The sequence below is a fragment of the Sceloporus occidentalis genome, unplaced genomic scaffold, assembly GCF_023333645.1.
Source record: "Sceloporus occidentalis isolate IW3139 unplaced genomic scaffold, rSceOcc1.0.p SCAF_6, whole genome shotgun sequence".
NCBI classification, from domain to species: domain Eukaryota; kingdom Metazoa; phylum Chordata; class Lepidosauria; order Squamata; family Phrynosomatidae; genus Sceloporus; species Sceloporus occidentalis.
The window spans coordinates 19,913,030-20,038,315 of NW_028316986.1; the positions used below are offsets into that span (position 1 = coordinate 19,913,030).

General features: G+C 41.3%; 2 protein-coding genes across 6 annotated transcripts; both read left to right on the forward strand.

Moving 5' to 3' along the window:
• The first annotated feature begins 37,047 nt into the window (after nucleotides 1-37,047).
• LOC149310461 (ectonucleoside triphosphate diphosphohydrolase 6-like) lies at nucleotides 37,048-69,169 on the forward strand. Of its 2 annotated transcripts, none has more exons than XM_089528292.1 (13): nucleotides 37,048-37,640; nucleotides 43,224-43,300; nucleotides 45,586-45,729; nucleotides 51,712-51,787; nucleotides 55,183-55,222; nucleotides 56,057-56,141; nucleotides 56,907-56,986; nucleotides 62,187-62,251; nucleotides 63,266-63,367; nucleotides 64,422-64,562; nucleotides 66,064-66,120; nucleotides 66,316-66,428; nucleotides 69,030-69,169. In XM_089528292.1, the coding sequence occupies exons 1-13, from the start codon at nucleotides 37,355-37,357 to the stop codon at nucleotides 69,117-69,119; spliced, it is 1,356 nt and encodes a 451-aa protein (XP_089384418.1). In that variant the 5' UTR covers nucleotides 37,048-37,354; the 3' UTR covers nucleotides 69,120-69,169. The 2 variants fall into 2 exon arrangements, with proteins under 2 accessions (XP_089384418.1, XP_089384419.1); XM_089528293.1 differs by having other exon boundaries at nucleotides 55,183-55,218; nucleotides 56,053-56,141; nucleotides 63,266-63,372; nucleotides 64,427-64,562.
• A 9,418-nt stretch (nucleotides 69,170-78,587) lies between these two features.
• On the forward strand, nucleotides 78,588-119,852 carry LOC149310462 (ectonucleoside triphosphate diphosphohydrolase 6-like). 4 transcript variants are annotated; one of them, XM_089528986.1, is made up of 14 exons: nucleotides 78,588-78,745; nucleotides 84,402-84,690; nucleotides 89,375-89,451; nucleotides 91,389-91,532; nucleotides 94,707-94,782; nucleotides 97,504-97,539; nucleotides 99,677-99,765; nucleotides 100,552-100,631; nucleotides 102,825-102,889; nucleotides 105,889-105,990; nucleotides 107,950-108,090; nucleotides 109,078-109,134; nucleotides 109,330-109,442; nucleotides 110,713-119,852. In XM_089528986.1, exons 2-14 carry the CDS (start codon nucleotides 84,456-84,458, stop codon nucleotides 110,800-110,802), a joined length of 1,305 nt encoding a protein of 434 aa, XP_089385112.1. In that variant the 5' UTR covers nucleotides 78,588-78,745; nucleotides 84,402-84,455; the 3' UTR covers nucleotides 110,803-119,852. The 4 variants fall into 4 exon arrangements, with proteins under 4 accessions (XP_089385112.1, XP_089385114.1, XP_089385111.1 ...); XM_089528987.1 differs by lacking the exon at nucleotides 78,588-78,745 and adding an exon at nucleotides 85,106-85,136 and having other exon boundaries at nucleotides 84,606-84,690; XM_089528988.1 differs by lacking the exon at nucleotides 84,402-84,690.
• The last annotated feature ends 5,434 nt before the right edge of the window (nucleotides 119,853-125,286 follow it).

Here is a 125,286-nt window from a genome sequence, read left to right on the forward strand (position 1 = left end):
TCCAGATGTTTTTCACCAGTAACACACATTCGTCCTAGTTTGTATAGCCAGTGCTGAAAGATTTGGGGAAGTGAGTCTAAAAACAAGCACCACAGTTTACTCACCCATTGTTGTACCTATTATATAAAGAAGTCTTTAAATCCCTACAGTAGCGATCAGTTCTGTGAACCACTATAGGTACCCTTTGCTGGAGAGAGAACCCCATTTCAGCTATTTGCCCATCCAGTCTCTTTTGGTATCTTTCCCCCTCTGTTGGATGATAGTTCCACACTCTTCTTCCTGACTTTTGCAGTTGCTTCTTACTCTGTGTAAGAAGAAAAAAAGAGAAAAAAATGAGTGCAAAGAGAAGAACAAGAAAGAAAGAAAAATCAGTTGAGGGTGATTTAATTTTATTTATTCATTGAAAGATTTTTGTTCCTCTTTTTTATCATGAGATCTCAGGGCTGCTCACAGGTAAAACAATCTGAACAGTTTAACCAATTCTAGGTTGAAATCAGTTAATAATACTGTGTCCAGTTCTGGAGAACCACAATTCAAAAAGGATGTTGAGAAGCCGGAGCATGTCCAGAGGAGGACAAGCAAAATGGTGAAACATTGGGAAATGTTTAGCCTGGAGAAGAGAAGCTTAAGAGGTGATATCATAGTCCTGTTTAAATATTTGAAGGGGTGTTATGCTGAGGATGGAGCAAGCTTGTTTTCTGCTGCTCCAGAGGATAGGACCCAAAGCAATAGATGCAAACTAGAGAAAAAGAGATTCCAACTAAACATTAGGAAGAACTTCCTGACTTTGACAGAGGAAGACATTCCCTTGGAGTGTGGTGGAGTCTCCTCCTTTGGAGGCTTTCAAACAGAGGCTGGATGGCTATCTGTCGGGGGTGCTTTGATTGTATATTCCTGTATGGCAGGGGTTGGACTGGATGGCCCTTGAAGTCTCTTCCAGCTCTATGACTGTATGATTCTATGAGGTTTATTGGGAGCCAACTAATTCTTCTTGAAGTTATCTGGAAGAGCTGATCTGCTTCCAAAGAAGGTGCATGCTCCCCATGTGCTTTGTTTTATATTCAGAAGTGCCATGCTCAAAGGCAAAAATGGCAACACACATTTTCTGTTGCAGCTGTACTGCCAAATTCATGCAGAGCAATGGGGGAGAAGGCTGCAACCTGTAATTGATTGGGTCTCTTTGACCCTTGGAAGTGGCTCACTCTCATCCCATACTGACTGAGAGTCAGTATGAGAGTCAGTATGGGACAAGGATTTCAGAAAGGAGTCTCTCTAGGATTTCAGAAAGCAACCTTTTCCTGGAAATGCCCAAGACTAAACCTGGATCTTCTGCAACACATCTGATCTCTTTGACGAGGTGAATGTAAGTACTCACTACTCTGAAAAAACAGCTCAGTTTTCAAAAGGTGCTGTTGCTTCAAGCATTACTAAAAGCAAATGGGCTTGTGATGTCTGAGAGTACTGTAAGAATTCTTGCAATACAACCTCATCTCCCTTGTACAGAACATCTGTATAATCTGGAAGTATATTGTCTTCTCAAAACTATTATCTGTTTGGCATCTGTTGCAATGACCTACTCCAATGACAAGTCACATGCATTGTACTTACACACACACACACACACACACACACACACAGAGAGAGAGAGAGAGAGAGAGAGAGAGAGAGCCATATGTGAAGGACAGATGAGGGCTGCTTTTTTTTTTTATCAAAAGGGGAGAATCTGGGGAGGGAAGCCGGTGAAGATGTGATCAGTTCACATGCTTTTACACATGCCACTTCAATTTCTAAAAGGAATAAAACAAGAAATCTATTAAGAGGGCACTTAACCATGTCAGAAAACAGAACAGATTGGAACAAGGGCTCTTCTACCCCCCTCAACATTAAGTCCTCTTTCATTTACAACATTTAGGATGCTTGTCATGGCACTCAGCATTACTATGGCTAGATCTCTGTACAATTCCTTCTCATTATACAGTGGGCGCTTGGTATCCATCAGAGTTTGCTTCCAGGACCCCCCATGAATACCAAAATCTGTAGATGCTCAAGTTCCATTAAATATAATGGCATAGTGAAACAGTGTCCTTTACACAAAATGGCAAAATCAAAATAATTCATTTTAATTTCCCACAATGACTCCATACACCACTTCTCTGGTTTCATTATGGGAAATCCAAATGCCATTTATCACTCACTGCCACAGATAAGACTGTAGCTAAGGAAGTGCTTGATAAATTACTTTGTTTGGAGTATAATTCACTGTAAGCATGATGGTTTAAGGATACTGAGAGTTACAGTCCAAAAACAATTACATTACCAAGCTGTATCACAAGCACCTTTGGTAAATACTTGGGACCAAAGGTGTTTTGGATGTAGGATACTGATTTATTTATGGACTTTGGAAGACCTGTATTTTCATATATAAGCATAATGAGATTTCTTGGAGATCAGACTCAAGTTTATATTTCATTTATATTTCATATACACCTTATACAGTTGGCCCTTTGTATCTGCAGCAGATCTGATCCCAGCCCCCCCTCCCACAGATAAGAAAAAATGCAGGACCTCAAGTCTCACTCTCCCCAATGGTGGTGCAACGTGTGCATGGCTGCTAGTGTGGCCGTGTGCACACACTGCCATTGAGAACAACTGGGCTTACTGTCTGCAGATGCTCAGATCTGTGAATGGCAAGCCCACAGATGGTGAGAGACTCTGTACACATATCCTGAAGGTAAAATTATACAATATTTTTAATTTAAATATTTTTGAAATAATTTTGTGCATGAACCAAATTTGTGTACATTGAACCACCAGAAAACAAAGGTGTCACTATTTCAGCCATCCATGAAAAAAGTTTTGGTTTTTGGAATACAATATTTTGGATTTCAGAATTCTGGATAAAGGAGACTCAACATATAAAATATGGCATCATACACATAACTATGATAGAGAGAGAAAAGGAAGTTTGGATTATAGATCTAGCAATCCCTGAGTACAGCAGAATTGAAGACAAAGGGAGGAGAAGGATTTGGAAATATAGAGACCTATAAATTGAGATTCAGAGCCTCTGAAAAAGAAAATAATTGTGGTTGCAATGGTGGTAGGTGCTCTGGGGACAATTCCAAACAGAAAGATAAAACAATTGCATTAAATCAGCATACACAGGATCACAACAGCACAATTACAAAAAATGTCAGTGTTTGGAACATGCCATCATTATCAGAAGACATGTCACTGATCCCTAGATTCTTGGTTAGAATCCAAATCACTGGTGCTTCAAAACTAATTATGAGGTCCACATTTTTTCATGTTATTTGATGTTGTTATTTTATCATTGTCTTGTATATTATGTTAGGGTTTTGAAAAACATTTTGTATACCATTTTGGTCTCATACGATAAAAGATGGTATAAAATATTTTCAACAATAAAGAAATTTTAAAACATATTTTAACACGGGGGGCTCTTTTTAAAAATATATAGAGAGAGCAGTCTTAATGTCGGCTGGACACATACAGCATGATATACTGTTGGTAACTGCCCTCAAGTTGACTTTGTCTTAGGGCAACTCTACTAATGAGGGACCTCCAAGTCCTTCTGTCATCAACAGCCCTGCTCAGGTCTTGAAAAACTTTCTATAGCTTCCTCGATTGAGTCCATCTACCTATAATGTAGTCTTCCTCTTTACCTGCCTTCTACCTTGCCAAGCATTATTATCTTTTCTAGTGAGTCATGGGTATGGATGAGTGGTGGAATCCCTTGATTCACCACCTGCATCAGAATGAAATTTTGTCTTGTGCAGGGCACATGACATTCAACACACATTACCGTTGGCTCAATGGGAAAAAAATTGGAGGATAAGAACGAAGTACACAACTAGTTATATTTTGAGGGAGAATTACTATAAGATGCAATTTTGTTGGTATCTGACCCCAACAAAGCTGGCAAAAATATACAAAGGGTATGACCCTAAATGCTGGAAATGTAGGGAAGCGCCTGGTTCCTTCTTCCGCCTTTGGTGGAACTGTAATCATGCAAAAAAAATTTGGAAACAGATTCACAAATGGATACAGCAAATAGTGGGCTACAAATTTCGGCAGGAACCAGAATTTTATCTTTTAGGAATGATATCTGACGATAACTTAGATAAAAAATATGGGAAGTTATTATTTTATTTAATTACAGCATCAAGATTAGTTTATGCCGCAAATTGGAAGAGTAGGGAGAACATAGATTGTAACAAGTGGATATTAAAGGTGTTAGATATGGCAGAAATGGACAAACTTACCTGCTTGGCACAAGGAAAACCATGGGGAAACTGCAGAACAATCTGGAATCCCTTCCTTGAGTTCCTGGGAAAAAAGAAAAATATTAAATGTGATTTAGATTAGATTAAAGATTGTTTGAATTATACTAAAACTTTATATAGATGTGGATTGCATTGATAATATTTACGAACTAATATTCTGTTTCTCTATTTTATATTAGAAGATGTACCTTCCTAACAGAGGAAATGAAGAAATAAGGGAAATTATAGTTAATTTTCTGAATATATAATGTTTATTTTATTATAAATACATATCTCTGTAGTTAGATTTTGGAAGCGTTTCAGTTGTACTAATTGTAAATGAAAATTTCCGATTCAAAAGGCGGAAGACAGTTCCTTTGAAGATAAGAAAGATGAGTGCTTAAATTGTCTTTAATTTTCATATACAGACAAGAAAGAGTGTATTAGTAAACTTCAGGAAGTCAATTTTATATGTTTTATAGTAGATGTTTAGGTGTTTATGTTTGTTTGTCAGGGTTTAGGTTAAGGGTTAATATAGTGCAACAAATTATGTATGTATGCATGTATGTATGTATGTTATATCATGTGTATTGTATGCAACCATATAATGAACTGTATGTATACTGTATTTTTAATTTAATAAATAAAGTTTAAAAAAAAAAGAATGAAATTTTGTGACTTTTTCAAATATATTTCCCCCCTCAAAATGCCTTGCAGGGGCCCATGAAGGCCCAAAAACATACCCTATATCCCCTAGAAGACATTGGGAAGTCAAGTTTTTTTTTAATTAATACATATAGTGGGGGCAAATTAGACTTCTAAGATCTCTTGGAGAGCTGAGGTGGCCACCAAGTTTTCCACAGTTGTCCACATCTGGTGCCAAACTCGTGAAAGCAGGAGTAAGTTGTTTTTTTATGAAGTGACTACATTTCTATACATTTTATCATAAATCTCCATGAATGGAAGGGCTAGCTAATCACTTACCTTCGTATGAAAAACTAAAGGAGTCTACCTTCCTAATCTCAGCCACTCAACTACAGCTGTGGGTGGAGTTCATCCATCCAATAGGTCAAGTTAAAAGAGGGAAATCCATTTTCTTTCACTTTCTCTACACCTACGCTTACAAGTTAATAATGCCTTCCCATTAATTATTGATTTTCCTGATAATACTTGTTAAAGTGGAATTAATGCTATTGTTCATAAACAAACACTCTGCCCAAAGACAGTGTTTAGTGGGCTTGTAATCAGCTTTACCCACTTCTCTTCTAATCTGATTGAAACAGATTTCCTACCCAAATCTTTTTTATTATTTTGTTGATATTAAAAGGTCACATATTCACAATCCTGCCTTCAACTTTAATTTAAGTTGCTGAGACTGAGTTGCCATTATGGGCAGATGAACAGAAAATGCCAAGTAGCTCATAATAAAAATGAAAGAAAAAAAGAGGCAGCAAAGGAGGGTGTTTTTTTAAAAAAAGTAAAGAAAAATTAAAAAACCGTCCACCTCTGATGGAATTCATGGGTTCGTATTTGGTATCGACCACTGGATGCATTTTCGCCAGTTTCCCAAGCTGTATGCTATGTAGCTGTTCATCATAATGCTTTTTGACCCTCTGCATTTACTCCATCATAATTATCCTTTAATACTCTTATAAATGAACTTTTAGCTTATCTTTCATTAATTCTCAGAACAAGCAAAGCACTAAAACGTAACAAACAAACCCATCTAAATAAAGTGTTTAACCCTTTGGAGAAAGGACTTCCTGCTTAAAAAGAGGAAAGTATATATATATTGAAAAAGGACAGGGAGAATCACACTTTTAAAAGTAAAAGGGCTTGATTCCACTTACAAATGCCACCCGATTTCAAAGATGCCCTTCAAAGTAGAAAACAATCTAAGGGTGAAGACAACTATTACATTTTCAGAGAAGGGGGGGATCTCTTTGGAAATACTTGTAGCATTCATTCCAAACATACTTTTTTTCTTCAGAGTTGTAGCGGTATGTGTTTTCACTGTCACTTGTTAAAATGTTCTGCTTTTAAATGAATAAAAAGATGAATGGAACACTTTGAAAAAAAATGTTAATTGATGACTGAACCTTTGTTTGCCCCTGTGTTATCTCAGTTATGAACCTGGGAGGAATCTTGGCTCGGCCTGCAGTTAACATGATTTCTGCCTTTACTCTAGGAAGTTGTTCAGCTCCACCTATTGTGACAAGAGCAAAGACACAAACAGGAACAAATACTTAAAAACAATTTTTCACATGCTATAATTATAGCACTTTGATACCACTTTAACTGTAATGGCTCCATCCTATAGAATCCTGGGATTTGTAGTTTCATGAGGCACAAAAACCCTCATCTATTGTTCTGAATAATTTGAAATGCAGTGCTAGAGGAGTGTTCTGCAAATATTCTGGAGTGCCAAAAAACAAAGAAACGGGTCTTAGAGCAAATCAAGACTGAACTCTCCTTAGAAGACAAGATGATTTAGCTGAGACTGTCACACTTTGGGCATGCTTGGCATGGTAGAAAGCAGTAGGAAAAGAGGAAGACCCCATTACAAGTGGATAGATTCAATAAAGGAAGCCACAACCCTGAGTTTGCAAGACCTGAACGGGCTTTTGATAAGAGAGCGGCTTGAAGATTTCTCATTCATTATAAATTGAAGTCGACTTGATGGCAGCTAACAACAATAATTTTCCAAATGAAAAATTAACCTGTAAAATAAGGGCTACAAAAGGAATAGTCACAAACAACAACTGTCTTGCAACAGGGTTTATTTCCTTTGACTACATCTGTAACAAAAAGCACTTTGCACTCTCAGCAAAGGATCAAGCCTAGTTTTGGAGGGACACCGTCAGAGAACACACAGAAGCAGAGAGCAAGCCAGACTCTCATTCAGGGTAGACAAGGACACTTGGCAGACATCAGTGTACACTAATTTGAGAAGAAATGATGTGGAAGTTACCAACATACACTATACAATTAACACTTGGATCCAAAATGGTAAAGCTGCCTAACTACGATATCTCAATATTGCACGATGTTTTGTGTTTTCTTTCTTTCTTTTGTAATACTCTTTGTAATTTTGCATTATATTGTATAATACACATTTGAGAAAAGGTTTTGTGAGCATTTGGAATTCTTTGTAAGAGAACATTTGTGCATTACTAGACTACAACCCCCCCACCCCCCACCCCCCACAATTCTGTAGGATGCAACCATTTCAATTAAGGTGGTATGAAAGTGCTCCAATAGCAGTGCAAACTAGACCATAAACAAGAAGACCTAAGACATTTCACACCAGCCTTCTGTCTCACCACAATTGTGTTTTGAAAGCAAACAGGACTATACTACTTATTTCTTGTCACACATCCCTTCTTTCACATAGCTGCATTGCTTGGAAACCTGCCACCCAGGTGTTATAAGCCTCCACTTCAATTCCGGCATTACAGCAGTTGCCTGATTCCAACCCTCATCCATGCTCTCTCTCCCAGTTGCTATTCCATGCAGGTTACTTCTATGCATGATAGTTTATTTGTTTGTTTTTTAATTTTGCTGTGTTTGTGTAATTATGGCAAAAATGATTAAAAATGATTAATTTTTTTTAATCGTTTTGTCATAAGAATGCAAACCAACAAAAGTCCCAAACGACAAAAAAAACAAGATGTAAGAACACAAAACCAAACCGAAGGGTTCTACCAAAGAAAATATTTATGTATGTAAAATATATCTGAATAAAATGTAACCCACCTCCAATTACCAAAACACACAACTGTGAAGAAATAAGGGATAAATTAAACCCCCAAATAGAGAAGCCAGTAAAATTTCTAAAAGGGTATAAATACCCCACTGAAAAATGAGCAGTAGTAAAGAATGAATAAAATGTCCAAACTCAAGGTCAGAAAACTCAGACCGTGGAACAAAAAAGCCAGTAAAAGTTTCTAAAAGGGTAACAATACCCCACTAAGAATTATATAAATGTGAAAAAATCAAAACATAAAATGATATAAAACACTAGAGGCCAGACGCGTTTCGACAACTGTCTTCCTCAGTGGCCTGCAATTATTTAAAATATAATATATCTATTAAACACAATGTGCTTCTGAGCTGAGCGGAGACACATTGTGTCTAATAGATGGGTTACATTTTATTCGGATATATTTTACATACATAAATATTTTCTTTGGTAGAACCCTTCAGTTTGGTTTTGTGTCATAAAAATGCAAACACAGCAAGGATAAAAATGTTAAAAACCCAAGAGGCATGGAGAATCAGGCCCCATCCTACCATGTGATGGTTGTAATGCTGGAATTGAAGCGAAGAGGATTTTCACACTACTTTCCCTGTGCTGTAATAGTGAGACTGAGAGGTCATTGTTGGATTTTGCCCATCACTGAAAAGGTGCACTATAGTAACAGGGCAGCAGTAGGACAGAAACAACATCATCTGATAAGTACTGGCTAAACATCTTTCAATCAGAACACTGATCAGAACAGAGACTGCAGTCAAGAAATAAGAAGAAGACTAAAAATGGGAAGGGTGGCTTTGAAAGAACTGGATAAAATCCTAAAGTGTAAAGCTATACAATGGAGCACTAAAGTTAGAATCATCCAAGCCATTATACACCCCATTACCATGTACAGATGTGATAGCTGTACAATAAAGTGGACATGAAGAAAATCAACTCATTTGAGATGTCATGTTGGAGAAGAGTGCTGAGGATACCATGGATGGCCAAAAAGACAAACAAATGGGTCCTCGAACGGATTAGGTCTGAATTCTTTCTGGGAGCCAAGATGACAAAGCTGAAGCTTTCGTACTTTGGCCACATCATGAGAAGGCATGACTCAATAAAAAAGACAACAATGCTAGGGAAGGTAGAAAGTACTAGAAAGAGAAGACTGTACGCCAGATGGGTAGACTTAATCGGAGAGGTCACGAAGCAGAGCAGTGGAGGATAGGAGATCTTGGAGATGTCTCATCCACAAGGTCGCCATGAGTCAGGGTCAAATTGAAAGCAGTTAACAACAACAACAAAGATACTTTTATCCTGTTAAAATTCCACTTTTTGGCCTCTTGTGGTCCTCAGACTAGCTGGGGAGCTGTCCAACATGAACAGGGACATGAGACCAGACACTGTGTAAGGAACACCGAGGCAGCTAGGGAACTATCCAGCAGAAGTTGAGATAGTTTGACCCAATAAAGGAGTTGCCCCCTTCTGCAACTGTTTCTCTAACAAGTGGCAGACAAAAACTGACGACTGTTGTTGTTAGCTGCCCTTGAGTCAACCCTGTGGATGAGACACCTTCATGATTCTCTATCCTTCACTGCTCTGCTCAGGCCCTGCAAATCCATGCCTGTGACCCTCCTGACTGAGTCCATCCATCTGGCATGTGGTCTTCCCCTACTCCTTCTACACTTTACCTTTCCTAGCATTAGTGTTTTCTCTGGTGATCCATACCATCTCATTATGTGGCCAAAGTACAACAGCCTCAATTTGATCATCTTGGCTTTCAAGGCCAGCCCAGGTTTGATCTGTTCAAGGACCCATCTGTTTGTCTTTTTGGCCATCCACAGTATCCTCAGCACTCTTTTCCAGCACCACATCCCAAATACATTGATTTTCTTTTTGTCTGCTTCCTTTACTGTCCAGCTCTGACATCCATACATGATGATGGGGAATACAGTGGTCTGAACGATTCTGACTTTAGTACTCAATTGTATATCTTGACTCTTCAGGATCTTTTCTAATTCTTTCATAGCTGTCCTACCCATTCCTAGTCTTTTTATTTCCTGACTGTAGTCACCACTCTGGTCAGTGTTTGATCCTAGGTATGGGAATTCTCTGATTATTTCAATTTCCTCATTGTCTAGATTGAATTTATTTGTTTCTTCTGTGGTCATTATTTTGTGACAATTATTCACCACATATTCCCAGGTCACTAGCATCTCCTCATGAGTAAACATAAAAATGGGCAGGCTTTGTGCTGCCAAATGGATTCCGTGGCTTCTGTATTAGTCTTATTATTATTAGTAGTAGTAGTAGTAGTATATTTTTATTATTATTAGAAATATTAAAATACAAATAAAAAGGCAAATATAAACACACAAATATACATCATACAGACAAAATATATGATAATACAAATAAAACAGTGTGGTGTAGTGGTTTGAGTATTGGACTATGACTCTGGAGACCAGAGTTCAATTCTCACTTGGTCCTGAATCCCACTGGGTGACTTTGCATGAGTCACACTCTCTCAACCTCAGGGGAAGCTGATGGCAAAACTCGTCTGAACAAATCTTGCCAAGAAAACCCTATGATAGGTTCACCTGAGTGTCACCATAAGTCAGAAAAGACTTGAAGGCACACAACACACACATAGTCCTAAACTCAAATAAGTAACCAGAGTTATAGTTTCTGCAAAACTATAATCAATCTGTAATGTACTTAAAATAGAGAAGATATTTTTCCAAGAGCAAAAGTAGTGATCGCTGTTTTATTCCCAAAGTGATCATATCCTTGATATGGATACTCATTTGTTTATAATGTGTCACCCAGAGAGTAAAAGTAATGGATAGCCAGAAACCCCATGCTTCTGAAGAGAAATAACAACATGGAATCTGAAAAATTATGGGAAATTGCTTCCCCTGCCCTCTTTAAATACTACCCATGCATTCATCTCTGGCTGCATTTACCCTGCAGAATTAATGCAGTTTGGCACTGCTTTAACTGCTATGGCTCAATGCTTTGGAATTCTGGGATTTGTAGTTTTGTGAGCTATTTAGGCTTCTCTGTCAGAGCCCCATGGTACCACAACAAACTGCAGATCCCAGGATTCCACAGGATGAAGCCATAACAGTTAAAGCAGTGTCAAACTACATTAATTCTTCAATGGACATGAGGCCGAATAGCAACCCACACTTAAATTGTACAGTTGAAATGGTTGTGAGTGCCTTGGCTGTGGGATCAATTGTCGATGTGACAATCATACACTTTTAAATTAATTTATGTTTTTCTTTCACCTTTGACCCTTTACCAACTCTACAATATATTGCTGGAAATCAATCATGGAGGTTTTTATGATATTCACTGAAAAGGTATTGCATTCATAATAAGAAAATACCTAATTCTCTTGGAGAGGAGTTAATGCCCATAAGTGCATTGACATTAACCTGGAAGGGCTAGATTATGTCTAGTAATGCTCTACAGGGCTTTAAAGGAGATTAGGCCAAGAGTATTGCTAGGGCAGGTGTACTCCTCCTGATTTTCAGTAGTAATGGAAATAATATTAGTAATAAATAATGTAGTCATAAATAATCATAAAAGATTAGCAGCTCTGCCCTGAGCTTCAAACCAACTCAACAAATTGGTAGCTTTTCAAATATTAAAATGTTCATAGATGACAAATTACACAAACTCTTTATCTGTTTCCCTCATGTCCCTAACCTACCTTATTTGCTCTGTAATATGATTTGTTTTCATCAAATCCTGTTATATGATTTCCCGTGATTCCGATAGCAAGGTGACATGGCCAGATCTTCAGTGTAGTATTATCAGATGCAATAGAGTTGCACTGATTTACACCAGGAGAATTTCTTTACATCAGTAGAATGTCTGATCCCTTACTATGCTTTACTTGAAAGAACCAGATAAATAAACACTGTTATTGTTTAGCTTTAAGGCTATTACAATTTTATTTACCCTAAAAGCATTTTTCTTTTTTTTTTTTTTTTTTTTTTTTATTTGTAATTTTTATAGGTTACATAGTATTGGCGAAAGTTAAATACATTATCAATACATTTTCCAGTTATCATAACATAAAACCTGTTTCTGTACCTTCTATTCCTGGACATAACAAGAAAATGAACCTTCTTCATTTTTATGATTCTTCCAACCTCCTATGACTTACTCAATAAATGATATATCTCTTGTTAATCTTAAAAGAAAAGTTTTTAAATTGTTTCTTTCACCTATTATTGTCTTCCTTAATTTGTACTGATGAGTACAAATATTAAGTAGCAATTACCAAATTAATGAAATTCCCCTTTGCTTACAATCTTCTAAGCCTAACTACTTTTTTACATTACTTTGAGTATACCTTTTTTTTTTTTTTTTTTGTTCTCTTTTTCCAAATCATGCTTAGACTGTCTAAATCAGGTATATACATAATTCTCCTTAGTCTCTTTTTAAGGAGTAACATAGGGTAAAAACAACAACAACAAGACAATTGTTTTCAAAGAGACATAATTTCCAGTCCTTCCATTTTCTCTTTTTCTAACTTAATTGATATAACTGCCAAGTAACTCTTCCAGTTCATAAGATGCTTTTCCATTTATTCTTTAAAAATTGATGGAAATTGTCCCAATATTGGAGAACATGATCTTCTGTTTTGTCTTTCATCCAACACGTTAATTTGTCCATTTCAGCCATCTCGTATAGCTTGATTAGCCATTGTTCAGTTGACGGTGCCTTTGAATTTTTCCAAAGCTTTGCGTAGATTATTCTTGCACATGTTAAAGCATAGAATAAAAATCTACCATTTTGCTTAATAAGATCATTACTTATCATGCCTAACAAAAAGACCTCTGGTTTGAAGGGAATTTGGATTTTCATATCTATTTTTAGACATTTATGGATATTAACCCAAAACTGCTTTGCTATTTTGCATGACCACCACAAATGGAAAAATGATCCAATTTTTTCCTGGCACTTCCAACAAATGGGATTTGTATTTTTATACATATAGGATAGTTTTTTAGGGGATAAGTGCCACCTGTATATCATTTTGTAGACATTTTCTCTTAGTTCCTGCGAAGTCGTGTTTTTTAGGCTCTTTGTCCAAACTTTGACCCACTCTTCATAATCCAAATTATGGCCTACATTTTGCGCCCACTTTACCATAGAATGTCTTATTATTTCCTCCTCTGTATCCCATTCTTGTAACATCTTATAATATCTGGAAATCAATTTCATTTTCCCCTTTAATGTAATTTCTTCCCACTGAGTTTTTTGGTTTTCTATCCCATTTAATTTTTTGTCAATTTTCCATCTTTCATATAGTTGTCTATATAGGTACCAGTGGCATATTATACCAGCTTCCTTAAGTTCTGCCTGAGATTTTATTTTTACTTCGCCCTCTACCGTATCTGACAATAGGTCTGAGTATCTTAGCCACTTGAGCTTTGCAATGCCTTCTTTACTAAAAAAGGCTTCATGGGGTGAGCACCATTGTGGAATATTTCTACATAATCTTGTTTTAAGTTTTTCCCATACAAAGAATAAAGCTTTTTTGACAATATGATTCTTAAATTCTTTATGTAACTTATCTTTCCCGTAAAAAATATATCCATGCCACCCATATCTCATGTCTACACCTTCAAGTGCTAGAAGTTTATCGTCATTTAATAATACCCAGGTAGAAAGCCAATTTAGTACTGATGCAAAATAATACAATTTCAGGTTGGGTAGACCTAGTCCCCCCCTGATCTTACAATCACATAAAATTTTTTGATTAATCCTTGCCCTCTTCCCACTCCAAACAAATTTTAAGATATCTGATTGCCAGTTTTTGAGAGGTTTGAGAGAGTGAAGAACAGGTATGGCTTGAAACAAAAACATAAATTTGGGCAGTACATTCATTTGTATTACTGAAATTTTCCCCAGAAGAGACAACTGTAAATTTTCCCATTTCTTTAGATCCAATTTTATTTTACCCCATGTTTTTTCATAATTATTATGGTAAAGATCTGTATTTTTTTTTGTTATTTTTATACCTAAGTAGTTGACTTCCTTTTCAATACTCAACCCACTTCTAGCCATTAGTTCCTGTTCTTCACTTTTTACCATATTTTTTGTTATCATTACAGTTTTCCCTTTATTCACTTTTAAACCGGAAATTTCCTCAAAATTTTTCAAAATATCCATCAAGGGCTTAATTCCTTTCATCGGGTTTTCTAATATAAAGACAATGTCGTCTGCAAATGACCTGAGCTTAAATTCGTACTTCTTAGTCTGAACACCTTGGATTGCCTTCTCATCTCTCACAGTATTACATAAAGCTTCCAAGATGAAGATAAAAAGGAGTGGGGATAGGGGGCACCCCTGCCTCGTGCCCCTAGCAATCCTAAATTCCGCTGTTTTACTTTGATTTATGATTAGTCTTGCCTTTTGGTTGTTATAAATTTCCCGAATCCACTTAACAAAAACTGGACCGGCCTTAATTTTTTCTAACATAGTAAACATAAAATCCCAACTAACATTATCGAAAGCCTTTTCTAAATCTGTGAAGATCAGTGTTAACTTCTTTTCATTGTGGCTTTCGAAGTATTCAATCACATCTATGATGACACGGATGTTATCCTTGATCTGCCTTTGCGGTAAAAAGCCTGCTTGATCTTTGGAAATCCAGATATTTAACACTTTCTTCAATCTCTCAGCAAGGATTACAGCAAAGATTTTGTAGTCTGCGTTCAGAAGAGATATTGGACGATAGCTCTTCATGTCCAATAGATCTTTGTTTTCTTTTAATAACAGGGTGATGTTTGCATTGTTCCATGAATCCGGAAATTTTTTAATCCCGATAGCATTGAAAGTCATCTTAAGTGGTAACATTACTTCATCCTGAAATTTTTGGTAGTATTCTATTGGAAAGCCATCAGGGCCTGGTGTCTTTCCCTTCTTGCCTTTCTTTATTGCTTCTATTACTTCTGCTATGGTTATTTGACCATTTAGGATATTTCTTTGCTCATCATTAAATGGTGTAAGGCCTGCCTTTTCTACAAATTCCTCTACTTTATTTTTGGATATTTGATGTTTTTTATATAAACTAGTAAAGTAGTTTTTGAATTCTTCCTTGATTTCTGATTGATTCATTGTCATTTTACCTCCTTTGGTCTTAATCTCTGTTATAATGTTTCTTTCTTTTTGTTTTTTTAATCTATAGGCCAACCACCTGCCAGGTTTATTTGCCTTATCAAAGAAATTTTGTCTCATATATCTAAGTTTATTTTGAATTTCTTCATTTTCTTCCAATTCTATTTGTTTTTTAAGTGTCTTAATTTCCTTTTTAGCAATTTTGTTCGTTGTGTTTTCATGTAGTTCTTTTTCTTTCTGTCGTAATTTTTGGTATAGTAAATTCAACCTTTCTCTTTTCCTCCTTTTTATTATTGAATTTTGTTGAATAAAAAAGCCTCTTAAGACTGCTTTGGATGCCTCCCAGACTACAGTTATATCAATGTCATCTTTTATGTTCTCTTGGAAGTAGTGTTTTAACATTTCTTTTCCTTTTTTCAGAATTTCTTCTTTAAATAAAAGGGAGGTATTCAATCTCCATAGTAATTCGGTTGGTTTAAAATTCATCACCATTTCAATGGGGTTGTGGTCAGATATAGTTCTAGGTTGGGAGTCTATAGATATTATATCTTTACAGAGTGTTTTAGAGGCCATAAAGAAATCAATTCTAGATAAGCTTTTATGTCTCTCTGAAAAGAAAGTAAAATCCTTAGCCTCTTTGTACTTAAATCTCCAAACGTCTATCAAAGCATGTTCATCCACTAATTTCTCAAAAGCTTGTGGGAGTTTCCCTTGTGTTCTTTTAATTTTAGTTTCAGATTGACGGTCCAGTTCCGGATTAATTACACCGTTCCAGTCTCCCGTTATTAACACTTTATCATAGTTACAGTTTCTAAGTTCTGAATTCAATTTTGCATAGAATGCATCTTTTCTATCTAATGGGGCATATATTCCCACTACAAGTTGTTTCCCTTCTAAAAACTCAACTTCAATGCCAATATATCTTCCATCATTGTCTGAAAAAATGGTTTTTGCTTTGAATCTATTATTAACATAAATGACCACTCCTTTTTTCCTTTGGGTGCTTGCTGCTATGAATTCATTTCCCAGTCTATTATTTTTTAACAAACGAATATCTTTCTTGTTAATATGAGTTTCTTGTAAAGTAATAACATCAAGTCTTTGTTTAACTAAATAATGAAAAACTTTTTTGCGTTTTTGAGGGGAATTCATTCCCCTCACATTCCAGGATAATATTTTAATTTTCTGCATTTTATATTTTGTTTTACTTTGTTATGTTTTCCTCTAGGCCTTTTTGACCCTCTTGACCCTCTTGATCCTCTTTTTCCTTTTTCTCTCCCTTTTCTTCCTCTTCTTTGTTTTCCTCCTCTTCCACTTCTGTTGATCTTTTTTCCAAAATTTCACGATTTTTCCTAATAAAATCCTTCATTTTCATCACTGAGTTAATTCTAAATTGTTCTGATTTAAATCTAAAAGAGATTCCTTCTAGCCGTTCCCATCTGTAATTTATGTTGTTTCTTTTTAAAAGATTTGTAAGTGGCTTGTATTCCATTCTTTTTTTAAGGATTCTGACAGGTATGTCTTTAAAGACAATCAATTCTTCTCCCTCTACTTCAAATTTGTCTTCGTAACTCAAAAGAATAAATTCATCTCTAGTTTTTTTCCTTGTGAAGTAGATAATTATATCCCTAGGCAATTTTCTTTGCTTTGCCACCTTTGAATTGATCCTAAACATTTTACTTATTTCCCACTGAAATTGATCCAAATCAGCTCCCATATATTCGGCTAAATGAGGAGTCAAATATTCGTATAAATCTTCATTTTCTTTTTCCTTCAATCCTCGTATTTTGATGCAGTTTTCTCTTTGTTTTAAATCTTGTATTGCTCTTTCATCTAAATCTTTCTCATAATTTATTTCAATATCTCTCACTTTTCTGTTAATTTTGTCGGTTTTATCTTCAATTGTTCCCATGTTTTTTTCCATCTTTTTGATGTCCTCCATTGCCTTACTTAAAGTTTCCTTCATATCCTTCAATTCTGATCTTATTTCCTGCCTTATTTCTTGTTTGATTTCTTTTCTCATTGCTGCTATGTCCCTTTGTGTTGCTTTGATATCTTCCTTCATTTCTAGATACATTTCTTTTAGTTCTTCAAACATGGTCGTCTGGTCTGGTTGTTTAGAGTGTGTTTCCAGTGATGGTCTTCTCTGGAAGGCTGGATCTTGCTTTGCTTTCCTTGTATGCATTATTAATCCCCTGCTTTGGCCTTCGCTTTGACCGTTATTTCCTTAGATCTTCTCCACTACTTTAGTCTTTCCTTCTCGACCGTCTCCTTAGGAGACCGACCGTCTTTCCGCTTCTTTGACCTTAAGTCTTTCTCCGCTACTTTAACCTTCCCCGCTGTCTCCTTAGATCTTTCTCCGCTGTCTCCTTGGGTCCTCCGCTGTTTCGGCCTCCGCTTTCCCCGCTTTCTCCTTGGGGGTTGCTCTGCTGTCTCCTTGGGTCCTCCGCTGCTTTGGCCTCTGCTTTCCCCGCTCTCTCCTTGGGTCTTTCTCCGTTGCCTCTTTGGGTCCTCTGCTGCTTTGGCCTCCGCTTTCCCCGCTCTCTCCTTGGGTCTTTCTCTGCTGTCTCCTTGGGTCCTCCGCTGCTTTGGCCTCCGCTTTTCCCGCTTTCTCCTTGGGGCTTTCTCCGCTGTCTCCTTGGGTCTTCTGCTGCTTTGGCCTCCGGTTTCCCTGCTTTCTCCTTGGGTTTTTCTCCGCTGTCTCCTTGGGTCCTCCGCTGCTTTGGCCTCCGCTTTCCCCGCTGTCTCCTTGGGTCCTTCTCCGCTGTCTCCTTGGGTCCTCCGCTGCTTTGGCCTCCGCTTTCCCAGCTCTCTCCTTGGGTCTTTCTCCGCTGTCTCCTTGGGTCTTCTGCTGCTTTGGCCTCCGGTTTCCCTGCTCTCTCCTTGGGTTTTTCTCCGCTGTCTCCTTGGGTCCTCCGCTGCTTTGGCCTCCGCTTTTCCCGCTTTCTCCTTGGGGCTTTCTCCGCTGTCTCCTTGGGTCCTCCGCTGCTTTGGCCTCCGCTTTCCCCGCTCTCTCCTTGGGTCTTTCTCCGCTGTCTCCTTGGGTCTTCTGCTGCTTTGGCCTCCGGTTTCCCTGCTCTCTCCTTGGGTTTTTCTCCGCTGTCTCCTTGGGTCCTCCGCTGCTTTGGCCTCCGCTTTCCCTGCTGTCTCCTTGGGTCCTTCTCCGCTGTCTATTTGGGTCCTCCGCTGCTTTGGCCTCTGCTTTCCCCGCTGTCTCCTTGGGTCCTTCTCCACTCTCTCCCTGGATCTTTCTCCGCTGTCTCCTTGGGTTCTTCTCTGCTTTGGCCTCCGCTTTTCCCGCTGTCTCTTTGGATCCTTCTCTGCTGTCTCCTTGAGTCTTTCTCCACTGTCTCCTTGGGCCTTTCTCCACTGTCTTCTTGGGTCCTCCGCTGCTTTGGCCTCCGCTTTCCCCGCTGTCTCCTTGGGTCTTTCTCTGCTAAAAACCTTGTAGGAGTTTCCTGAAAGTACAAGTCCTCCAAGCTTCTCCCAGATGTCCTCCAAGCTCTCAAAGAAAGAAGCAAGGAAAAAAGATAGCTTTATATATATATATGTATATATATATATATATGGATGGCTTAATTCTTGTCAGAGAAGGCGTCCCAGTTCTCAAAGAAAGAAGGCGTCCCAAAGTTCTCAAAGAAAGAAGAAAGGAGGAAAAAAAAAAAAAAAGGTAGGTTTGTATATATATCTAAATGGCTTAGTTCTTGTCAGAGTAAGTGTCCCAGTTCTTTTCCCTTTGGGAAAGGGATTCACCAATTCCTCTTGCAGTAGGTAGAGTCGAATAGATCCCACCTGAAGGTGCAAGTCTTCCAAGCTTCTCCTAGCTGTCCTCCAAGCTCTCAAAGAAAGAAGAAAAGAAAAAAAAAAAAAAGGTACCTTTATGTATATATCTGAATGGCTTAGTTCTTGTCAGAGTAGGCGTTCCAGTTCTTTTTCCTTTGGGAAAGGGATTCACCAATTCCTCTTGCAGTAGGTAGAGTCAAATAGACCCCACCTAAAAATGCAAGTCCTCCAAGCTTCTCCTAACTGTCCTCCAAGCTCTAAAGATGCAAGTCCTCCGAGCTTCTCCTAGCCGTCCTCCGACAATACGTAAAGTGAAATAAGCCCCAGCTGAAGGTGCAAGTCCTCCAAGCTTCTCCTAGCCGTCCTCCAAGCTCTCGAAGAAAGGAAAAAAGGTAGCTTTATATATATATCAGGATGACTTAATTCTTGTCAAAGTAAGCGTCTCAGTTCTTTTTCCTTTGGGAAAGGAATTCACCAATTCCTCTTGCAGTAGGTAGAGTCAAATTGACCCCACCTAAAGGTGCAAGTCCTCCAAGCTTCTCCTAGCTGTCTTCCAAGTTCTAAGGATGCAAGTCCTCCAAGCCTCTCCCAGCCGTCCTCCAAGCTCTAAAGATGCAAGTCCTCCAAGCTTCTCCTAGCTGCCCTCCGACAATAGGTAAGATGAAATAAGCCCCAGCTGAAAGTGCAAATCCTCCAAGTTTTTCCCAACAGTCCTCCAAGCTCTCAAAGAAAGAAGAAAAGAAAAAGGTAGCTTTATATATATATATCTGGATGGCTCAGTTCTTGTCAGAGTAAGCGTCCCAGTTCTTTTTCCTTTGGGAAAGGAATTCACCAATTCCTCTTGCAGTAGGTAGAGTCAAATTGACCCCACCTAGAAGTGCAAGTCCTCCAAGCTTCTCCTAGCTGTCCTCCAAGTTCTAAGGATGCAAGTCCTCCAAGCCTCTCCCAGCCGTCCTCCAAGCTCTAAAGATGCAAGTCCTCCAAGCTTCTCCTAGCCGCCCTCCGACAATAGGTAAGATGAAATAAGCCCCAGCTGAAAGTGCAAATCCTCCAAGTTTCTCCCAACAGTCCTCTAAGCTCTCAAAGAAAGAAGAAAAGAAAAAGGTAGCTTTATATATATATCTGGATGGCTCAGTTCTTGTCAGAGTAAGCGTCCCAGTTCTTTTTCCTTTGGGAAAGGGATTCACCAATTCCTCTTGCAGTAGGTAGAGTCAAATAGACCCCACCCAAAAATGCAAGTCCTCCAATCTTCTCCTAGCCGTCCTCCAAGCTCTCAAAGAAAGAAGAAAGGAAAAAAGAGAGGTAGCTTTATATATATATCTGGATGACTTAATTCTTGTCAAAGTAAGCGTCCCAGTTCTTTTTTTCCTTTGGGAAAGGGATTCACCAATTCCTCTTGCAGTAGGCAGAGTCAAATAGACCCCACCCAAAGGTGCAAGTCCTCCGAGTTTCTCCTAGTTGTCCTCCAGGCTCTCAAAGAAAGAAGAAAGCTCTAAAGGTGCAAGTCCTCCAAGTTTCTCCTAGCCGTCCTCCTGCTTCCTTGAGTCTCTTTCTCAGCCTTAGCCCATACTTTCAATCTCTGCTCCCCTTCAATACAGTTGATTGCTCTCAGCTGTTTGGATGAAAATCTCTCGCAGCTGTGCTACTCCCTTCAAGCAAGCTTTAGTTTGTTTGTTTTTTTTTTCCCCCAGTCTTTGAGAGCTCTTATTCTTATTCGCTAAATTTTATTTGTTTAAATTTAGACAAACAGTCCATTCCTCTTATCCCAACCTCCTAATTAAATGTCAAATTGGCAAAATGAAGTTAACGGAGGTGGATATTCCGTCTCTTTTAAAGTAGGTTACTCACGCCCATGCCATTTCTTTGGCTCTATCTCTCCTCGTTGTGAAGTCTTAACTGAAGATATCTTGTCTCTTCAGTCACTGGAGGCTTTTATATCTATGTTCTTAAGTTCTTCCACTTCTTCTTTAGTTAAAAATTGGGGGCAACTCTTGTGCCTTGAGGCTTCCCACAGAGACAGCGATGCTCTTTGTCCTTTGCCCACTTCCAGTCCCTCCCATTAGGAAGAGGTTGGAGCAGGCAACGCTGGCACTAGCAGAGCTTCTTCATTTAGGCAATGCCATGCCTAAAGTTTTTCTCTCTCCGTGTTGGAAAAAACGGAGGAGAAGATGCCTCTGTGGAGGCTGTTTTCAGAGACTCCTGAAAACACATCCGTCGGGCTGCCGCTCCCAACCCGGAAGCCCCTAAAAGCATTTTTCTAAGCAATGTGCAGTATTATTATTATTTTCTGACAGCAACAATCCCACTTCCGAGAGAATTTGCCATGATAAATACATCTCCTTTTTTAAAAATGCTAAATGTGTTAATACAGGAGAATAAGGCAACAAAGCTGGTTCCAAACAGACAGCTTTGGGAAGGGAAGGGAAGTATATGGCGTAAGACTGCTACATAATCATCCACCGGTAAATGTGACCTTTGTGTGATCAGTTTATTCCGTTTACAACATTTCACTAACAGAACTTTTACAAGGCTTCTCAATAAATTTATCCCCTAATCTAAGCAGAAGAACACTAATTCTGTGATCCACCCATCCTACATGTTAGGACCACCTCATACATTTTGTTGTTGTTGTTGCATGCCTTTAAATAATTTTCAGCTCATGGCAACCCTAAGGTGAACCTATCATGGAGTTCTCTTGGCAAGTTTCTTCAAAGGGGGTTTGCTATTGTGGTCCTCTGAGGCTGAGAGAGTGTGACTTGCCCAAGGTCACCCAGTGGGTTAAAGAAACAAACACCAAGTGTAGAGTCAATGGCTATTTGGGCTCCCTGATTAATGTTTGTAAAAACATGTTGGTTGTCTCAATTTCAGAGTGTGTAAGGAATATGTTTCCAGTCTTTATGGATGTGAGATAGCAATGATAGACCTAGGACAGACCACCCGAAAAGGGCAGCCTGTTGGCGGCCTACTTTTCTCCAGAAGGAAGCCTCAGCCACCAAACCACACGGCTTCCCTCTGGAGGAAAAAGAACCCAGGAAAAGTGAGTTCTTTTTCTGCTGCAGGGTGGATGTAACGAGTGCGCCAATGGCTACATAAGTGATGTGCAGTGACGTGCGGATAATGCATGCCACCCGTGTACATGGGACACTGCCATTGTAACAGCACCGCGGCATATTAGGCTTAGGAACTGCGCGGTTGCTGCACAGTCCCTAACCCTAAAATTGGCACCAGCATGGTGCAAAAGGGCGGTATGTACCGCACCTATAGTTATCATAAGACAATCCCTGTTTTCTACAAAATAAAAGAATTTGCAGCACTCAATATAATTTATTATTAATCAATTAATCATTATGATTTAAGGACATGAACATGTAGCATTAGCTAGATTTCTAGAATTCCCATTGCTTAACATATTACTATAATTTCAGCTCTTAATCCTTTGCCACCGTCTCTGGCCCAGTTCAGATAAAATGGGAGATTTTAGTTTCTCACTATATACATGTATATGCAAAGGGATCTTGTAGCACCTTTGAGATTATCTGTAAAAAGAAGCTGTAGCATAAGCTTTCATAGACTTGGTCTACTTCCTCAGATGCATATGTATTTCTGATTTATGGTGACCCTAAGGTGGATCTATCAGGGGTTTTTCTTGGCAAGATTTCTTCAGAGGAAGTTTGCCCTTGCCTTCCCAAGACTGAGAGCATATGACTCACCCTAGGTCACCCAGTGGGTTTCATGGTTAAGATGGGAATCAATCCATGATCTCCAGAATTGTAGTCCAATATCCAAGCCATTACGCCACACTGTTTTGACCCTGGCCTGCCAGTCTGTTGGCTGGAGAGGGAGAGACGAAGAGAGATGACCACCAACAGAAAAAAATTATCTATCCCTTGTTTAAACAAATAAATTTTCTCACATTTGGACGCCAAGTTTAAATTGCTTAAAGGTGTTGGTGCTTTTTTTAAAAAATCCCCTTCTGTTTTACTGAAGAAGAGAGAGCAAAGGAAGAAGCTCAGAAGCTTACAGTTTACCATAGCTTTTTTACATTGACAGAAAGAATAAGTTCACATGACATCTGATTATTATAAGAACATTATTTTCCAACATGATTCAAGCAAGAGACAGGAGATGGTATGGATGGATATCCCTGCCTGCATGCATGCAGATGTCTTCAGTGAGATCAACAACTTCCTGACAAAATGCAGGCATGTGACTAACATCATCCCACCCCCCCGCTTGTTTGAGCATTGCACTATGACTCTGGAGACCAGGGTTCGAATCCCATCTCGGCCATGGAAACCCACTGGGTGACCTTGTTCAAGTCACATTCTCTCAGCCTTGGGGGAAGGCAATAGTAATCCTCCTCTGAACAAATCTTACCAAATAAACCCCATGAAATGACTTGAAGGCACACAACAACAAGAAAGGATTTTTAACACCTGATGAAGATGTCAGCGGAGCTTCAAAACCTTACAACATGTATTTTGTGCATTTTGGTTGGTCCAATAAAGAAGGTTTCACTGTTTTGTGGATTTCTCATGCTATTGTACTTTTCTGTATGGCCAACAAGGTTACCCTGGATATATTTACTGTATGACAGAAGCACTGTAGTATGTAGGTAAATTCTCATTTGACTGTTATTTTACCATATAGTTTTAACTTTTGCAGGGTTTTATAAAACAGCAAAATCTGCCTGACTTAAGACAAGAGCAAGACAAAGAATTAGCACATATGCCCAGGTCTACAATGGCTTGATTCCACAATGTTTACATTTCATAAAAATTGTCTGAATCCAGCCTAAGACTCAAGCAAAAAGTACAGCCTCTGCTATCCTCCCCCCAACCCATCTCTTCTTCCACTTGCCAAGGCAGAAACAATCACTCTGTTTATTCAGTGCTTCTCATCAGATTACCCTACTTATTCATGGGATTTCCTTTAATAAAAAAAAAACAATGGTAATTGAAAATGAAAGGACAGTTTGGAGGAGAGGAAGGTAACTAATTTGGGCTAGGATCTGCAAACAGGCAATTTGCAAATTAATTGCCCCCAAACAATATGTTCTGCAGACAGGTTGTCCATACAGAGAGGCTGCATCCTTTTCGTTGTCTGGCGGCTGCCTGGTCATGGGCAGTTGAGATGCCTTTTTAAAAGTGAACAATGTGTTTGCTCATGTGTGCAACAATTTAGTGGGGAAGCTGTAACGCCCACCCCGGGTGGCAAAGGCTTGCTCTGTTTGGGTCCAGCTGCCATAGCCCCCTCTCAAGAATACAGAAGCCATGTGTACGCAACAAAGCACGCTTGCCTTATTGCCCCCGCTGGCCTGAAAATGCCAATAGCATATGGGCCTTAAGGGAATCCGCTCATTTAACAAACGTTACCTTCTCCCTAGCAAAATGAAAATGTTATTGGGCCTTCGATCTACCAAGTGGCTCCAATTAAATTCCCTGGATGGTCACAAATGGGATGCTAATTGGCTTGGCTCATATATTTTCCGCCCACCTTCCCAAGAAACAGATTGCAGCATTTTTCAGGCGACTAATCGTTAATTGAAGTAATGAATAGAGAGATGGAAGGACAGATCATTTGGGCTTGGTAAATTTAAATCCAAGCTATTCATGAAAGCATTCTACCAACTAAGTGTTTTTCATGGGAGATGGGTCCACAATAGATTAGCTGGAGCCAGTCTCCAGACTGGGTTGAGATGCATATAACCACCCAGTTCTACTCACTCACTATGCTTCTGTCTGCTGGAAAATATGGGGAGAATACTTTTGATAAGGACACTCTAGATAAATGTTTGTTTGGGAGGACCTCTTCCAAATGCTACATCTAGCTGCTTTTGAGATTTTCAGTATTTTCTAGCCTTCCACATGGTCATGAAACTAATCTACTGATTTCAGCAAGCAATACTAGTATTCAGGTCTATGAATGCATCTACATTCATAGTGGTCTCTTCCAACTCTATGACACCTGATCAGGCTGTCCTCCTGTTGGGCAGGTGGGTCGAACATGCTCATCCTTCTTTCTTCAATCTGGTGGCAGTTCCACAAGAGGTGCCACTGCCAGGCTGGGGAGGAACATGGCCAAGGACACCCGGCTCTCCTTACCCATGGCAGCGGTGGTGGTCTCATGAGGAGGCTGCCACCACTGCAGTGAATGAGAATGATTGGCCATGCCTCTGGGTAGCCCTTTTGGTCACTTTGAATTTTGATCCAGAGGACAGGATCAAAATTCTAAATGACCTTAATAGATTAGAAAGCTGGGCCAAAACTAACAAAATGAACTTCAACAGGGAATAATGTACTTAGGTAGAAAAAATGAAATGCATAGATACAGGATGAGGGAAACCTGGCTTAAGGAGACTACATGTGAAAGGGATCTAAGAGTCCTAGTAGGCCACAAGTTGAACATGAGTCAACAGTGTGATGTAGCAGCTAAAACGGCCAATGATATTTTAGGCTGCATCAATAGAAATATAGTGTCTAGATCAAGGGAAGTAATAGTGCCATCCTATTCTGCCTTGGTCAGGCCTCACCTGGAATACTGCGTCCAGTTCTGGGCACAAAAGAATGATGAGAAGCTGAACCGTGTCCAGAGAAGGGACAGCAAAATGGTGAACGGCCTGAAGCCATGCCTTATGAGGAAAGACTTAGGGAGCTGGGGATTTTTAGCCTGGAGAAGAGATGGTTAAGGGGTGATATGATAGCCCTGCTTAAGTTTTTCAGGTGTGTCACACTGAGGATGGAACAAGCTTGTTTTCTATGGCTCTAGAGACTAGAACACCAGAACAATGGATGCAAGCTACCGGAAAAGAGATTCCACCTCAACATTAGGAGGAACTTCCTGACAGTAAGACATATTTGACAGTGGAACATACTCCTTCCTCAGAGAGTGGTGAAGTCTCCTTCTTTGGAGGTCTTCAAACAGAGGCTGGATGGCCATCTGTTGGAGATGCTTTGATTGAGAGTTCCTGCCTGGCAGAATGAGGTTGGACTGGATGGCCCTCGTGGTCTCTTCCAGCTCTATGATTCTATGAGTCTATGAATTCTATGAAATAGGATGATTGAATGAAGCCCTGCCTGATCCCTTTGCGAATTGGGAACCATTGTGTATTTTCGAATTCTGTTCTAACAGTAGCCTCTTGTTCTGAGTTCAGATTTCTAATTGGGACTGTCAAGCATAGCAGGTTTATTTCTTCGTAAACAAGTAGACATAATAATCTATGGTCATTATTTCTCAAAAAATAAGAGGAGTACAAATATACTGTTGAAGAATAGAAGCATGTAAATAGAGGAGGTCTAAATGTTTCCTACTATAGCTCCAGTCCCATTCAGAAGAGGCCTTGCAGACGCAAAAAGAGCCCACATCAAATAGATCAAGATGTTCTCACTGTAAAAGATGGGGAAGACTAGATTCCAGCTCACCACAACAACTTGCCAAATCCTCAGACCCAACTCACTCTAAATTAAAGCCAATGTTTCTCTCCTGATCAACAGCCTGCTTTGTGGATAAGTCGAATTGCAGCAGCTGCGGCTATTCAGTTCTGTCTTAATGATTAATTGAGAGCTAGAGCTTAATTGAAGAAGCGTGTTAAAAGTTAAAAGAGCCAAGGACTAGCTAAGGAGCTGAAGGTTTTGCTGAATAAACAACATAACACTGTGTTTTGCTGCTTAGGAAGCTTTGATCCAGCTTGCTTTTTAAATAAGGGACTGGCTGCTCAGCTTTAATCCTAATAACAGTTTATTTATGTGTTGCCATGCTGCTTACGTTTACACACAGTGGCAGTATGCTTACCCAAAAGTTAAACCCGAGTTCAAGAGAAATTACTCCACAGAAAGAATGGAGTATTTGAATACATAGGTATGCCAAGGGATCCCAAAAATCTTCTGCAAATTCAAAATAGAAAGAACAATTTATTAAGATGGTAGGTTCCATAACATCAAGAATGTCTGTGATGAACAGGAACTTCCTTCTTAGCCACTGAAATCCCAGAGGCAGAGGCAGCCGCCAGAAAACTGGGAAATAGAAATTACAGCATATAGTTGTCAAAATTGCTGGCTTGAGAGTTGATGTAATGACCACACGTAAAAAAAGTCCCAGTTGTTCTAAGGTAAGAATACGGTCACTTTAAAAAATTGTTCTAACATAATAATATGATCATTTAAAAAAAAATACAAATTGGCATCATGTCTATCATTATTCAGGACAGCTTCCAATAATTTCAACTCAAAATTCCATAAAAATACAAAGATACAGTTAGGACAGAGACCACAGATCGAGCATAACTGCTACATAAAATAGCAGGTGCTAAGTGGGCAAAGGCTTACTGGAATAAAAACATCTTTATTGACTGGTGAATGACAGACAGAGAGGAGGCTATCAATGCTTTGGTAATCAAGGTGTTTCATAGTATTAGTACAGCATCTAGGGGTGTAGCCACACTGCAGAATTGAAGCAGTTTGACACTACTTTAACTGTCAGCACCATCCTGTGGAAACATGGGATTTGTAGTTTGATGAGGCACCAGAGTTCCCTGACAAATCATGTTGACTACCTTGCCAAACCACAAGGTCCAGGATTCTGTAGGATAGAGTTATGCCGGTTAAAGTGATGTCAAACTGCTTTAGTTCTGCAGTGCAGCTTCACTCTAAGAGGCGCCAGTCTCTGGCTATCATCAATTATACCTCCACTCTAGAGAGGACAAATAAGAGAGTCTTTCATAGAATCATAGAGTTGGAAAAGACCTGAGGAGGGATGGTAAACACCCCTCTGCCATTAGTCCCTCTCCTCCAGAATGATGCAATTCAGATCCGTCATTCCCACTTGTTGAACATGCTTTAGAATCAATTTTGTTTTTCAAAAGAACGGCCAAAGAACTAGTGCCAGGAAAGAGTGGGTTTCTTTTGCGTTTGCCTCACTTCATCACAATTAAAACCGATCACAGTACGATCAGAACCGGTTTCAAATGGGAATGACGGTCATGTAACCCTATCAGCAATTCGCTTTGAATCACAGCAGGAATATGCCCCAGAGTGGTTTTCCAGATCTGTGGAGCAGGTTTTTGGGCTACAAAGTGGAAGCAGTGTGTGAAGAGGAGAGGTCATATTTCATCCATCCAGGAGATGGATAGTCATGATTTATCTCTGTACTGTGTGGATTTCTGAACATCAAGCTGCTTTTAGAGTTGCAGACCTGAGCTGTTTTTCTTTTCTTTTCTGGGTTATACTATTGAGACAGATACAGAGATTGACAAGAGTGATAGCCAGTCATCATGTTCTAAGCTGCAGTGTGTAGGAACCTAACAGAAGAAGCAATTATTGTATTCATAAAGGTTCTAGGGAAACACTACAATAAACCTGTGCTTATCAAAGAGTTTGAATGATTCTCTTTCTTTTCTGCTTCTCAAATTCCTCAATATAGAAATAATTCAATAGTTTTCAAAGCAATAAGTGTGCTAGTCTGTTTCAGTGTAAAGCGATATAGGGCACATCTACACTTTAACTGCCATGGCTCCATCCTACAGAATCCTGGGATTTGTAGTTATAAGAGGCATCAGCACTTTTTGGCAGATAAGGCTAAAGACCTTGTAAACCTACACATCCCAGGACTGAGCTACAGCACTTAAAGTGGTGTTAAACTGCATCATTTCTAATGTAGATGCACCCATAAGTGAATCAGATGCATCTGATGAATGGGAATGGAGTCCACAAAAGCTTAGAACTTTATTTTCCTTAGTCTCAGAGATGCTAGAGGATTCCTTTATATCTCTTTAAGCATTTCAATAATTAGCAAGGTTCCTGTAATTCAGCATATTTATCAAATCTGTAAGACAAGCATCTGGAGCTTCTAGGTATGACAGAGTAATTTACAGGGGTATCTAATTCCATGTGGTTAGCACTTTATTTCACCTTATATTTATTTATATATTATATTTCACCTTATCTTTATCTGTATATTATTTCATCATCATCATTATCAGCAACAACAACAATATCTTTTACCTCAAACCGGGTACTCAGCTCAGCTTAAAAATTAATATAAATACAATACAGTTAAAGATCAATCAACATTGTCATACAATCATACAAAGATCATGCAAAAGGTCAACATTAAGTGGAATCAAGCTGTTAACAACATTAAAACAATACAATGACAACATTAAAACATGCAATCAAAACATGAAAAAGCTGGTATGGGATAAAAATTACTTTAAAAATTATATGTGAAAATCACTGAATGCCAGGGAGATATAACTACATACTGTATGATGCAACACATATGAAGGGGGAAAGGCTCTTTTTATGCTGAAAAATTGTGACCAACTATCCTCCACCCACCACCCACCCCCTCATATTCAAGTATATAAAGTACTGAACCCTTTGCATGTAGCCCCAATATGGGAAGGAAAGGGAAATCTGATGTCTGTGGTATCCCTTCTCTCAAATATCTCAATAGTTTGCATTACTGCAGATAGGAATTATGTTGTGGGCATGTGGGTGACCACTATAGGAAACAGGTGCAACATATAGTCCTATAGTTGGTCTGATCCACAGTGGTCTTCTTAAGAGCTTAGTAAATTGAGAAAAGCCACTAAAGATATTTTTACTGCATTCCTCTGCATCTATTAATCACTCAGTTATCCCCAAATGATTTGCTTGGGCTTGCTATATCTAATTATATCCACTAGATGTCAGACTCCTACAAGTAATGACAGACTGAATGATACAGTTTTAGATAGATAGATAGATAGATAGATAGATAGATAGATAGATAGTTTTATCTTTTTAAAATTTGTTTTATTCTTTTAATAACTATCCGGTTTAATATTGTAATAATTTAATCCTTTTTAATGTACTTTTTTCTGTGTTTTTAATTGTACTGTTTTTTAATGTTGTGAAGCCACTCTTGAGTCCCAGTTCTGGGAAAAGAGTAGGATACAAATAAATATAGTAAATGAATAAATAAATAGGACCAAAACACACTGCAGAAATAATCCCGTTTGAGATCACTTTAACTGCTCTGGCTCAGTGCTAGGGAATTCTGGGAATTGTAGTTTGTTGTGGCACCAGAGCTCTCTCACAGAGAAAGCTAAATGTTTGCCAAAACTACAGAGCCCACAATTTCTTAGCATTGAGCCAGGGCAGTTAAAGTGGTCTCAAACTGGATTATTTCTGCAATGTGTTTTGGACCATAGTTGCCATGCTTACATAGGCTCTTTTTGAGAATCCAGTTCTACGGTCCAAAACACACTGCAGAAATAATCCAGTCTGAGACTGCTTTAACCGCCCTGGCTCAATGCTAGGGAATTCTGGCAGATGTAGCTTTGTGAGACATTTAGCTTTCTCTGAGTCCACCCACGTTGCAGAAATAATCCGGTTTGAGACCGTTTGAACTGCCATGGCTCAATGGTATGGAATTCTGGGAATGGTAGCTTGTTGTGGCACCAGAGCAAAGCTCTGTTGAACAGATAAGGTGATAAGATGCAGCCTTACCTGACCCTTTTGCCAGTTGGGAACCATTCTGTTTCTCCTTGTTCTGTTATGATAGTAGCCTCTTGTCCTGAGCACAGATTCCTCATCAGGGCTATCCGTGGCAAATGGGGGGGGGGGGGGGTGAGGAGCATTTTGGCCCAGGGCTCCACCAAAACCTCTTGTCTAGAGGCTCCCCCCCCCCCAGAAGTTGATATTTAAATGCAACTATTCTTGGAGGCAATACTCCCTTGGCATAGGGGGTTCGAGGGGATCCTCACAGAGGCTCAATACCCACCTCAGAACAATTTCTCTTCTGGCAAAAACCAGAGGCCCGATACGGATTGGGAAGAAGCGGAGGGAGCCGAGAGAGCCAATACTCTTTGGGCTACAAGTTCCACTGCCGAATTATTTTAAAAGAAGAAAGGGAAGTTTGTATGGAAAATATTAATTTTGTTTGCTGCCAGTTTGGGTTTGCACTTTATTATCTGCGTTATTCCCTTCCGAATGGTGGAAAGAATATACAGTAGACTCTTTTAAAACAAAGATATAATGTGGGATTCACAATTCCCATTGCAGCTGTGTGGAATGCAATCAATGGAAGCGAGTGGATAGAACTTTAATGACCAGTTACACCATGACTGAGCAATACGAAGCGTAATGAGCTTGAGCTGATGGCATATTGAAGTAAGCTGGGGAGAAATACTAGTGACATCTTTAAATAATTTGAAGCCTTAAGTTTTAAGCAACTAAAAATTATACTCCCTAGAGGACTTTTTAGAAGACTGACTGCAGAGTCCAGAAGACGAAATGAAAGAACAGACGAGAAGGGGAGGAAAGAAGAAAGCAATGGAGGAAAGGAGGGGAGAGAGCCAAGAAAAACAAGAGTACAAGTTAAAAGCTTTCAGAGACTGATTTCAATTACCCTGAAGAAAGAGTGGTAGAGAGAGACAATAAGGAGGAAAGGAAAGCAAGGTGTTGCAAAAGGTTACAAAAGAGTGAAATTTAAAGAGAAGAGGGTTAAAGCTAAATTGGAGCAGAGCTCTTACAATTGGGGAATTACAATAATTTTTGGATATTGAATATTGCAACATTATTAAGAAGAAGAAATAGAAAGTGGAGAAATTTATAGGGAGAGAAAATAACCCTGAAGAACTCAATTTAACTTGATCTACTTGATTTACTTGACTGAAGAAATGAACTTGATTTGACTCCTTGAAACTTCCAGGTTAACTGACCTATCTGTTTGGCTTGTTACTTTTTGAATTGACTGATAATTAATGGAATATATTTTGTAAACAGAACAACTTATTATTTAGTAACTTAAATAATAAAAGATAAATAATAAATGTAACTAGTAAAAGACAAATAACTAACTGTGATATTAATCTAACTATAATCATGAATAGTAGATCAACTACAGCAGCAAAGGTAGCAGCACAATCCCAAAGAAGAAATTTATCAGAACAATTTTTGATCATAGATGAAATTAAAAGCTAAACAGCAGAAATGGAGAATAATGGGAGAGAGATGGAAAAAAATTAAAACAGAAAATGAAGGAATTAAGAAAAGATTTGAAACAAGATATAAAATCAGAATTAAAAATGGAACTGAAAGGAATTAAACAATCTTTGGAGGAAGTGGTAAAGGAGATAAATGAAGCTATTACAAGAACAGAAGAAAAATCTCAATCTCTTGACGAAAGAACAGCATTTATTCTTCAACAACAAGAAACAAAACTTGATTGGAAAGCTCTGGAAGAAATAAAACAAAGAGAAAACTCTCTCAAGTTAAGAGGATTAAAAGAGACGAATTATGAGAATCTTTATGAATATTTAGTTTCAGCATTAGCAGACTATATGGAAACCCCAAGAATTCATCAAAGAAGTAAATAAAACGTGAAGTCGAAGGTTTCATGGCCAGCATTCATAGTTTTTTGTGGTTTTTCGGGCTATGTGTCCATGTTGTAGAAGAATTTATTCCTGATGTTTTGCCAGCATCTGTGAGAATGCTTGCCTGGAAAAAGTGGGTATATATATACTGTGTAATCCTGGGTAGGGAGGAGTGATTTCCATGTTAATCTGTGTATTGTTCTGTTGTTGAATGGCAAGGCCTCAAGGTGGGAGGATATGCAAAGGAGGATTAGTGTCTGCTAATTGGTGATCATTATCTGCTGGGAAAGCCCCTGACTCTGAGTGGTTTCCCATTTGCATTTGCTGAGTCCTCATTTTGCTATTCTTCAGGACTAGTAGCCAAACTTTGTTCACTTTAAGGGTTTCTTCTTTCCGGTTGAAATTATCCAGATGCTTATGAATTTCAATGGCTTCTCTGTGCCTTCTGGCCTGATAGTTGTTGGCATGGTCCACTGATACTGTAGATGTTGGCATGGTAACACTGAAATCCTGTGAAATTGCTTTCCCTGCCCTCCTTAAATACATTTCTCCCTCCATATTCCCTAGGATTAGGGGCACAAGACCCCCGTGAATATGGAAAAACCACAAATAACAAAAACACCATGTTTTTACCTGAGAGGACACCTCTCTAGGAATCTCTAGGTCCTCCGACGCAACTCTGTGGTCAACGTCCAACAGACACTGACCATAGAACTGTGCTGGAGGATCTACAAAGGCCTAGTAGAGTATTCTCTATAGGACTCTCTAGGTCTTTCAGTGCAACTTTTAGTTAAAGTTGACCATAGAGTTGCACTGAAAAACCTAGATTTTCCTAGAGAGAACATATTAATCAAATCCGTGAATAATCAGAGCTGCAAATATGGAGAGATGAGTGTACTATCCCTGCATTCATCTCTTGCTGCATCTACACTGCAGAATTAATGCACTTTTGGTCCCGCTTTAACTGTCTTGCTCAATGCTGTGGAATTCAGGGCTTTGTAGTTGTATGAGACATTTACCCTTCTCTATCATGGAGTGCTGGTGTCACAACAAACTGAAGTTCCCACAGTTCCACAGCATCGAGCCAGGGCTGTTAAAGCAGTGTCAAACTCAATTCTTTCTCCAGTGCGGATGCAACCTTAATTATGAATTAACTGACCTCTTCAGCTGCATCCACACTTGTAGAAATAATGCCATTTCGACCACTTCAACTGACATGGCTCCAGGCTATGGAATTCTGGGAACTGTAGTTTGGTGAGACACTTAGCTGTGCCACAACAAACTACAGTTCCTACAGTTCCATAGCATTGAGCCATGGCAGTTAAAATTATTGTCAAACTGGATTATTTCTGCATTGTGGATACAGCCGAAGAGGTTGCATTATTCATGAATAAGTTTCCATCTGCACTGGAGAAACAATCCAGTTTGACACTGCTTTAACTGCCATGCTCTCCACCTAAAACACCCCCAGCAGGTAGCTTTCAAGCCTCTTTTTTAAGATGTCCACAGAAAGAGACTCCACCACCTTTCTAGGCAATTGAGACTACAACTTAATTTCCCTCTTGGTTGTGGACCAAAGTTAAGTAAATGAAACAAGGGTACGAGAGAAGAAGCAAAGTTTGTGTGAATAAATATAAAAAGATATAGACCAGTCTGTTAAATAATACAGTAAAGAAAGAAAGAAAGAAAGAAAGAAAGAAAGAAAGAAAGAGAAATAATCGATGAATTGGAAGAAGTCAAAAATGGAAACATCACAGGACCAAAAAAGAAGAAGAAGAAGAAGAAGAAGAAGAAGAAGAAGAAGAAGAAGAAGAAGAGAGAGATGAGTATACAACAGAGTATACAACAATGTGATATATAAAAATGTAAATACTGGTGGAAAAATTGATTGAATAAATAGTAAATCTCTGAACAAATCTTGTGAAGAAAACCCCATGATATGTCCTTAGGGTTGCCATAAGTCCGAAACAACTTGAAGGCAAACAGCAACAACAGGATCGGAAGGCACTCTGAGAAGTACACTTTGTCTGTGTAGGTGTGAAAGACAGAGGAATGGGCTGTATCCCCTCAAATGTTTTCTCCTACACAACTATGAAAGGTGCAGAGTCTCTGTGCACCTGAATATCTGGTTGCACTATCTGTCTCTGAAGTGCTTTAAAAAAAATAAGTAATAACCATTGCCTCTTGATGTAGGTACAGGCTCTTCTTGTTCTTGCTTGGGTGAAGGCAGCTTTCAAAATAGCCAACTCCTACATGCAGGCGGAGGGCGGGGGGTAATTTGGAACCAAACATCTGTTTCATTTGAGGTTAAGATATCTGTTTGGAAAAGCAGTGATCTATCAGCAGTAGGAGGAATATTGTCAAATGTATGTACATTCTTTCTCATGTGGAAGTACATGTAAAGTTGGATTGGTGTAACATAGTAAGTTGTCTCAAGAACTCCTATAAACATTGTGGTGTGTTGTTTTTTTTTTTAAATTAGCTTTTCAAAACATAAAATACACATAGAAACAAAACCCACCTATAGTTTTTTGTGGGGTTTTCAGGCTATGTGGCCATATTCTAGAAGAGTTTCTTCCTGACCTTTTGCCAGCATCTGTGGCTGGCATCTTTCACTGAAGATGCCAGCCACAAATGCTGATGAAATGTCAGGACAAAACTCTTCTAGAACATGGCCACATAGCCCAAAAACCCACAAAAAACTATGGATGCCGGCCATGAAAGCCTTCGACTTCACAAAACCCACCTAATTACATACTAAACATAATCTTACATAAAATTAAAAAACATTTAAACTACATTACCCCCTCCCACCCACTCCCTTCCCTTATATAAAACTAAAAGACATCCCACTCAAAACAAAACATTCAACTGACATAAACTATCCTCCACTTGACTTCCCACTTCCCATGCCTGAAAAAAATTAAAGCTCAGTATAATATATGATCTCTAAGTAACACCATCTACCTTTTATAATATTCTGACCTAAACAGATGAACAAATTTGCTCCAAGCCTCAGTTTCTGCAACCAAAATCTTCTCTTTACTCGCCCTACAAGACAGAAACAGTTTCCACTCTTTTTTCAAAGTTACCCAACAATTTTCCTTTAATAACATTTTTCTTTGAGCTTTCACAGAAACCATGAAAACATTACTGCAAATGTTGTATTCCAAGTTAAGTAATTGATTTTTATCTACACAAAGAGGCCATTTCTATAAGTACTGCTACAAATGCTTTTTTAAAAGTTTGGTGTCTTCATTAAGAATATTAGAAAGCAGAACATAAGAAGACAGAGTGCGGAAAAAAGTCATTTTAAATTGAATGTACATTCTATCCAGTATAGTTTTCACATTTAATTTAGCAATGTGGGAAATGCAAACATTAATGTAGTGTTTGTGTTAAAGGAACTAGGAATTTTATCTAATGTGGCTAGCTTCATCTGCCCCTTGTGTATGCATTTTGGAAGTTGTCAAGGATTTAACATTTGAAGGTCATGCAGTCTTCTAGTCACTTTAACTGACTGACTGTCAAGCAGCATTTTAATCATCTTTTCCTGTTTCTTTCCCAAAATTTTAACACTCATGTTGACACAGCCTTGAGTGAATTAATCTGCACACCTTACATCTGGTTTTGTTTGCCTTCCAATATGATCTGAACTGAAAAAGATCAGAGCAATATCAGACAATGCAATATAATTTTATTCTCTTTTGATGGCAGGTAGAGTTTTGACTTATCTGTTGACCTGGTCTTCCTGGATGAAAGAGGCAAAACAATCTTCAAACAGTAATGTTAAGGATTTGTGTTTCAGAAAGCCTCTCAAAGGTGGAACAGTACCCAAATATTCTGTGCCCACAATCTGGGGAAAGTAAGATAACAAATGAATTTCCGTTATACAGAATGGCTCCAATAACTGAGAGCGTGGTTCTTCGAATCCTGGAGGATATGGCCCTCATAACATGCCCATCATGTTCTCATAAAACAGATTGTGACATCTGTCTTTTGAATATTGCTGATTAATTGCTGTATGATCCCTCCCCAAGGAAAGGAAATAAATAGATTTTGGGACTAATGAAACTTCGCATAATCCTCTGAACAGACTATAAGAAAGAAAGCAACAACACCTCCTGAGGGGTCTTGTATTTGACCAAGAAAGAAGACTTCTGGAGAATTCATCAGCCATATACTATTATATCTTATCTTTAAAAACTAGCTTTAATAGTTTAACAGCATGTGTCAGTATTTGTGTAGGTACTTTATCAGTCTCTCATTTATCCTTACCATCCATCCATTGTTAAGGGTGTGCTGAGAATTTTGAATCATTGACTTCTGAACTGGGTTAAGGCATTTCCGTTTTTTCTTATCGATTCCTGTTACTGCTTTGCCTTAGGCCCATAGGCCAGCTAAACCTAGGTGTGGTCTTTATGGTGTTTTTACTTTTATTTTACATTGCATGAACAAGTTTTTAAATGAGAATTCTTGCTAGGCTGTTTGTTTAGTTAAAAGGCATGTTTTCAGGGATGTCATTATAATTTCAAAATATGAAGTCCTTTGGGATGGTTGATATATTTATGTCATATCTTTACAGATACAACTTTTTAAAGCTCTTCAAGGTTGATGGTGCAAGGAAGAATAAGAGTTGTTGAAAATGTGTGGTGTATCAGTGTCCATCCATACGCAGCCTTGATTGTGGACCATTTGAGTGGTTTCTTTTTATATCTTTTATTGTGCTGGATTTTTCTTGTTCTTTGTTGAGAAACTTTTAAAAATCACAATATGATTTTTTAAAAGTGTTTTGTCTAGTCTGTCTAAAGCAAAATGCATGCTTTGAGAATTAAAGCAACAACAACAATTCCAGAGAGGGTCAGTGATTCACAATACTTTGCAACTAACTGGGTTCTATTTGAGCTTGCACTGACAATTATTTCATGGTGAACAGAAACTCCTAGCAACTTCAGATTAATAAATAAGAAAACTGTAGAAATTACATCATATTTCAGCAATCTAATTTTTGCATGTCCCCTCTCTATCTGTAATCATTTGTTTTAAATGCAGAGGTACCATGGGGAACACCAGTTTGAAGTGAAAGAAGAACGATTAACAGAAGCGATGAAGATACCAAAACTGTTCTACGCTTTTGCACTTTTCACATGTGCTGCTATTTATGTTGTATACATAAAATGGAATTTGAATTTAAAAACAAAAGATGCTTCTGATGACCTGAAAAAAAAGCGTGATTCTGAGACAGGAAGAACGATTTTTTATGGTATCATGTTTGATGCTGGAAGCACTGGGACACGTGTACATGTATTTCAGTTCTCACAGAAACCAAAAGGTAGGGTAACCTTTTACAATTAATAGCCCTTGCTAACATTTATTAAGTAGGTTACTTTTATAGTTTTTTGTGGGGGGTGGGTGGGTTATGTGCCATGTTCTAGAAAAGTTTCTTCCTGACATTTCGCCAGCATCTGTGGCTGGCATCTTCAGACAATGATGCTGGCAAAACGTCAGGAAGAAACTCTTCTAGAACATGGCACATAGCCCAACCCCCCCCCCCCCCCACACACACACACACACACAAAAAACTATGGAATGCTGGCCATGAAAGCCTTTGACTCCACATAGGTTACTTTTGTTGAATTCTCTGTGTAATTGCAATGTCTACCTCAATGTTTTTTATTGGAGCCCATCACAGTGAGAGGATTGGAATAAATAATATTCTTCCATGTTCAGTATGTTTTAACATGCTCATCCATTGTTCCATTTAAATTGTTACAGCTATGGATATAAGCATGGTTCATATAAACTTAGTTATTGGGTGATTTGTATGGTTCTGTCATTATCTTCCTTCATTTTGAATCGATTATAATTATTTAAACTGTATTTTAACTTTGAATATTTGTAGATTAAATCCTTATTAATAGGAAAAGTATACAGAATGTGGATTAATTTCAACCAATGTTCTTAAAGGGTTCTTCTTTAACCTTCAGGTACCACAATGAAAAACAACAACTTACAGTGAGTGAGTTGTGTAGTACAGTGAGAATTATAGGGTATTGAGGGTTAGGGTTATCTCTCGGATCATGGCTTGTGGGGAGGGTGGAAATTAGATCCCCCCTGCCATGTTACATAACTGCAACCCCCAGCATTCTTCACCATTGGTTAGGCTGGGTAAGGCTACTGGGAGTTGCAGTTCAATAACATTTGAACATTCCCCATTTCTGGCTTAGTGTATAATGTCAGTTTCTTATATTTCTAGTGTCTAGTCTAATTGAGTAAATTTTCTGAAAACCAGAGCTTGTCATTTTTGTTTCATGGCAGTATGGGGCATGAAAAATGTCGTGAGACATTTTTGTCCCAACATGGGATAGGACTAAAAAAAAAAAAACAATAATAAAGAGAAGTACACTTGCTGGGAAATTGTTTTGTCATGGATGGTTTTGTTTTGTTTAAAAAATGTAAATGGCAAGTGGCTGGAATTTGGAGATTGTTTTGAAGTGCCCAGGTGGCAATGCCATAGAACGCATTGTGGTGGTTTATTTTCAAATCATTTCTGATTTATGGAGACCTATTCTGGGTTGTTGGTTTGTTTTGGGGTTTTTTGGAAGATTTTCTCAGAGGGGGTTTGCCATTCCCTTGCTCTGAGACTGAGAGTGTGACTTGACTAAGGTCACCCCATGGGTTTCCATGTCTGAGAAGGATTTAAACCTTGGTCTCCCAGGACCCTAGCCTAGCACTTGGAACAGTACACTATCTTGGCTCCCACAGAATGCATAGCCATGTATTTGAACCAATGTAATCAATAACTCACTGCTAGCTTGTTTTCTGCTGCTCCAGAGACTAGCACCCTGAGCAATGGATGCAAGCTACAAGAAAAGAGATTCTACTTCAACATTAGGAGGAACTTCCTGACAGTAAGGGCTGTTTGACAGTAGAACACACTCCTGCGGAGTGTGTGGAGTCTCCTTCCTTGGAGGTTTTTAAACAGAGGCTGGATGGCCATCTGTCGGGAATGCTTTGATTTGGATTTCCTGCATGGCAGGGGGTTGGACTGGATTTGTATCTCCCACTAATCCCCATGTGGTGTTCTACACCACTAAATAATGATCTAAGAAGATAGTAGGTGTCATGAACAATAAGGCTTGGTATAGCAAAAACACTCAAAGGATAAAACACAAAATCTGATAAAATAATATCAATAAGACTACAAGGAAAACTATTCAATATAACAGGGATTCAATTTTATACTCCAACTACAAGGGCTTGAAGAGGAAGAACATTCTGTGCAGACATCCAGGAAAAAATAGATCAATCATCACACCAGGACACAGTGATAATGACAGGTGACTGAAATTCAATGGCAGGAACACAGTAGAACTAAACATTGTTAGAGAATTTGGTCTACGGTCAAGAAATGAAGCAGACGACCACGTTATAGAATTTTGTGAGGCCAACAGTTCGTTTACTGCAAACACATTCTGCAGGCAACCAACCAGATGGCTGTATTAGTGGACTTCACTGGACATTGAATACAGATACCAAATAATTGGAAGCTGAAGACGGAGAAGTTCCATTCTCTCTGCAAAAACAAGACCAGGGACAGACTGTGCCACAGATCATGAACTGCTAATCTCAGAAATCAGAATAAAGCTAAAGAAGTACACTACATCAATTAGCCAAAAGGCCGAGAAGCCTTAATGACTTCAATCTTAATGACTAAATACGATATAAAGAATATCCCTATAGAATTTACTGAACAGCTGTACAAAAGAAAAGAATGACTGATTCCTTGAAAGGAGAAGCTTTTGAAGTAGAACCTATATTTCAGAAATTTGTAGAATAAGGCCTTTGACTGTGTAGATCATGTAAAACTGTCTATGGGCTGCTCTAAAAAAAAGGAGTACCACTGCATTTGATTGTCCTGATATTGTAAACTACAGTGGACCCTTGGTATCTGCTGAGATTTGGTTCCAGGACCCCATGTGAATCCCAAAATCTGTGGATGCTCAAGTTTTATTATATGCCACAACATATTAAAATATTGTCCCTTATATGAAAATGGTAAACTCAAAGTTTGCTTTTGGGATTTTTATATTTTTAAAAATATTTTCAAGCCATGCGTGGTTGACTCCATGGAAGTAAAATCCATGAATACAAAGGGTTGACTGTATACTCAGGACAAGAGGCTGATGGAGCTATGCCTTGGATCATGCATCAGTCAAAATAGAGATTGTTGTCAAGAGCTATGAAGGAACTAGATATGATCCTCAAGTACAAAGATGTATAATTAAGCACCAAAGTAAGGATCATCGATGTTGTAGTATTTCCAGTTTCTATGTATAGTTAGGAAAGCTGAATGTTGAAGAAAGATGACAGGAAGAAAATGAATTCTTTGAAATATGGTATTGGAGAAGAGATCTACACATACAATGGACCTCCAAAAAGGGGTATAAATTGGTCCCAGAGAAAATCAAGTTTGAACTCTCATGCTTAATGTCAGAATGACTCAACAGAGGCTGTTGTACTTTGGAGTTATTATAGCATGACGTGACTCACTGGAAAAAAACCAATGCTTGGTAAAGTGGAAGGCAGTAGGAAAAAAGGAAGAGCTCAACACAGGTAGGTAGACTCAGGCCCCATTCCCACTGGCCCAGTTAACATGGGTGGAACTGGGTAGATCCGGATGCCCCTCCCCGAATCTCTCCATTAGCAAGTGCCCACTAGATTTGAGAGGCATTTTAACCCAAATGACTTGTCGGGTTTAACTTGAAGGCGCCTGCTGTCAATCAAGCAATCATCATAGGTGACGTTTGCAGGGGCATCAGAAGTGTGATTCCCTCCCTCCTTTTTTTTAAAGAGCCATGCACAAAATGCCCCAAAGTGCGCACGTCAAAATTTAAAACCTCTTTTTGTGTGTGCGTGGGGGGGGGGGGCATTTGGGTCAGTGCAGGTTATGATCTGCCCTTGGCCCCATTTTCAACCCCAAAATGCAAGCTAATGCATCCTGTATCCCAAGCTCCTTGCAACCCCAGAATGCCTCGTACACATGTAATAATAATAATAATAATAATAATAACAATAAATTCCTCACCTTGGAAATGCCAGAAAAGGATGCAATTGCCATGCATTCTTTTTTGCTTTTAAAAGCAATTCAGGGCTAGCCCTGAAGAGACAGTAGCAAAAGCCTGTATCGTTTTGCCAGTTGCCTAATTGACAAGAGCAACAAATGTAACATTTGAATTATAGCATTGATTCGCAAAGGAAAAAAAGTCTAGCCCTTTGCAATATTTCCCCTTTGCTGGAAGCCAGCAAATAGAAGGGAAAGTGATCAAGCAGCTAGTCATGTTCTATCCATCTATATATCTGCCTCAAGAAAAAAAACATGTGCATAATTGCCAAAAATAATTTTAAAAAATAAAAAAGGGGGTAAGGTGCCTGATGGGAGCTCCGTTCGTGCCCTGTCTGTGACCTGACCTGAACTGACCCTTTTCCTCCTGCTAGAGGAGCTTTGCCATTGCCTTCCACTGAGGCTGAGAGAGAGTGACCTGTCAGAGAGTGACCCATGGAATCAATTGGGAATATAAGGGAAATGCAGCGCAGGCATTCTGACTGTAGCATCCGCATATAACACAAATAATAATAATAATAATCCAGGAGCAAGAGGAAATGAAAGTAGAACAAGCAAGCAGCCAAAAAAATCATGCGCATAAATTGTCAAAAGAGGCTGCTTCTGCTGCATCCATTTCCCTACATCCCCCAGCTTGGCCCCACAGCCCTATTTCCCTGGGCAATCCTCCTCCTCCTCCTTCCTTCTGACCCTCACCTCTCTCTGAGCTGCCCTGGCTCCTTCATCCTCTTCCTCCTGCTCCAATATAGGATGCCCTCCATGGCTCCCTTCTTCCCAGGGCTCCTCCCTCCTCCTCCTCCTCCTCCTCCTGCTCCTCCTCCATCACTTTCTCCACTCCCCCCCCCACCTCCCTCTGACAGCCCTTTGCAGCCCAAAAGTCACGCTGATTTCCCCTTTTAGCCTCCTGTCACCCTTTCCTCCAGATTCCCCTTTTTCCTTTGGCTCTTTCCTCCTCCCCCTCCCCTCCGATGAGGGGAGGGAATGCTCTGACCTCTGCCCACCCTCTGACCTTACTCCCTCCCTGAATTTGCCCTGAACATGATCAAGGGCAAGTTCATATTTCGCGGAACCCGGGTCTTTTGAGAAAAGACGGATTTTAGCCCGATTCTGGATACCCTGGGGTAAGGGGCATTTCCTTGTGCAAGCCTCGACATGGATTGTGACAGAATCGGGCCCAATATGAACTTCATGTGGAAGAATCGATTTCAAAACTGGTGTAAATGGTAATGTGAATGGCCCCTCAATCAAGAAGGCCATGGCTCTGAATTTTCAAGACCTGAGTAGGGCTGTTGAAGTCACACATTCATAAGGTCTCTATAAGATTACTTTCCACCACGTAACAACAAAATATTCCATGTTTTGCCTTTCCTGGTTTTCATCAGGAAAATACAAAGTCCTCTAAATTTTCTGCTGATCTCTTCAGTCAAGGAAAAGTTATAGGACTACTGAATGTGGCATTTTCTAAGTTCATTGCAAAGATAATTCATGATGCACACTGCAGGAATCGAAGATTTGGAAACCACTAGATCAGTGATGGTGAACCTTTTACAAACTGAGTGCCCAAAATGCAACCCAGACCCCACTTATTTACTGCAAAGTGCCACGTCCCTCTGACTTTCTAGTAAGAAACTCTGGCAAACTCTGTGCTGGGGCTACAGCATGTGTGCCCACAGACAGGGCTCTGAGTGCTACCTCTGGCACGCGTGCCATAGGTTCACCATCACTGCACTAGATTGTGTGTAGATTAATTTTATACCATTGCTTTAATAATTGTTTGTTTCCTTTTAACAGAAATTCCTAGACTAATCCATGCCACATTCAAAGCAATAAAGCCAGGACTCTCTTCATATGCTGATGATGTTGATAAGGTAATTTGAGGTTTACTGTCCAGGAGGATGATTCTCATTTTCTGTGCTCTTTACGTTAATCAATGTCACGTTACAGACCGCCGAGAAGCAGTGGTCTGGCTCTGCCTCCGCTTGCAGTGTCCGGGAACCGCAGCCTTTAAACGGCGCGGCTCCCAGTTGCTGCAGAGAAGGAGTGCAGAAATCGCACTCCTTCTCAGGCCCCGGAAGAGGCACCGCGAGTGCCAAAGGGTGCACTCGCAGCATCACTTCTGGTGCGCCACGTGCGGACGCAGAGCGTCCGCTACGTCAAAATGGTGGTGCCCATATGAACAGGGCGCTGCCATTTTGTACGGACTGAGTCCGTGATAGGGTAAGGGGCGTCTAGAAGAGACGCCCCTTTTTCAAACTAGGACGTCCTCAGGACGTCCCTAATGGCGGTTTGTAACCCGCCAATGTAAACCATAGTCCTGTGTTCACTTACCTGAAAGTAAGTCTTTTTGAATATTGTGAGAATTATTTCTCAGTAATTATGTGTAGGATTGTGCCATCCTTTTTACTGACAATTTTCCAGATGATAGAATTAGCATGTATTATGTTCTGTTAAATAATAGCTACTTCTATAAGATGCTGGAGTCTTACAGTTTGAAAGGCTTCTAGAGAGCTAATTTTGCTTCAACCACACTGCAGAAATAATCGGGTTTGACACCACTTTAAACACTACAGCTCAATGCTATGGAATTCTGGGAATGGTAGCAAAGCTCTGGTGCCACAACAAACTACAGTTCCCAGAATTCCATAGCATTGAGCCAGTCTGGATTATTTCTACAGTGTGGATGCAGCCATAGTTATGTATGATATAGTAATGTTATACTGTGATGTAGAAGTTTTTATAGTTCCCAAGATGTCACTACAGAGTTGTGTGAACACAGCACACCATGGCCTCAATCAAACAGTCATTTTGCACCTGGAAAAAGGTGGATTTTCCACCTTGCCGTGGCAAGAAGCCCGCTTTAAGGTGCTCCGGCAGCATGTAGCATGTAAATGCCTTGCTGCCAGAGTGCCCAGAAGCCAGCCCACATCCAGGCAGCTGAGCAACTTGAAGCTGGCTTCCGGGCATCTTAGGGGTGTGCATTGCCTTGTCACCATGTCTCCAAGCCGTCTAGAAGCCAGCTTTTTATGCTGGTCTGTTTCACCCTTTACAGTGATCGTATGCATTTCAGAGCGTTTTCTTAGGCAAGAAATACTCAGAAGTGGTTTTGCCAGTCCCTTCCTATAGCACCTGGTATTCATTGGGAGTCTTCCATCCAAGTACTAAACAAGGCTGATCATGCTTAGCTTCCAAGATCAGCTGGGATCTGGTGCCTTTAGTATATTTAGGTTCTGATATGAGTGCATATTAGACATAAAATGTAGCTATCTGTCGCACCAAAATAAGCACTATTGTGTTTCCCACACATCCAACAGGAACATAGCCTAACAAAATATTGGATTTCTCTGGCAGCTACTCAGTCTTGGAATGTCCTTAGTATTGGAAGTATGTGGAGTTATTGACAAAAGGTCTAGGCTGTATTTTGGAGGTCATCCATACTTTTTAAAATTATCAGAAGAGGGGTAGAAATTGGAATTTAATCTTAGGATGACGTCTGGACCATTGGAAAAAAGAGAAAGGTGGGTGAATAAGAATTTAGGTACTGCCATATATTGCTATTGGCTTACCTATCATAGCATTGTGTGTTCTGACCAGTCATAGAATCATAGAATCATAGAATCGTAGAGTTGGAAGAGACCACAAGGGCCATCCAGTCCAACCCCCTGCCATGCAGGAAATCACAATCAAAGCATCCCCAACAGATGGCCATCCAACCTCAGTCATGGCTCTTCAGGGTCTTAGGTGAAGTTTCTTTCCATCAACTGCTACCTCAAGGATAAGAGAACCTTTGTTCCTCCAGATGCTTTCACCTGCAACAGACATGAGCATCAGTTGGCATAACCAGTGATAACAGATTGTGAGAGCTATCGTTCAGAACACCTAGAAGGCCAGAATAGTACCTGAAGAGGTACTATTTAGGTGCCTATTCAATAGTTACCTGAATAGGTTCAGGTACAATAAGTACTTCTACTTGGAGATGATGATAGATTACAAATGCAGTATTCTGTCATGTCATGTTCCTTCTTCCTAGTTGACTGGAAATGGTAAATGCTATGCTAAACATCAAGATTTCAATATTAATGTGCATCCATCTCTGCCCAAAGTGTTCTTCTGCTGAGTACTAAAATAAAAGTGCTGTGCTTTTTTGTCTCTCCAGTGTGCTGAAGGAATACATGAGCTATTGACAGCTGCTAAATCTGATGTCCCTATGGAGTTGTGGCAGTCTACCCCTTTGGTTCTTAAAGCAACAGCTGGTTTAAGGCTATTGCCGGGAGAAAAGGCACAGAAACTGTTGGATAAGGTACTTCCTTTATTTTTCTTGTCTTCTTAATTATATAATTTATGCAACTTCTGTAGCTGCCAGTTTTGTTGACATTATCTAACATCAGTATTTACCATTAGCTAATAAATAAATGTTGACTACAGAAGGACAATAAAATACAAATGGAAACTGTATTCGAAATGCATTCTGATTTTAAAAGACATAATAAGTATATGCCAGACAAATCTAATCTCTTTCTTTGATAAAATTACCAGCTTGGTAGCTGAAGGGAATGCTGTGGATATAGTATATCTTGATTTCAGTAAGGCCTTTGACAAGGTTTCCCATGACATTCTTGCAAACAAGCTTGTAAAATGTGGGCTAGACAAAGTAACTGTTACATGGATTTGTAACTGATTGACCGGCCGAACCCAAAGGGTGCTCAACAATGGCTCCTTTTCATCCTGGAGAGAAGTGACCAGTGGGGTTCCACAGGGCTCTGTCCTGGGCCCAGTGTTATTCAACATCTTTATCAATGACCTGGATGACAGAATTGGGAGCATACTTATCAAATTTGCAGATGACACCAAATTAGGAGGAATAGCTAATACCCCAGAAGACAGGACCAAGATTCAAAATGACCTGAATAGACTAGAAAGCTGGGCCACAGCTAACAAAATGAACTTCAACAGGGAGAAATGTAAGGCACTGCACTTAGGGCGGAAAAATAAAATGCACAAATATAGGATGGGTGACACCTGGCTGAATGAAACTACGTGTGAAAGGGATCTAGGAGTCCAAGTAGACCACAAGTTGAACATGAGTCAACAGTGTGATGCGGCAGCTAAAAAGGCCAAGGCAATTTTAGGCTGCATCAATAAAAGTATAGTGTCTAGATCAAGAGAAGTAATAGTGCCACTGTATTCTGCTCTGGTCAGGCCCCACCTGGAATACTGTGTCCAGTTCTGGGCGCCACAATTCAGAAAGGACATTGAGAAACTGGAGCGTGTCCAAAGGAGGGCGACAAAAATGGTGAAGGGTCTGGAAACCATGCCCTATGAGGAACGACTTAGGGAGCTGGGGATGTTTAGCCTGGAGAAAAGAAGGTTAAGAAGTGATATGATAGCGCTATTTAAATATTTGAAGGGATGTCATATTGAGGAGGGAACAAGCTTGTTTTCTCCTGCCCCAGAGAACAGAACCCGGAACAATGGATGCAAGCTACAGGAAAAGAGATTCCACCTGAACATTAGGAGGAACTTCCTGACAGTAAGGGCTGTTCGACAGTGGAATGCACTCCCTCGGAGAGTGATAGAGTCTCCTTCCTTGGAGGTCTTTAAACAGAGGCTGGATGGCCATCTGTCAGGGATGCTTTGATTTGGATTTCCTGCATGGCAGGGGGTTGGACTGGATGGCCCTGGTGGTCTCTTCCAACTCTATGATTCTATGATTCTATGATTCTATATCCCAGCCAGAGTTTTGGAGTAACGAATTCTGATGACATTTAGAATATTTCTGTTTGTGCTTCAATCTAAGTGAAGCAATGAATGTCCTAAACTGATGTATGGTGACTATATGAGGGTGAAGTAGAGCAGCCTACAGGGCTGGTTTTGAAAGTATGTGGTAATAAGAAGAATCAGTAGTGTTTAAACCCCTCTTTCGCTCCTTGTTCTCAATGACAGCACATGCATGCAGATGCACTGCCATTGGAGACAATGAGATTTCAGGTCTCATGTTTTTTCTTCTCTGCCGGGGGGGGGGGGGGGTTGACTGTATTGGCAACATGCAGATAGTTGTTAAAGAGACTATGTGTCCATTGTAGATTCATTGAGAATCACATGCTCCACTGCAGTTGCTTCAAATCCTCAAGTACCTACCCTTTCTACAACCACATGTTCACCATATAGTAGACCCATCTGATCAATTCCCTTGACAAGCTTGAATTAGCCATAAAGACCAAATATTGAGAGAATGTACAGTCCAGCACACCCTTCAAATATCTTATCTACATCTTCAGGCATCAGAAGCTGACCTAATTCTATAAAACCCAGCTTCAGATTTCAACTTCTGTCAGTTGTGGTGTCCATGCTGGCATGTATTTGAAGGATTTTTGTGTTGAAAGTACCTTGCAAACATATCGCAGCAGGGGTCTGTGGATTCCTCATCTTCAGTGTTGTCACTGCCATATGGTTCTCATGCTCATTTACTTTAACTGATATTAGATATTCAGAAAGATTTATGACATGTAACTCTAGTCATCACCCAACCTGCCCCATCAACCCTAGCTCCCCTAAAAATGAAGGCATCATCCATCCTTCACATTAGGGCACACAAGAGCGATCATGTCAGTAGCATCTCATCTCACCATTTCTTATTTATCTATATATTACTCAAATTATTTATTTTTGTTGCCTCTCAGCTAACCAGGAGTCCATTGTAAACCTTCAAATAAAAATATTCTCTATAAACAGATGATAATTTTAAATCACAGTTCCAAAAAGCGCATAATTGCAACAGCCCCCAAAGCCAAACCTGGCTTTAAGGACTAAGGGCCATGCAGAATCATGCAAATATGGCTGCCTGCCAGAAACTCAGTACAGATGGAGTCAATTTAAATTTCTCTTGAGAGGAGGATCCACAACCAAGGTGCTGCTGCAAAAAAATACTTGCATCTTAAATTCACCAACCTGTTTAATTGCATAAAGTATTACCCCCTTGACCATCACAATTGCAGTTCTAATACCTCCTGCATTATAATCTTCACTGTGCCTTCATACATTGCATTATTAGTATTTAGAGTACTACTCAAAATGTAGGTCTGAGGACCAGTACAAGTCTCTGTGTCCCAGGAAATAATAAAATAATTGTAGCCAATGGACACAAATATAGTGCTAGTCCTTGGCATGCTGGGGGGAAAATAATTGCCTGCTCCCCATATCAGATAGCTTGAGAAGCACTGCATTAGTACACTGTAATGAAACTACAATTCTATACTATACTCATGTACTAATGCCTATCTGCTATCATCCTGAATAACGGTAGACTAACCAAAGATGCTGGCTTTTGCTCATATATAACAAAGAAATCTTCATAACTGAAGCAGTTTTCTAGCTGCCCTAGTCTTGTGATTCATATGATCTTCTGGGTTACTTCCAATGAGATTGATGGTTCACAATAGCTAGATTATTAGGCACTCTCAGATGCATTTGCATATATCTGCATGATACTTTAGCACAACTTCGAAGTGTTAAGAAGACAACATGCTCTCTCGATCCCTGTCCCTCATGGCTAGCGGCACAGGGGGCCCCGGTTGTGACCTCATTGTTACACTGGATTATTAATACATCTTTGAGGGATGGGCAATTCCCATCTAATTTGAAATTGGCCATAGTAAAACCTTTGTTAATAAAGCCCTCCCTTGACCCCCTGTTGCATAATAATTATCGGCCAGTCTCGCTATTGCCATTTTTGGGGAAGGTGATCGAGAAGGCGGTTGCTCTCCAGCTTCAATCGATCCTGGAAGAAACGGATTATCTAGACCCATTTCAAACCGGCTTTCGGGCGGGTTACGGGGTTGAGACTTCCATGGTCGCCTTGGTCGATGATCTCCGTCTGGGCATTGACAGGGGAAGCGTGTCCCTGTTGGTGCTCTTGGACATCTCAGCGGCTTTCGATACCATAGACCATGGTATCCTTCTGGAGCGCCTGGTAGAGGTGGGAGTCGGGGGCACTGCGCTCCAGTGGTCCCGGTCCTACCTCTCTGGGAGGTTCCGATGGTGCAGCTGGGAGACGTGTGCTCCGACAGGAGACCACTAACATCTGGGGTCCCTCAAGGAGCCATTCTGTCTCCCATGCTTTTCAACATTTACATGAAACCGCTGGGAGAGATCATCCGGAGACATGGGGCGCGGGGTTATCAGTACGCTGATGACACCCAAATAGTCTTCTCTATGCCTCCGACTGATGCAGTGACCGAGGATGGCATCTCTTCTCTCGTGGCCTGTTTGGAGTCGGTAATGGGCTGGATGAGGGAAAACAGACTCAGCCTGAATCCAGAGAAAACGGAAGTACTGGTGATAGGTTCTCCTGGCCCAGGGATGGCGGTAATTCCACCTGTCCTGAATGGGGTCACACTCCCCGTGAAGGACTCTGTACGCAGCCTGGGGATGCTCCTTGACTCGTCGCTCCACCTTACATCCCAAGTGGATGCGACAGTCAGGAGCACCTGTTATCAGCTTCAGCTAATATGCCAGCTGCGTCCCTACCTGGGCCGGAGGGACCTTGAAACTGTTGTACATGCTCTGGTAACCTCTCGCTTGGATTTCTGCAATGCGCTCTACATGGGGCAACCCTTGTACCATACCCGGAAGCTGCAATTAGTGCAGAATATGGCAGCCCGACTGGTCACTAATACATCTAGGGCCAGTCATATAACACCAGTGCTTAAAGAGCTGCACTGGCTGCCCATTCGCTTCCGGGCGCAATACAAGGTGTTGGTCGTTACCTATAAAGCCCTAAATGGCTTGGGCCCAGGGTATCTGATGGACCGCCTCTCCCCATATAATCCGCCCCGCACTCTCAGATCATCAGGGCAGCAACTTCTAAGAGTTCCGGAGGCCAGGTTAGTTTCCACTTCCAGGAGGGCCTTTACAATCTCGGCCCCCAGCCTCTGGAACTCGCTGCCCACAGAGCTCCGCGCTGCCACCTCCCTATCCCAATTTAAGAAGGGGTTGAAAACCTATTTATTCGAGCAGGCCTACCCCTGAATACTCCCCCCAGAATGCTTACTCACCCCCCCTCCCTCTGCTAGCATAGTAGACTAGCATGAGGTTGTAATGTTTTTAATATGTCTAGGTTTTTATAGTGATATGGTCTTTTGTAATTTGCACTTGTTCTGTACTTGTTTTGTATATTGTATTCTATATTCTTGTTGTGCACCGCCCTGATTTGTAGAAGGGCGGTATAAAAATAAAACTTTTATTATTTATTTATTTATTAAATGTAAAGATCTAAAAGTCATTTTAGGGACTGGAAGCAGCACATGAGGCTATACATGAGGCAAGTACATCTCCTCTTCTCTGTCTCACTCTGTCACACATGTACACACTTTACCCTGGGTCCTTCTGTTCTAATAGAGTAAAGACTCCCAAACTTTGGTCCTCTAGGTGTTTTGGACTTCCATTTCCCAGAAGCCACCTTGGACAACAGTCAGGAGCCGAAGTCCAAAACATCTGGAGGACCAGAATTTGGGAACCACTGTAATAAGAGGGATGAATCAGCCTGTCAGATGCAATACCAAAGCAAATTAGAATCTAACAGCAGGAATTTTGTCAGCAACTGCGAAGAAATATTTAGGTGGTAACATTCATAGCCTTAGGTTCACCATCATCGATCACTGGCCTAGCTGGCTGTTCAGTGTGCTATGGCTTGTTTCTTCTATCTTATATTTTCCAATCCAGATAAGCACTTGAGCAGTCATGTGAAGCAACATTCTGTGGATTTATAGCTTTGTAGAGACAGAAAAATCATTGCCATCATATATATATATATATATATATATATATATATATCTTGTCAACATTGCTGCCAATTTGGGCTTGGTTATTTTTTCCTGAGACAGGCAGTTTGGAATAGTAGTTTGAGTGTTGGATTATGAGACCAGAGTTTGATTCCTCAGCATAGCCATGAAACCCATTGGGTGACCTTGGGCAAGTCACATGCTCTCAGCCTCAGGGGAAGGCAATGGCAAACCTCTGAACAAATGTGATAGGGTCACCATAAGACAGAAACACAAGAACAAACAACATTTCCCCCCTGAAAGATACTTCCATTTCACAGGGGTGGCTGCATGTAAATGGCTACTGTTTATCTGCATTTCAAAATAAGGAAGAGCATCATAGAGCTGAGGATCTTTGCAAAAGTCAGAACCTAGCTGCAATTGGACATCTTCTTTTATGGGACAGTGGAGGACAGTTCTGCTTTAAATAGCTTTTAATACAAGTCTTGTTTTACTACACTTAGGTGAAAGGTATTTTTCAAGAGTCTCCATTCTTGGTAAGGGATGATAGTGTCTCCATAATGGACGGGACAGATGAAGGTAGGGTGAACTTGTTTGTCAGTGGCTTCATACAGTTGTTTTCATTCTGATACAAGTGTAGTGTTTGTTGGTGATGTGACTCTGTTCGCTTTGTAACATAGTTCACTTAGGTAACAGAGTAACACAAGCCAACCTCCCTCCGCCATTTCCTGCCTAATGAGTGTACAGAGAGGCCTTTTACAACAAGAAGTGTCAACCATTTTAAAAGGCCCGTTTTGGACCTAGCTTGGCCCGGGGAGGGTTAAAAATGTGGCAAAATTGTCCCCAATCTCCCTGGGGTGGAAATATGATTTTGTTTTAAAAATCACTACTTTTCCTGAGGTGGGTTTGTGTAATGTGAGCATACATTTGAGATAATCTGGTGTTTTCTTGCCAATTCGTACCCACCTTCTGTAATCTAACTATCAGCACTCAGCCAATTGTATGTAGGGAAAGTAAAGTGAGGCAACATCCTGGAGATATGTCTTCTGTTTACATTGTGCTTTATTTAAGCCGTTTCCTAGCATAGCTTAATGCATAAGAATTTCCTTGTACAAATATTAGTTGTGTGTCAATGTGTACACCCTTGTTTATGACCAGGGGTGGGCAAAGTGCAACCTACAGGATTCATGCAGCCCCCCTGGGATAAGAAAAAATGCAAAAAGATCTTTGCCAAAAAAAAATTGTTTGGGGAAAAAAATTGTTCCAAAATGTTCCCAAATGCACTTTATAGGGAATCGAGGGCATTTCCATCATGTTTGGGGGCTCTCTGGGCCTCCTAAGTTTTGCATTAAAAAAAGAAAACTATTTTGCTCCCAAATGTCCCCAAATAATAATAATAATAATAATAATAATAACAACTTTATTTATATCCCGCCTCTCTGTCCATGACAATCGGGGCAGCTTACAGTAAAAAAAAGAAAAAACAAAAACAAAACAATATATTCCAATAATTCAAACCCACCCCTAAAACATCAATTAAACAATTAGTTATTAAAATATACATTAAAATAAATAAAATCGAGCGACTGGGGCTACAGCGGAATCACAGAGATAGTTCAGTTGGTGGCCAGGTTAGCTATTCAAGAAAGGCCTGCCAGAAAATATCTGTCTTGACAGCCTTTTTAAAGCTGTCTGAGTTGGTAATATGATGGATCTTCTCTGGCAGGCCTTTCCATAATCTGGGAGTGGTTGAGGAAAAGGTTCTCTGGGTGATTGCAGCCAGCCTAGTTTTTATAGGCTATAATAAATTCCTCCCAGAGGACCTGAGTGCATGAGGTGGATTATATGGAAGAAGGTGGTCCCGAAGATAGGTTGGAGCCAAGCCGTTTAGGGCGTTAAAGATAATAACCAACACCTTGTACTGCTTCCGGAAACCAATGGGCAGCTAGTGAAGCGATTTTAAAATAGGTGTTATATGATTGCTTCTGGTTTTACCAGTCACCAACCTGGCTGCCATGTTCTGAACTAATTGAAGTTTCCAAACTAAGCACAAGGGTAGCCCCATGTAGAGCGCATTGCAGAAATTGAGTCGTGAGGTTACCAGCACACGTACGATAGTCTCCAGGTCCCCCAATTCCATGAAACGACACAGTTGGCTTCTCAGCCGAAGGTGATAACAAGCACTCCTGACCATTGCAGTTACCTGATTTGTCATCTGGAGCAACAAATCTAGGAGTATCCCCAGACTGCAAACACAGTCCTTTGAGGGGAGTGAGACCCCTGTCTAGGAGTGGTGATTGTATCACAGTACCTGGTTTAGCGGCCCCTACTGTGAGTACTGTATTTTCTGGTGTCTAAGACTACTTTTTAACCCAGGAAAATCTTGGGTTATACGCTGGGTGTCATCTTATAGGGCAGGTGCTGAAACTTCCAAGGCGGACTGGCGAATCTGCGGGGGAAGCTCAAAAACGGCTGCAGCTGCATCTCTGCCATATGTGGTAACCATATGAAAGCAGAAAGGGTGTTGCTGTACAAGTACGGTAGAAGAAAATCCACTCACTAGCATTCGTGGAAAGAAGTGACTTAACACGGTCCCGATGACAAGGTGAGGGGGTGCCTCACCAGGAAGGTGTGAGTGAAGGGCAGAGCAAGCTGCAGGCGTCCCAGACGCTTGGGGTATGGAAAAAAGAGCTGTGTTTGTGCTACCGTTCTGATAGTCTTGAAGACAGGGAGGGCTGGGCAGGCAGGGAGAGCTGACCAATCCAAGCAGGCTTTGTATACAACAAGTTTTCCTGCTAAGTACCTGCATGTCATAAGTATTTGAATTAAAATTACTATATTGAAATCAAATCTGATGTTTTTTTTCAATTTTTATTTGGTGTGTGTTGGAAGAGGGGTAGTCTTATATGGCAAGTATATCCCAAACTCTATATTTTAACTGGAAAAGTTGGGGGTCGTCTTATACGCCGGAAAATACAGTACCTCCGTTTTGTCTGGATTCGGTTTTAGTCTGTTTTTCCTCATCCAGTCCATTACCGCTTTAAGACATTCATTGAGAGGAGAGATGCTATCTGTAGTCAGAGCTGTAGACCGAGACATGGAGAAATATAGCTGGGTGTCATCAGTGTACTGATAACACCCTGCCCCATGTTCCCTAGGGCAAAACAAACATTTCCATCATATTTGTAACCTCCATGGGCTAAATAAGTCAGGAAGTTTCCCAAACATGGTGAAAATGTGTCCATACTCACCTAGTAGGAGCAAAATAATAATAATTTTTAAAAAAAACTTATTTTGAGGGAGCAGACATGGTGGACAGCTCCAGCACTCCAACGTCTCCTGAGGGGCTAATGTAACCGCCAGGCTTCCACTGTTGTCCACTCCTGCTGTAGATCCACTAAGGCAGTGGTTCCCAACTGACCTAATGCCGCGACCCTTTAATACAGTTTCTCATGTTGTGGTGACCCCCAACCATAACATTATTCTCATTGCTACATGCAAATACAATGTTTTACAATGGTCTTAAGTGACCCCTGTGAAAGGGTCATTCGACCCCCAATAAATTATACACAGTTAATGTGTTTCAAGCACAAATTATGTCAAAGTAGTATCAAATCTCCTTAATTTCAGTAAATAGAATTGAAAGATTAAAAGCTCCCATGTGTCCACATTAGGCAAACAGCTGATAGACAGCTGTCTGAATGGAAAGTTCTTTGCTGGCTGGTGGAAGGACAGCAAGAAGGAGGCAGCCTATCTTCCCTCTGAAGGGAATTCTACAAGGTGCCAACATTGTCTTTAACATTGTCATCAAACTTACCTCTGGAGGTGGCAGACCTTCGAGAAATGATCTCCTGCAAACCTCAAAGCCCTGGTCTTTGGAATAGCCTGAATCTCTCATATAGGCACATGTAAACTGCAAATATTTTTTGTTTTGTTTTCCTCTTTCTTGAATCTCTCCAATTTTTTTAAACCAGGAATTTCTGCATGGATTACTGTCAATTTATTAACAGGTATGTACCTAAATAAGTTGTAATCTGTTATATATTCCACGTTGTGATCCTTCTGAAATGTCCAAATTGAAATGTGCTTTATAAACTTCAGCATTCACAGCACTATCTGTATTTATCTGTAAGTAAGTGCTGTCTTTCCAACAAGTAAGCATATATAGGATTGATACCACTATAGGCTTGGGTAAAATTTCAAGAGAGAGTCTGATTTTAAAATCTCTGAGTATTTAAAATCTGTTTAGGCAAATACAGATAAATATAACAGCTACACACATGCTATGTCCTTGTAATGCAAATATATATTTAATATTTACTCCAGGAATATGAATAAAATTAAACAGGATGAGGTTCCACAGGATGCTACTCTTATCCCTACTGGGGTGAGCTTAAATATACACAGTGGCTATGCCCAAGAAAGTATTTGGGTTTGTGTGTGTTTATCAATAAAAAAGAGATCTATTAACTGCTTAGTCTTTTAGTTTTATGATCATTTTTTTCTAGGTTAGGGACAGTCAGTGTCAACTTCCAGGTGTTGGGTACAGCTTCCATCAGCCCTATCCAGCATAAACAGTGGTGAAGTATGATGAGAATTTCAATGCAGCAGTATCTAGAAAGCCACAAGTTGCCTACTCCTCCGTGAAGACTGTATGGGAAATACTGTATCTGCTTCTTTTTTCCAATTATCTGTGTTCATGAGCCCAGGAATAACAGTGAATTATAACTCTGGCCCACTGAGTTGGGAAACTATGAATGTTTTGAATTTAAGGATGTTTATCAAAAATATGTAGATTTAGTTAAGATTTCCATTAATTTTGTTTTAACAAACCTTAATTTCAGATAGTTTGAATTCTCCAGGAAAGAAAGGTATAGGAATGCTGGAATTAGGAGGTGGATCAACTCAGATCACATTCCCCCCAAGCACCAAGGTAACAAGAATACAGGTTGCTTTCATCAAAGCAGTTATGATGAACTGCAAGACATTTTGCCTTTTCTTGTTTACCACTGATTTGTTTCCAATTTGATTTTGGTAACCGAACACTCCAGTTTGAGTGTACAGTGGGCCCTTGTTATCTGCTGGGTTTTGGTTCCAGGATAACAAAATCCGTGGATGCTCAAAAAAATGGTGTCTCTTATATAAAATGGAAAAGCAAGGTTTGCTATTTGGAATTTATGCTTCTTCTGATTATTTTCAAGCTGTGGATGCTTGAATCTATGGATAAAAAATCTGCAGATAATGAGTGCCGACTGCACATTCAGAATTTAGTCTCAAGAAAAAGAAAGTTAAAGGCCAGTTCATGGCAGCAGGTTTTTTTTTTCCTAAATGGAACACTTAAAAAAGAATTTTACCTAGGAATTTAGTCAGTGTAGAACAGAATACACAAAGTGTTCTAGCATCATGACAGAAAATTATGATATGCATTACTGACCCAGAAGATTGTGTTTCTACAGTAACATGGATCATTCCTGTTGCATCAGTGGCTATCGTAATCTTTAGGTGCAGTTTTGTAGTATTGCAAAAACAAAAAATTAAACCTGTTAAAGGGTGTAGAAACAGATGGGTCATGAAGTTAATTCTGCAAAATCTGTATCTCATTCAAATGGTCTCTATTATACAGTGTCACAATACTAATAAAGTAAGTGGCTGTATTACATCTGACATGGATCAAGACAAGTGTTCTTTCTCTTTACAGACCACTCTTGAGAGCACCTCTGCTAGTCACATCACTTCTTTTCAGATGTTTAACTCCACATACCAACTGTATTCATATAGGTTAGTGCATTTTAAAACAAAACTAAGTCGGTATAGGAATGATTTACTATTTATAAAAAGTGTCTAGTATGCACTGAAAGCCAGCCTGGTGTAGTGGTTTGAGTATTAGACTATGGGAGACTGAGGTTAGAAAGGGCTCTTGGTCATAGAAACCTAACTTTGGGCAAGTCACATTCTCTCAGCCTCAGAGGAAGGCAAAGGGGAAAATGCCTCTGAGAAAATCTTGCCAAGAAAACCCTCTGTCAGATTTGCCTTAGACTTGCTATATGTTGCAAATGACTTGGAGGCACACAACAACAATTTGTTCTAGCTGATACTTGAAAATTGCAGAATTCCCACAGAGTTGACTCCCAGTTTAAACAAATGGGGTTAGGGAGTTGAAAAGAAACTGTGTACTACAAACTGGGAGAGAATTAAATAAATGACTGTTAAAGTGTACAGTAGTTAACTTGGGAACAAAATTGAAATTGGTAGAACACAGTGTGTGTGTGTGTGTGTGTGTGTGTGTGTGCATAGTCATAGAATCATAGAATCAGAATCATAGAGTTGGAAGAGACCGCAAGGGTCGTCCAGTCCAACCCTCTGCCATGCAGAAACTCTCAATCAAACATCCCCAACAGATGGCCATCCAGCCTCTGTTTAAAGACCTCCAAGGAAGGAGACTCCACCACACTCCGAGGGAGTGTATTCTACTGCAGCCCTTACTGTCAGGAAGTTCCTCCTAATGCTGAGGTGGAATCTCTTTTCCTGGAGCTTGCATCTCGGAACTGGTGTTGGAGTCTCCTAGGCTTCTTGTTCTGGGGGACCTCAACATCCCTTTCGAGGCCAGTCAAGGTCCAACAGGTGCGGCTCGGGAGTTCATGGCTACCATGACTGCCATGGGCCTGTCCCAATTGGTTTCAGGGCCCACGCATTGCGCTGCTAATACTCTCGATGTTGTCTTTAGTACGGACACGGACACTCCGTGGGCAGAGGTCTTTAATGTCTCTGCCCTATCATGGACGGACCTGGTCGAGGCTCGAATCAAGGCTTCTACCTTAAGCCCCTCCAGGGGTGGAGGACCTATTAGGATGATCCACCCTCGAAGGCTGATGGAACCCAAAAGGTTCCAAGAAGCCCTAGAGGGTTATATGGTTGGAACCATCAAGAGAGCAGTTGATCGAGAGAGCAGTTGCTTTCCAGCTTCAAGGGGTCTTGGAAGAAACAGATTTTCTAGACCCATTTCAAACCGGCTTCCAGGTGGGCTATGGAGTTGAGACTGCCATGGTCGCCTTAGTCGATGATCTCCGTCTGGGCATGGACAGGGGCAGTGTGTCCCTGTTAGTGCTTTTGGACATCTCAGCGGCTTTCGATACCATTGACCATGGTATCCTTCTGGAACGCCTGAGGGAGTTAGGTATCGGGGGCACTGTGCTCCAGTGGTTCTATTCCTACCTCTCGGGTAGATTCCAGATGGTGCAGCTGGGGGGCGTTTGCTCCGATAAGAGGGCGCTTACATCTGGTGTCCCTCAAGGAGCTATTCTGTCCCCCATGCTATTTAACATTTACACGAAACCGCTGGGAGAGATCATCCGGAGACATGGGGCGCGGTGTTACCAGTACGCTGATGACACCCAAATATGCTTCTCTGTGTCCCCAACTGATGCAGTCACTAGGGATGGCATCTCTCCTCTAAACGCCTGCTTGGAGTCGGTAATGGGCTGGATGAGGAAAACCAAACTCAGCTTGAATCCAGAGAAAACGGAAGTACTAGTGATAGGCTCCCCCGGTCTGGGTGGTGAAATTTGTCCACCTGTCCTGAATGGGGTCACGCTCCCCCTGAAGGACTCAGTTCGCAGTTTGGGGGTGCTTCTCAAGTGGATGCGATGGTCAGAAGCACCTGTTACCAGCTTCGGCTGATACGCCAGCTGCAACCCTACCTAGGCCAGGGGGACCTTGAAACAGTGGTACATGCTCTGGTAACCTCTTGGTTGGATTTCTGTAATGCGCTCTACATGGGGCAACCCTTGTACCAAACCCGGAAGCTTCAGCTAGTGCAGAATATGGCAGCTAGGTTGGTCACTGGATGTCCCAGGGCCGACCATATAACACCGATTCTGCATGATCTCCATTGGCTGCCTGTTCGCTTCCAGGCACAATACAAGGTGTTGGTTCTAACCTATAAAGCCCTAAATGGCTTGGGCCCAGGGTACTTGGAGGACCGCCTCTCCCCATATAGTCCGCCCCGCACACTCAGGTCGTCTGGGAAGAATCTGTTGAGGATCCCGATAAGGAAATATGTATCAACCTCACAAAGGGCCTTTTCTATCTCGGCCCCTGGGATCTGGAACACCCTTCCTGAGGAATTCTGCTCCGCCACCTCCCTGGATCTCTTTAAAAAGAGACTCAAGACCTTCCTGTTTCGGCAAGCCTTCCCCGATGCTCCTTGATGATATATGACTCCTCCCTATATGTACAGCATTATCGAGCACATTTAGCTGGCCTGGATTTGATGTATTGTTTTAATCTGTATTCTGAAATGTTTTTATTGAAGTTTTATTCATGTATTGCAATTTTTATCCTGTATTTTGTATTTGATATTGCAATTTTTACCTGTATACCGCTATGATCAACACGGAATAGCGGTTTATAAATAAAACTTATTATTATTATTATTATTATTATTCCAGATCCTGTTCTCTGGAGCTGCAGTAACCAAGCTTGCTCCCTCCTCAATATGACTTCCCTTCAAATATTTAAACAAGGCTATCATATCACCTATTAATCTTCTTTTCTCCAGGCTAAACATCCCCAGCTCCCTAAGTCTCCTCATAGGACATGGTTTCCAGACCCTTCATCATTTTAGTCGCCCTCCTTTGGACACGCTCCAGTTTCTTCACATCCTTTTTGAATTGTAGTGCCCAGAACTGGACACAATATTCCAGGTGGGGCCTGACCAGAGCAGAATAGAGTGACACTATTACTCCCTTGATCTAGACACTATACTTTTATTGATGCAGCCTAAAATTGCATTGGCCTTTTTAGCTGCCGCATCGCACTGTTGACTCATGTTCAACTTGTGGTCTACTTGAACTCCCAGATCCCTTTCACACGTAGTTTCATTCAGCCAGGTGTCCCCCATCCTATATCTGTGCATTTCATTTTTCCACCCTAAGTGCAGTATCTTACATTTCTCCGTGTTGAATTTCATTTTGTTAGCTTTGGCCCAGCTTTCTAGTCTATTCAGGTCATCTTGAATTTTTATCCTGTCCTCTGGAGTATTAGCTACTCCTCCTAATTTGGTGTCATCTGCAAATTTGATAAGTATGCCCCCAATTTTGTCCTCCAAGTCATTAATAAAGATGTTGAATAGCACTGGGCCCAGGACAGAGCCCTGTGGGAATGTCATGGGGAACCTTGTCAAAGGCCTTACTGAAATCAAGATACTCTATATCCACAGCATTCCCTTCATCTAACAAGCTGGTAATTTTATCAAAAAAAGATATTAGATTTGTCTGGCATGACTTTTTTCTCTGAAATGTGTTGACTTTTTGTGATTATGGAATTGCCTTCTAGATGACCACAGACTCTCTGTTTAATTATCTTTCCTGGTACTGATGTCACACTAACTGGACAATAATTGTTGGGATCCTTTTTTCCTCTTTTTGAAGATGGGGACAACGTTTGCCCTCCTCCAGTCTGCTAGGACTTCACCTGTTCTCCAGGAGTTCTCAAAAATGATTGCCAATGGCTCTGATATTACATTTGCCAGTTCCTTTAATACTCTTGGATGTAGTTCATCAGGTCCTGGAGATTTATATTCATTTAGATTAACCAGATATTCCTGTACTATCTCTTTACTTGTTCTGTGCTGAAATTCCCCTATTCTGTCCTCTGCTCCATTATCCTCAGGTTGAGCTCCCTTTTCCTTTTCTGAGAAGACTGAGGCAAAGACAGTGTTGAGTAATTCTGCCTTTTCTCTGTCCTCTGTTAGCATTTTGCCATCTTCTCCACGCAGTGGCCCTACCGTTTCCTTCTTCTTCCTCTTGCTGCGGACATATCCAAAAAAGCCCTTTTTGTTGTTCTTAACCTCTCTAGCAAGCCTCAGTTCATTCTGTGCTTTAGCATTTCTGACTTTACCCCTGTGTTTTGGATTTTTAAAAGTATTTTGTCAAGACTTAGGAAACAAAAAACTAAAAGGAGTGAGGAGTTTGTGGGCCAGAAGCAAGACGTTTAGGACAGGAAACAGTATAGGATCCCTGTGAAAAAGAGAGGTAGCCATGTAGACAACAGATGTCTCATGAAGCATTATCCATAATCCATGAGGTTTCCAGGCCCTCTCCTAACACTGTTGCCCTGCTGTAGCTAAAGGTGCTTGTGTATGGACTCAGGATTCAATGCACACTTCCCTAATTTGATAAGAAATCAGGCATATAAACAAATGCTGTCCATAGTCTGAAAAGCCAGATCTCAAAGGTTGTGCTCTGCGTCTCATCTTTTTACCCAAAGGGGAGGATGGGAGTCTGAATCAGCTCTACTGTTCACCTGAACTACTGGCAACAGTTTGGCTGCAGCTGATCAGACACAGCAAGCTAGATAAAACCTACTGCATTTTTGTCTGCTAGAGGCTACAACTTTGAGGGCAAGAATTTTCAAATCTGAGAAGACCACTGTGCTTGGTCTATGCACTCTTTTTGCTGTTTGTTCCTCGCATTTTTTATTTTCCCTTTGAGGGCATGCTGTCCATTTTTTAACTATTTAAAAAATATATTCAGAGTGAATGCAAACCTTTTCCTAATTTAAATATGCCACTTCTCCTTTTGCACTGCTGTGTTTGTTTCAGAGAAAAATAGATTTTCTAAGAGTGACTTTTAAGAAGCCTTCTTATTACAAAATGGTGTAATTTTTCAAAGGAGGCCGGCTACTTTATTTGATGCTTAGAATGAAAAAACTTGGTGGTGGTGGTGGTGGGAGAAAGATGCTGATTCCAGGCCACCATTTTCTCCTATGCATAGGGTGGGCAGGTTCTTGGAGCCAAGTTGCTCTGGGATGGATGGCTTGAACATTTGCCTGTCTTATAGCACACTTTGTCCAGGGATGTGCAAGGACAGCATTCAAAGCCATCCCTCCTGGAGCAACATAGATCCAAAAAACCCCTTTAAAGTCATGCATTGGGGCAAATGGAGCATTGTTTTGATCTTGCTTTTATCATTTTCTCTAGTTATTTGGGACTTGGCATAAGGTCAGCAAGACTACAAATTTTAGGAGGAGTTGAAGGAGAAGCCTGTAAGTACAAACACACACACACAAACACACACACACACAACTTCAGTCATGCATGGGGATTTTTGTTTTTCTGTTTCTAACATTCATCAATGCATCAACTCAGAATAGGTCACAACACATTTAAAAATATTCAGATTATGAAAACTATACATGATAACCACCCAAACAATAGAACATATAGAACATATTAACATATCTCTCTGTTTGTATATGTTTGTTAGCAAAGGATTTGAAGTAATGTAGATTTTTTTAAAAAAAATTACTTTATGAAATAATTATTAACTAAAACTAATGAACAACCGCCGCTTTAGAACTGCTCCCTTATGACTTGATATGTCTTAAACCGATCTGCTGAACAAAATGGAAGCACTGTCAAATAACAGTGTCAAAACAACAGGAAACAGTGTAAGACTATATAAACCTTTTTGGTGGCAAAATAAAGAGAAGCTACTGAACAGACCTCTCTTGGGAGTGTTTCCAAAGTGTCGATGCTCCCAGTGGAAAGCCCCTAAGTAAGAAGTGGAGACTTTATTTCTTCGAGGGACACATTGCCACTGTTAGGTGTTACAGTACAGTGGATCCTTGTTATATGCTGGGGTTTGGTTCCAAGATCCCCCGTGTATAACAAAATCCGTGTATGCTCAAGTCCCATTAAGTATAATGACATAGCAAAATGGTGTCCCCAATAAAAAATGGAACATCAAGGTAAATTTATACTTTTTTGGAACATTTTCAAACCGTGTATGCTTGAATCCGTGTATAAAAAATCCGTGTATAAGAAGGGCCGACTGTATATGCAAAGGGTAGTCAGAAGCCAAAATGGGAGGCATTGTCTCTTTCCTCTCCCCCCTCCACCTTACACAATGGATGCTCAACTGATGAGGCAGTATTTAAATATGTTGAGATTTATATTGCAGATTGAATGGGAATGGGAGGGAAAATGTGTGACTTTTTCAAATTAGGATTTCCACATAGTTTGTTCTATCTTTCAGTATCTTTTCTCAATTCTTACAGTAAAAGAAGGGGAAGTACTAACAAGTACCTGCTTATCACCTGACTTCCAGGGTGAATGGGAACATGCTAAGATAATGTATAAAATTAAAGGGCAGAAGGCAGGTATAGTAATCTGGTCATTTCTACATTTGTTAATATGCATTTGCCTCAGTGAAAATTGTGAAGTTTTCAACTGGTGACAAATCTTTAACACAGAAATTGAATACGCTTCCCCAAATTCTGCTTCCTCTAGGCTGGGCTGTTTGTGTGCATTATTCTACACAAGTCCAGAATTGAGGGCATTTTGGCCTCATGTGGATTTTTGTTTTCTGGTTTTTCAAAAGCACTTTTCTGAGAATTATAGCTCTGGATGTACTTGAATCCATAGTTGTGGATTTCATGGTGCCATGAAATATTCATCAGCCCTTCCAGCTTTCTCAATGTACACAAGACCCCAATATTTTTCTGGGAAGATTTTTGCTTCATGGATGGAGGTTTACATCTGAAGTTTTGAGCGTCTCTGCTATTGACAGCAAGGTAGATGGAAATCAGTAAAGAACCTTTTTTGCAATGGTGCCTCGACTGTGAAATTTTCTCCCTGGGGGCTCACTAGGCACCATTTGTGTGCTAGGAGGGCAATTGTTTCTTGTGTAATCTGCATCTTTAGTGTCTTTTTAATGCTATTTTAAATTTGTTTTTAACATATGTTTTTAAATAGACATTTAGTTTGTCTGTTAACTTTTGTATTAAGAGTTGTTTTTTATTGTATTGTGCATTTAAAATGTGCAGAGCCTTAGATCTGGGAGAAAGGCTGAATATAAAAAAATAAAATTTTAAGTTCACTCTTCACACATATGGGTACCAGGGTAAATACATTTGAAATATAAATACAATTAAAATAACAAAATTAGTAAGATTATATTGTTGATACACTACTCTAGATGTTACCCTTTTTTCAGGATCATGCAGCAGTGGCAAACAAAATCTACCTGCTCCATTTCTCCCAGTGCCTTAGTCCTGTTTTTAATTTATTTCATCATTGCATGGCTCTGTTACAGTAGTTATGATTCTGTTTACAACTCAGCAATATTCCAAAGCTGTTTGATACATTTCATAAATCCGGATATCATCAATAACACTGAATTATTACAGGTGTTGTTTTTTTTTACTCTTTTAGAAAAGTCTCTCTTTGAATCATGTTCTGATGAAATAGCAAAATTGCTCAACCAAAAGATTCACAAGACAGATGAAGTAAAGGACTTGGATTTTTATGCTTTTGCCTACTATTATTACTTGGCTGTGGATGTTGATTTAATAGGTAACTCTCAGTTTGAGTTTGATGTTTATTAGACATGCAAAGATGGTTGATAGCAGGGTTCTCTTACCTTAGTTGGCCTTCTGTGCACAGACATACTAAGCTAGAATCGAATATTAATAAGCACAACTAGGCCCAAACCCTTTTATATTCTTAAAATCTTGTTTTAGATCTGGAGTGACTCTCAAATGCAGGGGAGGGAAGCTCCAACTGTGGTCCGAATCTGCTCTGTGAACAACCTCAATCCAGCCCACAAAAACTGAGAGCAGACCTCTCCAATTTAGGAGGGATGGAAAGGATCCATGTGTTACTTCTGACTGGATAGCAAGGTGCTTCATGCAGAGATAGGCATGGAATAACTAGACATGTAGTGGCCAGAAAGAATTAGGAAGCGGCTAGTATGTGACAGCTGCAGTTAGTCTGTTGTACTTTGACATACTTGTGTGATAGCTGTGGGAAAGAACGGCGGGTTACACACCGCCATTAAAGTATGCGCAGAGCACGTACTAGGGTTAGGGAGGTGCAGTGCTTCCGCACCTCCCTAACCTTAATACGCGCTCCACGTGTAAAAAATGACGGCGGCCATTCCAGACGGCCGCCACCATGAGAACGTCACGGCTGCGCTGCCTCTATATGGGGCGGCGCGGACGTGACGTCCTCGCTCCATGCCAGGGCGCCTAGTGCGCCCTTAGCGCGGACCAGGAAGGAGCTCTATTTCGGAGCTCCTTCCTGGTTTGCGGTGCAGCTTTGCATTGCTGGGCGCAGCCTTCAGATGGCCGAGCCCAGCAAAGCAAGGGAGAAAGGGGCCAAGCGGCCCCTTTCTCCTCCTCCCTGCAGCAGGGTGTCCTTGGGGCTGGCAGCTGAGGCCCCGATACACTGGGGAAACGGGCAGGTACAGCCCACCCCAAATGGGCAGTCTGTAACCCGCCAACCTGTCTTTCTCAGGATTTGGCATCTCTCCTGGCTGGCAGTGTAACAAAAAATCAGGAGAAGAGGAAACATGTCATCTGAGTGTGTTTTGTTTTTGCAATAAGTATAATAACAGGTTCTACAGTTAACATGCTGCAGAAAAATCCAAGAAAACCCTATCCTCACAGGTGCAGCAGTTCTAACAAAATACTGCCCCAACAACTGCGACACATAACTTATTCAGCCTTGACATAGAAGAGATTATATTGCTTCCCATCCAACTGCCAAAAGCCTGTTTTTCATAAGTGAGAAACCATGGAAAGTGATGGTCTTTCAGATATTCTGTCCCAAACTCATTTCAGACTTTGTTGGTCAAAATCAAAACCTTGAATTGAGTTTGAATTGGAAGCCAGTCCATTTGGTTTCCGTGGTAATATGTCCTCTCTAAAGCATGTGGCTGCATTTTGCATTAACTGTAGTTTCACAATGCTTTTCAGGGCCATTCCCATTTATTAACAATTTTGAATCCCCGTAGGCTATTATACTCTTCCATTTTCCTTCTCAAAACTTAACATCCCTTTTATTTTCTGTCTAGATAGTGAAAAAGGAGGGACTCTGGCAGTCAATGACTTTGAAACTACTGCAAAAAATGGTAAGCATCTTTCTCTTTCTTCATGCTTGCTTACCTTGGATGAGCTAGGAAACCATCATAAAAATTTAGCGATTATGTTGTTGCCCAATGGAGGAACACCTGTGCCAGATAAACAGCCAGTAAAATGTCTCATGGCTATCATTCCTATTAACAATATAATCTGTTTTTTATACTTTACTTTTTTGTGCCCAAAAGTGTGCAAAACCATGGAAGTTGAACAAGGAGAGAAGCCTTTTCTCTGTATGGATCTCACTTATGTTAGTTTGCTATTGGAAAAATTGGGCTTTCCAAAGGACTACATTCTTAAGGTATGTATCCTTGGCTACTGTCATTAGGATTGAATGTTCTTAATTTAAAAAGAACAAACATCAAGATGTTTTAAACAAGAATATAAATCAAAATTAATAGTCATGCTGAAACCGTGATTGGTGGGGATCACTACCACCTATAACCTCTACATTTCTATGTGAGAGGTATGTAAGCCTTTCCATACTGAGATATTGGGGAAGGTGTCTGATCTATGGTGACAGATGCTTGCCAAGTTGAATCTCAGGTTAGAAGAAGGTAAAGAGGAGGAAACAACAACTAAGAGTAGGAGGTGAACTTGGGCCCCATTCCCACTGGCCCATTTAACGTGGGTGGAACTGGGTAGATCCGGATGCCCCTCCCCCAAATCTCTCCGTTAGCAAGTGCCCACTACCGATTGAGGGGCATTTTAACCCGAATGCCTTATTGGGTTTAACTTGAGGGCGCCTGCTGTCAATCAAGCAATCGTCATAGGTGACGTTTGCAGGGGCATCGGAAGTGTCCTCCTCCCCTCCTCTTTTTTTTAAAGAGCCATGCACAAGATGCCCCAAAGTGCGCACCTTTTGTCAAATAAACCTCTTTTTGTGTGTGTGGGGGTGCAGGTTATGATCTCCCCTGGCCCCATTTTCAACCCCAAAATGCAAGTTAATGCATCCAGTATCCCCCATTCCTTGCCACCCCAGAATGCCTCATACACAGGTAATAATAATAATAATAATAATAATAATAATAATAATAATATCAATAATATTAATTCCTCACCTCAGAATGCCAGAAAAGGATGCTTTTTTTTGGCTCTCCCTAGGCTACCCCTGAATTCCTAGCAAAAGCTGTATCAATTTGTCAGTTCACATAATTGGAAAGAGAAGCATTACATTCAATTGGTAACATTCATCCAGCAGTCATTCCAAAGGAAATAATAGCCTGCCCTAGCAAAAGCTGTATCAATTTGCCAAGTTGCAACATTACATTCGGTTTGTAACATTCATTCGCAATCCAGCCGTCATTCCAAATGAAAGACTATGCACATAGAATAGACAGAGAAAAATAATTTTAAAAGAATACACATGAAAGGGAAAAGGCCCCTGATGGATAGGAGAGGCTTGTCTTGCTCTGCACCCCCCACCTGCCCTGAAATGACCCTTGCTCCTGCTCACCATCTATCTATATATCTATATATATCTATTGCCAAGAACATGCGCATTTTTGCCAAAAATAATTTTTTAAAAATACACATCAAAGGGAAATTATCAGAAATAGAAGAGCCTGCTTCTGCTGCAGCTGGATTTCCCTACATGCCCCAGCGTAGCCCCGCAACCCAATTCCCCCTGGAAATCCTCCTCCTCCTCCTCCTTCCTTCAGACGCTCTCCTTCCTTGGGGATGCCCATTGACTCTTTCCCCCAGCTCCTTCATCCTCATCCTCCTCTTCCTCCTCCTCCTTCATCACTTTCTCCACCCCCACCTCTCTCTGACAGCCCTCTGCAGCCCAAAAGTCACCCCTTTGCATCCAGGTTCCCCTTTTTTTCGGCTCTTTCCTCCTCCTCCTCCTCCTCCTCCTCCTCCTCCTCCTCCTCCCCCCTCCCTTCTGATGATGGGAGGGAATACCCTGCCCTTTGCCCACCGTCTGACCTAACTCCCTCCCTCAATTTGCCCTGGTCATGATCGGGGGCAAGTTCATATTCCACAGAACCCGGGTTTCTCAAAAGAAACGCTATTTGCGCCGATTTCTTTTAACCTGCTCTAAGGGGCATTTGCCACAGAACGGGTGTGCAAGCCTCTGATTCGCTTGTGGGGGATTTGGGGTGAATATGAACTTCATGTGCAAGAATCGATTTCAGAACCGGGGTAAATTGTAATGTGAATGGCCCCTTGGAAGAGTGAATAGGAGATATTCTTAGAACAGAACAAGGGCACGCTAAGTGAATCGATGGCCAGATTCCCTCCATGAGCCAGGAGACACTAAGTGCATGGCCATGTTTTCTAATATCACTGGGACCCTGGCCAAAGTGATGGGCAGAGCCTCCATGCTTAGTGTTTTGGCTGGAGGCCCAGGTTTTTATCTTTTCATTCATAATGCAGGGAAGAGAGGAGGACAGAAGTGCTACCAAGCAGCACTGAAAAGTACCAGATGAGCCCAATATGACTGGTACTCAGCTAGTGCTTGGAAATCCTAGCAGAGAATGTGATGCACTTAATTGGTCCACCCTCCTTCCTTCATGGGGAAAGGAATCTTGTCTGTCAGTGTCCAGAGATAACAAGGATTTCCCCAAAGATACCCTTCAGAGATCAGATTTCAGGAAGGTGCCCAAAGTTGGTAGAGGCTTACCTGGAGGCCTCCAGGGAGTAGGTAGGAAACCTCTGCAGGCCAGATCAAGTTTAAAAGCCAGATGTTCCATTTCTCAGCCTGGAAGCTTCAAGATAAGGGAGGTATTACATGTGCGAATGGGCTGTATAACTATCATACTGCCAGAGACATAATGCCTTTTTATTGGAATTGACTCATGCATACAGCTGCCAGTGATGAAAGGTACAGAACTCAAATGATGACTATGTAATGTAGCCAAGAGGAACATAACAATTTACACTTTTCTTTCCATTCTAGCTTGCTCGGAAAATCAACAACACTGAAACCGGCTGGGCACTAGGAGCAATCCTTCACTACATGGATTCACATCACATGCTGCAGTATTAGGGCTTTTGGCAAGTCTGGGAGGATGTAACACAGCAGTACTTCTATAACTACACAGATGTGAACCTGCTCAGTTCTTTGGGTCACCAACTACAGCAAGTGCTATGAGCAGTAAACTACTACTGTTGGACTAAAGGGTGTATGTATGTATGCCCTGATCTAGCTCAGCAGTGCACTCTGCTGTTTCATCTTAGGTAATTCAGCATAGCAGTACACTCCATGGAGTAAAGTGCCACTGCACAGGCTACTGTTCTGAAAAACAATAGGCCATGGCAGCTAAAACATCCTGTGAGTCATGATGGGTCTTTGTTCATGTTGTCCCATTGTCCTGTGCTCTCTGTGAGAAAAGCACATCAGTCAAGCCTTTTGCCCTTGCTGCACAGCTCCCAGTGCACAGCTCCGAGTGCGAAGGACTGGAGAGATTCTTGGAGTTGTAATCCTAAAAAGTCACTTTTCCAAGCTCTGACAACTTGCCAGTGTCATGCTGGATTGCTTGTCTATGTCCTTGACCACACTTTCTAAGATGTAAATGTCTTCTAGAAAAAATTCAGGATGCTCTGTCTGTCTGTAAAATTTCTAGAACTGGAAGGGTGAGTTAAACAGTCTAAAGTGTTAACTGGTCATGTAAAGAATTAGATTACCCTGCCATAAACCCCCTTTAAATTTCAAAAGGGAAAGAGCAAAGATCATAGAAAACTAAGCTAAGACTACAGACAAAACTATATGTGTGTCATTAAGAACCATTCAGCTTTTAAAAATGCATGTAGGGGGGAACACTATCACAGCAGCCAGAGAAAGGGGAAGTTTTAATAATCCCTGCCCCCTTGGTCCCAATTAAAAATTGCCTTCCCCTCCTCCTCGCCCTGTTGTGGAGGCTTCCCATTGTGTTATTGTGGAGGCATGGGATGGTAGATATTTGTAGACAGGACTATGGGTGGGGAGGAAAAATATATGCTTCCCCCCCTTGCTTTCTGCCATCCCAATAAAAAACATATCTGCTGCTATTAAAAACTGGCATGGTTCATAATGACACACTTAGTATGACATGTACACTTATTCCTCCACATTTGAAGCTTTGATATTTGCAGATTTGATTAATCACGGATTTGATTAATATGTTCTCTCTAAGAATATCTTGGTCCTCCAGTGCAACTCTATGGTCAACTTTAACTAAAAGTCACACTGAAAGACCTAGAGATTCCTAGGGAGAATACTCTACTAGTAGTTCCTCCAGTGCAGTTCTATGGTGAGTGTCTGTTGGATGTTGACCATAGAGTTGCGTTGGAGGACCTAGAGATTCCTAGAGAGATGTCCTCTCAGGTAAAAACAGTGTTTTTGTTATTTGCAGTTTTTCCATATTCACGGGTGTCTTGTGCCCCTAACCCTAATGAATATGGAGGGACAAGTGTAGTTTGCTGCTAAGGGGAGAAGCATAGCAAAATTGGTGACACTTCAGTTCTTCCACCATATTTTAAAGACACCTGATATGGGGAAGGGAAAGGCATTTGATTGTTCAGTAACATCAGTACATCTGGCCTCATGTCCATGTGTATTTTGTAGAGCACTTCAAATTAACAGATTTGAAGAATCTGGTCTGCAAGCTACTGTAGCTAACAGAATGTCTTTTTGAATTCACATACTTTTATGTGAGAAAAATCTGATAACAAAGCTCTTCTTAATATTTGATTGTAATTGAAGCAACATATATCTGAATGTATTTTGGATATTCAAAATAAAAATAAAATATTGTCAGTAAAAAAAAAAGAAATTGAACACTGGTGCTGTCTGATTGAAGCGGAAGATAATCTAGTCATTCTGACTTTCTGGATCATCATTTTTCCAAAAGAGAGAAGCAATGAGAAGGCAAACGGAGATGTAAGAAAGCAAGGTTCTTTTTAACTAGTTTTGCTCGAACAATCTAACATTTGGTTTAGCTTCTCAGAACTCTTTCATGCAATTGCCATTGTGGCCGAATTTGCTTTTTTATGCCTTCCTTTTCTGTTGTGCCTATAAAATTATTTGCAATTATTTTAAACTGCATTAGCTTCTCTGGAAGTTCATCATGCCTCACCCACCTTTGCAGATCTTCAGGAGAGCTCTGAAGGAACACTCAGTTGTTTTCACTGGCCTTTTCTTAGCCCCCTTCTGCCTCCACGCCGGACCACCGCCGCCGTTGCCGCCGTCAGGACTGCTCCTTTTGCCGGGCGGTTCCCTCCCGGGGTGTCGGAGGTGCGCATCTGCGCACCGCCCCAGGAGGACCGCCCACGGACTAAGGAGCACCCCGAAGGGACTCCTTTTGGACCTTTGCAGTCACTGGCCTTGGCGTTTGGCGGCCAGTTTTGGTGCGTGGGGCCTTTAAGGACCATCTGGGGGGAAGCCAGGGAGGAGCCCCGCCAGGTGAGAGCGGCGGGGATAAAGCCGGGGAACCGGGCCCTTCCTGGCACGCCCCCTTCTGCCTCCACGCCGGACCACTGCCGCCGTTGCCGCCGTCAGGACCGCTCCTTTTGCCGGGCGGTTCCCTCCCGGGGTGTCGGAGGTGCGCATCTGCGCACCGCCCCGGGAGGACCGCCCACGGACTAAGGAGCACCACTGCTGCGCAGCTGCGCAGTTGCGCAGCTTCTTATTGCTGTGGGGGGCTTGGGCTGGCCCTGGGAGCAGAGGATGCTTGTAGTGGCTAACCTCTGCTCCTTTAGTAGCCATAGAGAGGTGGGGGGAGGATAGGGATGGGGGGGATGCCTGGGCCGGGGATAACATCTCGGTGGGCGGAGCTCCAATTGAGGTTGTGTGGGGCAGGGGGAGGTATGGCGGTGGGAGAAGGGACTTGCGTTCCAGGGGAAGGCGTGATAGATGCGTCATATCTATCTCACCTTCCTGTCCCCCTCCCAACCTGAAGGACCTGAGGGTCTCTCCAACCGTGCCACAAACCCTGTCGCTGCTCCTGTGCAATGCCAGGTCACTTAACAACAAGACCCACATCCTCCAGGATTTGTTGGAGGACTCTAAATGTGACCTGGCTTGCATTACCGAGACCTGGCTGGGGCTTGAAGGAGACGCTGTGTGGGCTCAGGCCCTGCCTGCTGGGTACTCGGTGAAGGACCAGCGCAGGTTAGGTGGGCGGGGGGGGGGGGGGAGTGGCCTTGGTACATAGGAACACCGTGTCCCTCTCCAGGAACCACATCCGACAGACCTCCTATATCGAGTGTATTTACCTGACCCTAAAGGCTAGGGACAGTCTAGGGATTCTGTTAGTGTATCGGCCACCCCGTGCATTAGCGGACTCCCTTAACGAGCTGACACAGCTGGTCGCTGAGCTGATGTTGGAGACACCCAGGCTTCTCGTCCTGGGTGACTTCAACATCTCCCTCACGGCCAGCTATATTCCATCCGGTGCGGCTCGGGAATTCATGGAGACCATGGCGGCCATGGGCCTGTCCCAGCTGATACAGGGTCCTACGCATTGTGCGGTTAATACTCTCGATTTGGTCTTCTGTTCGGAGGCGGAAAATCCGTGGGTGGAAATAGTTAATGTTTCCCCCCTGTCATGGACGGATCATTTCCTGGTAGAGGTGAAACTCAAGGCCTCTACCCAGATCCCCCCCGGGGGTGGTGGACCTGTTAGGATGGTCCACCCTCGAAGGCTGATGGAACCTGAGAGGTTCCAAGAAGCCTTAGAGGGGCTCACGGTTGGAAATGATGGCGACTCTGTTGATGCCCTCACCGGTATCTGGAATACCGGTCTTTCTAGGGCTATACACATGATCGCTCCCAAGCACCCTCTCAGGCCCGCTTCCAAGCGTAAGCCCTGGTATACGGAAGATCTCCGGGCAAGGAAGCGAGCTCTGCGACGGCTAGAGTACCGTTGGCGCAAACACCTTCGCTTAGACGACAAGACTCTCCTAGACCAACTGTTAAAGGACTATGGAGAGGCAATACGAGCAACAAAGAATTCGTTCTATGGTGCTCGTATTGCGTCCGCTGAGTCGCGTCCGGCAGAGTTGTTCAGGGTGGTCAGGGAGCTAACTCAGCTCCCTCCCACCCTGAACCAGATCCTTGAACCTTCTAAGGCCTGCTGCGACTTGTTTAACGACTTTTTTGCGGATAAAACTTCTCATATAAGCGAAAGTCTGAACGCCGACATTACAGCAGAACCTAGGGTAGAAGTGTCCAGAGCCTCCGTGGACTATGTTAAACTGGATCAGTTTGAGTTGGTGAGTACCGAGGATGTGGACAAGATCCTCGGAAGTGTTCGGAAAGCGACCTGTTCTCTTGATCCCTGTCCCTCGTGGTTAGCGGCCCAGGGGGGACCGGTGGTAACATCATTGTTACGCCGGATAATTAATTCATCCTTGAGGGATGGGCTATTTCCATCGGATCTTAAATTGGCCATTGTAAAACCGATCCTAAAAAAGCCCTCCCTCGACCCCCTGGTTCATAATAATTATCGGCCTGTGTCGCTGCTACCATTCCTGGGAAAGGTGATCGAGAGGGCGGTTGCTATCCAGCTTCAGTCGGTCTTGGATGAAACGGATTATCTGGACCCATTTCAAACTGGCTTCCGGGTGGGTTACGGGGTTGAGACGGCCATGGTCGCCTTGGTCGATGATCTCCGTCTGGGCATCGACAGGGGTAGCGTGTCCCTGTTGGTGCTCTTGGACATCTCAGCGGCTTTCGATACCATAGACCATGGTATCCTTCTGGGACGCCTGGCAGAGGTGGGGATCGGGGGCACTGCGCTCCAGTGGTTCCGCTCCTACCTCTCCGGGAGATCCCAGATGGTGCAGCTGGGAGACGTGTGCTCCGACGAGAGGCCCCTTAAAACTGGGGTCCCTCAAGGGGCCATTCTGTCTCCCATGCTATTCAACATTTACATGAAACCGCTGGGAGAGATCATCCGGAGACATGGGGTGCGGGGTTATCAGTACGCTGATGACACCCAAATCATTTTCTCTATGTCTCCGACTGATGCAGTGACTGGGGATGGCGTCTCTCCTCTCGTGGCCTGTCTGGAGTCAGTAATGGGCTGGATGAGGGAAAACCGACTCAAGCTGAATCCAGAGAAAACGGAGGTACTAGTGATAGGTTCTCCTGGTCCAGGAATGGCGGTGGTTCCACCTGTCCTGAACGGGGTCACGCTCCCTGTGAAGGACTCCGTGCGCAGTCTAGGGGTGCTTCTTGACTCGTCGCTTCACCTGACTGCTCAGGTGAATGCGACGGTCAAGAGCACCTGTTATCAGCTTCGGCTGATCCGCCAGCTGCGCCCATACCTGGGCCAGAGGGACCTAGAAACTGTTGTACATGCTCTGGTAACTTCGAGACTGGATTTCTGCAATGTACTCTACATGGGGCAACCCTTATACCAAACTCGGAAACTGCAAATGGTACAGAACATGGCAGCCCGGCTGGTCACTGGTGCCCCCAGGACCAGCCATATAACACCGGTTTTAAAAGATCTCCACTGGCTGCCCATTCGTTTCCGAGCTCAATATAAGGCATTGGTAATTACCTATAAAGCCCTAAATGGTTTGGGCCCAGGATACCTAAAGGACCGCCTCTCCCCGTACATTCCGCCTCGCACCCTCAGAACTTCTGGGCAGCAGGTACTGAAGGTGCCTGGGGCTAGGTTAGCCTCCACTTCGCGGAGGACGTTCTCCATAGCTGCCCCAGCCCTTTGGAATGCGCTGCCCACAGAGCTCCGCTCGTCCACTACCCTGGCCCAATTTAGGAAGGATCTTAAAACCTTCCTATTCCAACAGGCATTCCCCGAATAGATACCCTGTGGGCCTCCCTCCTCTTTCGTGGCCAAGAGGTTGGGCTTTGGGGCTTTTTATTGTTGGTTTGTTTGATGTGTATTTTAATTTGTAAGTGTATTTTAACTTGTTATATTCTATTGTATTGTATTTTATTGTTGTAAGCCGCCCTGATCGAAGGAAGGGCGGCATATAAATAAATATTTTATTTTATTTATTATTTATTATAATGATTTTAATAGTAATTCCTATTTTTAATGTTTATTGTTTTGTATTTATAAACTGTTTTCATTTTATGTGCAATCATGTAAGGATTTGCATGTTTAAGACCCGCTAACAATAATTTAAACCATCTTGGATGCATTGGTAGAAGGCAGTTTCTAACTAATATCTCATCCTGCTGCCGGGAAGTAGAAGTGCTGCTATCCTCACTGTAGGCCTTTTGGGTAGGTTAGGCTGAAAGAGAATGAGGAAAATCTTATTCTCTTCATGCAGTGAGGTCTTTGGCAAAATGGATTTTCAAAAACATCTCTCTAATCCAAACCAAACTAAGATTCAAAAACATCTCTATAATCCAAACCACCTCAGCAGTACTATGTTTTGCCTTACATGGAATAAAGTTTCCCATTCATGCTATCCTAAGAGGTAAGCAGTCCGGTTGTACAGCACCCTGATCTATGCATGAGGAAAAATGAAATAGTAGGAAGTGCTGCACCATTTCAGATACCTCTGAAAACATAAAATTAGTCCATTGGGGGATATATTTTTTTCCCAGACTGCAGAAATAAGCCAGTTCGCTCAAATATTTCAACAGTTTGCAGTATTGTGGATAGGAATTGTGTTGTGGGCATGTGGATGACCACTATAGGAAATAGGTGCAACATATAGTCCTATAGTTGGTCTGATCCACAGTGGTCTTCTTAAGAACTTAGTAAATTGAGAAAAGCCACTAAAAATATTTTTACTGCAATCCCATCAGGCCTCCCCAAAGGAACTGAGCCCTTCCCAGAAGGCTTCTGGCTCCATCTTCCACTCCCTTCACCTTTTGTGTCATGTCTTCTTAGATTGTAAGCCTGAAGGCAGGGAACTGTCTAATTAAAAAATTGAATGTACAGTGCTGTGTAAATTTACAGTGCTATATAAATAAAGCTTAATAATAATAATAATAATTCTGCTTTTATTAATCACTCCTCCAAAATGATTTGCTTGGAATTGTTAAGTCTAATTATATCCACTAGATGTCAGAATCCAACAAGTAATGACACACTGAATTATATACAGTGGTACCCCGGGATACGAATTGATCGCGTTACGAAATTTCCGGGGTACGAAAAAGTTAGATTGGAAAAAACTGTTCTGGGTAACGAAAGATTTTTCGGGTTACGAAATTCATTTCGGCGCGTTTCGGCGCGAAATTCAAATGCGAAGCGCGGCTAGCGGCTTTCCAGCGCTAACGGAAAGCCTTTTCGGGTTGCGAAATGTATCGGGTTACGAACGGCGCCGCGGAACGAATTAATTTTGTAACCCGAGGTAGCACTGTAGGTCCAAAACAAACTGCATAAATACAGTAATCAGTTTGAGACCCTTTAGCTGCTCTGGCTCAGTGCTAGGGATTCCTGGGAATTGTGGTTTATTGTGGCACCAGAGATATCTGACAGAGAAGGCTAAAAGCTTCACAAATCTACAGATGCCAGAATTTCTTAGCATTCAGCCAGGGGTTAAAGTGGTCTCAAACTGGATTATTTCTGCAGTGTGTTTTGCTATGTTTGCATAGGCTCTTCTTGAGAATCCAGTTCTATGGTCCAAAACAGACTGCAGAACTAATCCAGTTTGAGACAGTTTTAACTGCCCTGGCTCAACACTAGGGAATTTTGGGAACGGTAGTTTTGTGAGGCATTTGGCCTTCTCTGTCAGAGAGCTCTGGTGCCACCACAAACTACAGTTCCCAGAGTCTTCTTGCACTGAGTCAGGGCAGTTAAAGCGGTGTGCTTTGGACCATAGTGGTGAATCCTTTGTTAGGTCAACCAAAGGATGCAAAATACATTAAGCTAGTTTCTGAAGGCCACTGGCTTCTTCATTAGGCAAAGATGTTAAAAATCATGTGGCTAATCAGGGATTCGAACTCTGGTCTTCAGAATCATAGCCCAATGCTCGAACCACTACACCATGCTGGCTCTCTACCTAGGACTTAATTAGGGCTAAAACCAACTTCTAGCTTAGGAGTCCAAGGCTTTCCTCTTTGATATATCAGTACATTCTGAGGTAGATGGCCTGCTGTATTTGCTTCAATTCCTATAATCCCTGGTCATAGTGAATAGGTCTTATGGGAGTTCTAGTCCAATACATACAGAGACCACAAGATATTTTCTGTTGTGTGACTTCAAGTAATTTCCTGCTTATGGCAACCCTAAGACAAACCTCTTCAGCCACTGTGAAGGCCCTCCCCTGTTTCCATCAGATGTACCTGTGATTGTGGTGGGACAGAGAAAGGCCTCCCCAGAAGAGCTCAAAGCAGAGGCAAGTTTGTAAGGGAGGATATGGTCCTGCAAATTTACTAGACCTCAGCTGTGTAGGGCTTTAAAAGTCATAACCAGACCTGTGACTTGTGCCCTGAAACGGACTGTCAGCTAGTGGAGATGTTGTAGTGAGAGTTGTGTGATCCAAGTTACATTAACTGTGAGTCCACCCATATTCCAGAAATAATCCGGTTTGAGACCGTTTGCACTGCCACGGCTCAATGCCATGGAATTCTGGGAATGGTAGCTTGTTGTGGCACCAGAACAAAGCTCTGTTGAACAGATCAATAGGGTGATAAGATGCAGTCTTAGCTGACCCTTTTGCCAATTGGGAACCATTCTCTTTCTCCCTGTTCTGTTCTGAGAGTAGCCTCTTGTCCTGAGCACAGATTCCTCATCAGGGCTATCATGTCTTTAAGAGTGTTCCATAGCCTTTCATGTGCAGTCAAAACCTTTGCTATACACCATAAAGCACATATATAAATAGGTCCATATATAAACAGTGACAATACTGGTGGTACCCTACAGGATCAACTGTTGTTGCTGCTGTGTGCCTTCAAGTCGTTTCCAACTTACGGTGGCAGACCTATCATGGGTTTTTCTGGGCAAAAACTGTTCTGAGGATGCTTGCCATGGCCTTCCCTTGAGGCTGAGAGCATGTGGCTTGCCCCAGGTCACCAGTGGGTTTCATGGCCAAGCTGTGATTCAGGCCCTGCTCTCTAGAATCCTAGTCCAACACTCAAAGCACCACGCCACACTGGCTCTCTTGGGCTGCTTCTGCACTGCAGGAATAATCTGGTTCTACTCCACTTTAATTGCCATGGCTCAATGCTTTGGAATTCTGGGGATGGTACCATTCCCAGAATTCCATAGCTCAATGCTCAACAATAAATGACCATTCCCAGGATGCCATGGGCTCCGCTCTGGGCCCCACAACAAACTCCAACTCCCAGAATTCCATAGCAAAAAGCCAGACAACGAGTTAAAGCGGTGCCAAAACAGGCTATTTCCCCAATGTGGATGAACCCCTGCATTTCACAGGAGCCAGCAGCCCCAGTAGTAAAAGTGGGATAATAATGACATTCATCATAGCTCTGGTGCTGCTATTGACCGGGCTCTAGTCTTTCAGGCAAGGCAGGCTCAGTCTGAGGCCTACAGAGAAAATGGCGGCCATGCGGCGCGCGCATGCGCAGCTGCCTCAGCGCCTTCCCTGCGGCCTCCTCTCGAAGGGAGAAAATGGAGGAGGAGGGCGACAGGCTCGTCGTCGTCTCCACAGGGGCTAAAGCCGGCAGCTGACGGGAGGGAGATGATGTAGGCCCCGGTGAGCCTCGGCTGTGGAGTACTTTTAGGAACCGCTAGCGCTGAGGTGAGTTAAAATGGCTGAGGGAACAAGGAAGTAGGGTTTTTTTAATGGGAGAGTCAGAACACACTGCAGAAATAATCCAGTTTGAGACCGCTTTAACTCCCCTGGCTCATTACTAGACAGTCCTGGGAATTGTAGTTTCTTGTGGCACCAGAGCTATCCCTGACAGAGAAGGCTAAATGTCTCACAAAACTACAGTTCCCAGAATTCCCCAGCATTGAGCCAGGGCAGTTGAAAGTGGTCTCAGACAGGATTATTTCTGCATTGTGGACGCAGCCGAAGAGCTCGGTTTGTTCATGACCAAGGCAGCACCCGCACTGCAGAAAATAACCCACTTCGATACCCCTTTTAACGGCCATGGCTTAATTGCTAGGGAATTCTGGGAACTGTAGTTTTATGAGACGTTTAGCCTTCCCTGTCAGGGAGCTCAGGTGCCACAACAGACTACAATGGGAGCTCTTGTTTTGGAAACTGTAGCAAAGCTCTGGTGCCACAACAAACTACAGCTCCCAGAATTCCACAGCATTGAGCCATGGCAGTTATAGCGGTGTCAAGCCAGGTTACTGTCACAGTGTAGTTGCAGCCATAGTGATGTAGGCTATTATAGGGACATAATGCTGTGAGGTAGACCTTTTTATAGTTCCCCAGATGTCACCACTACAGCGGTCCAAAACACACTGCAGAAATAATCCAATTTGAGACCGCTTTAACTGCCATGGCTCAATGCTGGGGGATTCTGGTTGCTGCAGTTTATTGTGGCACCAGTGCTCCCTGACAGAGAAGGCTAACTTTCTCACAAACTACAAATCCCAGAATTCCATAGCATTGATGAATGCAGGAGCAGTATTTAAGGAGGGCAGGGAAAGCAACTTCTCATAATCTTTCAGATTCCATGTTGCTATATCTCTTCAGAAGCATGGTTTTCCTGGCTATCCATGAGTTCTACTCTCTGAGTGACACATTAATGCACAATTAAATGGGTATCCATATCTTATCCTTTGGGAATAAAACAGCAATGATTGGTTGTACTCTTCAAAAAAATCTTTATTTTAAGTATATTACTGATTTAGTTTTGCAGAAACTAGAACTCTGGCTGGTTACTTACATGACTTCAGTGACGAACACTACACTTATCTCAGAATGAAAGCAACTGTATGAAGCCAAAGCCACTGACAAACAAGTTCACCGTTGCCTTCTTCTGCCCCATACATTATGGAGACACAGTCGTCCCTCACCACGAATGGAGGCTCTTGAAAAACATCTTTCACCTAAGTGTAAAACAAGAGTTGTTTAAAATTTTATTTAAAGCAGAACTATCCTCCACTGTCCCATAATAATGTCTGATTTCAGGTATACCTGCAGTCTGCAAACTCATACCATGGCAGTTAAAGTGGTGTCACAGTGCAGATGCAGCCTAAATTAGGTCTGGTTTTCCATTTCCTCTCATAACTCTTCTGCTCTCCAATTTATCCTTCCAACAACACTGTGAGGTAGGCTGGTGGATAGGTTAGAAGAAATAAATAGATAAATAAATAAATAATAGTATTCATTTATAATCTGCCTCTCCCTGTGTTGGATCAAGGCAGTTAACAGCATATATAAAAAAAGAAAACAATAAAATCAAAAGCACAGAAATAGTAGATAACTTCTTCTGTAGGTATGAAGAGTGGAAAGGAAGGGAGGTAGAAGGAAGAAAAACAGAGTTTTCTTTTATCTGAAGGAGATTGACGTGTTAGTCTGCAAAATCAATATTCAATGGGATCTTGCAGCACCTGTGAGACTAATTACAGTATGTACAAGATGTTGGAGCATAAGCTTTCCTAGACCGGCTGCATCGTCACTGCACAAATAAGGCAGTTTGACACTGCTTTAGCTGCCATGGCTCCCTGCTGTGGAATCCTGGGATTTGTAGTTTGTTGTGGAACTTGAGTTTCATAACAGAGAAGGCTCATTGTCTCACAAAACTACAAATCCCAGATTTCCATAGCATTGAGCCATGGCAGTTAAAGTGGTTTACACCTTTGTGCCTGAAGAGCTGGGTGTAAATACTCTTAATAAATAAAAACCAGGGATATTTCTGCAGTGTGAATGCAGCCCTGGTCTGTTTCCTCCAATGTACTTTTACCTGGGGAGAGCCAGCATAGCATATGGGTTTGAGTATTGGACAAGGACTCTAGAGACCAGGGTATGGCTCAGCCATGGAACCTCTTGGAGAACGTAGGCAAGTGATACTCTCTTAGCCTCAGGGGAAGGCAAGGGCAAACTTCCTCTGAACAGATTTTGCCAAGAAAACTGCATGATATGTCTCCATAAATTGGAAATGACTTGAAGACACACAACAAACATCAGAAGATAACCCAATAGATGGGTAAAGCAGGGACTTGCTAGGAGGAGATGCTGTGACCAAAAGACTGTCTTTTGTTGTCACCTATTTTACTTCAGAAATTGGTGGCACTCTAAGGTGAGCATCAGAAGGTTGTTGAGAAGGTTCATGATGGTTCACCCACCTTTCTTTCTGGAATGGCCAAATACAGAGACTATCTGCCTCTCTCTTCCTCTTCAGAGCTAAACAGAAAGAAAATAAAATAGTGATCAAAGTTTGTTTGTTTCATTTTTATGCTGCCTTTCTCCCAGAAAGAGACCCAAGGCGGCTTGCTATAAAAACATAATATTTTAATTACACAACTATGAATGGTGCACAGGCCCACAACTAGGCCTTTAGGGGCCCTGGGGCAGAAAATACATTCGGGTCCCCTATATATATTGCTTGTATTCTCTTTGGGGACCCCTTTCGCTGGGGGGCCCGGTTGCCCCAGCCTAGCTATGGGCCAGATGGAGCAGGGTCTCTGTGCACTTGTATATCTGGTTGCACTATGTTGTTTTTTTAAAAAAACTAAGTAATGGCCATTGTCTCTTGATGTATGTGCACAGGCTCTTCTTCTTGTCCATGCTTGGTTGAAGGCAGCTTCCAAAATAGCCAATTCCTACATAGGAAAAAAAGAGGAAATAATTATTTTATTTGAGGTTAGGTTACCGTATATCTATTTGGGAAAGTGGTGGTCTATCAGCAGTAGGAGGAAGATTATCAAATACAATAATTTGTATGTATACTCTTTTCTCATGTGGAGGTACATGTAAAGTTGAATTGGTGTAACATCTGAAGTTGTCTCAAGAACCCCTATAAACTTTGTGGTATTTAATACACACACACACACACACACACACACACACACACACACACTAGTTTTTCAAAATCCAAAATACTCTACACATAACTAAGAACCAAAAAACATTCAATTGCATACTAAACACAAGCTTGCATTTTGTGCAATTGTCAAGGAGTTAACACTTGAAGGTCATGCAATCTTAACTGACTGACTGTCAAACTGCAGTTTAATAATCTTTTCCTGTTTCCTTCCCAGAATTTTACACTCATGTTGATATAGCCTTGAGTATCATCATACCTTACATCTGGTTATGTTTCCCTTCCTATATGATTGATTTCAGGTTAAACTGAAAAAGATCAGAGAAATATCAGAAGATGCAATACAGTTTTATTCTCTTTTGGTGGCATGTAGAGTTTTTAATTACCTGTTGATCTGGTCTTCCTGGATGATGGAGACAAAATAGTCTTAGCACAGTAATGTACAGGATTTGTGTGTCAGAAAATCTTAGCAAGCTTCAGAAATTTCATGGAAAAAAATCTATATTCTCAGAGGTGGAACAGTACCAAAATATTCTGTGCCCACAGTCTAGGGAAAGTAAGATAACAAATGAATTTCTGTGATACAGAATGGCTCCAATAACTGAGAGGATGGTTCTTCGAATCCTGGAGGATATATGGCCCTCAAAAGATGCCCACCATGTTCTCATAAAACAGGTTGTGGCATCTGTCTTTCGAGAATTGAATCATAGAATCATAGAATAATAGAGTTGGAAGAGACCGCAAGGGCCATCCAGTCCAACCCCTTGCCATGCAGGAAATCCAGATCAAAGCATCCCCGACAGATGGCCATCCAGCCTCCATTTGAAGACCTCCAAGGAGGGAGACTCCACTACACTCCGAGGAAGGAGAGTGTTCCACTGTCGAACAGCCCTTACGGTCAGGAAGTTCCTCCTAATGTTGAGGTAGAATCTCTTTTCCTGCAGCTTGCATACATTGCTCTGGGTCCAAGTCTCTGGAGCTTGCTCCCTCCTCAATATGACATCCCTTCAAATATTTAAATTGCTGATTAATTGCTTTATGATCCCTCCCCAAGGAAAGGAAATAAATAGATTTTGGGACTAGTGAAACTTCATATGGTATAATCCTCTGAACAGATTATCGAGTTTATCACTTTGGAGTAATTTCTCTCAATTTTGAATGAAAAGAAAGTGGGGCCAGAATGCATTCATGTCAATTCGCTAGTTCAGCGAATTTACATGAATTCAAATTGCGTTCGAACAGACTTTCAATTGTCCGAAAATAGCTTGCCATTGCCTGAAATTGCATGTGGTAGTCTATCACGTAATAATGTTAAACCCCATGATTGCATTCGGATTGCCATAGGATTATACTTCCAATTTCCCTTTTCTGATAAACTATAAGAAAGAAAGAAAGAAAGAAAGAAAGAAAGAAAGAAAGAAAGAAACAATCCTTCCAGAGGGGTCTTGTATTTGGCCAAGAAAGAAGACTTCTGGAGAATTCATCAGTCATATACCATTGTAACCTATTTTAAATAAAGCTAGCTTTAATAATTTAACAGCAGGCGTCAGTGTTTGTATAGTTACTTTATCAGTCTCTCTTTTACCCTGGCAATCCATCCATTGTTAAGGGTGTGCTGATGACTTTGAATCATTGACTTTTGAACTGGGTTAAGGCATTTCGTTTTTTCTTATTGATTCCTGTTACTGCTTTGACTTAAGTGTGGTCTTTATGGTGTTTTTACTTGTGTGTGGCATTTTCCCTTCCAATAAATTGTCACCCATTTGATTGCAAAGCGTCTTTCTTTCAGCTGCATTTTTGGTTCTATGTAATTACACTGCATTATCAAGTTTTAAGAGAATTCTTGCTAAGCTATTTGATTAAAAGGCAGAACATGGCCACATAGCCTGAAAAACCCACAAAAAACTATGGATGCCGGCCATGAAAGCCTTTGACTCCTTTGTAATGGTCAGTATATTTGTCATATCATTTACAGATATAACTTTTTTTTATACAACAAAAAGCTCTTCAAGGTTGATGGTGCAAGGAAGAATAAGAGTTGTTGAAAATGTGTGGTGTATCAGTGTCCATCCATACGCAGCCTTGATTGTGGACCATTTGAGGGGTTTCTTTTTATATCTTTTATTGTGCTGGATTTTTCTTGTTCTTTGTTGAGAAACTTTAAAAAATCACAATATGATTTTTTAAAAGTGTTTTGTCTAGTCTGTCTAAAGCAAAATGCATGCTTTGAGAATTAAAGCAACAACAACAATTCCAGAGAGGGTCAGTGATTCACAATACTTTGCAACTAACTGGGTTCTATTTGAGCTTGCACTGACAACTATTTCACGGTGAACAGAAACTCCTAGCAATTTCAGATTAATAAATAAGAAAACTGTAGAAATTACATCATATTTCAGCAATCTAATTTTTGCATGTCCCCTCTCTATCTGTAATCATTTGTTTTAAATGCAGAGGTACCATGGGGAACACCAGTTTGAAGTGAAAGAAGAACGATTAACAGAAGCGATGAAGATACCAAAACTGTTCTATGCTTTTGCACTTTTCACATGTGCTGCTATTTATGTTGTATACATAAAATGGAATTTGAATTTAAAAACAAAAGATACTCCTGATGACCTGAAAAACCAACTTGAAAGTCAGACAGGAGGAACAGATCAGATTATTTCTTATGGTATCATGTTTGATGCTGGAAGCACTGGGACACGTGTACATGTATTTCAGTTCTCACAGAAACCAAAAGGTAGGGTAATCTTTTACAATTAATATCCCTTCCTAACATCTACTAAGTAGGTTATTTTGTTGAATTCTCTGTATAATTGCAATGGCTACCTCTTGATGTTTTTAATTGGAGCCCACTACAGTGAGAGGATTGGAATAAATAATATTCTTCCGTGTTCAGTATGTTTTAACATGCTCATCCATTGTTCCTATTAAATTGTTACAGTTATGGATATAAGCAAGGTTCATATAAACTAGTTATTGGCTGATTCGTTTGGTTCTCTCATTATCTTCCTTCATTTTGAATTGATTATGATTATGTAAACTGTATTTTAACTTTGAATACTTGTAGATTAAATTCTTATTAATAGGAAAAGTATACAGAATGTGGATTAATTTCAACCAATGTTCTTAAAGGGTTCTTCTTTAACCTTCAGGTACCACAATGAAAAACAACAACAACTTACAGTGAGTGAGTTGTGTCGTGTGTTCTAACTACATTGAGAATTATAGTGTATTGAGGGTTAGGGTTATCTCCAAAAAGAAGTATAAATGGGTCCCAGGGAAAATCAAGTTTGACTCTGACACTGGATGTCAGAATGTCTCAACAGAGGCCGTTGTACTTTGAAGTTATCAGAACATAACATAACTAACTGGAAAAGACAATGCTTGGTAGACTCAATCAAAGAGGCCATGGCTCTGAATTTGCAAGACCTGTTGAAGTCTAGGGCCCTTGGAAGTCTCTCATTCATAAGGTCTCTATAAGTGGTAGCTGACTTTCCACTACATAACAACAAAATACTCCCTATTTTACCTTTACTGGTTTTCATCAAGTATTTTTAGGTTGTCAGGAAAGTACAAAGTAGGAAAAGATGGAGTCTGGAGTTAAGAGTGGGATGATGATGATGATGATGATGATGATGATGATGATGATGATGATGATGATGATCTCTGAGAAAATATTAGCTAGTATCATCTGTCCTGATATTTTGGGCATCTTTGCCAGATATGCCATTAAGGAGCAGGTAAAGGAAAGTGGGCGAGGGGGATGGAAGTGGCCTTGGTCCATAAAAGCTCCATCACTCTGACCAGGGGACAATCAGGAAAACAGATCACATTGAGTGTATTTACCTGACCCTGAAGACTAGGGACAGTCTGAGGATTTTGTTAGTATACTGTCCAGCCTGTTGTCTAATGGACTCTCTGGCCGAGCTGTCACAGCTGGTCTGGGAGCTGGTGTTGGAGTCTCCCAGGCTTCTTGTCCTGGGGGACCTCAACATCCCCTTCAAGTCCGGTTCATTAGATCTGACAGGTGTAGCTCGGGAGTTCATGACTTCCATGACAGCCATGGGCGTGTTCCAGTTAGTATCGGGTCCAACACATTGCGCTGGTAATACACTCGATGTGGTCTTCAGTACGGATTAGGAATATCCATGGGCGGAGGTAATACAGACCTCTGCCCTGTCATGGACGGATCACTTTCTGGTCAAAGTGGGACTGAAGGCTACTATCCATACCTCCCTCGGGGGTGGAGGACCTATTAAAATGGTCTGCCCTTGAAGGCTGATGGAACCCAAAAGGTTCCAGGAAACCCTAGAGGGTTCTATGGTTGGGAATGACGGCGATTCTGTCAAAGCCTCGGTCAGTACCTGGAACACCGATCTGACTAGAGGTATAGACATTATCGCTCCTGCGCATCCTTTCCAGCCCGCTTCTAATAAAAAGATTTTTGTCAAATGAAGCGGACTGCACAACAACTAGAGCGCTGCTGGCGGAAACATCAACGTTTGTCTAACAAGACATGCCATCAGAACCTATTGGATTCTTATGGACAGGCAGTAGATGCAGCAAAGAATTCTTTCTGCTGCACGTATTGCGTCTGCAGAGTCTCGTCCAGCAGAGTTGTTCAGGGTGGTTAAAGAGTTAATTCAACCACCTCCCACCCAGAACCGTTTATTGGAACCAACTAAAGCCTGCTGTGATGCTTTCAATGACTTTTTCGCAGACAAAATCTCTCAGATAAGGGTTGATCTGGATGCAAGCATTTGAACAGAAACTGTAAGAGAGGTGTCCAGTGACTCTGTGGACTATGTTAAGACTGGATCACTTTGAGTTTGTAAATACCAAGGAAGTGGAAAAGCTTCTTGGAAGTGTTAGGAGGACATCGTGCCCTCTCAAACCTTGCCCTTCGTGGTTGACCGCCCAGAGAGGGGATGTAATGAAAATATTATTACAACATATAATTAATACATCCCTCAGGGAGGGGGTATTTCCATCTAAATTAAATCAAACAATAGTAAAACCGTTGCTAAAAAAAACCCTCCCTCGACCCCCTGGTGAGAAGTAATTACAGACCAGTCTCCCATTTACCATTCCTGGAAAAGGTGATCGAGAGGGCAGTTGCCTTCCAACTCCAGGCTGTCTTGGATGAAGCTGATTATCTGGACCCATTTCAAACCAGCTTCAGGGCAGATATGGAGTTGAGACTGCCATGATCGCCATAGTTGATGATCTCTGTCTGGGCATTGATGGGGGAAGTGTGACCCTGTGGTGCTCTTGGACATCTCAACGGCCATCGATACCATTAACCATGGTATCCTTCTGGAACTCCTGAGGGAGTTGGGAATCGGAGGCTCTGCTCTGCAGTGGTTCTTTTCTTACCTCTCAGGCAGATTCCAGATGATGATGCTGGGGGACAGCTGCTCTTCCAAAAGAGAGGTGACACCTGGCGTCCCTCAGGGTGCCACCCTGTCCCCCATGCTGTTTAACATTTACCTGAAGCCGCTGGGAGAGATCACCCGGAGACATGGGGCACAGTATTATCAGTATGCTGATGACACCCAAATCTACTTCTCTGTGTCTCCGACTGTTGCAGTGACTAAGGATGGCATCTCTTCTGCCTTGGGTCGGTAATGGGCTGGATGAGGGAAAATAAACTCAAGCTGAATCCAGAGAAAACTGAGGTACTTGCGATAGGTACCCTAAGTCCAGGGATGGAAATTTGTCAACCAGTCCTGGACCGGGTCATACTTCTCCTAAAGGACGAAGTTTGCACTTTGGGAGTACTCCTGGACTCATCTTTACAGCTGTCATCTCAAGTCGATGCGATGGCCAGGAGTGCTTGTTCCCAACTTCGGTTGATAGGCCAACTGTGTCCCTACCTGGACCAAAAGGACCTTGATGCTGTTGTACTTACACTGGTAATCTCTTGTTTAGATTTCTGTAATGCGCTCTACATGGGGCTACCTCTGTACCAAGTTCAGAAGCTTCAGTTGGTTCAAAATGCGGCAGCCAGATTGGTCACTGGAATACATAGGTTAGCCCATATAACACCAATGCTAAAATCTTTTCACTGGCTGCCAATTAGCTTCCGGGCGCAGTACAAAGTGTTGGTTATTACCTTTAAAGCCCTACATGGCTTGGGCCCGAATTACTTGAAGGTACGCCTCTCCCTACACAATCTGCCCCACACTCTCAGAACTTCAGGAAAGAATTTATTGGAACATCACTAAACCAGGTTAAAAACAACTTCCCATAGATTGTTTACTGCCACAACCCCCAAACTGTGGAACAGCTTACCAGAAGAGATCCGTCTAATCACCACCTTAGATGCCTTTAAGAAGGCACTTAAGATGGATCTTTTCCGACGAGCCTATCCACCCGATCTTTTATAGATAAAAGATTTTACTTCCGAACATGACAGTATGTCCTTAGACATCCAAGTATTGATCTAGCTATTTTATGGAATTAATATTAACATCAATACTAATATTTTATTGTTCATATTTTTATTATTCTTATATTTGTATTGTATTATTTTTACTGATGTAATCCCACCTCGATCCACAGGGAGAGGCAGGAAATATAAATAAAATGTATTATTATTATTATTATTATTATTATTCTATCCTCTAAATTTTCTGCTGATATTTTCAGTGGCATTTCCTAAATTCCTTGCAAAGAGAATTCTTGCTGCACATTGCAGGAATTATAAGAACCAATTCAAGAATTGATCCTGAGCAACAAATTCAGAAACACACAAGTTAATTGTAGTTTTTATGCTGATAATTAATACATTCGTCCCTCCACATATGTTGTGGTTGGGGGTACAGGACCCACATGAATGTGGAAAAACTGCAAATAATAAAACACTATTTTTTTAACCTGAGAAAACACCTCTCTAGGAATCTACAGGCCCTCCAGTGCAACTCTGTGGTTGACATCTGCCAGAAATTGACCATAGAATTGTCCTGGAGGAGCTAGAGATGCCTAGTGGAGTGTTCTCTCTAGGAATCTATAGGTCCTCTAAAAATAAGATCAAGAACCACTCACCTGTCCTCTGTCTCTCCTGATGGTCATTTCGGCCAAAAATAGATAGAGTGATATTGGTATTGGTATTGTAGCTTTTGATGTTTTATTTGTAATTTTAGCAGAAGGAGGGAGGGTTAAGGGGATTAGGGAATATTTTATCACTGTTTGTGAATTTTTAGATTGGATTGTTGTTACCCGTCTAGATCCTCGAAAAGGAGAAGCGGGATATAAATAAATATTTTATGATTTATTATAATATGGAGTAGGGTTTCACATTAGTTTCTTGATGAAACTACCTTGAATTTTTGTATTTTTTAAAATTTGGAAACCACTAGATTGTGTGTAGATTAATTTTATACCATTGCTTTAATAATTTTTTGTTTCCTTTTTAACAGAAATTCCTAGACTAATTCATGCCACATTCAAAGCTATAAAGCCAGGACTCTCTGCATATGCTGATGATGTTGATAAGGTAATTTGAGGTTTACTGTCCAGGAGGATGTGTGCATATGATTCTCACTTTCTATGCTCTTTATGTTAATCAATGTAAACCATAATTCTGTGTTCATTTACCTGAGAGTAAGGCCTTTTGGATATCGTGAGAGTTATGTAGGATTGTGCCGTCCTTTTTACTGATCATTTTCCAGATGATAGATTAGCATGTACAGTCATCCCTCCTAACTCATGGATCTGAGATCCATGACATTGAATATCTGCGGAGGGGCAACCTCTGCTGTTTTCAATGGTGTACGTGGCCCATTCAAGCCTATGGGGCTTGAACATTCACGAGCCTCCGTTTTCACGGAACGGATTCTCTATGAAAATGGAGGGCCAACTTTATTATGTTCTGTTAAATAATAGTTATGCAGTATCTTACATTTCTCCGTGTTGAATTTCATTTTGTTAGCTTTGGCCCAGCTTTCTAGTCTATTCAGGTTGTTTTGAATTTTGATCCTGTCCTCTGGGATAGTAGCTATTCCTCCTAATTTGGTGTCATCTGCAAATTTGATAAGTATGCCCCCAATTCTGTCATCAAAGTCACTGATAAAGATGTTGAATAGCACTGGGCCCAGGACAGAGCCCTGTGGGAATGTCATGGGGAACCTTGTCAAAGGCCTTACTGAAATCAAGATACTCTATATCCACAGCATTCCCTTCATCTAACAAGCTGGTAATTTTATCAAAAAAAGATATTAGATTTGTCTGGCATGACTTTTTTCTCTGAAACGTGTTGACTTTTTGTGATTATGGAATTGCCTTCTAGATGATCACAGACTCTCTGTTTAATGATCTTTCCTGGAACTGATGTCACACTAACTGGACGATAATTGTTGGGATCCTTTTTTCCCCTTTTTGAAGATGGGGACAACGTTTGCCCTCCTCCAGTCTGCTGGCACTTCTCCTGTTCTCCAGGATTTTTCAAAGATTATTGCCAATGGCTCCGATATTACGTTTGCCAGTTCTTTTAATACCCTTGGATGTAGTTCATCTGGTCCTATAGACTTAAATTCATTTAGATTAACAAAGTATTTCTCTACTATCTTTTTACTTATTCTGTACTGAAATTCCCCTATTCTGTCCTCTGCTCCATTATCCTCAGGTTGAGCTCCCTTTTCCTTTTCTGAGAAGACTAAGGCAAAGAAAGTGTTGAGTAATTCTGCCTTTTCTCTGTCTTCTGTTAGCATTTTGCCATCTTCTCCACGCAGTGGCCCTACCATTTCCTTCTTCTTCCTTTTGCTGTGGACATATCCATAAAAGCCCTTTTTGTTGTTCTTAACCTCTTTAGCAAGCCTGAGTTCATTCTGTGCTTTAGCTTTTCTGACCTTATCTCTACACATGCTAGCTATTCCTCTTTGGTGATTTCCGCATTTTTCCATTTCTTATACATGTTCTGTTTAAAATTTAGCTGAGTTGAAAGTTCCTTGGTCATCCATCCTGGGTTCTTGTGACATCTCCCATTTTTCTTCCTCACTGGACCTGTTTTAATTTGTGCCTTCAGTATCTCCCTTTTGAGAAAGTCCCATCCATCCTGAACGCCCTTCTCTTTTAGTATTCCTGACCATGGGATCACCCCCAGTATTTCTCTAAGTTTACTGAATCAGCTTTCCTAAAGTCTAGAATCTTCAAAACACCTAGAAGGCCAGAATAGTACCCGAATAGGTACTATTTAGGTGCCTGTTCAGTTATTACCTGAATAGGTACAAGTACAATAAGTACTTCTACTAAGAGATGATGATAGATTGCAGATGTAGTATTCTGTCATGTCATGGTCCTTCTTCTTAGTTAACTGGAAATGGTAAATGCTATGCTAAACATCAAGATTTGAATATTAAAATGCATCCATCTCTGCCAAAAGTGTTGTTCTGTTGAGCATTAAAATAAAAGTGCTGTGCTTTTTTGTCTCTCCAGTGTGCTGAAGGAATAAATGAGCTATTGACAGTTGCTAAAGATGATGTCCCTATGGAGTTGTGGAAGTCTACCCCTTTGGTCCTTAAAGCAACAGCTGGTTTAAGACTATTGCCAGGAGAAAAGGCACAGAAATTGTTGGATAAGGTACTTCCTTTATTTCTCATGCCTTCTTAATCATATAATTTGTGCAGCTGTCAGTTTTGTTGACATTATCTAATCAGTACTTACCATTAGCTAATAAATAAACATTGAATAAAGAAGGACAGAGTGTCTTCCAGACAAGGTGGCCCTGGTATGGTCCCCAAGAATCTCTAACTCTGGAACCTCTGGTTTCATTCTTAAAATCCCCTTCAGCTCTGATAGGGAGGTGAATGGGAATGCGGATTCAGCATCATTCCTATTCTGTACCTGTGGCCATTCCTTAAAATCCTGCCCCAAGCAGAAGGGTCTTCTAATGAAATCACTGAATCCTGCAGACCACAACCACTGTCTCTATTGAATCGTGGAGTGTCAGGGTTGGAAAGGGACACTAGGGCTATCTAATTCAATCCCTGCCATACAGGAATACACAGCACTCCTGAAAGATGCCCATCGACCTCTGTTTAAAGTCCTCGAAAGATGGAGAGTCCACCACACTCCAAGGCAATCTGTTGAACAGCTCTTACAGTAAAAAAAAGTTGACACTGTTTTTTTGTGGGTTTTTCGGACTATGTGGCCATGTTCTAGAAGATTTTCTTCCTGACGTTTCACCAGCATCTGTGGCTGGCATCTTCAGAGAATGCTTGCCTGGAAAAAGTGGGTCTATATATACTGTATGAGCCTGGGAATGCAGAAGTGATTTGCATGTGTATTGTTCTGTGCTGATGGCAGGCCTCAGGCTGGGAGGCTAATGCAAAAGAGGATTAATGTCTGTTACAGTATATATAGACCCACTTTTTCCAGGTGAGCATTCTCTGAAGATGCCAGCCACAGATGCTGGCGAAACGTCAGGAAGAAAATCTTCTAGAACATGGCCATATAGCCCGAAAATCCCATAAAAAACCATGGCTGCCAGCCACAAAAGCCTTTGATTTCACAAACTTGACACTGTTTATGTTGGTACTGAATAAAACACCCAAGTGGGCAAAGCTGTGTGGAGCCAACTCCATGTAGCTCACCCACCAGATTTACAGTTCATCTTCATCTACAGTTAAATCATGGGTTCTAGATGTTTTATTTTGGAACAATAAGTTGTTAACTAAGAACACCAGCACATCAGACGTAATTGATGGGCAGAGAGCACTCTGGAAAAGGAGAAAAGTTTCAAACAGTGTCTCTTCTCCTCTCCTTCAGACAGTTTAATCTCATGCTGTATTTCGCTCTGACTATCACAATTGCAGATCTAATATTCTCTTTCTTCCCATATTATTATCTTTGCTATGCCTTGATACATTGCGTTATTAGTACTTAGAGTACTACTCAAAGTGTAGGTCCGAGGACCAGTGCAAATCTCAGAATCATTTGCTGTTGATCCCTGGAGAGTTCCCAAAAAAGAACAAAAGAATTGTAGCCAATGGACACAAATATAGTGCGAGTCCTTGGCATGCTGGGGAGAAAATAATTGGCAGCTCCCCGTATCAGAGCTTGAGAAGCACTGCATTAGTACATTGTAGTGAAACTACAATTCTATACTATACTCTACTTATGTGCTAATGCCCTTAGACTTGTAGTTGAAAAGTGTAACTGCTATTATCCTGAATAATGGTAGACTAACCAAAGATGCTGGCTTTTGCTCATATATAACAAAGAAATCTTCATAACTGAAGCCGTTTTCTAGCTGTCCTAGTCTAGTGATTCATATGATCTTCTGGGTTTCTTCCAGTGTTGGTCCTCCAGGTGTTTTGGACTTCATTTCCCAGAAGCCACAGCCACCTTGGTCAGCAGTCAGGAGCTGAAGTCCAAAATATCTTGAGGCCCAGAATTTGGCAACCACTGTAATAAGAGGGATGAATCAGCCTGTCAGATGCAACACCAAAGCAAATTAGAATCTAACATTAGGAATTTTGTTAGCAACTGCAAAGAAACATTTGGGAGCCAGCATTCATAGCCTACCCGGCTACTCTGTGTGCTATGGCTTGTTTCTTCTTATACTTTCCAGTCCAGATAAGCACTTGAGGAGTCATGTGAAGTAATGTTCTGTGGATTTATAGCTTCGTAGAAACAGAAAATTCCTTGCCATCAAGTATGCATACAGAAAATATATCTTGTCAACATGGTTGCTAATTTGGGCTTGCTTATTTTTTCCTGACACGCGGTCTGGAATAGTAGTTTGAGTGTTGGACTATGAGACCAGAGTTTGATTCCCCAGCATGGCCATGAAAACCATTGGGTGACCTTGGGCAAGTCACATGCTCTCAGCCTCAGGGGAAGGCAATGGCAAACCTCTGAACAAATGTGATAGGGTTGTCAGCGCAACTGCTGGGGTCCAACAATCCTTGTCAGCAACTCAAACGAGTCCTGGGGTTAAGCCAGACCCTTGGAGCAGAGCTGGCAAATTTCCAGAAGCCGAAGCATGGCTCCCAGAGTCCAATTGGGATGACAGCAACTGGATGTCTTCCAGGAACTGCAGCAATGCAGGAACCTCCAGGGACACACAGCAAACCGATGCTGTAGCTTCTTCTGATGAACCACCAGAGAAACAAAAGTCCCCAAAGTGCTCTTTATTAACAGTGCTATAATACAAAACTAGATCTCTCAAACTCCACAACATACCAATCCAACTCCTACTTCAAACCCACACCACACCCTTGCAACCCCTGGGCTTATATAGTCTCCAGACCATGTGGTCTCCCAAACCCAGTGAGTTCAGGTGTGTAGCCATGTCATGTCTCTCCTCTGCAATCCAGACACATGTTTCATCATCCATGGCTACGTGCACTTGGACATTGAAGTGTCCTTGGCCCAATGAGCATCAGCTGTGGATGATCAGCCTTGTCACTGTGTTGACTGCTCATGGCCAAACACACACACACACATCAAGCATTTCCCTGTGTGCTGTGTTTTAACCCTTCAAATCCTGACAAGGGTCACCATAAAACAGAAATGACTTGAAGGCACACAAGAACAAACAACATTTTCCCCCTGAAAGATACTTACATTTCGCAGGGGTGTATGCATGCAAATGGTTACAGTTTATCTGCATTTTGAAGAAAGAGCATCATAGAGCTGAGGATATTTGCCAAAGTCAGAACCTAGCTGCTAAAGGACATTCTTTTTTGGGGCAGGAGAGGATAATTCTGCTTTAAATAAATTTTTAAACAAGTCTTGTTTTACACTTAGGTGAAAGATGTTTTTCAAGAGTCTCCATTCTTTGTGAGGAACGACTATGTCTCCATAATGGATGGGACAGATGAAGGTAGGTTGAATTTGTTTGTCAGTGGCTTCATACAGTTGCTTTCCTTCTGAGACAAGTGTAGTGTTTGTTGCTGATGTGACTGTTCGCTTTGTAACATAGTTCACTTAGGTAACAGAGTAACACAAGCCAACCTCCCTCCGCCATTTCCTGCCTAATGAGTGTAGAGAGGCCTTTTACAACAAGAAGTGTCAACCATTTTAAAAGGCCCGTTTTGGACCTAGCTTGGCCCGGGGAGGGTTAAAAATGTGGCAAAATTGTCCCCATTCTCCCTGGGGTGGAAATATGATTTTGTTTTCAAAATCACTACTTTTTCTGAGGTGGGTTTGTGTAACGTGAGCATACGTTTCAGATAATCTGGTGTTTTCTTGCCAGTTTATACCCACCTTCTGTAATCTGACTATCAGCATTCAGCCAATTGTCTCTGTATGTAGGGAAAGTAAAGTGAGGCAACAATCCTGGAGATATGTCTTCTGTTTACATTGTGCTTTATTTAAGCCGTTTCCTAGCATAGTTTAATGCATAAGAATTTCCTTGTACAAATATCAGTTGTGTGTCAATGTGTACACCCTTGTTTAAGACCAGGGATGTCCAAAGTGCAGCCTACAAGTCTCATGCAGCCCTCCAGGGCCTTTTTTATGGCCTCCTGGGATTAAAAAAATGCAAAAAGATCTTTGCAACAAAAAAAACATTGTTTTGGAAGAAAAGATTTTTGCTCCAAAATGTTCCCGAATGCAGGATAGGATTTCAAGGGCATTTCCATCATGTTTGGGGGCTCTCTGAGCCTTCTAAAATTTGCATTAAAAAAAGAAAAATATTTTGACCCCAAAATAATAATAATAATAATAATAATTATTATTATTATTATTATTATTATACTTTATTTATATAGTGCTGTAGATTTACACAGCACTGTACATACAAACAATAAAATCGATAAAAATGAAACCTGCCAATGGTGTACATTCTACAAAATACATATAAAACAATAGATAATAATACAAGGTAGAATTAGATAAATTAAAAAGTTCAAATATCAAATCAAATATCAGATAACAATCGGATAAACAATCGCACAATGCCTGGGAACGTTTCCCTGAACAATATAGTCTTCAACTCTGTTTTGAAACTGGTTAAAGAAGTGATGACTCGTGAGGCTCGTGGGGAAAGGAGATTCCAGGAGTGAGGGGCAGCAACTGAGAAGGGACAAATCCGGGATGGGGCAGTGGAAATCCTAGGCTGGGACAGCAGACCTTGACTACTAGAACGGAGGGTACGAGTGGGAATGTGAGGAGAAAGAAGTTCAGATAAATAAGGAGGGGCCAGCCCGTGCAGGGCTATAAAAGTCAACAACATGAGCTTATGCGGAATACGGAAGGGGAAGGGGAGCCAGTGAAGGGGATATAATAGAGGAGAAACATGGTCAAAGCGGCGAGCGGATGTCCCAAAATGTTCACTGGGGGACAAGACACAATTTCCATCATATTTTGTAACCTCCATGGTCAGGAACTCCCCCAAACATGGTGAAAATGCTTCCATACTCACCTAGTAGGAGCAAAAAACAACAACTTTTTTAAAACCTCTTTTGAGGGAGTAGACATGTTGAACAGCTCTAGCCCTCCAAAGTCTCCTGGGGGCTAATGTGGCCCCCAGGCTTCCACAGTTGCCCACTCCTGCTGTAGATTCACTAAGGCCATGAATACATAAGAGTAGGATTCTTCACATGCATCCCTAGCTGTGTAAAGAGTTCTAGCTTAAAGAGCACTAGAGATTATATTTTCAATACACTTTTTTTCTAGTACTGTATACCAAAGTCTTCTTGGTATAGGTTTAGTCAATTTAGATGATGTAATTACTGACTGATTTCAATTTTATCCCGTCTTTTCCTTGGAGGTGGGATCCAAGGTGGCTGTCAACAAAAGTTTAAAAATAGCCCTGTAAAAACACAATAAATTATACACAGGCGTTTTACAGACCGCCAAAAAGGGCAGTCTGCCTTCGCTCTTGTTTGCTGCGCAAGAGAGCTGCAGCGGACAAACCGCGCAACTCCCCCGCACAGCAAAAATAACCCGCAAAAAGTGGGTTCTTCTTGCGGCGCTGTTGTGACGCCGCAAGGCACCAATGGTGCCCTTGTGGTGTCACAAGGGCGCCAAGAAGTGTGGATGCTAAGCGTCTGTCACGTCAAAATGGCAGTGCCCATCTGTAAAGGGCACCGCAATTTTGACGCCCTCGTTACATGCGAGGGCCAAGGCGCGTCAGGAAGTGCCGCCCCTCGCACATAACGATGGCGGCCAAAAGGCCCTATCTGTAAAGCGCCACAGTTAATGTGTTTCAAGCACAAATAATGTCAAAGTAGTATTAAATCTCCTTAATTTCAGTAAATAGAATTGAAAGATTAAAAGCTCCCATGTGTCCATATTAGGCAAACAGCTGATAGACAGCAGTCTGAATGGAAAGTTCTTTGCTGGTTGGTGAAAAGACAGCAAGAAGGGGGCAGCCTACCTTCCTTCAGAAGGGAATTCTACATGGTGCCAACATTGTCTTTAACATTAACATTGTCATCAAACTTACTTCTGGAGGTGGCAGACCTTCAATAAATGGTCTCCTGCAAATCCCTGGTCTTTGAAATAGCCTGAATCTCTCATATAGGCACATGTAAGTTGCAAATATTTTTTGTTTTGTTTTCTTCTTTATTGAATCTCTCTATATTTTTTTTTAAACTAGGAATTTCTGCATGGATTACTGTCAACTTTTTAACAGGTATATGCCTAAATAAGTTGTAATCTGTTATATATTCCACGTTGTGATCCTTCTGAAATGTCCAAATTGAAATGTGCTTTATAAACTTCAGCATTCCACAGCACTATCTGTATTTATCTGTAAGTAAGTGCTGTCTTTCCAACAAGTAAGCATATATAGGATTGATACCACTATAGGCTTGGGTAAAATTTCAAGAGAGAGTCTGAATTTAAAATCTCTGAATATTTAAAATCTACTGTATTTAGGCAAATACAGATAAATATAACAGCCACACACATGCCTGTCCTTGTAATGCAAATATATATTTTGATATTTGCTCCAGGAATACAAATAAAGTTTAACAGGATGAAGTTCCACAGGATGCTACTCTTATCCCTACTGGGGAGAGCTTAAATATACAAGATACATATGCCCAAAAAAATAATTGGGTTTGTGTGTGTTTATCAACAGAAAAGAGACACAATACAGCACAATAGATCTATTAACTGCTGAGTCTTTAGTTTTATGATAAATTTCTTCTAGGTTACGAACAGTCAATGTCAACTTCCAGATGTTGGGTTACAGCTCCCATCAGCCCTATCCAGCATAAACAGTGGTGAGGTATGATGGGAGCTTCAATGCAGCAGTATAGTGGATCCTTGTTATACGCTGGGCTTTGGTTCCAAGATCCCCCGTGGATAACAAAATCCGTAGATGCTCAAGTCCCATTAAAGATAATGTCATAGCAAAATGGTGTCCCTTATAAAAAATGGAAAATCAAGGTTTGATATTTGAAATTTATACTTTTTTGGAACATTTTCAAACCATGGATGCTTGAATCCGTGTATAAAAAATCCGTGTATAAGAAGGGCCGACTGAACTGTAATTAGTCTCACAGGTGCTGCAAGATCACATTGAATACTGATTTTGCAGACTAACACGTCAAACTCTTTCTGATATAGTAAAAGAAAACTCTGTTTTTCTTCCTTCTTCCTCCCTTCCTTTCCACTCTTCATACCTACAGAAGATGTGGGTGGTGGTTGCTAGAATCATAGAGCTGGAAGAGACTGCAAGGGCCATCCAGTCCAACCTCCTGCTATGCAGGAAATCTAAATCAAAGGATCCCTGACAGATGGCCGTCCAGCCTCTGTTTAAAAACCTCTAAGGAAGGAGATTCCACTACACTCTGAGGGAGTTTGTTCCACTGTCAAACAGCCCTTACTGTCAGGATGTTCCTCCTAATGTTGAGGTGGAATCTCTTTTTCTGTAGCTTGCATCCATTGCTCCGGATCCCAGTCTCTGGAGCAGCAGAAAACAAGCTAGCTCCCTCCTCAATATGACATCCCTTCAAGTATTTAAACAGGGCTATCATATCACCTCTTAACCTTCTCTTCTCCAGGCTAAACATCCCCAGCTCCCTAAGTCGTTCCTCATAGGATGTGGTTTCCAGACCCTTCAACATTTTAATCGTCCTCCTTTGGACATGCTCCATTTTCTTCACATCCTTTTTGAATTGTGGTGCCCAGAACTGGACACAATATTCCAGGTGGGGCCTGACCAGAGCAGAATAGAATGACACTATTACTCCCTTGATCTAGACACTATACTTCTATTGATGCAGCCTAAAATCGCGTTGGCCTTGTTGGCTGCTGCATCACACTGTTGACTCATGTTCAATTTGTGGTCTGCTTGGACTCCCAGATCCCTTTCACACGTAGTCTCGTTCAGCAAGGTGTCCCCCATCCTATATCTATTGATTTCATTTTTCCGCCCTAAGTGCAGTACCTTACTGTTCTCTGTGTTGAAATTCATTTTGTTAGCTTTGGTCCAGCTTTCTAATCTATTAAGGTCATTCTTTTTTTGAACATTTTCAAACTTTGGATGCTTGAATCTCTGTATAAGAAATCCGTGTATAAGAATGGCCAACTATATCTTCAAAGCCACAAGTTGCCTACTCCTCCATGAAGACTGTAAGGGAAATACTATATCTGCTTCTCTTTTCCAATTATCTGTGTTCATACGCCCAGGAATAACAGTGAATTATAACTCTGACACACTGAGTTGGGAAACAATGAATGTTTTGAATTCAAGGATGTCAAAAATGTGTAGATTTAGTTAAGATTTCCATTAATTTTGTTTTAACAAACCTTAATTTCAGATAGTTGGAATGTCCCAGGACAGAAATGTGTAGGAATGCTGGACTTAGGAGGTGGATCAACTCAGATCACATTTTGCCCACGCACCAAGGTAACATGAATACAAGTTGCTTTCATCAAAGCAGTTGTGATGAACTACCAGACATTTTGCCTTTTTTTGTTTACCACTGATTTGTTTCCAATTTGATTTGGTAACCAAACACTCCAGTTTGAGTGTACAGTGGGCCCTTGTTATCTGCTGGGTTTTGGTTCTCGGACCCCCTGTGGTTAACAAAATCAATGGATGTTCATGTCCCATTCAATTCAATGGCATAACAAAATGGTGTCTCTTATATAAAATGGAAAATCAATGTTTAATATTTGGAATGTATGCTTTTTCTGAATATTTTCAAGCCATGGATGCTTGAATCTGTGGATAAAAATCCGTGGATAATGAGTGCCGACTGCACATTCAGAATTTGGTCTCAAGAAAAAGAAAGTTAGAGGCCAGTTCATGGCAGCAGGTTTTTTTTTTTAAATTGAACACTTTAAAAAGAATTTTACCTAGGAATTTAGTCAGTGTAGAACAGAATACACAAAGTGTTCTAGCATCATGACAGAAAATTATGATATGCATTACTGACCCAGAAGATTGTGTTGCTGCAGTAACATGGATCATTCCTGTTGCATCAGTGGCTATCGTAATTTTTAGGTGCAGTTTCATAGTATTGCAAAAACAAAAGATTAAATCTTTTAAAGAGTGTAGAAACAGATGGGACATGAATTCTGCAAAATCTCATTCAAATGGTCTCTATTATACAGTGTCACAATGCTGATAAAGTAAACGGCTGTATTACATCTGACATGGATCAAAACAAGTGTTTTTTTCTCTTTACAGACCACTCTAGAGAGCACCTCTGCTAGTCACATCACTTCTTTTCAGATGTTTAACTCCACATACCAACTGTATTCATATAGGTTAGTGCATTTTAAAACAAAACTAAGTCGGTATAGGAATGATTTACTATTTATAAAAAGTGTCTAGTATGCACTGAAAGCCAGCCAGGTGTAGTGGTTTGAGTATTAGACTATGAGAGACTGGGGTTCAAATTGCCACTTGACCATAGAAACCTAACCTTGAGCAAGTCACGTTCAAGGTAATGGCAAAAATACCTCTGAACAAATCTTGCCAAGAAAACTCTCTGATAGATTTCCTTAGACTTGCTATGTGTTGGAAATGACTTGAAGCACACAGCAATAATTTCTTCTAGCTGATACTTGAAAATTGCAGAATTCCCACAGAGTTGACTCCCAATCTAAACAAATGGGGTTAGGGAGTTGAAAAGAAACTGTGTACTACAAACTGGGAGAGAATTAAATAAATTACTGTTAAAGTGTACAGTAGTTAACTTGGGAACAAAATTGAAATTGGGAAAGTAGAATATTCTGTGTTGGTAGAACCGTGTGTGTGTGTGTGCGCGCGCTCACGCGCGCGCGCACACACATTCTGTGTAATTGTAACTTACTTGGGCCTGTGTTTTGGATTTTTAGAAGTATTTTGTCAAGACTTAGTAAACAAAAACTTAAAGGAGGGAGGAGGTTTGGGACCAGAAGCAAGCATTTTGGGGCAGGAGAGAGTATTGGATTCCTGTGAAAAGAGAGATAACCAGGTAGACAATACGGGTGTCCCTCCATATTCGCTAGGGTTAGGGGAACAAGACCCCCGTGAATATGGAAAAACCGCAAATAACAAAAACACTGTTTTTACCTGAGAGGAGACCTCTCTAGGAATCTCTAGGTCTTCCAGTGCAACTCTGTGGTCAATGTCCAACATACACTGACCATAGAAGGGCACTGGAGTAGCTACAAATGGTCTTTCAGTGCAACTTTTAGTTAAAGTTGACCACAGAGTTGCACTGGAGGACCTAGACAGTCCTAGAGGGAACATATTAATGAAATCCGTGAATAATCAAATCCGTAAATATCAAAGCCGCAAATATGGAGGGATAACTGTAGATGTCTCATGAAGCATTATCCATAATCCATGAGGTTTCCAGGCCCTCTCCTAACACTGTTGCCCTGCTGTAGCTAAAGGTGCTTGTGTATGGACTCAGGATTCAATGCACACTTCCCTAATTTGATAAGAAATCAGGCATATAAACAAATGCTGTCCATAGTCTGAAAAGCCAGATCTCAAAGGTGGTGCTCTGCATCTCATCTTTTTACCCAAAGGGGAGGATGGGAGTCTGAATCAGCTCTACTGTTCACCTGAACTACTGGCAACAGTTTGGCTGCAGCTGATCAGACACAGCAAGCTAGATAAAACCTACTGCATTTTTGTCTGCTAGAGGCTACAACTTTGAGGGCAAGAATTTTCAAATCTGAGAAGACCACTGTGCTTGGTCTATGCACTCTTTTTGCTGTTTGTTCCTCGCATTTTTTATTTTCCCTTTGAGGGCATGCTGTCCATTTTTTAACTATTTAAAAAATATATTCAGAGTGAATGCAAACCTTTTCCTAATTTAAATATGCCACTTCTTCTTTTGCACTACTGTATTTATTTCAGAGAAAAAATAGATTTTCTGAGAGTGACTTTTAAGAAGCCTTTTTATTACAAAATGGTATAATTTTTCAAAGGAGGCAGGCTACTTTATTTGATGCTTAGAATGAAAAAACTTGGTGGTGGTGGTGGTGGTGGGAGAAAGATGCTGATTCCAGGCCACCATTTTCTCCTATGCATAGGGTGGGCAGGTTCTTGGAGCCAAGTTGCTCTGGGATGGATGGCTTGAACATTTGCCTGTCTTATAGCACACTTTGTCCAGGGATGTGCAAGGACAGCATTCAAAGCCATCCCTCCTGGAGCAACATAGATCCAAAAAACCCCTTTAAAATCCTGTATTGGGGAGAATGGTAGGTTGTAGCCAGCCTCTGCCTTTTTTTGCTATTGCTAGCTTCTCTTTCTCCTTGCACATTCCTGGAGAAAATCCACATTACAGACTATTCATACACACAGTATAAATTAATCTCATTTTGAGAGAAAGGCAGGATATAAATCCTATAAATATATATAAATCAACTGGATTCCAGCTACTGTGTTTTTAGCAGATGCTGTTAAAATTGAACTTCAGTACCAGAGCATTGTTTTGATCTTGCTTTTGTCATTTTCTCTAGTTATCTGGGACTTGGCTTAATGTCAGCAAGACTGGGTATTTTAGGAGGAGTTGAAGGAGAAGCCTGTAAGTACATCTATATTAATGGGGATTTTTGTTTTTCTATTTCTAACATTCATCAATGCATCAACTCAGAATAGGTCACAACACATTTAAAAATATTCAGATTATAAAAAATATATATACATGGTAAGTACCAAAATAATAGAATCTTAGGCGGGGTACAGATGGGCAGGGGAAGACGTCTTGGAGGTGTATTCTGCTGAATACGGAGCCTCCAGACCGCCCGCCCCGGGGGCGTGGCTCAGGTGTATGGGGCTTCCACATGGGGGGCAGTGAAGACGCCTCACCTGGGGCCGTTTCTGACCCGCAGTTTCCATACCGCCGCCTCGGAGGACGCTGCAAAGAGAGAGGCAGCTTCTGCACGGGCGGCCAAAAACGGGGCTTTTTTTTTTCTTTTGCTGGCTGGCGGATGCGCAGCTGCGCAGCTGCGGCACTCAGCACCGGCGGCAGAAAGCCTATGTGCACATTTAAAGCGCCCAGGCCCCTTTAAACTTTTTCCCTCGCCCTGCCCAAGAACAATGGTGGTCTCCTGCCAGCTGGTGATCAGCTGGTGTTGGCATCCTTGTCCGCTTGCACGTTGGTAGTGTCACCAGCATCATGGATGCCTCCTCTCCTTTGGTCCCCACGCTCTTGCTGAATCTGCAATGCACAGCCGCCGCTGCCACCGCTGTCCCCCTGCCATCCCCCATCACCTCCCTTGTACATATGTAAATATTTAAAGTTTTAGGGGTTTTTTATTGTTAGGTGAAAATGGCACAGGAATGTGTGTAGGGGTTCACTTTAAATTCCAAACTTTCCCCATTTCTAGCAGCGCATGCGTACATGTTGCTCTAGGGTTAGGGTTAGGGTTAGGGTTACGAGCATTAAAATAGAGTGCAGCTGTGCTGCAGCTTCCACATCTGCATGGCATCTGACGCTCTAATTAGAGCCTCGGTGCAAACTGTGCATGTTCCAGGACCCCGACTCATTATGCAACGCAGCAGACATGGAGCTTTTAAATGGGCAACTTAAATTAGCGGCGTAACAATTCTGGCGTACCGGTGCAGCAGCTGCGCAGTATATAGAAAAGAAGCAGGGAAAAGCAGCACCTTTTTAATGCCGCTTCTTCCCGCTTGGGGCGTGCGGGCGGCGTGTTCATGGCGGCATTCAGGTAAGGGCCGTCTGAAGGCTATACCTTCATGACGTCATGAACACACCCCTTTTTGCCCGTCTGTATCCCGCCATAGAATAATAGAGTTGGAAGAGAACATATTAACACCTTCCTTTCTGTTTGTAAACGATGTTTGCAAAAGATTTGAAGATTTTTTTAAAAAATTACTTTATGAAATAATTATTTACTAAAACTGATGAATAACTGCAGTTAAAATAGTCATAATGTACTGCTGTAACTGCTGGCTTAGAACTTCTCCCTTATGACTTGAAAAGTCTTAAACTGATCTGCCGAACAAAATGGAAGCACTGTCAAATAACAAAGTGTCAAAACAAAAGGAAAACAAAGGATAAATAAACTTCTTTGATGGCAAAATAAAGAGAAGCTACTGAACAGACCTCTTGAGAGCATGTTCCAGTGTGGATGCTCCCAGTGGAAAGCTCCTAAGTAAGAGGTGGAGACTTTTGCCTGTTACAGACTGCCAAAATAAAGCTGCTTCGGGTCTCTTTGGAGGTATGCTGTTTAAATGATGCATGCATCCTAAGAATCTGGAAGCTGCACCAAAGCTGCACTCCAGTGCTTAGGAATGGAGTGTGGCTTTGGGGCGGCCTCCGGACTCTTAGGACCCATGCATCATTTAAATAGCATACCTCCAAAGAGACCCGAAGCAGCTTTATTTTGGCAGTCTGTAACAGGCCTTTATTTCTTTTGAGGGACACATTACCACTATCAGGTGTTACAGTATATGCAAAGGGTAGTCAGAACCCAAAATAGGAGGAATTAACTCTTTCCTCTTCTTCCCCCCCTTACACACAGAGGCTGTGAGGATAATTCCGTCAGGTGATGAGATATTATATCAGAGAGATAAGGTGAAACAAAGCAAGTGACCTAGCTGTGCTAGTACTCTGTGACTTAGCAGATCCCTATTGTGTCAACAAGGAATGTAAAGCAAGATATCACTTACTGATCAAAGCAGTTGAGTTGATGGTTCATTTATCATAGTAGTTTCTGGCTGTTATTTTCATATTTTGTTGTGTGATGCCACTTCCATTATGCTTTGTAGATTAGTTTTCTCTTGAAGTCATATGGAGTGTGTCCTAAACCAGAGACAGGGTGTTCTAGATCAGTGGTCCCCAAACGGGATTTTGGACTTCAGCTCCCAGAATCCCAGACTATTGGCCAACATGGCTGAGACTTCTGGGAGCTGAAGTCCAAAATCTCTTAAAAGGGCACAGTTTGGGGACCACTGTTCTAGATCAATGTAAACTTCTGTCATGAAAACTGCCCAGTCATACAAGCTGTACAGTGCAGCTGCAAAACAATCAGCCTGCACTTGCCTAAGTCTTTAGGAATTCTCCAGATGATGGAAGCAGTTGCTACCAGTGCCTGTCTTCATGCATATAGCATTTTAACTTTAACCCATGGATGGAAGAGAGAGTATTAGAGGCTGATGGCTTTTCAGATGTATGGGGCTAAACCACAAAAAGGATGCTTGAAAAATGGATTAAAGCACATTTGTTAAAGACATGTTTTAATTTTTTGTGAGCCACTCTTGGAATATGTTTGTATTGATTAAAAATGAATGAATAAATTTATTGACTGAATAAATAAAAATAAAAAGGTAATGTGGTAAGATGATAGGTGTTTAGATTATTTTGTCTGAAGATAAGAAGAGTCTTACTGCCTCAGAAATAAAGGCTAATGGGTGCTCAATTGATGAGGCAGTACTTAAATACATTGAGGTTTATATTACTGATTAAATGGGAATGGGAGGGAAAATGTGTGACTTTTTCAAATTAGGATTTCTACATAGTTTCTTCCGTCTTTCAGTATGTTTTCTCACTTCTTACAGTAAAAGAAGATGAAGAATTAACAAGTACCTGCTTATCACCTGACTTCCAGGGTGAATGGGAACATGCTAAGATAATGTATAAAATTAAAGGGCAGAATGCAGGTATAGTAATCTGGTCATTTTTACATTGGTTGATATGCATTTGCCTCAGTATTTTCATTAAAATTGTGAGGTTTACAACTGGTGACAAATCTTTAACCTAAAAATTGAATATATGTCCCCATATTCTGCTTTCACTAGGCTGGGCTGTTTGTGTGCATTATTCTGCACAAGTCCAGAATTGAGGGCATTTTGGCCTCATGTGGATTTTTGTTTTCTGGTTTTTCAAAAGCACTTTTCTGAGAATTATAGTTATGAATTGGCTTGAAAGTATTATTCATCTCCCCTTCTATCTTTTTGCTTCATGGATGGAGGTTTACATTTGAAGTTCTTCTTTGAGTGTCTCTGCCATTGGCAGCAAGGTAGATGGAAATCAGTAAAGAACCTTTTTTGTGATGGTGCCTCGACTGTGAAATTTTCTCCCTGGGGGCTCACTAGGCACCATTTGTGTGCTAGGAGGGCAATTGTTTCCTGTGTAATTTGTATATTTGACTCTTTTGAGAGCCAACTTGTGAGTGAAGGTCAGGATATAAGTATCATAAATAAAATGACTAGCAAAAACATAATAAATTGTATATGATACAGGTATATGAACAAGGCAAATCCAGCCCAAATATTTATTCTAGTTTTAATTTCTTTTTACGTTATGATCATGTCTCCCCTCTGTTGTCTTCCCTTCACTGGCTCCCTCTTCCTTTCCGCATCAGGTACAAACTTTTGCTACTCACCTTTAAAGCCCTGCATGGGCTGGCCCCTCTTTATTTAACTGATCTTCTCTCTCCCTACATCCCTACTCGCACTCTCCGCTCTGGTAGCCAAAATCTCCTCTCTCAACCCAGGATCTCCTCTGCCCCGTCCCAGATCCGTCCCTTCTCTTTAGCTGCCCCTCATTCCTGGAACCTTCTTCCTCTGCATGCACGGCTCATCACTTCCCTAACCAGCTTTAAAGCTGAGCTGAAAACCATATTGTTTAGGGAAGCGTTCTCAGGGAATCTGTGATTGTTATCTGGCTGTCTGACAATATTTGATGTGATGTGATTTGTTTGATATTTGATGTTTTTAATCTGTTTTTTCCTTTCTATATGGTAATTTTATCTATTCCTCTTTTAATTGTTATTATCTTAGAATGTACGCCTTGGGCAGGCTTTTATTTACTCCTAATTTTACCGACTTTGTACAGCGCTGTGTATAATTACAGCGCTATAGAAATAAAGTTTAATAATAATAATAATAATAATAATAATTTACATTTATTATGTTTTAAGTGTCTTTTTTGATTTGTTTTTAATATATGTTTTTAAATAGAAATTTAGTTTGTCTTTCAATTTTTGTATTAAGATTTGTTTTTATTGTATTGTGCTTTTAAAATATGCAGAGCCTTAGATCTGGAAGAAAGCCCAAATATAAAAAAATAAAATTTTAAATTCACTCTTCATGCATATGCTTTCTCCGCTAGGTGAAGCTTCTGGTTTGCTTCAAAGTTAACCTCATGTATAATGCATTATAAAAATTACATACAATACATTAAACAAATATATTATTGAAAGTGTTGGGTGGTGTTAGAATAAATGTTCAGGGCTTTTGGAACAGAGCAAAAAAAAAACTTTTTAAAAGGAGGAGAGTAACAAGGAGCACTCCATGGGAAATAGGTCAGAAGATTGTGCAAATGTCATGGGATTTGAGTGAAGGCAAGTGGAAATAAAGGGAATTTGCTTCCCTACCAATAATTACAATTCAGAACTGATGATTGCTTAGTTAGTGTGCAGATATTATATTAGGATTTTTTGTGTAGATTAAATAACACATAAATGTTTTCATGGCCTGTTTGATGTCTTTATGTAACTTGTTTACCACTCAGCAATATTCTAAAGCTGTTTGATAAATGTGCAACCATATTTGCAAACCTGGATTTCATCAATGACACTGAGTTATTACAGGTGGCTTTTTTTTTTACTCTTTTAGGAAAGTCTCTCTTTGAATCATGTTCTGATGAAATAGCAAAATTGCTCAACCAGAAGATTCACAAGACAGATGAAGTAAAGGACTTGGATTTTTATGCTTTTTCCTACTATTATGACTTGGCTGTGGATGCTGGTTTAATAGGTAACTCTGAGTTTGATGTCCTCCTTTGTAAAACGCTATGTAAAGCCTATGGTGGTATATAAATAAATGTAATAATAATAATAATAATAATAATAATAATAATTAGACATGCAAAGATGGTTGATAGCAGGGTTCTCTTACCTTAGTTGGCCTTCTGTGCACAGACATACTAAGCTAGAATCAAATATTAATAAGCACAACTAGGCCCAAACCCTTTTTTTCCCCTTAAAATCTTGTTTTAGATCTGGAGGGACACTCAAACGCAGGTGAGGAAAGCTCCAACTGTGATCCGAATCTGCTCTGTGAACAACCTGAATCTAGCCCACAAAAACTGAGAGCAGACCTCTCCAATTTAGGAGGGATGGAAAGGATCCATGTGTTACTTCTGACTGGATAGCAAGGTGCTTCTTGCAGAGACAGGCATGGAATAACGAGACATGTAGTGGCCAGAAAGAATAAGGAAACGGCTAGTATGTGACAGCTGCAGTTAGTCTGTTGTACTTTGACATACTTGTGTGATAGCTGTGGGAAAGAACCTGTCTTTTTCAGGATTTGGCATCTCTCCTGGCTGGCAGTGTAACAGAAAATCAGGAGAGGAGGAAACATGTCATCTGAGTGTGTTTTGTTTTTGCAACAAGTTTAATAACAGGTTCTACAGTTAACATGCTGCAGAAAAATCCAAGAAAACCTTATCCTCACAGGTGCAGCAGTTCTAACAAAATACTGCCCCAACAACTGCTACACATAACTTATTCAGCCTTGATATAGAAGAGATTATTTTGCTTGAGCTTGAATTGGAAGCCAGTCCATGTGGTTTCAGTGGTAATATGTCTTCGCAAAAGCATAAGGTTACATTTTGCATTAACTGTAGATTCAGAATGCTTTTCAAGGGCATTCCCATTTATTAACAATTTTGAATCCCTGTAGGCTACTACACTCTTCCATTTTCCTTCTCAAAACTTAACAGCCCTTTTATTTTCTGTCTAGATAGTGAAAAAGGAGGGACTCTGGTAGTCAGTGACTTTGAAACTGCTGCAAAGAATGGTAAGCACCTTTCTCTATCTTCATGCTTGATTACCTTGGATAAGCTAGGAAACAATCATAATAATTTAGCCATGATGTTATTGCCCAATGGAGGAACACTTGTGCCAGATAAACAGCCAGTAAAATGTCTCATGGCTTTAATTCCTATTAACAATATAATCTGCTTTTTATGCTTTATTTTTTTGTGCCCCAAAGTTTGCAAAACCATGGAGGTTCAACAAGGAGAGCAGCCTTTTCTCTGCATGGACCTCACTTATGTTAGTTTGCTATTGGAAGAATTGGGCTTTCCAAAGAACTGCATTCTTAAGGTATGTATGCTTTGCTACTGTCATTAGGATGGAATGTTCTTAATTTGAAAAAAACAAACAAACATCAAGATGTTTTAAACAAGAATATAAATCAAAAGTAATAGTTATGCTGAAACAGTGATTGGTGGGGGTCTGATCTCTGGTGGCAGATGCTTGCCAAGGTGAATTTCAGGTTAGAAGAAGGTAAAGAGGATGAAGCAACAGCTAAGAGAAGGAAGTGAACTTGGAAGAGTGAATAGGAGATATTGTTAGAACAGAACAAGGGCACGCTAAGTGAATCGATGGCCAGAGCCAAGAGACACTAAGTGCATGGCCATGTTTTCTAATATCACTGGGACCCTGGCCAAAGTGATGGGCAGAGCCTCCATGCATAGTGTTTTGGCTGGAGGCCCAGGTTTTTATCTTTTCATTCATAATGCAGGGAAGAGAGGAGGACAGAAGTGCTACCAAGCAGCACTGAAAAGTACCAGATGAGCCCAATATGACTGGTACTCAGCTAGTGCTTGGAAATCCTAGCAGAGAATGTGATGCACTTAATTGGTCCACCCTCCTTCCTTCATGGGGAAAGGAATCTTGTCTGTCAGTGTCCAGAGATAACAAGGATTTCCCCAAAGATACCCTTCCGAGATCAGATTTCAGGAAGGTGCCCAAGATTGGTAGAGGCTTACCTGGAGACCTCCAGGGAGTAGGTAGGAAACCTCTGCAGGCCAGATCAAGTTTAAAAGCCAGATGTTCCATTTCTCAGCCTAGAAGCTTCAAAATTCACTACCAATAATACATAAAGTTCTTAAAGTACAAATCATGATGTTATTTGCAAAATAATTGCTCTGATTTTAAATGTTGTTTTCAGCATGCAGTTGAATCTTCTCATTCTTAAGCATTTCCCATACATTGACAGCCATAAGAACTAAATATGTCCCCCAGCTATCCCATTATGAAAACTGAGAGCCAGACACAGCTTAATTCTTCTGTGTTTTATTGTAAACATGAGAAATCATTGGAAACTCCCAAGATACTGGTTTTGTTTATTATGGACAGAGCCGCTTCACATGTGCTTGTCATTATTTTAACTGCAGCAATAAGGGAGATCTTACATGTGTGAATGGGCTGTATAACTATCATACTGCCACAGACACAATGCCTTTTTCTTGGAATTGACTCATGCATACAGCTGCCAGTGATGAAAGGTACCACAATCAAATGATGAATATGTAATGTAGCCAAGAAGGAACATAACCATTTACAAAGTCCACTTTTCTTTCTATTCTAGCTTGCTCGAAAAATTAACAACACTGAAACCAGCTGGGCATTGGGAGCAATCCTTCACTACATGGATTCACTTCACATGCTGCAATATTAGGGCTTTTGGCATCCCGAGAGACGTGGCAAGTCTGGGAGGATGTGACACAACAGTCCTTCTACACAGATGTAAATCTACTCAGTTCTTTGGGTCACCAACTACAGCAAGTGCTGCTACTACTATGATCAGTAAACTACTACTGTTAGACTAGGGGAGATGCATATATGCCTTGATCTAGCTCAGCAGTACACTCTGGTATTTCACTTTGGATAATTCAGCATAGCAGTACACTCCATGGAGTCACATATCTTTTTAAAGTGTCACTGAAAATCACTGGCTATTGTTCTGGAAAACAATAGGCCATGGCAGCTAAAACCCAGTCTTGGATGGCAGATCAGAGACTAAACTGGATGAATGTAAAAATCCTCCTGTGAGTCATGATGGGACTTTGTTCATGTTCAAATTATCCTGTGCTCTCTGTGAGAAAAACACATCAGTCAAGCATTTTTCCCTTGCTGCTAGCAAATTGAAGCTAGTGTCAAAAACAAGTGCACCTTTTTTATTACATATTTTTATGTGTCATGGTGACTTGCTTTAATTTTTTTAAATGTGAAAACTAACTTATCTCTTTTAAAATATTATTTTGTTTAGTCAGATTTATGATAATGAGACTTATTTTTTGAAAGTTGGTTGGACACTTATATAGAATGCTATTTGTGTACTGAGTTATTTTAAAAGCACTGCTATGGTTTAAAGGTCTGTTCCACAAGTCTTTTTTCCATGGCTTTAGCTTCTTCAGTGGTGGTTGTTAGCAAATCCACAATGTAGTAGGTATATGTTTGAAGGCACAGGCAAACTGTGTACACAGCTTGGAAAAATGTTTTTTGATTTTGTTTTTATTACAGCTCCCAATGCAAAGGACTGCAGAAATTGTTGAAGTTGTAATCCTAAAAAGTCACTTTTCCAAGCTCTGACAGCTTGCCAGTGCCATGCTGGATTGCTTATCCATGTCCTTATGGACAAACAAACAGGTGACTTGACCACACATGCTATAAATGCCTTCTAGAAAAAATTCAGGATGCTCTGTCTGCATGTAAAATTTCTAGAACTGGAACGGTGAGTTAAACAGTCTAAAGTGTTAACTGGTCATGTAAAGAATTAGATTACCCTGCCATAAACCCCCTTTAAATTTCAAAAGGGGAAATTCACTCCTAGAACTGCCTGTGTAGGTTCTGTCTGCATCAGGAGTAGATTTTGATTCCCCTCTATTCTTGGAATTTGGAACATTGTGCCTTAACTGTACTTCAGCCTTAGTCTCCATTGGCTCTTGGTTAGGGGATTTGAGCTGCTAAGTCAAATAGCTACATTTAGACTAGCCAGTCTAATAGTGTCTAGTCAGGACAAAGAATTAGGAGTCCATTTCTGACATTAAAAACCAAAATAAGTGATGATTTCCACTTATCTAATCAAACTACTCCTTGCTTAGTCTCCTAAAAGCTATGGTGTTTGTACCCTTTCATCTCCTCTTCCTATGCTCTGACAACCATTTTCACTTTTGAATAACACAGTGGATTATTTACTTCTTATTTGCATTATTGGGAATAGTCAGTTTCAGGTAGAAAGTTAAATAACATAATTACACCTTCCTACTAATTGATATCCCCAAGGGATCAAAGAGCCATCTAGTTCTGAGCAAAGTGAAAGCCAAATTGAACTTTACAGTTCTTAGTTAGTACATGAAACACTGGGTCATGATAGCAGATCTCTCATGAAATGTATTAGCCAATCAGAGGACAAATGATTGTGGGGACAGAATCCGAATGACTAACTATCATCCAAGACTTTCTTTCCTGCGCAGAAAACTGTTTGCTTTATGCTTTTTGGAGACACTGATGGGTGAGGGATGCAGCCTAAAATAGTGATTGACTATGTGCACTTCCAATTCTTTTGTTACTGATTTAAGTTAATATAGTGTGACTCTTCAGCGTTATACATACGTAAATTTCCTAGGGAGTTCAGATGTTTACAAGGGTTCTTGAGCTGCCAAGGAGAACTTTAGTTTAAACTGTGTTCCTTCATGTGAACCTTGCCTTCCTTTTAAGTAAATGAATGTATATATTTGTTGTGCTGAGCAAAGATCATAGAAAACTATGCTAAAACTACAGACAAAACTATATGTGTGTCATTAAGAACCATTCAGCTTTTAAAAATGCATGTAGGGGGGAACACTATCACAGCAGCCAGAGAAAGGAGAAGTTTTAATATTCCCTCCCCCATTGGTCCCAATTAAAAATTGCCTTCCTCTCCTCCTAGCCCTGTTGTGGAGACTTCCCATTGTGTTATTGTGGAGCTTTTTGCTACAAGCAAGCATGGGGTGGTAGGTATTTGTAGCTGGGACCCTCCTTTCTGCCATTCCAGTAAAAGCACGCCTGCTGCTATTAAAAACTGACATGGTTCATAATGGCACATTTAGCATCACATGTAGTTTGGTGCTAAGGTGAGAAGCATAGCAAACTTGGTGACACTTCAGTTCTTTCACCATATTGTAAAGACACCTGATATGGAGAAGAGAAAGGCTTTTGATTGTTCAGTAACATCAGTACATATGGCCTCATGTCCATGTGTATTTTGTAGAGCACTTCAAATTAACAGCTCTGAATAATCTGGTCTGCAAGCTACTGTAGCTAACAGAATGTCTTTTTGTATGCACAGACTCTTATGTGAGAAAAATCGGATAGCAAAGCTTTGCTTAACATTTGATTGTAATTGAAGCAACATATGTCTGAATGCATTTTGGATATTCAAAAGAAAAAGAAAGTATTGTCAGTAAAAAAAGAAGAAGACGAAATTGAACACTGGTACTGTCTGATTGAAGCGGAAGACAATCTCGTCATTCTGACTTTCTGGAGCAAGCTTGTTTTCTGCTGCTCCAAAGACTAGGACTCAGAGCAATGGAAGCAAGCTTCAGGAAAAGAAATTCCACCTCAACATTAGGAGGAACTTCCTGACAGTAAGAGAGAGAGGTGATACATTGGATATGAGTGAATGGCATTTTTAAACTGGAACAATAACAAAAACACTACAGTAAGAGCTGTTTGACAGCGGCACACACTCCTTCCTCGGAATGTAGTGGAGTCTCCTTCATTGGAGGTCGTTAAACGGAGGCTGGATGGCCATCTGTCGGGGATGCTTTTCATTTTATGTGCAATCATGGAAGGGTTCACATGTTTAAGACCCCTTACAATAATTTAAACAGTCTTGGATGCATTGGCAGAAGGCAGCTTATAACTAGTATCTCATCCTGCTACAGGGAAGTAGAAGTGCAGCTACCCTCACTGTAGGCCTCTTAGGTAGGTTAGGCTGAGAGAGAATGAGGAAAATCTTAGTCTCTGCCATGCAGTGAGGTCCTTGGCAAAGTGGAGATTCAAAAACATCTCTCTAATCCAAAGTGAACTCTAAGATTCCGTTTGCTACACCTCAGCAGTACTATGTTTTGCCTTATTACATGGAGTAAAATTTCCTATTCACGCTGTACTTTATATGCCTAAGAGGTAAGCAGTCCAGTTGTACTGCACCCTGATCTATGCATGAGTCAAAATGAAATAGTAGGAAGTACTGCATCATTTGAGATACCTCTGGAAACATAAAATTAGTCCATTGGGGGATATATTTTTCCCCACTCTTTGCCTGCTGTTGTGGCTCTATGTGCAGGGAATTTTTTAAAAATAAAATCAAGTTAACCATCAGAACTCAAAAACTACAATACATTCAACCCCTGTATTCTATTGTATGTATAGAATTGGTTTTGACTTCTGCAAAATCTTGCTCCTACTAAGGGAAGCAGTACCTTCCTGTCAGTCACTTGTAAGTAACCCCATGAACATTCTGTATAACCTCACACTTTACTCAACCTGTTCCTTGTAACACCACTCAAAAAGTACATGGGTATATGAATGTCTATTTGTGCCTTCAAGTCACCTGCTAACCTACCTCCTGGTAAATTGTAGGGCTTATTTCAAGGAAACGTAGATTAGGAGGCAAAATGGTTAGATGGCAACTCTTTGTAAAACTCCTTTGGTTTGATTTTTAACTAGTGTTGGGAGTCCTAGAGATATTTCCCAAGGCAGTTAACATGGCTAATGTTCTGCCAATTAGTTAAAAGGGAAAATAGGATGACTCAGGCAGCTGTTGTGATTTACAAAGAAAGGACAAGGGTTAAGTTAAATCAAATAGCTGTAAATGGGAAAAGAAACAAGTTGCCTTGAAAAGTAGATGACTCGGTTTACAAATGGGGGCAGAGGGTTAAGCTCTCATCATTAACATCATTTTGGTTTGGTTCCATTATCTTGTTTGGAAAGGGAATTTCCTTGAGGTTGAGCATTCAGAGCAAGACAGAAAAATCAAACAGATCCTCATTAGCGAACATCTCAGATGCATATACTTGCATATATTCTTCCTAAAGGGAGACATGAGCAAATACATCCAAGTAGGCTCATACACCTATGCAGTTTATCTGTGTCATGTCCAGCCCAAGCTTCTTTTCATTTTGAAAGTTTCACATTTATAGTGTTTTGTTTGTGCCGATTTAAATATGTGCTACTTTTAGGGATAGCATGAACTATTTAAAAGACAAATAAATGGGTCCGAGGGTAAATAGAGATGCAATTTCTGAGTCTTCTAGGGCAGCCCCACATCGCAGTAATCTCATCAGCAGGTTGCCAGCCCATAGACTACTGTGGATCAGCTATCTCTGTCCAGGAAAGGCCATAGCTGGCACACCGGTTGAGCATGGTGCCGAGCATTTCCAGCCTCAGAGTCCACCTGGGCCTTCAATGAGAGAGATGGATCTAGGAGCATTCCCAAGCTACACACCTGCTCCTTTGGGAAGAGTGTAACCCCATCCAGAACAGGCTGTTAACCCAATTCCAGGATCTGACACAATAATCCATAGAGTCTTTGTTTTATCGGGAGTCAACTTCAGTTTATTGGTCCTAATTACATTACAGGCCATTACAGCATCCAAGCATGGGTCTAGCACACTGGTTCTCAACCTTCATAATGCTATGACCCTTTAATACAGCTTCTCATGTTGTGGTGACCCCCACCCATAAAATTATTTTTGTTGCTACAAGTATGTGTTTTCTGATGGTCTTAGGCAACCCCTCTGAAAGGGTTATTCGACACCCAAAGAGGTCGCGACCCACAGGTTGAGAACCGCTGGTCTAGAACCTAAACAGCCCCAGCTGACTCTGATGACAAGGAGAACTATAGCTGATGATCATCAGCCTATTGATGGCACCCCACTCCAAACCGCCTTATGGTCTCCCCCAGCGGCTTCATGTAGATATTGTACAGCATGAGGGACAAAATGGAACCTTGTGGCACCCCACAGCTTAATAGTCATGTGGTTGAACAGGAATCCCTCAATGCTAATGTCTGGAACCTGCCCTCCAGATAGGAGCAGAACCACTGTAGAACCTGCCACAGAGCCAGTCCAGTAAGATGCCATGATAAATCTTATCAAAAGCAGCTGAGAGTTCCAGGAAGATCAACAGGGTAGCATTCCTCCACCTTTTCCCCAAATTAGATCATCAGCGACAGCAGGTAAGAGCATTTCAGTGCCATACCGTCCCTGGCCTGAAATGATAATAATAAAATAAAACTTTAATTTATATCCCGCTTTTTGTTTCCACAATCAAAGCGGCATACAACCTTTAAAAAATACAATATATACAGTTCCCCCCCTTAAAAAAGGATTAAACAATTCCATCCATTAAAATTACAGACAATAAAAATCTAAAAACAATGCTACAGTAATAAAATAACGGTGGGCAGAGTCTTCGCTTGTATATGACTGTGGGGGGAGCGTTACATGGTCAGGATCTATTCCGGGAAGGCCTGCTGGAAGAGATCCGTTTTGACAGCTTTCTTGAAGCTCTCAAGGTTGGCAATTTGACATATCTCGTCTGGCAGGCCATTACATAAAGTCGTTGTGCCACCCGCTTCACATTCTTCAGCCCTCTGGTATACCAGGGCTTTCGATTCAAAGCAGGTGGGAAAGGGCACTTGGGAGCGATTGTGTCAATAGCCCCAGCAAGATCGGTGTTCCATGTGTTCACCAGAGCTTTGACAGAATCACCGGCATTAACAACCAACAAACCCTCTAGGGCTTTCTGGTATCCAACTGGTTCCATTAGCCTTCGAGGCCGGACTGTTCTAATAGGTCCTCCACCCCTGGTGGCTCTTAGTTCAGCCCTGACCAGGAAATGATCCGTCCATGACAGTGCAGAGGTATTAACTACCTCTGCCCACAGATATTCTTGTTCCATACTGAAGACCGCATTGAGAGTATGACCCACAGAATGTGTTGGCCTGGTAACCAATTGGGAGAGGCCCATGGCTGTCATGGCTTCCATGAACTCCCGAGCCGCACCTGTTATACTGGTCTCGAGTGGGATGTTGAAGTTGCCCAGAACTAAAAGTCTAGGTGACTCCAACAGCAACTCCGAGACCAGCTGTGTCAGCTCGGATAGGGAGTCTGTTAAGCAACGGGGTGGACGGTATACTAACAGAATCCCTATACTATCCCTGGTCTTCAGGCACAGGTACATACACTCGAAGCGGTCCATTTTCTCTATAAACCAGAGCCACCTCGCCTCCTCGCCCACTTTCCCTTACTTGCTCAATGACAGAGTACCCAGCTGGGAGGGCTTGATTCCAAGTGATAGCACTATCCTCTCCCAACCAAGTCTCTGTGAGGCAGGCCAGGTGGGCTTTTTCATCCGTAAGGAGGTCATAGATGATATGTGACTTGTTTTTCACCGACCTGGCATTGCAAAGGAACAAGGTAAGGTTCTGTGGTGTGGTTGATAAGCTCCCCATCCTATTTTGGGTAACAGAGCAAACTGAAGGTGGGATCGCTTTCAGACATCGATCCCGCCGTCTTTTGTAACAAAACTTTGCCCTATTATCTCCATACCTTCCATTGCTCCGTACAACCTCAATTTTCATTCCCATGTTCCCAGCCATCCTGTACCCCCATCTCCCTTCAATCCTGTCATGTTGTTACACCAGAGGTTTCCAAAGGACAGTGAGACAATGTCTAATCTAGCCCACACTCGTTATTCAGTCCCAGTTTTGCCCACTTCAGCCTGCCGTCGCACGAGATGGAAGAAAAATAAAAAGAGATAAAAACAGGCTCTTGATTTGTGTCTTAGCTTGGCACTAGAGCTAGCTTGGGCTCCTGGCTTGGCAGGAGTCCGCTCTTCCGATGGGGGTAGAGGAGTGGCCTTTAAAGACTGCCACTCTTGCTACACCTCTTGCTCCCAGCTGTTCACCACTGCAGCCCTCAGCGTCCTGATGGTGAGGGGAAGGGATAGCTCTAGGCTTGGGCTTCTGGCTTGGCTGAGTTTGCTCGCTGGCTGGCTGGTCTTCCTGAGGACTGGGAGGAGTGACTGAAATGAGAGTGAAATGGATCCAGATATTTTGTTTCCTTCAAGAATGCTGACCAGTTCAACATCTGGAGGACTGCTCTATTCCCAATTCTATTAAAACTAACATTTATTACGGTATTCACTGTAGTACATAGCAATAAGGAGAAACTTTAACCTTCTAATGATTATTCAAGGTGATCGAGAGGACAGTCGCCTTTCAACTCCAAGCCGTCTTGGATGAAACCGATTATCTGGACCCATTTCAAACTGGCTTCAGTGCGGGATACGGAGTTGAGACTGCCATGGTCGCCTTAGTCAATGATCTTCGTCTGGGCATTGACAGGGGTAGTGTGGCCCTGTTGGTACTCTTGGACATCTCAGCGGCCTTCAATACCATCGACCATGGTATCCTTCTGAAACGCCTGAGAGAGTTGGGTATCAGCAGCACTGTGCTCCAGTGGCTCCGGTCCTACCTCACGGGCAGATTCCAGATGGTGAGGCTGGGGGACAGTTGCTCTCGTAAAAGAGAGCTGACTTCTGGCATCCCTCAGGGCGCCATTCTGTCCCCTATGCTATTTAACATTTACATGAAGCCGCTGGGACAGATCATCCGGAAACACGGAGCACGGTGTTATCAGTACGCTGATGACACCCAGATCTATCTCTCTATGCTTCCGACTGATACAGTGACTAGGGAAGGCACCTCTCCTCTGGATGCCTGCCTGGGGTCAGTAATGGGCTGGATGAGGGAAAACAAACTCAAGTTGAATCCAGAGAAAACGGAGGTACTCGTGATAGGCACCCCAAGTCCAGACAGGGAAATTTGCCACCCAGTCCTGGATGGGGTCACACTTCCCCTAAAGGACAAAGTTCGCAGTTTGGGAATACTCCTGGACTCATCCCTAGTTATCATCCCAAGTGGATGTGATGGCCAGGAGTGCTTGGTACCAGCTTCGGCTGATACACCAGCTACGTCCCTGTCTGGACTGAAAGGACCTTGAAACAGTAGTACACGCACTGGTAACCTCTCGTTTAGATTACTGTAATGCGTTCTACATGGGGCTGCCTTTGTACGAAGTTCGGAAGCTTCAGCTAGTTCAAAATGCTGCAGCCAGATTGGTCGCCGGATCCTCAAGGCAAGACCATATAACACCGGTACTAAAATCTCTTCACTGGCTGCCAATTAGCTTCTGGGTGCAATACAAAGTGTTGGTTATTACCTTTAAAGCCCTACATGGCTTGGTCCCGAGTTACTTGAGGGAACGCCTCTCCCTACATAATCCGCCCTGCACTCTCAGAACAACAGGGAAGTATCTACTTGAGCATCCCAGGGTAAGATTAACATCTACCCATCATAGAACATTCTTGGCCATGGCCCCCACACATTGAAATAATCTCCCAGAAGAGATACGCTGCATCGCTACATTGGAAACCTTCAAGAAGGCATTAAAAACTTATCTCTTCTAATTAGCATATCCTCCCAACTCTTTTTAAAGTCTACCCCTCTACAGAAATTAAATCAAGACCCTAATTAGGACTGGCAGATTGCATGTTTTGTAGATATTATTTTTTATAAATTGTTTTTAGTAATTATTGTTGATATTATGGCAAATTGTATTTTTTACTGTAATTGTATATTGTCTTGTTGTTTTATACTCTGTTGTAATCCCACTTCGATCCACCGGGAGAAGCGCGAAATATGAATAAAACGTATTATTATTATTATTATTATTATTATTATTATTCAGTTTCAAGCACTATAGAAGATGACTCCTACCGCTTTGGGTCCTGAAATGTGCATCATTGTACAATCCCTTGAGAGAGCATAACTTTGCTCATGGGGGACAAACACACTAATGTATGTATGTAAAATAAGTAGGAAATGCATCAGAGGTCCCCAAGTATGTATGCTATGTAGCCTATATGCTGGGTCTGGTCATCCCAAATTTTGCCTGCAAATTTTGTGAAAATACATTAAATTTTATTCATGTTTTATGGTAACATACAGAAATTTTATTTAGTAAGGGAGGACCTTTTATTGGTAGCGGTCTGTATTCTTCCTCGATAGATTATGTCACTAAGACCTTGGCTGGGGGCGTATGGAGTTTCTTCTGCACTCAAGACTTCGGTCAGGAAAACAATGGGACTCATGCAGGTAGCGCATGCGCCATTGCCTGTTATCTAGCACGGCTTTCAGCATAAGCTGAAAGCCGTGTATGACTTGGGCACAATTGTACACAGCAGAGTACAAAACCCAAAACCCACAGCTATTTGTATTGGAAGTGCACTGACCATTTTTCACACTTAAAAACTCACTGTATCCTGCCTCATTAAAAAAAAATAGGTGGAACTTGCTTTCTAAGTGCCATCAGGAAGGATTTCTGATGGCACAGCATTCTTTTTTTTAAAAAGCAAAGACATAAAAACAAAGAACTAAGCAGAGTCTTTAATGCGTTTAATTATTATTTTTTTGTCTCTATTCTGCAAAGCAGCTTCCCTCACCAGACCCTTTCCACTCCTCCATGTAAATATACATATCCTTCACCAAGGGCCTTGTACATCTGAAGAGACTGGGCTCTGGTCCATGCAAGTCTGTACTACAATAAATGGATTAGACTTTAAGGTGCCACAGAACTCTTGCTGAATCTCTGCCAGTTTGTAAGAATGTTAAAAGGCTTGTTCTGGGTCAGATCAATCATGGTCCATCACCTCCTAGATAATAGCTAGTAACAGAACATAGGAATTTTCCATTTCTTGGCACCCCTTTCCAGCTTCTGGCACCCTTGAAGATACAGGGATATTTTGCATCTACACAGGCCTGCCTCCAGTAATGGGGATTGCTGGTTTGGCACTTTGCCTCCTAGCCTGTTCAAAACAGTAATGATGCAGAGACTGAGGACTCTGAATACAGCTGAGAACTTTTCAATTGTTAGCTATGAAACAATTTTTGCATTTTTGGGACTTGGGATGTGGAGATCTCTTTATCTACATCTAGCCACATCCTAGATTTCCTTCTCTTCTAGTGTAAAACACATAGTTGAGCCAGAGATGTAAGCACTTTAAAAAATAGTGGGCCCTAGATAATGAGGAAATCAAAAGAGTTACTGTTTTCTCATACCTTGGATCAAACACTGATTAGAACAGACACTGCAGTCTAGATAAGACTAGGAATGAGAAGGGCAACCATGAAAGAACTAGATAAGATCTTAAAGTGTAAAGATATACAGTGCGCCCGTGTCATACGTGGCTTTCAGCATATGGTGAAACCTGCGCGGGATGCAAGGGGTGGTGCATCCCATTCGGATTAATGGGGCGTGCACCCGTGGCGCCCACGCACCGCCACATGCACGAGCCCCATTCATTTGAATGGGGCTTGAGCATGTGCAGTATTTGGCTTATGTGGGGGGATCCCCCGCATAAGGCAAGGGTGGACTGTACAACTGAGCACTAAAGTTACGAATTGTCCAAGCCATCATATTTTTCATCGTAATGTACAGATGTGAGAACTGGACAGTGAAGAAAACCAACAGAAGAAAATAAACTCATTTGAGACGTGGAGCTGGAGAAGAGTGTGGGTGACCAAAAAGACAAAGAAATGGATCTTTGAACAGATTAAACCTGAACTCACCATGGAAGCCCAGATGATTAAACTGAGGCTGTCATACTTTGGCCACATTGTGAGACAATAAGATAATGTTAGGGAAAGTAGAAGGCAGTAGAAAGAGAGGAAGACCACATGCCAGATGGATAGACTGTATCTCCCCATATGAACCAGCCAGAGCCCTAAGATCTTCAGGAGAACGTTTTCTTTTGGTCCAGCCACCATCTGTCATGATTCACGAACCAAGATTTGAAATGCCAATTAAACATAGCAGTGAGATTAACTGACAGTTTATTCAGATTACAAAATAATGGTTTGCATCAGACTAGTTAGAGTCCTATCTAAGTTGTGCTCCAAATTTTTAAGAGTTGTCTTTCCAGAGCCCCCTTTGTCCAGCCCCAGCCCAGGCTCCTCCTAACAGATCAAAGAGGCCTTTTAACTGGCTGCCCCACTTCCTAACTCCTTATCAACCCATCTTTCCCAAGGTTTTGTTGACTTAACTTTTGGATATTTTTATTTGATTTTTTAATGTATGTAGATGTTTTGAATTCTACTAAGATTTTTAATGTTTTCTCTGTGAGCCACCTTGGGTCTCTCTGGAGAGAAAGGTGGCATGGAAATGAAATAATATAAATAAATAAGAAATAAGAGCGGTCATGGGCTTGAATCTACAGGACCTACATAGAGCAGTGGAAGATCAAGGGTCTTGGAGATACACAGTATCACCCATGCAATCACCATGGGTTGAGGCCAAGTCAAGGACAGTTAACAAAAACAACAACTATGTTCTGAAAAAACAGGTATCACATTGATTCACAGAATCATAGAAACCTAAGAGTCGGAAGAGACCACAAGGGCCATCCAGTCCAACCCCATTCTGCCATGCAGGAAATCTCAATCAAGGCATCCCTGACAGATGGCCATTCAGCCTCAGTTTAAAGACCTCCAGGGAAGGAGACTCCACTACACTCCATGAAGGAGTGTGTTCCACTGTCAAACAGCCCTTACTGTCAGGAAGTTCTTCCTAATGTTGAGCTGGAATCTCTTTTCCTGGAGCTTGCATCCATTGTTCTGGGTCCTAGTCTCTGGAGCAGCAGAAAACAAGTTAGCTCCCTCCTCAATGTGACATCCCTTTAAGTATTTAAACAGGGCTATCATATCACCTCTTAATCTTCCTTTATCCAGGCTAAACATCCCCAGCTCCCTGAGTCATTCCTCATAGGGCATGGTTTCCAGACCTTTCACCATTTTGGTCACCCTCCTTTGGACACACTCCAGTTTCTCAATGTCCTTTTTGAATTGTGGTGCCCAGAAATGGACACAATATTCCAGGTGGGGCCTGACCAAAGCAGAATAGAGTGGGATTATTACTTCCCTTGATCTAGGCACTATACTTTTATTGATGCAGCCTAAAACCACATTGGCCTTTTTAGCTGCCACATCGCACTGTTGATCATGTTGAATTTGTAGTCTACTACTTGGACTCCTACATCCCTTTCACATGTCATCTCTTCAGCCAGGTGTCCCCCAGTCTATATCTGTGCATTTGTTTGTCCTCCCTAAGTGCAGTGCTAGTAAAATATTAAGTCTGTTTCATTGCATTATCACTTCTCCTGGCAGCAAACGGACCTGCAGAGTACCAATAGGATCTTAGCCAATGTGAAGCCAACAAGGAACTACTACTTTACAGAATCATAAAGTTGAAATGGACCCCAGGTGCCAGCTGGTCCATTTTAGGAACACACTGAATTTATTTGATACTTAAACATGATACAAGACGTATTTTTAAGCTGAATGCAAAATCCCCATACTGCTCCAGCAGCTTGATGAAAATTGAACAGGCTCAGTAGCTAACCGTCCTCTCGCCTGATATAGGTATAAAGGCACTGGTCCGGGTCTAAAAGCCCAAATCCGAAACATCAAGCACTACAGGAAAATAGGAAACTGCAGGAATTATTGTAACTCAGTATCATCTCTAACTGACAGAGTCTCTCAAAGGTATTTGGACTGAAGTTTTCTCTTTCACTTGCTCACTCTTTAGCCCTGGAAAGAAAGCTTGAAAAGGAGAATGAAGGAAAAACGTGCCCCTTTCCCTTTTCTTAACCTCCCCTGAGCAGGATGGAAACGCTTGTCTTCTTTATAGGCTGGGATCACAGGGCAACATTTCGTTGCAGCTCCCATCGTATTCCTTAAAAGCTTTGTGTGAATGTGTTCTTAAAAAACAAAGACTGCCCAAATCAAACTTTTGGTGGTTGTTTGCAAAGAGGGCACGCCTTGCACAGTCCAAAGCAACTAGACATCCCTGGGAAACCTTTGCTGCAGATTACAGATGTATTTACACTGGCTGAATCTAAAGATATAGCTGTGTTCGTCTGTGGAATCTGTGTGTGGAGAGACCTTGTAGCACCTTGTAGCATCTGGCTATGTTCCCGGACCCAGATGCAAAATTATTACATGGGTGACTGAGATTTCTGGAGGGTCCCAGAGGAGAGCAGGAGATGATGTTGTTATCGTTTTCCGTCTGGCTGTGGCAACACAGCTCTCCCTTGGGGCTCCTCTATGGGCCAGGGACTAGGCACAGGCTTTGCAGGGAGTCTGAGGGATGCTGAATGGCCAGCTGCAGCCTAGCGCCACAGGAAGAACAACGAAGCAATGGGAGCAGTATCTGGTGCCAGCCACTGACTGTCTACAGATTCAGTTTATTCCGTTCCCTTAGAAACCCCCCATTGAGGTGCCTAGATCAAGGGAAGGCATAGTCCCACTCTAGTCTGCTCTGGTCAGGCCCCACCTGGAATACTGTCTCCAGTTCTGGGCACCACGATTCAAAAAGGATGTCCCCCTTCCCTTCCTACTTCCTCTTCTCCCTCCCCTTCTCTCCTTCCTTTTCCTTCCTTCCCCCTTCCCTTCTTCCTTCCCCTTCCCTTCTTCTTCCTTTCCCTTCCCTCCTTCTTTTCGCTTCACCCTTTCCTCCACTTTCCCTTCCTCCCTTCCTTCCTTCCTTCCTTCCTTTCCCTTCCCTCCTTCCTTCCCCCTTCCCTTCTTCTTCCTTTTCCTTCCTTCCTTTCCCTTCCCACCTTCTTTTCCCTTCACCCTTTCCTCCCTTCCTTCCTTCCCTCCCTCCTTCCCTCCCCCTTCCTTCCTTTCCCTTTCCCTTCCCTCCTTCCTTCCCCCTTCCCTTCTTCCTTTCCCTTTCCCTTCCCTCCTTCCTTCCCCTTCCCTTCGTCTTCCTTTTCCTTCCTTCCTTTCCCTTAACACCTTCTTTTCCCTTCACCCTTTCCTCCACTTTCCCCTCCTCCCTTCCTTCCTTCCCTCCCTCCTTCCTTCCCCCTTCCCTTCTTCCTTTTCCTTTCCCTTCCCTTCGTCTTCCTTTTCTTTCCTTCTTTTCCCTTCACCATTTCCTCCACTTTCCCTTCCTCCCTTCCTTCCTTCCCTCCCTCCTTCCTTCCCCGTTCCTTCCTTTCCCTTTCCCTTCCCTCCTTCCTTCCCCCTTCCCTTCTTCCTTTCCCTTTC

What these genes read in the sequence shown, in the direction of transcription:
- LOC149310462 (XM_089528985.1), top strand. Translation starts at nt 84,396, where the DNA reads ATGCAGAGGTACCATGGGGAACACCAGTTTGAAGTGAAAGAAGAACGA. An exon ending in ATGCTGATGATGTTGATAAG is followed by an intron (nt 89,452 to 91,388) that starts GTAATTTGAGGT and finishes TTGTCTCTCCAG; the next exon opens with TGTGCTGAAGGAATAAATGA. An exon ending in AGGAGTTGAAGGAGAAGCCT is followed by an intron (nt 102,890 to 105,888) that starts GTAAGTACATCT and finishes CACTTCTTACAG; the next exon opens with TAAAAGAAGATGAAGAATTA.
- LOC149310461 (XM_089528292.1), top strand. Translation starts at nt 37,355, where the DNA reads ATGCAGAGGTACCATGGGGAACACCAGTTTGAAGTGAAAGAAGAACGA. An exon ending in GTCAATTTATTAACAGGTAT is followed by an intron (nt 55,223 to 56,056) that starts GTACCTAAATAA and finishes AATTTCAGATAG; the next exon opens with TTTGAATTCTCCAGGAAAGA. An exon ending in CAAAGGACTACATTCTTAAG is followed by an intron (nt 66,429 to 69,029) that starts GTATGTATCCTT and finishes TTTCCATTCTAG; the next exon opens with CTTGCTCGGAAAATCAACAA.